General features: G+C 43.2%; 1 protein-coding gene and 1 long non-coding RNA gene across 4 annotated transcripts; both read left to right on the forward strand.

Annotated features, from left to right (window-relative positions):
- The first annotated feature begins 22,944 nt into the window (after positions 1–22,944).
- LOC129827797 (uncharacterized) lies at positions 22,945–84,697 on the forward strand. Its single transcript, XR_008755221.1, has 10 exons — positions 22,945–23,384; positions 26,691–26,806; positions 26,953–29,102; positions 29,413–29,579; positions 31,739–35,491; positions 73,774–74,028; positions 74,230–75,956; positions 83,964–84,142; positions 84,357–84,426; positions 84,531–84,697. It is a non-coding gene; the product is annotated as an uncharacterized LOC129827797 (long non-coding RNA).
- Positions 84,698–111,986: 27,289 nt separating this feature from the next.
- Positions 111,987–124,762, forward strand: LOC129827798 (T-cell surface antigen CD2-like). 3 transcript variants are annotated; one of them, XM_055888990.1, is made up of 6 exons: positions 111,987–112,186; positions 112,497–112,829; positions 113,192–113,446; positions 122,820–122,849; positions 122,958–123,071; positions 123,197–124,762. In XM_055888990.1, the coding sequence occupies exons 1-6, from the start codon at positions 112,138–112,140 to the stop codon at positions 123,208–123,210; spliced, it is 795 nt and encodes a 264-aa protein (XP_055744965.1). In that variant the 5' UTR covers positions 111,987–112,137; the 3' UTR covers positions 123,211–124,762. The 3 variants fall into 3 exon arrangements, with proteins under 3 accessions (XP_055744965.1, XP_055744966.1, XP_055744967.1); XM_055888991.1 differs by lacking the exon at positions 122,820–122,849; XM_055888992.1 differs by lacking the exons at positions 122,820–122,849; positions 122,958–123,071; positions 123,197–124,762 and adding an exon at positions 113,649–113,786.
- Positions 124,763–144,179: the final 19,417 nt, after the last annotated feature.

The raw sequence follows: 144,179 nt of genomic DNA on the forward strand, positions 1-144,179 counted from the left end.
CAGCACCATATCACCAAGTAAAACTCTCAGTATGTTGTCTATCACCAGCAGCACCATATCACCAAGTACAAATCTCAGTAGGGTTTCTATCACTAGTAGCACCATATCACCAAGTAAAACTCTCAGTGTGTTGTCTCTCACTAGCAGCACCATATCACCAAGTACAACTCTCAGTATGTTGTCTATCACCAGCAGCACCATATCACCAAGTAAAACTCTCAGTATGGTTTCTATCACTAGCAGCAACCTATTACCAAGTAAAACTTTCAGTATGTTGTCTCTCACTAGCAGCACCATATCACCAAGTAAAACTCTCAGTATGTTGTCTATCACCAGCAGCACCATATCACCAAGTAAAACTATCAGTATGTTGTCTATCACTAGCAGCACCATATCACCAAGTAAAACTCTCAGTATGTTGTCTCTCACTAGCAGCACCATATCACCAAGTACAACTCTCAGTATGTTGTCTCTCACTAGCAGCACCATATCACCAAGTAAAACTCTCAGTATGTTGTCTATCACTAGCAGCACCATATCACCAAGTAAAACTCTCAGTATGTTGTCTATCACCAGCAGCACCATATCACCAAGTACAACTCTCAGTATGTTGTTTATCACAAGCAGCACCATATCACCAAGTAAAACTCTCAGTATGTTGTCTATCACCAGCAGCACCATATCACCAAGTACAAATCTCAGTAGGGTTTCTATCACTAGTAGCACCATATCACCAAGTAAAACTCTCAGTGTGTTGTCTCTCACTAGCAGCACCATATCACCAAGTAAAACTCTCAGTATGTTGTCTATCACCAGCAGCACCATATCACCAAGTAAAACTCTCAGTATGGTTTCTATCACTAGCAGCAACCTATTACCAAGTAAAACTTTCAGTATGTTGTCTCTCACTAGCAGCACCATATCACCAAGTAAAACTCTCAGTATGTTGTCTATCACCAGCAGCACCATATCACCAAGTAAAACTATCAGTATGTTGTCTATCACTAGCAGCACCATATCACCAAGTAAAACTCACAGTATGTTGTCTCTCACTAGCAGCACCATATCACCAAGTACAACTCTCAGTATGTTGTCTCTCACTAGCAGCACCATATCACCAAGTACAACTCTCAGTATGTTGTCTCTCACTAGCAGCACCATATCACCAAGTAAAACTCTCAGTATGTTGTCTATCACTAGCAGCACCATATCACCAAGTACAACGCTCAGTATGTTGTCTATTACTAGCAGCACCATATCACCAAGTACAACACTCAGTATGGTTTCTATCACTAGCAGCACCATATCACCAAGTAAAACGCTCAGTATGTTGTCTATCACCAGCAGCACCATATCACCAAGTACAACTCTCAGTATGTTGTTTATCACAAGCAGCACCATATCACCAAGTAAAACTCTCAGTATGTTGTCTATCACCAGCAGCACCATATCACCAAGTACAAATCTCAGTAGGGTTTCTATCACTAGTAGCACCATTTCACCAAGTAAAACTCTCAGTGTGTTGTCTCTCACTAGCAGCACCATATACCAAATGTAAAACTCTCAGTATGTTGTCTATCACCAGCAGCACCATATCACCAAGTAAAACTCTCAGTATGGTTTCTATCACTAGCAGCAACCTATTACCAAGTAAAACTTTCAGTATGTTGTCTCTCACTAGCAGCACCATATCACCAAGTAAAACTATCAGTATGTTGTCTATCACCAGCAGCACCATATCACCAAGTAAAACTCTCAGTATGTTGTCTCTCACTAGCAGCACCATATCACCAAGTACAACTCTCAGTATGTTGTCTCTCACTAGCAGCACCATATCACCAAGTAAAACTCTCAGTATGTTGTCTATCACTAGCAGCACCATATCACCAAGTAAAACTCTCAGTATGTTGTCTATCACCAGCAGCACCATATCACCAAGTACAACTCTCAGTATGTTGTTTATCACAAGCAGCACCATATCACCAAGTAAAACTCTCAGTATGTTGTCTATCACCAGCAGCACCATATCACCAAGTAAAACTCTCAGTATGTTGTCTATCACCAGCAGCACCATATCACCAAGTAAAACTCTCAGTATGTTGTCTATCACTAGCAGCACCATATCACCAAGTAAAACTGAGTATGTTGTCTATCACCAGCAGCACCATATCACCAAGTAAAACTCTCAGTATGTTGTCTATCACTAGCAGCACCATATCACCAAGTAAAACTCTCAGTATGTTGTCTTTCACTAGCAGCACCATATCAACAAGTAAAACTCAGTATGTTGTCTATCACTAGCAGCACCATATCACCAAGTAAAACTCTCAGTATGTTGTCTTTCACTAGCAGCACCATATCACCAAGTAAAACTCTCAGTATGTTGTCAATCACTAGCAGCACCATATCACCAAGTACAACTCTCAGTATGTTGTCTTTCACTAGCAGCACCATATCACCAAGTACAACACTCAGTATGGTTTCTAACACTAGCAGCACCATATCACCAAGTAAAACTCTCAGTATGTTGTCTATCACTAGCAGCACCATATCACCAAGTACAACTCTCAGTATGTTGTCTATCACTAGCAGCACCATATCACCAAGTACAACTCTCATTATGTTGTCTATCACCAGCAGCACCATATCACCAAGTAAAACTCTCAGTATGTTGTCTATTACCAGCAGCACCATATCACCAAGTAAAACTGAGTATGTTGTCTATCACCAGCAGCACCATATCACCAAGTAAAACTCTCAGTATGTTGTCTATCACTAGCAGCACCATATCACCAAGTAAAACGCTCAGTATGTTGTCTATCACCAGCAGCACCATATCACCAAGTACAACTCTCAGTATGTTGTTTATCACAAGCAGCACCATATCACCAAGTAAAACTCTCAGTATGTTGTCTATCACCAGCAGCACCATATCACCAAGTACAAATCTCAGTAGGGTTTCTATCACTAGTAGCACCATATCACCAAGTAAAACTCTCAGTGTGTTGTCTCTCACTAGCAGCACCATATCACCAAGTACAACTCTCAGTATGTTGTCTATCACCAGCAGCACCATATCACCAAGTAAAACTCTCAGTATGGTTTCTATCACTAGCAGCAACCTATTACCAAGTAAAACTTTCAGTATGTTGTCTCTCACTAGCAGCACCATATCACCAAGTAAAACTCTCAGTATGTTGTCTATCACCAGCAGCACCATATCACCAAGTAAAACTATCAGTATGTTGTCTATCACTAGCAGCACCATATCACCAAGTAAAACTCTCAGTATGTTGTCTCTCACTAGCAGCACCATATCACCAAGTACAACTCTCAGTATGTTGTCTCTCACTAGCAGCACCATATCACCAAGTAAAACTCTCAGTATGTTGTCTATCACTAGCAGCACCATATCACCAAGTAAAACTCTCAGTATGTTGTCTATCACCAGCAGCACCATATCACCAAGTACAACTCTCAGTATGTTGTTTATCACAAGCAGCACCATATCACCAAGTAAAACTCTCAGTATGTTGTCTATCACCAGCAGCACCATATCACCAAGTACAAATCTCAGTAGGGTTTCTATCACTAGTAGCACCATATCACCAAGTAAAACTCTCAGTGTGTTGTCTCTCACTAGCAGCACCATATCACCAAGTAAAACTCTCAGTATGTTGTCTATCACCAGCAGCACCATATCACCAAGTAAAACTCTCAGTATGGTTTCTATCACTAGCAGCAACCTATTACCAAGTAAAACTTTCAGTATGTTGTCTCTCACTAGCAGCACCATATCACCAAGTAAAACTCTCAGTATGTTGTCTATCACCAGCAGCACCATATCACCAAGTAAAACTATCAGTATGTTGTCTATCACTAGCAGCACCATATCACCAAGTAAAACTCTCAGTATGTTGTCTCTCACTAGCAGCACCATATCACCAAGTACAACTCTCAGTATGTTGTCTCTCACTAGCAGCACCATATCACCAAGTACAACTCTCAGTATGTTGTCTCTCACTAGCAGCACCATATCACCAAGTAAAACTCTCAGTATGTTGTCTATCACTAGCAGCACCATATCACCAAGTACAACGCTCAGTATGTTGTCTATTACTAGCAGCACCATATCACCAAGTACAACACTCAGTATGGTTTCTATCACTAGCAGCACCATATCACCAAGTAAAACGCTCAGTATGTTGTCTATCACCAGCAGCACCATATCACCAAGTACAACTCTCAGTATGTTGTTTATCACAAGCAGCACCATATCACCAAGTAAAACTCTCAGTATGTTGTCTATCACCAGCAGCACCATATCACCAAGTACAAATCTCAGTAGGGTTTCTATCACTAGTAGCACCATATCACCAAGTAAAACTCTCAGTGTGTTGTCTCTCACTAGCAGCACCATATACCAAATGTAAAACTCTCAGTATGTTGTCTATCACCAGCAGCACCATATCACCAAGTAAAAATCTCAGTATGGTTTCTATCACTAGCAGCAACCTATTACCAAGTAAAACTTTCAGTATGTTGTCTCTCACTAGCAGCACCATATCACCAAGTAAAACTATCAGTATGTTGTCTATCACCAGCAGCACCATATCACCAAGTAAAACTCTCAGTATGTTGTCTCTCACTAGCAGCACCATATCACCAAGTACAACTCTCAGTATGTTGTCTCTCACTAGCAGCACCATATCACCAAGTAAAACTCTCAGTATGTTGTCTATCACTAGCAGCACCATATCACCAAGTAAAACTCTCAGTATGTTGTCTATCACCAGCAGCACCATATCACCAAGTACAACTCTCAGTATGTTGTTTATCACAAGCAGCACCATATCACCAAGTAAAACTCTCAGTATGTTGTCTATCACCAGCAGCACCATATCACCAAGTACAAATCTCAGTAGGGTTTCTATCACTAGTAGCACCATATCACCAAGTAAAACTCTCAGTGTGTTGTCTCTCACTAGCAGCACCATATCACCAAGTAAAACTCTCAGTATGTTGTCTATCACCAGCAGCACCATATCACCAAGTAAAACTCTCAGTATGGTTTCTATCACTAGCAGCAACCTATTACCAAGTAAAACTTTCAGTATGTTGTCTCTCACTAGCAGCACCATATCACCAAGTAAAACTTCAGTATGTTGTCTATCACCAGCAGCACCATATCACCAAGTAAAACTATCAGTATGTTGTCTATCACTAGCAGCACCATATCACCAAGTAAAACTCTCAGTATGTTGTCTCTCACTAGCAGCACCATATCACCAAGTACAACTCTCAGTATGTTGTCTCTCACTAGCAGCACCATATCACCAAGTACAACTCTCAGTATGTTGTCTCTCACTAGCAGCACCATATCACCAAGTAAAACTCTCAGTATGTTGTCTATCACTAGCAGCACCATATCACCAAGTACAACGCTCAGTATGTTGTCTATTACTAGCAGCACCATATCACCAAGTACAACACTCAGTATGGTTTCTATCACTAGCAGCACCATATCACCAAGTAAAACGCTCAGTATGTTGTCTATCACCAGCAGCACCATATCACCAAGTACAACTCTCAGTATGTTGTTTATCACAAGCAACACCATATCACCAAGTAAAACTCTCAGTATGTTGTCTATCACCAGCAGCACCATATCACCAAGTACAAATCTCAGTAGGGTTTCTATCACTAGTAGCACCATATCACCAAGTAAAACTCTCAGTGTGTTGTCTCTCACTAGCAGCACCATATACCAAATGTAAAACTCTCAGTATGTTGTCTATCACCAGCAGCACCATATCACCAAGTAAAACTCTCAGTATGGTTTCTATCACTAGCAGCAACCTATTACCAAGTAAAACTTTCAGTATGTTGTCTCTCACTAGCAGCACCATATCACCAAGTAAAACTATCAGTATGTTGTCTATCACCAGCAGCACCATATCACCAAGTAAAACTCTCAGTATGTTGTCTCTCACTAGCAGCACCATATCACCAAGTACAACTCTCAGTATGTTGTCTCTCACTAGCAGCACCATATCACCAAGTAAAACTCTCAGTATGTTGTCTATCACTAGCAGCACCATATCACCAAGTAAAACTCTCAGTATGTTGTCTATCACCAGCAGCACCATATCACCAAGTACAACTCTCAGTATGTTGTTTATCACAAGCAGCACCATATCACCAAGTAAAACTCTCAGTATGTTGTCTATCACCAGCAGCACCATATCACCAAGTACAAATCTCAGTAGGGTTTCTATCACTAGTAGCACCATATCACCAAGTAAAACTCTCAGTGTGTTGTCTCTCACTAGCAGCACCATATCACCAAGTAAAACTCTCAGTATGTTGTCTATCACCAGCAGCACCATATCACCAAGTAAAACTCTCAGTATGGTTTCTATCACTAGCAGCAACCTATTACCAAGTAAAACTTTCAGTATGTTGTCTCTCACTAGCAGCACCATATCACCAAGTAAAACTCTCAGTATGTTGTCTATCACCAGCAGCACCATATCACCAAGTAAAACTATCAGTATGTTGTCTATCACTAGCAGCACCATATCACCAAGTAAAACTCTCAGTATGTTGTCTCTCACTAGCAGCACCATATCACCAAGTACAACTATCAGTATGTTGTCTCTCACTAGCAGCACCATATCACCAAGTACAACTCTCAGTATGTTGTCTCTCACTAGCAGCACCATATCACCAAGTAAAACTCTCAGTATGTTGTCTATCACCAGCAGCACCATATCACCAAGTACAACGCTCAGTATGTTGTCTATTACTAGCAGCACCATATCACCAAGTACAACACTCAGTATGGTTTCTATCACTAGCAGCACCATATCAGCAAGTAAAACTCTCAGTATGTTGTCTATCACCAGCAGCACCATATCACCAAGTACAAATCTCAGTATGGTTTCTGTCACTAGCAGCACCATATCACCAAGTAAAACTCTCAGTGTGCTGTCTCTCACTAGCAGCACCATATCACCAAGTAAAACTCTCAGTATGTTGTCTATCACTAGCAGCACCATATCACCAAGTAAAACTCTCAGTATGTTGTCTATCACCAGCAGCACCATATCACCAAGTAAAACCCTCAGTATGGTTTCTATCACTAGCAGCACCATATCACCAAGTAAAACTCTCAGTATGTTGTCTCTCACTAGCAGCACCATATCACCAAGTAAAACTGAGTATGTTGTCTATCACCAGCAGCACCATATCACCAAGTAAAACTCTCAGTATGTTGTCTATCACCAGCAGCACCATATCACCAAGTAAAACTCTCAGTATGTTGTCTATCACTAGCAGCACCATATCACCAAGTAAAACTCTCAGTATGTTGTCTATCACCAGCAGCACCATATCACCAAGTAAAACTCTCAGTATGTTGTCTATCACCAGCAGCACCATATCACCAAGTAAAACTCTCAGTATGTTGTCTATCACTAGCAGCACCATATCACCAAGTAAAACTGAGTATGTTGTCTATCACCAGCAGCACCATATCACCAAGTAAAACTCTCAGTATGTTGTCTCTCACTAGCAGCACCATATCACCAAGTAAAACTCTCAGTATGTTGTCTATCACTAGCAGCACCATATCACCAAGTAAAACTCTCAGTATGTTGTCTTTCACTAGCAGCACCATATCACCAAGTAAAACTCTCAGTATGTTGTCTATCACTAGCAGCACCATATCACCAAGTAAAACTCTCAGTATGTTGTCTTTCACTAGCAGCACCATATCACCAAGTAAAACTCTCAGTATGTTGTCTATCATTAGCAGCACCATATCACCAAGTACAACTCTCAGTATGTTGTCTATCACTAGCAGCACCATATCACCAAGTACAACACTCAGTATGTTGTCTATCACTAGCAGCACCATATCACCAAGTAAAACTCTCAGTATGTTGTCTCTCACTAGCAGCACCATATCACCAAATAAAACTCTCAGTATGTTGTCTATCACCAGCAGCACCATATCACCAAGTAAAACTTTCAGTATGTTGTCTATCACTAGCAGCACCATATCACCAAGTAAAACTCTCAGTATGTTGTCTATCACCAGCAGCACCATATCACCAAGTACAACTCTCAGTATGTTGTTTATCACAAGCAGCACCATATCACCAAGTACAACTCTCAGTATGTTGTCTCTCACTAGCAGCACCATATCACCAAGTAAAACTCTCAGTATGTTGTCTATCACTAGCAGCACCATATCACCAAGTACAACGCTCAGTATGTTGTCTATTACTAGCAGCACCATATCACCAAGTACAACACTCAGTATGGTTTCTATCACTAGCAGCACCATATCACCAAGTAAAACGCTCAGTATGTTGTCTATCACCAGCAGCACCATATCACCAAGTACAACTCTCAGTATGTTGTTTATCACAAGCAGCACCATATCACCAAGTAAAACTCTCAGTATGTTGTCTATCACCAGCAGCACCATATCACCAAGTACAAATCTCAGTAGGGTTTCTATCACTAGTAGCACCATTTCACCAAGTAAAACTCTCAGTGTGTTGTCTCTCACTAGCAGCACCATATACCAAATGTAAAACTCTCAGTATGTTGTCTATCACCAGCAGCACCATATCACCAAGTAAAACTCTCAGTATGGTTTCTATCACTAGCAGCAACCTATTACCAAGTAAAACTTTCAGTATGTTGTCTCTCACTAGCAGCACCATATCACCAAGTAAAACTATCAGTATGTTGTCTATCACCAGCAGCACCATATCACCAAGTAAAACTCTCAGTATGTTGTCTCTCACTAGCAGCACCATATCACCAAGTACAACTCTCAGTATGTTGTCTCTCACTAGCAGCACCATATCACCAAGTAAAACTCTCAGTATGTTGTCTATCACTAGCAGCACCATATCACCAAGTAAAACTCTCAGTATGTTGTCTATCACCAGCAGCACCATATCACCAAGTACAACTCTCAGTATGTTGTTTATCACAAGCAGCACCATATCACCAAGTAAAACTCTCAGTATGTTGTCTATCACCAGCAGCACCATATCACCAAGTAAAACTCTCAGTATGTTGTCTATCACCAGCAGCACCATATCACCAAGTAAAACTCTCAGTATGTTGTCTATCACTAGCAGCACCATATCACCAAGTAAAACTGAGTATGTTGTCTATCACCAGCAGCACCATATCACCAAGTAAAACTCTCAGTATGTTGTCTATCACTAGCAGCACCATATCACCAAGTAAAACTCTCAGTATGTTGTCTTTCACTAGCAGCACCATATCAACAAGTAAAACTCAGTATGTTGTCTATCACTAGCAGCACCATATCACCAAGTAAAACTCTCAGTATGTTGTCTTTCACTAGCAGCACCATATCACCAAGTAAAACTCTCAGTATGTTGTCAATCACTAGCAGCACCATATCACCAAGTACAACTCTCAGTATGTTGTCTTTCACTAGCAGCACCATATCACCAAGTACAACACTCAGTATGGTTTCTAACACTAGCAGCACCATATCACCAAGTAAAACTCTCAGTATGTTGTCTATCACTAGCAGCACCATATCACCAAGTACAACTCTCAGTATGTTGTCTATCACTAGCAGCACCATATCACCAAGTACAACTCTCATTATGTTGTCTATCACCAGCAGCACCATATCACCAAGTAAAACTCTCAGTATGTTGTCTATTACCAGCAGCACCATATCACCAAGTAAAACTGAGTATGTTGTCTATCACCAGCAGCACCATATCACCAAGTAAAACTCTCAGTATGTTGTCTATCACTAGCAGCACCATATCACCAAGTAAAACGCTCAGTATGTTGTCTATCACCAGCAGCACCATATCACCAAGTACAACTCTCAGTATGTTGTTTATCACAAGCAGCACCATATCACCAAGTAAAACTCTCAGTATGTTGTCTATCACCAGCAGCACCATATCACCAAGTACAAATCTCAGTAGGGTTTCTATCACTAGTAGCACCATATCACCAAGTAAAACTCTCAGTGTGTTGTCTCTCACTAGCAGCACCATATCACCAAGTACAACTCTCAGTATGTTGTCTATCACCAGCAGCACCATATCACCAAGTAAAACTCTCAGTATGGTTTCTATCACTAGCAGCAACCTATTACCAAGTAAAACTTTCAGTATGTTGTCTCTCACTAGCAGCACCATATCACCAAGTAAAACTCTCAGTATGTTGTCTATCACCAGCAGCACCATATCACCAAGTAAAACTATCAGTATGTTGTCTATCACTAGCAGCACCATATCACCAAGTAAAACTCTCAGTATGTTGTCTCTCACTAGCAGCACCATATCACCAAGTACAACTCTCAGTATGTTGTCTCTCACTAGCAGCACCATATCACCAAGTAAAACTCTCAGTATGTTGTCTATCACTAGCAGCACCATATCACCAAGTAAAACTCTCAGTATGTTGTCTATCACCAGCAGCACCATATCACCAAGTACAACTCTCAGTATGTTGTTTATCACAAGCAGCACCATATCACCAAGTAAAACTCTCAGTATGTTGTCTATCACCAGCAGCACCATATCACCAAGTACAAATCTCAGTAGGGTTTCTATCACTAGTAGCACCATATCACCAAGTAAAACTCTCAGTGTGTTGTCTCTCACTAGCAGCACCATATCACCAAGTAAAACTCTCAGTATGTTGTCTATCACCAGCAGCACCATATCACCAAGTAAAACTCTCAGTATGGTTTCTATCACTAGCAGCAACCTATTACCAAGTAAAACTTTCAGTATGTTGTCTCTCACTAGCAGCACCATATCACCAAGTAAAACTCTCAGTATGTTGTCTATCACCAGCAGCACCATATCACCAAGTAAAACTATCAGTATGTTGTCTATCACTAGCAGCACCATATCACCAAGTAAAACTCTCAGTATGTTGTCTCTCACTAGCAGCACCATATCACCAAGTACAACTCTCAGTATGTTGTCTCTCACTAGCAGCACCATATCACCAAGTACAACTCTCAGTATGTTGTCTCTCACTAGCAGCACCATATCACCAAGTAAAACTCTCAGTATGTTGTCTATCACTAGCAGCACCATATCACCAAGTACAACGCTCAGTATGTTGTCTATTACTAGCAGCACCATATCACCAAGTACAACACTCAGTATGGTTTCTATCACTAGCAGCACCATATCACCAAGTAAAACGCTCAGTATGTTGTCTATCACCAGCAGCACCATATCACCAAGTACAACTCTCAGTATGTTGTTTATCACAAGCAGCACCATATCACCAAGTAAAACTCTCAGTATGTTGTCTATCACCAGCAGCACCATATCACCAAGTACAAATCTCAGTAGGGTTTCTATCACTAGTAGCACCATATCACCAAGTAAAACTCTCAGTGTGTTGTCTCTCACTAGCAGCACCATATACCAAATGTAAAACTCTCAGTATGTTGTCTATCACCAGCAGCACCATATCACCAAGTAAAAATCTCAGTATGGTTTCTATCACTAGCAGCAACCTATTACCAAGTAAAACTTTCAGTATGTTGTCTCTCACTAGCAGCACCATATCACCAAGTAAAACTATCAGTATGTTGTCTATCACCAGCAGCACCATATCACCAAGTAAAACTCTCAGTATGTTGTCTCTCACTAGCAGCACCATATCACCAAGTACAACTCTCAGTATGTTGTCTCTCACTAGCAGCACCATATCACCAAGTAAAACTCTCAGTATGTTGTCTATCACTAGCAGCACCATATCACCAAGTAAAACTCTCAGTATGTTGTCTATCACCAGCAGCACCATATCACCAAGTACAACTCTCAGTATGTTGTTTATCACAAGCAGCACCATATCACCAAGTAAAACTCTCAGTATGTTGTCTATCACCAGCAGCACCATATCACCAAGTACAAATCTCAGTAGGGTTTCTATCACTAGTAGCACCATATCACCAAGTAAAACTCTCAGTGTGTTGTCTCTCACTAGCAGCACCATATCACCAAGTAAAACTCTCAGTATGTTGTCTATCACCAGCAGCACCATATCACCAAGTAAAACTCTCAGTATGGTTTCTATCACTAGCAGCAACCTATTACCAAGTAAAACTTTCAGTATGTTGTCTCTCACTAGCAGCACCATATCACCAAGTAAAACTCTCAGTATGTTGTCTATCACCAGCAGCACCATATCACCAAGTAAAACTATCAGTATGTTGTCTATCACTAGCAGCACCATATCACCAAGTAAAACTCTCAGTATGTTGTCTCTCACTAGCAGCACCATATCACCAAGTACAACTCTCAGTATGTTGTCTCTCACTAGCAGCACCATATCACCAAGTACAACTCTCAGTATGTTGTCTCTCACTAGCAGCACCATATCACCAAGTAAAACTCTCAGTATGTTGTCTATCACTAGCAGCACCATATCACCAAGTACAACGCTCAGTATGTTGTCTATTACTAGCAGCACCATATCACCAAGTACAACACTCAGTATGGTTTCTATCACTAGCAGCACCATATCACCAAGTAAAACGCTCAGTATGTTGTCTATCACCAGCAGCACCATATCACCAAGTACAACTCTCAGTATGTTGTTTATCACAAGCAACACCATATCACCAAGTAAAACTCTCAGTATGTTGTCTATCACCAGCAGCACCATATCACCAAGTACAAATCTCAGTAGGGTTTCTATCACTAGTAGCACCATATCACCAAGTAAAACTCTCAGTGTGTTGTCTCTCACTAGCAGCACCATATACCAAATGTAAAACTCTCAGTATGTTGTCTATCACCAGCAGCACCATATCACCAAGTAAAACTCTCAGTATGGTTTCTATCACTAGCAGCAACCTATTACCAAGTAAAACTTTCAGTATGTTGTCTCTCACTAGCAGCACCATATCACCAAGTAAAACTATCAGTATGTTGTCTATCACCAGCAGCACCATATCACCAAGTAAAACTCTCAGTATGTTGTCTCTCACTAGCAGCACCATATCACCAAGTACAACTCTCAGTATGTTGTCTCTCACTAGCAGCACCATATCACCAAGTAAAACTCTCAGTATGTTGTCTATCACTAGCAGCACCATATCACCAAGTAAAACTCTCAGTATGTTGTCTATCACCAGCAGCACCATATCACCAAGTACAACTCTCAGTATGTTGTTTATCACAAGCAGCACCATATCACCAAGTAAAACTCTCAGTATGTTGTCTATCACCAGCAGCACCATATCACCAAGTACAAATCTCAGTAGGGTTTCTATCACTAGTAGCACCATATCACCAAGTAAAACTCTCAGTGTGTTGTCTCTCACTAGCAGCACCATATCACCAAGTAAAACTCTCAGTATGTTGTCTATCACCAGCAGCACCATATCACCAAGTAAAACTCTCAGTATGGTTTCTATCACTAGCAGCAACCTATTACCAAGTAAAACTTTCAGTATGTTGTCTCTCACTAGCAGCACCATATCACCAAGTAAAACTCTCAGTATGTTGTCTATCACCAGCAGCACCATATCACCAAGTAAAACTATCAGTATGTTGTCTATCACTAGCAGCACCATATCACCAAGTAAAACTCTCAGTATGTTGTCTCTCACTAGCAGCACCATATCACCAAGTACAACTATCAGTATGTTGTCTCTCACTAGCAGCACCATATCACCAAGTACAACTCTCAGTATGTTGTCTCTCACTAGCAGCACCATATCACCAAGTAAAACTCTCAGTATGTTGTCTATCACCAGCAGCACCATATCACCAAGTACAACGCTCAGTATGTTGTCTATTACTAGCAGCACCATATCACCAAGTACAACACTCAGTATGGTTTCTATCACTAGCAGCACCATATCAGCAAGTAAAACTCTCAGTATGTTGTCTATCACCAGCAGCACCATATCACCAAGTACAAATCTCAGTATGGTTTCTGTCACTAGCAGCACCATATCACCAAGTAAAACTCTCAGTGTGCTGTCTCTCACTAGCAGCACCATATCACCAAGTAAAACTCTCAGTATGTTGTCTATCACTAGCAGCACCATATCACCAAGTAAAACTCTCAGTATGTTGTCTATCACCAGCAGCACCATATCACCAAGTAAAACCCTCAGTATGGTTTCTATCACTAGCAGCACCATATCACCAAGTAAAACTCTCAGTATGTTGTCTCTCACTAGCAGCACCATATCACCAAGTAAAACTGAGTATGTTGTCTATCACCAGCAGCACCATATCACCAAGTAAAACTCTCAGTATGTTGTCTATCACCAGCAGCACCATATCACCAAGTAAAACTCTCAGTATGTTGTCTATCACTAGCAGCACCATATCACCAAGTAAAACTCTCAGTATGTTGTCTATCACCAGCAGCACCATATCACCAAGTAAAACTCTCAGTATGTTGTCTATCACCAGCAGCACCATATCACCAAGTAAAACTCTCAGTATGTTGTCTATCACTAGCAGCACCATATCACCAAGTAAAACTGAGTATGTTGTCTATCACCAGCAGCACCATATCACCAAGTAAAACTCTCAGTATGTTGTCTCTCACTAGCAGCACCATATCACCAAGTAAAACTCTCAGTATGTTGTCTATCACTAGCAGCACCATATCACCAAGTAAAACTCTCAGTATGTTGTCTTTCACTAGCAGCACCATATCACCAAGTAAAACTCTCAGTATGTTGTCTATCACTAGCAGCACCATATCACCAAGTAAAACTCTCAGTATGTTGTCTTTCACTAGCAGCACCATATCACCAAGTAAAACTCTCAGTATGTTGTCTATCATTAGCAGCACCATATCACCAAGTACAACTCTCAGTATGTTGTCTATCACTAGCAGCACCATATCACCAAGTACAACACTCAGTATGTTGTCTATCACTAGCAGCACCATATCACCAAGTAAAACTCTCAGTATGTTGTCTCTCACTAGCAGCACCATATCACCAAATAAAACTCTCAGTATGTTGTCTATCACCAGCAGCACCATATCACCAAGTAAAACTTTCAGTATGTTGTCTATCACTAGCAGCACCATATCACCAAGTAAAACTCTCAGTATGTTGTCTATCACCAGCAGCACCATATCACCAAGTACAAATCTCAGTAGGGTTTCTATCACTAGTAGCACCATATCACCAAGTAAAACTCTCAGTGTGTTGTCTCTCACTAGCAGCACCATATCACCAAGTAAAACTCTCAGTGTGTTGTCTCTCACTAGCAGCACCATATCACCAAGTAAAACTCTCAGTATGTTGTCTATCACCAGCAGCACCATATCACCAAGTAAAACTCTCAGTATGGTTTCTATCACTAGCAGCAACCTATTACCAAGTAAAACTTTCAGTATGTTGTCTCTCACTAGCAGCACCATATCACCAAGTAAAACTCTCAGTATGTTGTCTATCACCAGCAGCACCATATCACCAAGTAAAACTATCAGTATGTTGTCTATCACTAGCAGCACCATATCACCAAGTAAAACTCTCAGTATGTTGTCTCTCACTAGCAGCACCATATCACCAAGTACAACTCTCAGTATGTTGTCTCTCACTAGCAGCACCATATCACCAAGTACAACTCTCAGTATGTTGTCTCTCACTAGCAGCACCATATCACCAAGTAAAACTCTCAGTATGTTGTCTATCACCAGCAGCACCATATCACCAAGTACAACGCTCAGTATGTTGTCTATTACTAGCAGCACCATATCACCAAGTACAACACTCAGTATGGTTTCTATCACTAGCAGCACCATATCAGCAAGTAAAACTCTCAGTATGTTGTCTATCACCAGCAGCACCATATCACCAAGTACAAATCTCAGTATGGTTTCTGTCACTAGCAGCACCATATCACCAAGTAAAACTCTCAGTGTGCTGTCTCTCACTAGCAGCACCATATCACCAAGTAAAACTCTCAGTATGTTGTCTATCACTAGCAGCACCATATCACCAAGTAAAACTCTCAGTATGTTGTCTATCACCAGCAGCACCATATCACCAAGTAAAACCCTCAGTATGGTTTCTATCACCAGCAGCACCATATCACCAAGTAAAACTCTCAGTATGTTGTCTCTCACTAGCAGCACCATATCACCAAGTAAAACTGAGTATGTTGTCTATCACCAGCAGCACCATATCACCAAGTAAAACTCTCAGTATGTTGTCTATCACCAGCAGCACCATATCACCAAGTAAAACTCTCAGTATGTTGTCTATCACTAGCAGCACCATATCACCAAGTAAAACTCTCAGTATGTTGTCTATCACCAGCAGCACCATATCACCAAGTAAAACTCTCAGTATGTTGTCTATCACCAGCAGCACCATATCACCAAGTAAAACTCTCAGTATGTTGTCTATCACTAGCAGCACCATATCACCAAGTAAAACTGAGTATGTTGTCTATCACCAGCAGCACCATATCACCAAGTAAAACTCTCAGTATGTTGTCTCTCACTAGCAGCACCATATCACCAAATAAAACTCTCAGTATGTTGTCTATCACTAGCAGCACCATATCACCAAGTAAAACTCTCAGTATGTTGTCTTTCACTAGCAGCACCATATCACCAAGTAAAACTCTCAGTATGTTGTCTATCACTAGCAGCACCATATCACCAAGTAAAACTCTCAGTATGTTGTCTTTCACTAGCAGCACCATATCACCAAGTAAAACTCTCAGTATGTTGTCTATCACTAGCAGCACCATATCACCAAGTACAACTCTCAGTATGTTGTCTTTCACTAGCAGCACCATATCACCAAGTACAACACTCAGTATGTTGTCTATCACTAGCAGCATCATATCACAAAGTAAAACTCTCAGTATGTTGTCTCTCACTAGCAGCACCATATCACCAAATAAAACTCTCAGTATGTTGTCTATCACCAGCAGCACCATATCACCAAGTAAAACTTTCAGTATGTTGTCTATCACTAGCAGCACCATATCACCAAGTAAAACTCTCAGTATGTTGTCTCTCACTAGCAGCACCATATCACCAAGTAAAACTCTCAGTATGTTGTCTTTCACTAGCAGCACCATATCACCAAGTAAAACTCTCAGTATGTTGTCTATCACCAGCAGCACCATATCACCAAGTAAAACTCTCAGTGTGTTGTCTATCACTAGCAGCACCATATCACCAAGTAAAACTCTCAGTATGTTGTCTATCACTAGCAGCACCATATCACCAAGTAAAACTCTCAGTGTGTTGTCTATCACTAGCAGCATCATATCACCAAGTAAAACTCTCAGTGTGTTGTCTATCACTAGCAGCACCATATCACCAAGTAAAACTCTCAGTGTGTTGTCTATCACTAGCAGCACCATATCACCAAGTAAAACTCTCAGTATGTTGTCTATCACTAGCAGCACTATTTCACCAAGTACAACTCTGAGCATGTGTAAATATACTTGGTGAATGAAGGTAATTCTGATTCTGATCATAATGGTTTCTAACTGACACAGGACACCTACAATGCTGATCCCAAATAAACACAGCAAAATAAAAGACACACAATAGTACTATAAAAACATATAACATCTGATCAAGTTGTTTCTATAGACTGTGTGCAAAAGATGTTTTCCCCTTTCAGTTGTGTAAGTGCCTCTATTATTCAGAGCAGACATTGCATGCCAATCAATCAATCACATTTATTTATAAAGCACTTTTTACATCAGCAGATGTCACAAGTGCTATACAGAAACCCAGCCTAAAACCCCAAACAGCAAGCAATGCAGAGGTAGAAGCCAGACACCATGGGATGTAGAAGTGAGATGTGATCGGTGTGATAAGCACCTCCCCTGCTCACAGAGACAACACCATCACTTGGTTTCCTGACTCAACCACCTCACTACTTGTTTGACAACTAGGTTAATCAAAAGGCAATACATTTCTGGCTTTAAGGATCAGTTACTGTAACTATTTTATTTTTTAATGTAACTGGACTTCGAAGGTTGTTGTGTGAAGAGACATGGAGGCTGTGTTTGGACTAGTGTTGGTGATGTTAACAGGAGTGTCTCATGGTAAGATGCTTCTTATCCTCTTATTCTGCATCTGCTACATGGTTTCTATTGTCTACTTTGTTTTGTAAAGATATGAATGGTTATTGAGTCAAATGCACATACAGCATCATGCATTAGATGAGTGCCACTATTGCCACAAATTATTTAAAGAGAGACGTACATTTCTTGGGCATTGTCTTTCATTGAGATCCCAATGACAAGATTGTGATTATCATTAGTTCTGTCTCTCTCTCTCTCTCTCTCTTCAGCCACAGACATGGTGACCACCTGTAATGCTACTCAGAACTCATCCCAGTGTTCTGCGGTTCTGAGTGGAACTCTGAATCTCCAGCTGATGAGCAACGCTAGTGGATGTGAATTGTTGTTTAAAAAGAACCTCACCGATGGTCCTGCACTGATATTCTCACTGAAAGTAAACAAGGTGACCTTTAGGGGAACGAGTGAAAAAAGTTCAAAGTTCTTTATCAACAATGGGACCTTTAGGTTAACCAATGTGGAGAGGACTGATTCTGGGCAATACCTTGCGGAGATCTACGATTCCAATGGGTTACGTTTGGGAACCAGACAAGTACAACTGGACATTAAAGGCAAGTAACATCATATAAAACAAGATATTTGAATCCATATTTTATCCTCCCCTATCTATTAAAATGACCAAATACAAAACAAATGTAATAAGGTGCGGCAGATCAAAGTAGCCATGAAACTGCCAGCTAAACCATCAATATCTCCATTATGCAGAGATCATAAGTACTACTTCTTAGACCTAGTAACCATTTCCTTAAACGGCTGGAAATTGCAGAAAATTGTGTAAATTAGGAGAATACAATATGCTGAGACACAGTATGTGGAAACAGTGAAAAATCCACATTCATGTTGGTTTACAAGTGCCTATAGAATGTCTAAACCCCCTGTCACGTAGCTAGGAGTGGTGGGTAGTTTCGCTCCGCCGAGCTGAGCTTCTTCGAAAAGAAAGCACAGGGGCGAAGCTTCAGTGGCACACCCGAATGCTGAGAGAGCACTGCTCCTATCCCAGCTTCGGATGCGTCCACCTCCACTATGAATGGCAAAGAGGGATCCGGATGAGCCAACACAGGCACCGAGGTAAACAGAGTCTTCAGGTGTCCAAAAGCCCTGTTCGCCTCAGCCGACCACTGCAAGCGCGCCGGGCCCCCCTTTAGCAGTGAGGTAATGGGAGCAGCCACCTGACCAAAACCCCGGATAAATCTCCGGTAGTAATTGGCAAACCCTAAAAAACGCTGCACCTCCTTTACCGTGGTTGGAGTCGGCCAATTACGCACGGCTGTAATGCGGTCGCTCTCCATTTCCACTCCTGAAGTGGAAATCCGATGCCCTCGGAAGGAGATGGATTGTTGGAAGAACAAGCATTTCTCAGCCTTGACATATAAATCATGCTCCAACAGGCGACCAAGCACCCTGCGCACCAGGGACACATGCTCGGCGCGTGTAGCGGAGTATATTAGAATATCATCGATATACACCACTACACCCTGCCCATGCAGGTCCCTAAAGATCTCATCTACAAATGATTGGAAGACTGATGGAGCATTCATCAACCCATATGGCATGACAAGGTACTCATAATGACCTGAGGTGGTGCTAAATGCTGTCTTCCACTCATCACCCTTCCGAATACGCACCAGATTGTACGCACTCCTGAGATCCAATTTTGTGAAGAAGCGTGCCCCGTTCATTAACTCAATAACTGTATTTATCAGAGGTAACGGGTAACTATGTTTCACCGTGATTTTATTGAGATCTCGATAATCAATGCACGGGCGTAAACCGCCATCCTTCTTCTTCACAAAAAAGAAACTCGAAGATGCTGGTGAAATGGATCGCTGAATGAACCCCTGACGCAGGGATTCAGAGATATATGTATCCATAGCTACCGTCTCCGCTTGCGACAGGGGATACACGTGACTCCTGGGATATGCAGCGTCTACCAGGAGATCTATCCCACAATCCCCCCGTCGATGAGGTGGTAATTGAGTCGCCTTCTTTTTACAGAAGGCGAGAGCCAAATCGGCATATTCAGGGGGAATGCGCACGGTGGAGACCTGGTCTGGACTTTCCACCGTAGTAGCACCAACGGAAACCCCTAAACACCTACCTGAGCACTCTCGCGACCACCCTGTGAGAGCCCTCTGTGGCCAAGAAACAGTGGGGTTATGACAAGTTAACCAGGGTAGGCCTAGCACCACAAAATACACAGGAGAATCAATAAGGAAAAGACTAATCTTCTCCTTGTGACCCTCCTGCGTTATCATACACAAAGGTGCGGTGACCTCCCTGATAAACCCTGAACCTAATGGTCGACTATCTAAGGCATGAATAGGGAAAGGCATATCCACAGAAACAATAGGGATCCCTAAACTATAAGCTAAATCTTTATTAATGAAATTCCCAGCTGCGCCTGAATCTACTAGCGCCTTATACTGGGAATGCAGGGAAAAATCCGGAAAAGTGACAGAGACAAACATTAGTGCGACAGAGGGCTCTGGATGAGAATGGTGCCTACTCACCTGGGGTGATGCCAGAGTGCCCTGCCTGCCTTCTCTATTCCCAGAGGAACCAACCCGGCACCGATCAGCAGTGTGATCTCTGCAACCATAGATGGTGCTCGAGCGGGAACCCCCTCCGGTCTCCCTGCGCACCATCCCTCCCAATTCCATAGGTTCGGGAGAGAGGGTGCGGGAGGATGGAACAACCAGACCCCGATCTAGACGTCCACGAGTAGCTAGCATGTTGTCCAGCCTGATGGACATGAACACCAGCTGATCGAAGTTGAGGGTGGTGTCTCTACAGGCCAGCTCCCGACGGACGTCCTCGCGTAGACTACAACGGTAATGGTCGATCAGGGCCCTGTCGCTCCATCCAGCGCCGGCAGCCAAGGTCCTAAACTCCAAGGTGAACTCCTGTGCACTCCTCTTCTCCTGCCTCAGATGATAGAGGAGCTCACCCGCCGATCTGCCTTCGGATGGGTGGTCGAATACCTTCCGGAAATGGCGGATGAACTCCTCAAAATGGTCCAACGCCGCATACTCCTCTCTACGCACAGCGCTGGCCCACTCCAGGGCTTTCCCGGTGAGGCATGAGATGAGGGCGTAACTCTTCTCACGGTCAGATGGTACTGGAGAGACCGTGGCCAGATATAAGTTCAGTTTTAGGAGAAAGCCCTGGCAGCTGGCAGTATCTCCATTGTATCCGGTGGGTAGGGATAAATGGATCTTGTTAACTTCAGGAGGAGGAAAAGCGTTCGACGGAAATACCGGTTGTGGTGGTAGAGGCGCTGGAAAAACTCCCTGTCTCTCCAAGCGATCCATATTCTGGACAATGCGATCCATGGCAGCGCTCAGACTGTCAATCTCCTCCGCTTGATCCATGACGCGTTCCTCTAGCTCCATGAACGAAGTGTCTCGTCCTGATGACTTCATAGCATTGGGTGAGGGATTCTGTCAGAGCCGTGTGTATAGGTGGCAGGGAAGTCAGGCGCAGGAGAGTTAAACTGAGTGTAATGGAGACTTTTAATAAATGTCCATTTAACAATGCTCCAAACACGAACAATGTACATACGTAAAAATCAACATGGGTACGGGGACCCGTCGCACACCTATACATCGATAAACAACAGTTGACATAAAACAATCCCTGACAAAGACATGAGGGGAAACAGAGGGTTAAATACACAAGAGGTAATGGATGGGATTGAAAACAGGTGTGTGGGAAGACAAGACAAAAGCAATGGAAAATGAAAAATGTATCGATGATGGCTAGAAGACCGGTGACGTCGACTGCCGAACACCGCCCGAACAAGGAGAGGCAACGACTTCGGCAGAAGTCGTGACACCCGCACAAAAGCAGGCGGCATAAAAGGCTTAAATAACCCTGCAATAACCCCCAAACAAGAAACAGATGAAACCAATAAAGACATAACCAACAGAAAAAAGAAAAGGGAATCGGTGGCAGCTAGTAGAGCGGTGACACGACCGCCGAGCGCCGCCCGAACAGGAAGAGGAGCCACATTCGGTGGAAGTCGTAACACCCCCTTGGATTTCTGCACATTTTATTGTTTACAAAGTGGAATTAAAATGGATTGCATAGTAATTTTTTAACAATGATCTAAACAAAATACTCTGTAATGTCAAAGTGGACAAAAAATTCTAAAATGTTCTTTAATGAATCCACCCCCAGAAATAAAAGCATGCAACTCCTGTCAATTTGGTGAAAGCCTATGTTCTATCAATGGGTAAAATAACAAATGTCCCCATGATTTAACTTCTAAGTGGTCCGTCTGTGAAAGTCAGAAAATTGTTTAGAAACACATCATGGCTACATCATTCTCGTCACTGGAGATTGGGGATAACAAACTATCACATTTCATAACGCTTTTAAAACAATTACCAGTAAACCAGATCGCAAAGTCATGACAAAGTATATATTTTGCTTAAATGTGCCCAATCTAAACAGTGTACCAAATTATTCAACTCGGTTTCTCCTTCAAGTATCATGTCACAGTGCATCCTGTGTTTCTGGAAAACAGAGATATTATAGAAAGGATTCCCACCCAACTGACTGTCAACCCATCGCATTCACGTTGTTAAGCTGCGTCACGCGGTTGCTAAACTAATCGTCACTCAATCCCTTCTCAAAGTCAGGATATGAGTTGAGAACTGCCTATTTTCCTCGAAAGTATGTTATGTCCAAAACTATACGATATCACAGAGAACAAGTTAATTATCTCAAATAACTCCCATTCACTACTTGAAGGAGAGCTGTCAGAATCACCCAGAATGCACAGCATGGTCTATACACAATGAGCGTTAATACTAGTCCAATGGAGTTCCCCATCTCCTTAAAAGTGGGACAGAAACATACTCTGCTCTAACTCTGGGCAGAGATGAGCAGCAAGTTGAATTCAGTGAGATGGAGTTCTAAATTGATAGTGCAGTTTGTTTAGCCGATTTTACTGCGACAGTAGCTAGCTACTTCACATGCTGACATAGAGTAAGATGGTGCGGACAGACATGGCAGCTCTGCTTCTAGCTCCTAAGCAACTTTTCAGTGTGTTATTTCTTTCATTATTAGCCCAGAACATTTTTTGTGTTATTACGTACAGCCGGAAATAACTTTTGGATATGAGAGCGGCGGTAACTCAGCAGCGTTACGACCAGGAATACGACTTGTTTGTTCCCCCCAGGGCAATTGAACTTATCCCAGAGGCTGGTCCAAGATGCCGCCGGCGGAGAAGAGGTATTCAGAGTGGATTTATAATCCGATTCAGGAGTGTGATTGTGATAACATACAGAAACTCAAAGTCCTTTTGTTCACCCAACCTAGAATACCTCACAATCAAATGCCGAACGTATTACCTCCCATGAGAATATTCTTCGGTTATAGTCACAGCCATTTATATTCCCCCTCAAGCCGATACCACGATGGCCCTCTAGGAACTACACTGGACTTTTTGCAAACTGGTAACCACAAATCCTGAGGCCGCATTTGTTGTAGTTGGGGATTTTAACAAAGCAAATGACTGAATGACTGAGGGACCTTACAGATGTTCTATGTATGGGGAACATTCGAAAGGGTAGTCATTCAAAAATCATGTCAACACATTATTTCAGTCCATATAACTTATGTGATTTGTTAAGCCACATTTTACTTCTGAACTAATTTAGGCTTGTCTTAACAAAATGAATGAATACTTATTCCATGACTATTGTAGTTATTACATTTTTATTAATTTGAAAAACAAATATGTAAAATGTTCTTTCCACTTTGACATTATGGAGAATTTTGTGTAGATCAATGTAAAACAAATTACAATTAAATAATTTAAAATCCCACTAACAAAATGTGGAAAAAGGGGGCTTAGACTTCTATAGACTCCGTATGTATAAGGGGCTTAAAAGCCATGGAATCATTGAATGCAAACAACCAGTAGGAGTTTAAGAAAAATGTAGACCTTCAGTTTAGGTTGCTATACTTATATTCTCATAAAGGAAGTGGTCAGCATGCTATATGTGCTTCTGTGTTACCAACTTCTGTAGATGAGTGCTGTTGTTGTGCTCTGTGGGTGTTGTTGCCTGGTAACAGTGGCCTGATTTCAGTCAGGGGGTCCTCATCAGCTGTAAACAGGGCTGCCCACAGGAGCCTGTTTCATAAATAGAAATGGAAACTGTACCAACTGTCTCTGTTTCCAAATTTCAATATGTATAGGCCAATTCATTATGGCCTCATTACAGATTGTAAGCAAGTAAGTTACATTAACTCCTAGCAACTGGTCTAGAGACGACTAAATTATTGACAGTAGGAAAAGAGTGGCTATCAGCTGATCATAGTGAATGAAGATGTAACTCTGCTACCTAGTGTCGTGTCTTTGGAATCATTAAAGTGAAGACTGTTATTTTATCAAATCAATTCTCTGTAATTATTATTACGTCATCAAAGTAATCATGTAAATGTAATTAACTAGGAAGTCGGGGCACCAAGGAAAATCTTCAGATTACAAAGTTATAATTTTCCTAATATAACTCTTCAGGTATTTTAACATCTGATCATTTATTCTTCTAATTAATGAATGATTCTTTACCTCACGTTAGTCTCATTCAAAATGTCGTAAATTGTTGGTTATCGGCACGAACCCAGCCTTTACTAGGATTCATCCAAACAGCAATTGTCTTAATAATTTATTTACTAACTAACTTAATAATCACAGATATGAATAAACAACACAGTAGATATGGTTACAAGGAAATGATAGGGGAGGTTCCCTAGTGGGCTAAGCCGATATGACGGCTTGGTGGACAAAGGGAACCGGGTGTGGACTGAAAACAGCCGGGAAAGAACAGAAGACTCACTACACACAGTACTACTATAATTATATTAATTGAAATGCTAATGCTTTGCACAATGAACGCTCACTCATTCGGGAATAATTGCAATCCATATATATATTTACGCCCAGTGTGTCATTGTGATCTCTGTTAGAGAGTCAGTCCATCATCGTCTCTCTCTCTGCTTCCCTGAAGATCAAAGTCTTTCGTGGTTAGATGTATGCTTCAGAGTACCATTTAGAAATGTTCTTATAGATAGATGTTTCGGCGGTTGTCGGTCTTCGCATTCCAGGTTGACAATTTCTAGCTGCAGACTAGTAATCAGTATCTAAGTTTTGCTCTTATTCTGTCGGGATCGATAGTCTCAGAGTTTTACCATTTCCCTCCGTGTAGCCAATGCTCCACATGGTATGGTTAGGAATTCAACTACCATTGCAACCTTAGCTTAAACTGAGTTTTTTGTGGTCTGAAGAGGATTTCCTCAGGAGGGGGATTTATTCGTAACAGTAGAAAAGGGCTTTTTCATGATGCCAGATCATGTCTGTGCTCACGGGGGCGGGCCAATGACTTAGTTAAACTTTAAAGGGAATACAATTCTTTCACACTAAAGGTTTAACATCACATTACATCATTTCCCAAATAGCTTCATTTTTACTACTTCATTTTATACAAAACTTAGATGCAAACCCCATAATTGAGAAATGTACACTTTCAGAGATATAGTTATGTGTGTTTCCTGTCATCTCTGAAGTCACCAAATGAAACACACTCGTCATACCCGTCCCTTAAGTATCCACAGACTATTCCCAACTTCTCACAAGTGGACATTTTATATCAAATTCCTATTTTGGGGATTTAGGAATCCCAGAATCCCTATTTTGGGGATTTAGGAATCGGCAGAAATTTACGACCTGAGATAACAGAACATGGGTGTAGGAGAGAGAGAGAGAGCGAGGGGGATGCCACGATCTATACCCAGAAAAGGCCATGTCATGACACCAGCTAATTGGCTATGCTGTTTCATTTTTTACATTTACATTTAAGTCATTTGTTGATTTGAGTTGATTTGAGCCTCATACAAACAAGCAGTCCAATGCATTATTCGCTATCCTTAACAGAAAGAGATACACATTACAGATCCAACTCAAACATAGCCTTCCAGTATGCACACTCTCCGCCCAGTGTCCGTAGTCAGAGTCCAATGCATGCAGAAGTCAGACAAGTGCACAAGTGGGGCTGGAGTGTGGGTGAGGGGCTGAAGTGCAGGGGAGGGGACATTTTCCAAGATTAAAGTTTATGAAATGAGCCAGTTTGATGTGCACTTTGTTACATTTAAATTAAAACATTTGAAAGAGACTGAAAAGTATTTTTTTAAATGACTATTACATTTGACAAAATGCCACTGTGCTGCTAGGGCACTTTTTTATAAGAGGGCACAGCCCTATTTGTGCACGTGCCTGGATATACATCTACACTGAGAGTACAAAACACGAGGAACACCTATTTCCATGACAAAGACTAACCAGGTGAATCCAGGCTAACCTTGTAGAGTCCATGCCCCGACATATTGAGGCTGTTCTAAGGGCAGATGGGGGGTTGCAACTCAATATTGGGAAGGTGTTCTTAATGTTTTGTACAGTCGGTGTATGTTGTGTTGTGTTTATTACTATTCATTAATTTGCTCATCACCTCTCTACCATGTTAATGCTCCTCTATCTAGGACCAGGTCTACCCATTGCGCTCATCTTGGGGTCAGGTTCAGCTGTTGGTCTCCTCCTAGCAGTGATGCTGGTAGCCTGCTGTATTCAGAGGAGAAGGAGAAGTCCAGCACCACAGGTTAGAACACAGCAAGCACCCCACCTATAATGTTACCATAGTTACCTGCAATGAGGCTACAGTACAGCACATATGTGTGTCACCACTACTTAGGATCTGACTTGCTGTGTCATCACACCACTGATTTACCCCATTTCACATTTCAGATGCAGAACTCAAAGGATCTCAGTCTTCAGAATGAGGAAAGAGGCGACAAAACCTGTGATACTTGCTAACAGAGGGGAGACAGAGGTTTAGGACTCATTAGTAGGCTTCCAGAGAGTAGTCATTGATAAGTAACTAAAATGGAGACAAACAACTCATTCCTTTTTCAAAACAGCCCAAACAATTTCCTTAGTTTTTTCTGTGTGCATTAGTTAACTTCTAATAAATATTTTTATGGTAGTAGCTTATTTTTTATTCAGCGTTTTTCTGTTCTTTTGGCAGCTGTGAATCAGCACTGGTATTAAATTACATTAATACTTTTTTTGAGGATAATGAAACAAATTGCATTTGAAGACTTTTTCTCATGACAGTTATTATAGCCTAAAAATCACTCTTGTTTTGCAGCTTTCTCTTTTCAGAGAAGCTAAATAATGTTAAATGTTAATTTTACTCAAATAGAACAACCTGTACTGGCACATGTGGGCAGTCCTGATACAACATTTTTAACAGAAATTAAATGGTTCGTTGGATCAGTCTAACATCTGCACATACACTGCTGCCATCTAGTGGCCAAAACCCAATTTGCGCCTGGGCTGGAATAATACATGATGGCCTTTCTCTTGATGGTACAAAAAATTTATATTTTATGAGATCTTTCACCAGATCTAATGTGTTATATTCTCCTACATTAATTTAACATTTCCAAAAACTTAAAATGTTTCCTTTCAAATGGTATCAATAATATGCATGTCCTTGCTCCAGGTCCTGAGCCACAGGCAGTTAGATTGGGTATTACATTTTAGGTGAAAATTGAAAAAAAGGGGCGGATCCTTAAGAATTCAATGTCCATTTCTCGTTTTTGCTTTATTTCTCTCTTCATACATTTATAGGATTGTAATAGTTATAAATGTATGTTATTGTCATGTTCAAGCCTCAAAATTAGATAATTAGATTATAAACAATTGTACCATTGCATTGTTTAATACTCATTTTTGATTTGCTTGAATTGCATTCTAGAGCCTGCATTCTAGAGCCTGCATTATTTCCCTATAACACACGTTAATATTGCTTGGTCTAATTCAATGTCTATGTAGATATGTCTATGAAGCTCATTCTTACATGTTTTATTTTTTAGCTGCTTTTGAAAGCAAACGTCAAATTGAAAACATTAATGCCATTGTTGAATTCGATTTTCATAATAGTAAGCAAGAATGATGGTTTGGTTAGCTGAGCTAGGGATTATTTTACATTTTTTATTACCAAGACAACTACTGTACTGTAGCTATTTAGCTAGCTAGACTTGCTAGCTACTTCAGTGGATGTTGGCACATTTCTATTGGCAAAGGAATACATTTTAGAGGCAAATATGTTAATTTATAGCCATGGTATGATAGGAATAATCAATTTAGGGCTCTGTGCGTTCTCTGGAAAATAATGCAACTCCACGATGTGTTAGCACACCTTCCACATCGTGCACTATATTCCAAAGAACGCAATTCAGGCATTCATCTCCTCCGGTGATGCTAGAGAGAATGGATGTCAGTGTTATGGAGCTCTGGGAGGGTCTGTCTTTCTCCAGCTGACTGATACCAGAGGATATACATTCTTATTATAAAAAGACCCCAATGATAAAGCTACAGACATAGTCAACATTTTAAATGATTTAGTGAGAATGCATGACTCCATTAAAGCTATATCAGAGTTCTTCATGAACAACAGGACATTTAGGATGGATAACACAGAAAGGACGGAGTCTGATGAATACCTCTTAGAACATTTCATTCTAATGGAAGTTCATTAGCCAACAGAAGACTAGACCTGTTCATTGAAGGTAAAGGGCTATCTCAACAACAAAAAGACATATGACTATTAGCTTCCAAAGAAATATACAATAATTTGACACAATGTAGATATGTTTTTGTCTGTTTGCTGAAGTTGACTTAATCCCCACAGCTCCAGTGTCCGTCTCATGGATAGATGAGGGTGTCCTGCTCCTCTGAGGGGGACGGTAGTACAGCTGAACTCTGGATGGACAGACACTGAGAGACACTGAGACCTCTCCTGGTGATGAGACAAACACCATCACTCTGAAGAAAGGCCTGTCAGGAGATCTCACCTGTACCGTCCAGAAACCACATCAGCAGGTGTCCAGGTAAGCTACTGTACTGTCACATTTTCATTCCTATGTCTGTGCCATTATTTGTTTTGCTTTAGCAGACACATCATGCAAAATAATACATGATCATATTATTAATGATGATGATGACGATTGATGGCATCATAATCATCATTGTCATCATGACCTCTAGGGTCATTCCATGAAATGAGTTCCTTTGCGTCCCTTTGATATTTGTTTTTATATAGACCACATGGAGAACTAAATACATCAGATTTTTGGCAAATTTGATTCATTAGCTGAGCACTTAATTTAAGTTTTATTCTGTCTCTCGTCTGTCCCCCAGGAACAGGGTTCAATGTGTTTGTTTATTTCCAACCTGCTGAAGTCTTCATTCTGCTGACAGTCTGTCTGGGATCATACTGTTTCTACAGAAGAAAACCTGTCCTCAAGAACATTGTCAGTAACCATGCAATGGATATTTAACTAAGAGAAAGAGTCCTCTGGAACAGGGTCAGTAATGGATCATTGTACCTTAAATTAACTTCTTGCGACTACAGGGGGTGCTGTTTTCTCATTAGCATAATTGCATTACAGATTAAAAGGCTTCCTACTAAATTCATTATCGTACAATATGCATATTATTACTATTATTGGATAGAAAACAGTCTCTAGTTTCTATGGGCGTTGAAATTTTGTCTCTGAGTGGAACAGAAGTCATTCTACAGCAATTTCCCTGACATGGAGTCAGATTTCACACATTTTGGCCCCTGATCTGGAGTCAGTTTTAAGGCCACTGTTATTGCTATGAGGATACGGACACTGCTTACGTCTTCCCCTGGATGCCTTTACGTGATGACGATTTGAATGGTGTCGATTGCCCAATCACAGCCCCTATGAAACAAAAACACGTGTAGGTAGGAACTTTTTCCCAGATGCGTAATGCGCGCGGAGGACACTGAACGGCTCTTCTTCCAAGATTTAGTGTAGCCAGTTATATTTTTCCGTACATGTTTCTACTCGTTATAGGAGTTAAAAACATCATAAGGTAGTTAATTTAAACCGTTTCATAGCAATTTATATCCGTTTAGTGCGATTTTGAGGCATTGCTTTGTTGTGCACTTTGACGCGCTGGCCACATTTCGGGCTCCCGGTCGTACGTTAGTGGGCATTTCGACGGACAAGTGGACATCTTTCGACCAAAAGAAGATTAGACCCAAGAAAGAATTCTTTGTCCAAGATTCTGATGGAAGAACAGCTCACAGTAAGAACAATTTATGATGATAAATCGTGTTTCTGTCGATAAATGTTAAACGTTTATGTCGCCATCTTGTTTGCTATAGCTTCGCTTGAAGCAACCTGTATTGAAAAGTAAGGATAATTTAAAAAATGTAAATCAGCGATTGCATTAAGAACTAATTTGTCTTTCGATTCCTGTCAACCCTGTATTGTTTAGTCAAGTATATGATTAGCTATTGATTAAACTAGATCACTCAAAGATGGCGACCGACTTTACCAGGCTTGTTTTGCTACTATTTTCATTGTATAACCACGTTTTTTTATGGCTAAATATGCACATTTTCGAACAAACTGTATATGTATGTTGTACTATGATGTTACAGGAGTGTCATCTGAAGGATTCTGAGAAGGTTAGTGAAAAAATTTATATATTTTGGCGATGATATGATATCGCTCTCTTTGGCTAGAATCAGTGCTCGGGTAACGTTTGCGTATGTGGTATGCTAATATAACGATTTATTGTGTTTTCGCCGTAAAACACTTAGAAAATCTGAAATGTTGTCTGAATTCACAAGATCTGTGTCTTTCCATTGCTATGTGCTGTGTATTTTGAACAAATGTTTTATGATGTGTAAATGGGTAATACACGTTGCTGTCTGTAGTAATTCTAGGAGCTTTGGTGAGATTTGTGATGCTGGCTGCAATGGCAAACTATGATTTATACCTGAAATATGCACATTTTTCTAACAAAACCTATCCTATACCATAAATATGTTATCAGACTGTCATCTGATGAGCTTTTTTCTTGGTTAGTGGCTATCAATATCTTAGTTTAGCCGAATTGGTGATAGCTACTGGTGTTGAGAAAAAATGGTGGACAAAGAAAAAGGGTGTCTTTTGCTAACATGGTTAGCGAATAGATTTACATATTTTGTCTTCCCTGTAAAACATTTAAAAAATCTGAAATGGTGACTTGATTCACAAGATCTGTATCTTTCATTAGGTGTCTTGGACTTGTGATTTAATGATATTTAGATGCTAAAATTTAAATGTGACGCTATGCTAGCGATGCTAATCAGTGTGAGGGGGGTGGGGGGGGATCCCGGATCCGGGTTTCAGAGGCAGTAAAAGTTTTAAGAGAGAGATTCCTCTGGAACAGGGCCAGTAATGCATCATTGTACATTTAATTAAGATGTAGCTGTATATTTCTTTGAGGAAGTTTATCGTTATAACTATCCTCCTTTTTCTCTGTTTCTCCCTCTCTGTCTCCCTCCCTCTTTCTCTATCTTTCTCTCCTTCCCTCTCTCTCTTAATCATTCTATCACTCTCTGTCTCTCTCTATGACTCTATCACTCCCCTCTTTATTACTTTCTCTATCACTCTCTGTCTGTCTCTGTCTCTGTCTCTCTCTGTCTCTCTCTCTCTCCCTCCAGATAATAGTCAGTAAGCAGAGTGTATGGATTCTTTCAGGTGGATCAGGGTAGATCTCAGAAGAGCGTGTTGATGCCCTGAGAGTTGCTATGGGGACAAACCAGGCTGTGAGATTACCTTATGAAATAACTGCTAATGATTATATAATATTGCTTACAGTTGAAAATGTTTGTAGCTCTTTTAACCTTTATTAATTAAGCTGTAATTATCATTTTGTGTAAGTACTTATGTCACGTTCGTTCTCCTCCTCGTCTGAGGAGGTGCATGGATTGGACCAATACGCAGAGTGATATGAGTACATCTTCTTTTATTAGAGATGAAGACGAAACGAACCATATACAAACTAATACACAAAACAATAAACCACGAACGTGAAGCTACAAACGAAAGTGCACACACAGCTACTAACGTTAGACATAGACAATTACCCACAAACACCTAAAGCCTATGGCTGCCTTAAATATGGCTCCCAATCAGAGACAACAATAAACAGCTGTCTCTGATTGAGAACCAAACCAGGCAACCATAGACTTTCCTAAACACCTACACTGAACACAACCCCATACATACTACAAAACCCCCTAAACAATACACACACCCTAAACTAGACAAAACACACAAACATCCCCCATGTCACACCCTGACCTAACTAAACTAATAAAGAAAATCAATATAACAAAGGCCAGGGTGTGATAACTTATTATTAAATGTATAGCACAATGTATTGCATTGCAATGTTTTGTTTTATATTGCTTGTGATATACATTCTTACTGTGTTCATAATGTTATGATTTGATGTATTTGTGCGATTTTGAATGGATAGAAGTAAAAGCAAGCTACCTAATTTGTCATTAACTACTACTTTTGAAACATTTTGAATCTCATTTCTCATGATCTGCTACTGTTTAAACATTTTAAACCTAATTTCTCATTATCTACTACTTTTTAAACATTTTAAACCTAAATTCTCATGATCTACTACTGTTTGAAACATTCTGGACCTAATTTCTCTTTATCTACTACTGCTTGTTTAAAGCACAACAAACTAAGTGACAATGTGCAGGGTTTTCTGACTTTTCTATCGGCCCACTGAAATACATTTTATCACACATACTGGCGCACTTCCCTTCATGAAGAGCCAATGCTGATGTGTAGTCAGTCAATAGTCACAACATCACAGACCACATCTCAACATCCCAGACCACATCTCAAGTCACCAGTTCTGACGTCTCCTACTTCCTAGAATGATGGGCTAAAGTGATCTTGAGACGAGTAGACAATCCAAGTTAATAACCGGCCGCTTATACCTTGTCACTGTTGTATCTTTAGAAATGTTCTAAAATAAAACATTACTGACACTATGAAATTACAGTAGTCTGTTTAAACACCTCCTTTCCTGTAGAAGATACAGTGTAGCTATCTACCAACATAATACATAGCTAGTGTTCAAGCAGCGTTAGTGACCGTTAGTGACAGCATTAGTGAGGTTGACTGTTCAATTATTTTTGAAATACGAAGCGGGGACTCCCATTGTGAGTCAATGGTTGCAGGACATACTATGACATATCTATAAACATTTGTTGTAACAGACTATCAACATGCATGCTGTGTATGGACTAATGATGATGTTAGTCGGACTGTCTTATGGTAGGCAAAATCACTTATGCAGTATCATACAGATATATTTGAATTGTATCTCCATCTTATGACTAAAATCAATGATAAACATTCAGTCTTGTCACAAAGTTCATAAGTGAAATGATGAAAGAGATTCCGTTAAAAAAGTTGTAATTTTCTGCACAATGCAGAAAATTACAACTTTTCACTCCATCCTCAGGCATGGATAAGTCCTGTGATGCTAGAGAGGATGAATCTCAGTGTTATGAAGTTCTGGGAGGGACTGGGCCATCTCTGGCAGATCACCAACACCAGGGGTCATGACCTTGAATTCAAGAAACTTGTAGGGACCAAAGTTTTCAAAATTAGAAAACAACAAAGTCACAACCAACCCGCCTTTAAAACACAGAGCAGTGTTCTATGTGGAGGATGGGATGTTGATGCTCAGTAACACAGAGCAGTGTTCTATGTGGAGGATGGGATGTTGATGCTCAGTAACACAGAGCAGTGTTCTATGTGGAGGATGGGATGTTGATGCTCAGTAACACAGAGCAGTGTTCTATGTGGAGGATGGGATGTTGATGCTCAGTAACACAGAGCAGTGTTCTATGTGGAGGATGGGATGTTGATGCTCAGTAACACAGAGCAGTGTTCTATGTGGAGGATGGGATGTTGATGCTCAGTAACACAGAGCAGTGTTCTATGTGGAGGATGGGATGTTGATGCTCAGTAACACAGAGCAGTGTTCTATGTGGAGGATGGGATGTTGATGCTCAGTAACACAGAGCAGTGTTCTATGTGGAGGATGGGATGTTGATGCTCAGTAACACAGAGCAGTGTTCTATGTGGAGGATGGGATGTTGATGCTCAGTAACACAGAGCAGTGTTCTATGTGGAGGATGGGATGTTGATGCTCAGTAACACAGAGCAGTGTTCTATGTGGAGGATGGGATGTTGATGCTCAGTAACACAGAGCAGTGTTCTATGTGGAGGATGGGATGTTGATGCTCAGTAACACAGAGCAGTGTTCTATGTGGAGGATGGGATGTTGATGCTCAGTAACACAGAGAAAGCTGATTATGGAAACTATCACTTGAACATTTACAACTCAGAGGGGATTCTTCTGAAGACAAGACAATTAGACCTACTCCTGGTTACTAAAGGTATAAACTTTGTAACACTTTATTTTAATTTTCGCCAATTGATCGTTTATAGATGATCAACTAACTGTCAACAAACTGTTTAATTAACTTTCCATTAACTCTAACCCCAGGCCTAACTTTAACCGCGACCTAACCTTCATGTCTGTTTTAGAGAGTTAAATAACAGTTGTCTGTTCTCATTCCTCCACGGTGCCAGTGTCCTGTCCTCTGAGTGTCTGTCCCATGGAGAGATGAGGGTCTCCTGCTCCTCTGTGGGGGACATTCACCAGTACATTTGGACTCTGGACAGACAGACACTGAATGGAACTGTGGCTTTTCTCATTGACTTAACAGACACCGTCATACTGAAGAAGTGTGAGGACAGACGCTGGGAGACGAGAAGCAAGTACAGGTAGTGAATATTTAAAAACAAACAGACATGAAGGAAAACACGGACAGCGCCTGGACAAGAGAAACGTCATGATGTCACGTTCTGACCACAGTTCTTTTGTATTTTCTTTGTTTTAGTGTGGTCAGGGCGTGAGTTGGGTGGGTAATCTATGTTTTCTATTTCTGTGTTGGTTTTCTGTGTTTGGCCTGATATGGTTCTCAATCAGAGGCAGCTGTCAATCGTTGTCCCTGATTGGGAACCATATTTAGGTAGCCTGTTTTCTGTTGGGTTTTGTGGGTGGTTGTTTTCAGTCTTTGTGTGTCTGCACCAGATAGAACTGTTTCGGTTTTCACTTTGTTGTTTTTGTATTTTGAGTTGTTCACTTCATTAAATAAGATGAACAATTACCACGCTGCGCATTGGTCCTCTGATCCTTCAAACTTCTCCTCCTCAGACGAGGAGGAAGACGACAGCCGTTACAGAACCACCCAACCAAAAAAGGACCAAGCAGCGTGGTAACGGGCAGCAACAGGAGAACCAGCGATATCTGGAGAAATGGACTTGGGAGGAGATTCTGGACGGCAAGGGACCCTGGGTACAGGCTGGTGAGTATCGCCGCCCCAAAGCTGAGCTGGAGGCAGCGAAAGCGGAGACTTGGTGGTATGAGGAGGCTGCACGAAAGCGCGGCTGGAAGCCAGAGAGGCAGCACGAAAAATGTATTACGAGGTGCTTACCGTGGAGAGAGAGCGACCGGGCAGGCACCGTGTTATGCAGAGATGCGCACGGTGTCCCCGGTACGCAGGCATAGCTCGGTGCGGTACATAGCAGCACCTCGTATCGGCCGGGCTAGATTGGGCATCGAGCCAGGTGCCATGAAGCTGGCTCTACGCATCTGGTCTCCAGTGCGTCTCCTCGGGCCGGTGTACATGGCACCAGCCCTACGCATGGTGTCCCCGGTTCGCCAGCACAGCCCAGTGCGGGCTATTCCACATCGCCGCACTGGCCTGGCTACGGGGAGCATTCAGCCAGGTAGGGTTGGGCAGGCTCGGTGCTCGAGACCTGTAGTGCGCCTCCACGGTCCGGTCTATCCGGTGCCTTCTCCACGCACCAGTCCGCCTGTGGCAGCCCCTCGCACCAGCCCAGTACCACCAGTGCCAACACCACGCACCAGGCTTCCTGTGCGTCTCCAGAGTCCAGTACGCCCTGTTCCTCCTCCCCACACTATTTCCCAGCTGCTTGCCGTAGTTTTGAAGTATTCGCGAAAGAAAAAAAAATGTTTTAGGGTATTTTTCACCCTGCTAGCTCCTATTAGTTCTATTGAGCACTGTGGCACCAACCTGCTTTTGGAACGTTCTATACACAGCCCATTGTTCTATGTCACAATCCCAGCTTTGCAATTGTTAGCAATGAGACCTGACGCATTAACCTCATAGGCTTACCTCACATAACTTATTATAACTTTTATTATGTTTGCAGGTACTTGTTAAGCAGTCTCACTGTTCACTTGGTTACTTGTAGTGGAGGCCTATAGCGCCAGAGATGGCTGGCGCATAGCCATCAAACGTTAAACATGTTCTGATCATGGTTAACCATATTTTTTTTCTTCAGAAAAAGGTGTACAGCCTAAAGGAAAATAACTTCCCTGTCTTCTTTTTCAGGATGTGAATGATTTAAACAGCCAGAAGGCATTTTTTAATTTGGAAATAACAATTTTCTTTGTACGATTTGTTGTTTCTAAATGGCTGCTGGGTAAATTGATATGCGTAGAAATCTGTTCTCAGTCATCGAATTGAGTGAATGTTGCGAATTGCAGCCTAAATAAATGCTTCACAGAGTTCAAGTAACAGACACATCTCAACATCAACTGTTCAGAGGAGACTGCGTGAATCAGGCCTTCGTGGTCAAATTGCTGCAAAGAAACCATACTAAAGGACACAAATAACAAGAAGAGACTTGCTTGGGCCAAGACACATGAGCAATGGACATTAGACCAGTGGAAATCTGTCCTTTGGTCTGATGAGTCCAATTTTTTTAAATTTCTGGTTCCAACCGCTGTGTCTTTGTGAGACGCGGAGTAGGTGAACGGATGATCTCCGCATCTGTGGTTCCCACCGTGAAGGAGGAGGTGTGATGGTGTGGGGGTGCTTTGCTGGTGACACTGTCATGATTTATTTAGAATTCAAGGCACACTTAACCAGCATGGCTGCCACAGCATTCTGCAGCGATACGACATCCCATCTGGTTTGCACAGGACAATGACCCAACACACCTCCAGGCTGTGTAAGGGCTATTTGACCAAGAAGGAGAGTGATGGAGTGCTGTGTCAAATGACCTGGCCTCCACAATCACCCTACCTCAACCCAATTGAGCTGTCATCAAGGAAAAAGGTGGCTACTTTGAAGAGTTTCAAATGTACAATATTTACCTCAACATGGCCCTCTCTTGCACGAGAAGGCAGAGTGCTCGCTGCCGCTGCTTGTGGCGGGGCTTGTTGAGTTGGCTACTTGTGTGAAAGAGCGCCACGATGCTGGTTGATGAATTTTACAATGAATGTCCAAGGAAAATAGTTTTTTCTCGACCAGAGGTTACTGAATTAATGTTTAGGATTATTGATAATGATTATTGAAATAGTAATCAAGTATAATTTTAATTATTGAGCATAAAAATAGGTACTAATAAAATAAACATGATTCATTATTATATTGATTCACAGTAATCTGTTAAATGCTTTTTCAGTCCTTGACTGAAACACTTGCATTAGCAGTGTGGAAAGGGACAGAAAAAAGTGCATGTGGGAGTTTTCAGGTAGAACTAATGTTCTGAAATGTTATTTGTGGTCTTATGCTGCCATCTAATGGAGTTTTTTTTGCCATCTATTGGAATTATTTAGCAATTTCAGTAGTACTGAAGTGTACTGTATATCCTTACAAAAGTAGTCATTACTCAGAATTGCAACATTTTCTAGTTCATTTTATTACTTACAACCATAAACTATGAAAATAAAGAAAGTCGCACACTCCCTGTATAAACTCCCAGCAATTGAATGGGTATTTATCAACGTTTCAGCATCACTGTGCCTTCCAGGGTGTTTATAGTTTATTCGCCGTTAGTCAGCACCTACACACAAGCAATTATTTCTGGAATTGCGCCAGCTCATGTTTTTTAAATTACTTGCAACCATAAAATAACAATTTGTAGTATAACAATAAACAATAAAACAGACAGAAACAAAAACACCATACATTTAGTTAATTATTTAAAAATAAAAATGTCTTTAGATGGGTAACATTATCTGCCAAAGTAACACCCCCTTAACATATAAACACAGACACTGGAAATGTCATTTTTAAAATAAATCTGGTAGCTGTCAAAAGAGCCTTTGCTTTGCTGAGCAGTTTGTTTTTAGGAGTGTGCTGCCTGCCTGCCTGCATGCCATCAGAGGAGTCTGCCTGCCTGCCATGACCCTCTCTTGCACGAGAAGGCAAATTGTTAATTTAACACCAGAGATCTGTGAATAATGAAAAGTTAATGAGTTATTGCCAAACTTTCACATAGAGGCCTAGTTCAAACCACAAAATGTTAAGAGGCCCTGATTGGTTTCACCTGATTGGTTTCACCTGCAGTTTGGCTCTAATTACAACTGGAGACAGGTGTGGCTGTTCTGCTGGAGTCTAGAAGTTTCCCCTGAGCTGTCCATGGGCCTGCCTCTGGGGGAATACTTCACATTGCTGACCATGGTCCTGGCAGTAAAAAAACACCGTAACCTCACAGGCACATTCCATACAACCATTAAAACAGCTACAATAGGAAAGACACCAAGAGGCAACAAAAACACTATTTACACACTATTCCTATATACAGTATATACACTATATTATATACAGTTAAAGTAGATATTTAGAGAGAGGAGAGGTGCTGTGATACAATATGTTTTTATCTATTTTTAAAACGACTTGCTTGTTGCCTGAGTAATATTTGATGGCAGAGCAGTTACTCCTAGGAGTTCAGCTTCTTCAACTTGTTCAACGGTGTCGTGTCTTTGGCATCATTAAAGTGAAGACTTATTTTATCAAATCAATTCTCTGTAATTATTTTTACGTGGTCAGAAAAAAAATGATGATGTAAATAACTAGGAAGTCGGGGCAGCAAGGAAAATCTTCAGATTACAAAGTTATAATTTTCCCAATATAACTCTTCAGATAATTTAATATCTGATCAATTAGTCTTCTGATTAATGAATTATTCTTTACCTCACATTAGTCTCATTCCAAACGTCGTAAATTGTTGGTTATCTGCATGAACACAGCCTTTACTATGAATCATCCATACACAAATTGTCTTAATAATTTATTTACTAACTAAATAATCGCAGAAATGCATAAACAAACAAACAGTAGATATGGTTACAAGGAAATTATAGGGGAGGATCCCTAGTGGGCTAAGCTGATATGACGGCTTGGTGGACAAAGGGAAGTGGGTTTAGACTGAAAAAGGCGGGAAAGACAAAAGGAGTCACTACACAGTTAAAAATTATATTAATTGAAATGCTAAATCTTTGCACATGAACGCTCACTTATTCGGGAATAATTGCAATCAATATATATATTTACGCCCAGTGTCTCATTGTGATCGCTGATGGAATCGTCAGCCTGTCTGTTGGAGAGTTAGTCCGAGCGTCTCTCTCTCTGCTTCCCTGAAGTCTTTTGTGGTTAGAATGGATATTTCAGAGTCCCATTCAGAAATATTTTCATAGATAGATGTTTCGGCGGTTGTCGGTCTTCGCATCCCAGGTTGACATAATTTCTAGCTGCAGACTAGTAATTAGTATCTAAGATTTGCTCTTATTCTGTCGGGATCGACAGTCTCGGAGTTTAACCATTTCCCGCCGTGTACCCAATGCTCCACGTGGTATGGTTAGGAATTCAACAACCATTACAACCTTAGCTAATACTGAGTTTTTTGTGGTCTGAAGAGGATTTCCTCAGGAGGGTTTTTTATTTGTAACAATAGGAAAGGGCGTTCCATGACGCCAGATCATGTCTGTGCTTACGGGAGCGGACCAATGACTTAGTTAAACTTGAAAGGGAATACAATTCTCTTTCATTAAAGGTTTAACATCACGTTACATCACGTCATCTTTACTCATTCATTTTATACAATAATTAGATTCAAACCCCATAATTGAGAAATGTACATATTCAGATATAGTTATGTGGGTTTCCTGTCCTCTCTGAGATCACCAAATGAATCACACTCATCATACCTGTCCCTTAAGTGTCCTCCACCATTCCCACCTTCTCACAAGTGGACATTGTGTATTAAATTCCCATTTTGGGGATTTAGGAGTTCGCCATGTGAAATCCTTTATTCTCTCTATGTGTCTCTTTCTGCATGGCCAGGGGGAGAGAGTCTCCTCCAGGATTTTACGACCTGAGATAACAGAACATGGGTGTAGGAGAGAGAGAGAGGGAGAGGGGGAAGCCACTAGCTATACACAAAAATGGCCACGTCATGACAACAGACACAACCTTTATTCACAACTCCAGTTGAGATTTAGGTCTAAGAGAATGCTTTGAACCAAATACAATACTTTTGGTTGTAGATGTATTTAAGGCCAGTGTATTGTTAATTATCCATTCTGATACTGACTATACAGTGGCTTGCGAAAGTATGGTCCCTTAGCATTTTTCCTATTTTGTTGCATTACAACCTGGAATTATCATCCAAGATCCAAGATGGCGTAGCAGTGTAGACGTGTTTTGTTTCATCCTCTAGTGTACGTTTGTATTTTTCTTATTTCTTGTATATATATATTTTTTTTAAATCTTTCTCTTTTCGATTTTTAATTCGATTATACCTTCCGGTAACCTACCTCACCCAATGTGATACGGAATCGCTATTATTTTTTAACTTTGAAACACATTCAAGAACCCCCAGTAGCTAACCAGCTAATCAGCTACAAGCTATCTAGTCATTTTTAGCCGCTGCTAGCAGCTTTTACCTTCTGCACAGACAACAGCGCTGTTATTAGCCTGGAAATTACTCACCAATTTACCAGCATCGGACTGTCTCTCCACAACAACGCCGGATTCCTGCCGTAGTCCCTGAGCCACTACTTCTGATCCTCACAGCTAGTTTGCAGCTAGCGCCACTGCCACGAAGCTAGCACGAAGCTAGCACCAGTTAGCAAACACAATTCTACAATACCTCTTTCGCCATCGCCATCCGGCTTGGATTCTCTGTCGACACGACCACGTCTGGTCTGCAGACGAATACCCCATCCGCTGTGCCCTCAACCGGCCTCCGTCTGAGCAGACCCCCTCCGTCTGAGCAGACCACCCCCCCGGGCTACTAACTTTAAACGCCGCGCGCTAGCGTAGTGGCGGCTTCCCTCCTCCATCTACGGCTGCCCCCTGGACACTATGATCACTTAGCTACATAGCTGATGCCTGCCGGACTGTCCATTAATTCACGGTACCCCATTCTGTTTATTTGTGTTTTATCTGTCGGCTCTGTGTTTTAACTCACGCTCTGTGTGTAGTTAATCCGACCCTCTCTGCCTAGTCGTCGCCATTTTTACCTGCTGTTGCTGTGTTAGCTGACTAGCTGCTGTTATCTCACCGGTTGTTTTAGCTAGCTCTCCCAATCAAGACCTGCAATCACTTTATGCCTTACTGTATGTCTCTCTCAAATATCAATATGCCTTGTATACTGTTGTTCAGGCTAGTAATCATTGTTTTGGTTTGCAATGGACCCCGCAGTTCCACTCTTCATACCTCTGATACCTCCTTTGTCCCACCTCCCACACATGCGGTGACCTCACCCATTGAGACCAGCATGTCCAGAGATACTACCTCTCTTATCATCACCCAGTGCCTGGGCTTGCCTCCGCTGTACCCGTGCCCCACCATACCCCTGTCTGCACATTATGCCCAGAATCTATCCTTTTCGCTCCTTTTATTCCTTGTCCCCAACGCTCTAGGCGACCAGTTTTGATAGCCTTTAGCCGCACCCTCATCCTACTACTCCTCTGTTCCTCGGGTGATGTGGAGGTAAACCCATGCCCTGCATGTCCCCAGGCAGCCTCATTTGTTGACTTCTGTGATCGAAAAAGCCTTGGCCTCATGCATGTCAAAATCAGAAGCCACCTCCCTAAGTTTGTCTTACTCACCGCTTTAGTACACTCTGCCAACCCTGATGTCCTTGCCGTGTCTGAATCCTGGCGTTGGAAGGCCACCAAAAATTCTGAGATTTCCATACCCAACTATAACATTTTCCATCAAGATAGAACTGCCAAAGGGGGAGGAGTTGCAATCTACTGCAGAGATAGCCTGCAAAGTTCTGTCATACTTTCCAGGTCTATGCCCAAACAGTTCGAACTTCTAATTTTAAAAATGAATCTCTCCAGAAATAAGTCTCTCACTGTTGCCGCCTGCTACCGACCCCCCTCAGCTCCCAGCTGTGCCCTGGACACCATCTGTGAATTGATCGCTCCCCATTTAGCTTCAGAGTTTGTTCTGTTAGGTGACCTAAACTGGGATATGCTTAACACCCCGGCAGTCCTACAATCTAAGCTAGATGCCCTCAATCTCACACAAATCATCAAGGAACCCACCAGGTACAACCCATAATCAGTAAACATGGGCACCCTAATAGACATTATCCTGACCAACTTGCCCTCCAAATACACCTCTGCTGTCTTCAATCAAGATCTCAGCGATCACTGCCTCATTGCCTGTATCCGCTACGGGTCCGCGGTCAAACGACCACGCCTCATCACTGTCAAACGCTCCCTAAAACACTTCTGCGAGCAGGCCTTTCTAATCGACCTGGCCCGGGTACCCTGGAAGGATATTGACCTCATCCCGTCAGTTGAGGATGCCTGGTCATTCTTTAAAAGTTACTTCCTCACCATATTAGACAAGCATGCTCCGTTCAAAAAATGCAGAACTAAGAACAGATATAGCCCTTGGTTCACTCCAGACCTGACTGCCCTCGACCAGCACAAAAACATCCTGTGGCGAACTGCAATAGCATCGAAGTGCCCCCGCGATATGCAACTGTTCAGGGAAGTCAGGAACCAATACACGCAGTCAGTCAGGAAAGCAAAGGCCAGCTTTTCAAGCAGAAATTTGCATCCTGTAGCTCTAACTCCAAAATGTTCCGGGATACTGTAAAGTCCATGGAGAACAAGAGCACTTCCTCCCAGCTGCCCACTGCACTGAGGCTAGGTAACACGGTCACCACCGATAAATCTGTGATAATCGAAAACTTCAACAAGCATTTCTCAACGGCTGGCCATGCCTTCCTCCTGGCGAATCCAACCTTGGCCAACAGCCCCGCCCCCCCCGCTGCTACTCGCCCAAGCCTCCCCAGCTTCTCCTTTACCCAAATCCAGATAGCAGATGTTCTGAAAGAGCTGGAAAACCTGGACCCATACAAATCAGCTGGGCTTGACAATCTGGACCCCCTATTTCTGAAACTGTCCGCCGCCATTGTCGCACCCCCTATTACCAGCCTGTTCAACCTCTCCTTCGTATCATCTGAGATCCCCAAGGATTAGAAAGCTGCCGCGGTCATCCCCCTCTTCAAAGGGGGAGACACCCTGGACCCAAACTGTTACAGACCTATATCCATCCTGCCCTCTTCGAAAGCCAAGTCAACAAACAGATCACTGACCATCTCGAATCCCACCGTACCTTCTCCGCTGTGCAATCCGGTTTCCGAGCCGGTCACGGGTGCACCTCAGCCACGCTCAAGGTACTAAACGATATCATAACCGCCATCGATAAAAGACAGTACTGTGCAGCCGTCTTCATCGACCTGGCCAAGGCTTTCGACTCTGTCAATCACCATATTCTTATCGGCAGACTCAGTAGCCTCGGTTTTTCTTATGACTGCCTTGCCTGGTTCACCAACTACTTTGCAGACAGAGTTCAGTGTGTCAAATCGGAGGGCACGTTGTCCGGTCCTCTGGCAGTCTCTATGGGGGTACCACAGGGTTCAATTCTCGGGCCGACTCTTTTCTCTGTATATATCAATGATGTTGCTCTTGTTGCGGGCGATTCCCTGATCCACCCCTACGCAGACGACACCATTCTGTATACTTCTGGCCCTTCCTTGGACACTGTGCTATCTAACCTCCAAACGAGCTTCAATGCCATACAACACTCCTTCCGTGGCCTCAGACTGCTCTTAACCTGTCTAGGATCAGCGTGGCGCTAGCGGCACCCCCCCCCCCCCCCCCCCCCCCCCCACTGAAAAACCAGTGCCGCGAAATTCAAAAAAAATATTTTTTTAAAATATTTAACTTTCACACATTAAAGTCCAATACAGCTAATGAAAGACACAGATCTTGTGAATCCAGTCAACATGTCCGATTTTTAAAATGTTTTACAGGGAAGACACAATATGTAAAGATGTACATCTATTACCTAAAAACACATTAGCATAATCCACCATCTTTTATTTGTCCACCAACACCAGTAGCCATCACCAATTCGGCTAAACTAAGATATTTATAGCCCCTAACCAACAAAAAAACTCATTAGATGACAGTCTGATAACATATTTATGGTATGGGATAGGTTTTGTTAGAAAAAAGTGCATATTTCAGGTAGATGGCATAGGTTACAATTGCACCCACCGTCACAAATGGAATAGAAAAACTACTTAGAGCAACGTGTTTACCTACTTACTAATCATCAAACATTTCGTAAAAATACACAGCATACACGAATCGAAAGACACAGATCCTGTGAATACAGACAATATTTCAGATTTTCTAAGTGTCTTACAGCGAAAACACAATAAATCGTTATATTAGCATAGCACATAGCACATAGCAGCCCAGCATTGATTCTAGCCAAAGTGAGCGATAAAAGTCAACATCGCCAAAAGATATTAATTTTTTCACTAACCTTCTCAGAATTCTTCCGATGACACTCCTGTAACATCATATTACACAATCCATATAGAGTTTGATCGCAAATGTTTATATTTAGCCACCAAAATCATGGTTAGACAATGTGAAATGTAGACAAGCTGGTCAGAAAATGTCCTTGCGCCACTTAGACAGTGATCTACTCTTATACATAAATACTCATAAACGTGACTAAAAAATATAGGGTGGACAGGGATTGATAGACAATTTAATTCTTAATACAATTGCGGAATTACATTTTTTAATTTATCCTTACTTTTCAATACAGTTTGCGCCAAGCGAAGCTACGTCAAAAAACATGGCGTCCTAAGCCACTAAAATGTTTCGACAGAAACACGATTTATCATAATAAAAATGTCCTACCTTGAGCTGTTCTTCCATCAGTATCTTGGGCAAAGGATCCTTTCTTGGGAGTAATCGTCTTTTGGTGGAAAGCTGTCCTCTTGCCATGTGGAAATGCCAACTGCGTTCGGGATGAACTGAAAGCGTGCCCAGCTATTCACAGCGTTAAAGAAATAAATGTCCCAAAATCGCACTAAACGGATATAAATTGCTATAAAACGCTTTAAATTAACTACCTTATGATGTTTTTAACTCCTATAACGAGTGAAAAGATGACCGGAGAAATATAACAGGCTAAACTAACGCTTGGAACAGGAGAGGGTCGGTGTCCTCCACGCGCGTGACGCACCAAGAAAAGACTTGCTAGCTACAGGGTTTTTTGATTTATAGGGCCTGTGAACGCGCAATCGACCCCATTGGAATCGTCATCACGTAAAGGCATCCAGGGGAAGACGTAAGAAGTGTCCGTACAGTCATAGCAATAACAGTGTCCTTTTAACTGACTTCAGAACAGTGGCCAACATTTCTAAAATCTGAATCCATGTCAGGGAAATTGCTGTAGAATGGGCTCTGTTCCACTTAGAGACAAAATTTCAACTCCTATAGAAACTATAGACTGTTTTCTATCCAATAATAATAATAATATGCATATTGTACGATCAAGGATTTTGTGGGAAGCCGTTTCAAAAATTACCCAATTAGCATAAATAGTCTCAACAGCGCCCCCATCCTCAACAGGTTAAACGCTAGTAAAACCAAATGCATGCTTTTCAACCGTTCGCTGCCTGCACCCGCACGCCCGACTAGCATCACCACCCTGGACGGTTCCGACCTAGAATATGTGGACATCTATAAGTACCTAGGTGTCTGGCTAGACTGCAAACTCTCCTTCCAGACTCATATCAAACATCTCCAATCCAAAATCAAATCTAGAGTCGGCTTTCTATTTCGCAACAAAGCCTCCTTCACTCACGCCGCCAAACTTACCCTAGTAAAACTGACTATCCTACCGATCCTTGACTTCGGCGATGTCATCTACAAAATAGCTTCCAATACTCTACTCAGCAAACTGGATGCAGTTTATCACAGTGCCATCCGTTTTGTTACTAAAGCACCTTATACGACCCACCACTGCGACCTATATGCCCTAGTCGGCTGGCCCTCGCTACATGTTCGTCGTCAGACCCACTGGCTCCAGGTCATCTACAAGGCTATGCTCGGTAAAGTGCCGCCTTATCTCAGTTCACTAGTCACGATGGCTACACCCACCCGTAGCACGCGCTCCAGCAGGTGTATCTCACTGATCATCCCTAAAGCCAAAACCTCATTTGGACGCCTTTCCTTCCAGTTCTCTGCTGCCTGCGACTGGAACGAATTGCAAAAATCTCTGAAGTTGGAGACTTTTATCTCCCTCAACAACTTTAAACATCTGCTATCCGAGCAGCTAACCGATCGCTGCAGCTGTACATAGTCCATCGGTATATAGCCCACCCAATTTACCTACCTCATCCCCCATACTGCTTTTATTTATTTACTTTTCTGCTCTTTTGCACACCAGTATCTGTACTTGCATATCATATATCATATTATATCATCTGATGATTTATCACTCCAGTGTTAATCTGCTAAATTGTAATTATTCGATTTATTGCCTACCTCCTCATGCCTTTTGCACACATTGTATATAGATTCTCTTTTTTTCTACCATGTTATTGACTTGTTTATTGTTTACTCCATGTGTAACTCTGTGTTGTTGTCTGTTCACACTGCTATGCTTTATCTTGGCCAGGTCGCAGTTGTAAATGAGAACTTGTTCTCAACTAGCCTACCTGGTTAAATAAAGGTGAAATAAAAAAATAAAAAAATAAAAATTGATTTTGGGGGGGGTTGTATCATTTGATTTACACAACATGCCTTCCACTTTGAAGATGCAAAATATTATTTATTGTGAAACAAACAAGAAACAAGACAAAATTAACTGAAAACGAGCATAACTATTCACCCCCCCAAAGTCAATACTTTGTAGAGCCACCTTTTGCAGTAATTTCAGCTGCAAGTGTCTTGGGGTATGTCTCTATTATCTTGGCACATCTAGCCACTGGGATTGTTGCCTATTCTTCAAGGCAAAACTCTTCCAGCTCCTTCAAGTTGGATGGGTTCTGCTGGTGTACAGCAATCTTTAAGTCATACCACAGATTCTCAATTGGAATGAGGTCTGGGCTTTGACTAGGCCATTCCAAGAAATGTAAATGTTTCCCGTTAAACCACTCAAGTGTTGCTTTAGCAGTATGCTTAGGGTCATTGTCCTGCTGGAAGGTGAACCTCCGTCCCAGTCTCAATTCTCTGGAAGACTGAAACAGGTTTCCCTCAAGAATTTCCCTGTATTTAGCGCCATCGATCATTCCTTAATAACTTCTTGCCACTAGGGGGGTGCCATTTCGACATAGCACAAATGTGTACCCAATGTAAACGGCCTCGTACTCAATTCTTGCTCGTACAATATGCATATTATTCTTACTATTGGATAGAAAACACTCTCTAGTTTCTAAAACCGTTGAAATTATGTCTGTGGGTGAAACAGAACTCTCTCTGCAGCAAAATCCATGACAGGAACTGCGAAGGTCTGAAAACTAGGCTCTGCTCTCGGATCAGTTTAAAGATCTGTGTGTATCCTATGGGTCGACATTAACTGCACCCGCCTTCCCCTGGATGTCAGTAACCAATGAGAAGTGGAATGGACTTTCTGCGTAGTTCCCAGAGGTTATAAAAGGCCAAGGAGCGAGAGGACCTATCTTTTCAACGCTCGCCATTACGCAAAGCAAGACCTCAGGATGGCATTTTGGAACGCTCAGTTATTGACCTTAGATATATCCGTCTGTAATTTAATTCGTTATAGGTGTTAGAAACATCATAACGAAGTTATTTTAAACCGAGATATATCAGTTTATGCGAGTATATTGCTATTTTCGGAATTTCCTTAGTATTGAGTATAACGTTTTGGGCATGCTGTTTGGTATAGCTACTTGTTAGCTGCTACTTCCGAATTTGAACACGACTTTTTACAACCAAGCAACAATTCTTTTGGACAAAGGACCACTTCGCCAAGATTCTGATGGAAGCTCGTCCAAAAGTAAGAGCTGTTTATGATGTTATTCCGTATTTATGTGGAAAAATGTGAACGTATTTGTCCGCCATTATTGCGGCACTAGTCTGGCTGTAACGCACACTGTATGTCTAATAACGTTAATTTTAAAAATCTAACTCAGCGATTGCATTAAGAACTAATTTGTCTTTCAATTGCTGTCCAACCTGTATTTTTTTAGTCAAGTTTATGAATAGCTTTCGATAAGAGTAGGTGCCTTTCCAAGATGGCGCGGGCCAGAATGCATGCCCTGTTGCTACTGATCACATTGTATAACCACGGTTTGGGCTGCTAAATATGCACATTTTCGAACAAAACCTATATGGATTGTGTAATATGATGTTACAGGACTGTCATCTGAAGAATTCTGAGAAGGTTAGTGAAAAAATTAATAGCGTTTGGTGGTTTATAACGTTATTGCTATTTTTGCCTTGAATCAATGCTGCTGTGTGACTGACTATTGTAGTAAGCTAAGATAACGCTATATTGTGTTTTCGCTGTAAAACACTTAGAAAATCTGACATATTGGCTATATTCACATGATCTGTGTCTTTCATCGGCTGTATGCTGTGTATTTTTAAGAAATGTTTTATGATGAGTAATTAGCTAATACACGATGGTCTCTGTAGTTATTCTAGTCATTTTAGTGACAGTTGTGATGGGGGCTGCAATTGTAAACTATGATTTATACCTGAAATATGCACATTTTTCTAACAAAACCTATGCTATACAATAAATATCTTACCAGACTGTCATCTGATGAGGTTGTTTCTTGGTTAGTGGCTATTTATATCTTTATTTGGTCGAATTTGTGATAGCTACTGATGCAGTAAGAAAATGGTGGAGTATGAGAGTGGTGTCTTTTGCTAACGTGGTTAGCTAATAGATTTACATATTGTGTCTTCCCTGTAAAACATTTAAAAAATCGGATATGTTGGCTTGATTCACAAGATGTGTACCTTTCATATGCTGTATTGGACTTGTTAATGTGTGAAAGTTAAATATTTAAAAAAAATATATTTTGAATTTCACGCCCTGCACTTGAGCTGGATGTTGTCATAAGTGTACCGGTGTCGGGCTGCAGCCAAAACAGGTTAAAAAGATGAGAGAGGCCTGTAATTTCCATCATAGGTACACTTCAACTATGACAGACAAAATGAGAAATACAAATCTAGAAAATCACATTGAGGATTTTTTATGAATTTATTTGCAAATTATGGTGGAAAATAAGTATTTGGTCACCTACAAACAAGCAAGATTTCTGGCTCTCACAGACCTGTAACTTCTTCTTTAAGAGGCTCCTCTGTCCTCCACTCCAAATTTCACGATTACATTATGATATACCTGTATTAATGACACCTGTTTGAACTTGTTATCAGTATAAAAGACACCTGTCCACAACCTCAAACAGTCACACTCCAAACTCCACTATGGCCAAGACCAAAGAGCTGTCAAAGGACACCAGAAACAAAATTGTAGACCTGCACCAGGCTGGGAAGACTGAATCTGCAATAGGTAAGCAGTTCGGTTTGAAGAAATCAACTGTGGGAGCAATTATTAGGAAATGGAAGACATACAAGACCACTGATAATCTCCCTCGATATGGGGCTCCACGCAAGGTCTCACCCCGTGGGGTCAAAATTATTACAAGAACGGTGAGCAAAAATCCCAGAACCACACGGGGGGACCTAGTGAATGACCTGCAGAGAGCTGGGACCAAAGTAACAAAGCCTACCATCAGTAACACACTACGCCGCCAGGGACTCAAATCCTGCAGTGCCAGACGTGTCCCTCTGCTTAAGCCAGTACATGTCCAGGCCCGTCTGAAGTTTGCTAGAGAGCATTTGGATGATCCAGAAGAAGATTGGGAGAATGTCATATGGTCAGATGAAACCAAAATAGAACTTTTTGGTAAAAACTCAACTCGTCGTGTTTGGAGGACAAAGAATGCTGAGTTGCATCCAAAGAACACCATACCTACTGTGAAGCATGGGAGTAGAAACATCATGTTTGGGGCTATTTTTCTGCAAAGGGACCAGGACGACTGATCCGTGTAAAGGAAAGAATGAATGGGGCCATGTATCGTGGGATTTTCAGTGAAAGCCTCCTTCCATCAGCAAGGGCATTGAAGATGAAACGTGGCTGGGTCTTTCAGCATGACAATGATCCCAAACACACCGCCCGGGCAACGAAGGAGTGGCTTCGTAAGAAGCATTTCAAGGTCCTGGAGTGGCCTAGCCAGTCTTCAGATCTCAACCCCATAGAAAATCTTTGGAGGGAGTTGAAAGTCTGTGTTGCCCAGCAACAGCCCCAAAACATCACTGCTCTAGAGGAGATCTGCATGGAGGAATGGGCCAAAATACCAGCAACAGTGTGTGAAAACCTTGTGAAGACTTACAGAAAACGTTTGACCTCTGTCATTGCCAACAAAGGGTATATAACAAAGTATGAGATAAACTTTTGTTATTGACCAAATACTTATTTTCCACTGTAATTTGCAAATAAATTCATTAAAAATTGGAATATGTGATATTCTAGATTTTTTTTTCTCATTTTGTCTGTCATAGTTGAAGTGTACCTATGATGAAAATTACAGGCCTCTCTCATCTTTTTGGCGGGCTGTCCCGACATCGGTACACTTATGACAACATCTATTGCAGGGCGCGAAATTCAAAATCTATTTTTGAAAATATTTAACTTTCACACATTAACAAGTCCAATACAGCATTTGAAAGATAAACATCTTGTTAATCCAGCCAACATGTCCGATTTTTAAAATGTTTTACAGCAAAAACACCACGTATATATCTGTTAGTTCACCACCAAATACAAAAGAGGACAGACATTTTTCACAGCACAGGTAGCATGCACAAAGCCAACCTAACTAACCAAGATCCAACCAAACAAACCTAGAAACAACTTCCTCAGATGACAGTCCTATAACATGTTACACAATAAATCTATATTTTGTTCGAAAAATTTGCATATTTGAGCTATAAATCAGTTTTGCATTGATGCTACCATCATAGCTACAGTCAGAAATAGCACGGGAGTAGCCAGAGTAAATACAGACACCAACGTCAACTACCTAATTACTCATCATAAAACATTTCAGAAAAATATATGGTGTATAGCAAAATGAAAGACAAAGATCTTGTGAATAGAGCCAATATTTCTGATTTTTTAAGTGTTTTACAGCGAAAACACAATATATCGTTATATTAGCTTACTGCAATGGCTAACACACAACAGCATTGATTCCAAGTAATCGGTAGCGATAGCACAGCTCGACAGATATATTAAATAGCATCCCATATTGGGTCCTTATCTTTGTTGATCTTCCATCAGAATGTTGTAAAGGGGTCCATTGTCCAGAACGGTCTTTGTTTGGATCCAGAACGAACTATTTCCCTCTTGAATTAGCAAGCACACTGGCCGTGCGGCGCTAACCTCTCCTTCTTGAAAAAATTCTTCCAACGCATCACGTCTAAAGTCCCGAATAAATTTCAATAATATATATATTTTTTATTTTATTTTTATTTCACCTTTATTTAACCAGGTAGGCTAGTTGAGAACAAGTTCTCATTTGCAACTGCGACCTGGCCAAGATAAAGCATAGCAGTGTGAACAGACAACAACACAGAGTTACACATGGAGTAAACAATAAACAAGTCAATAACATGGTAGAAAAAAAAAGAGAATCTATATACAATGTGTGCAAAAGGCATGAGGTAGGCAATAAATCGAGTAATTACAATTTAGCAGATTAACACTGGAGTGATAAATCATCAGATGATCATGTGCAAGAAGAGATACTGGTGTGCAAAAGAGCAGAAAAGTAAATAAATAAAAGCAGTATGGGGGGTGAGGTAGGTAAATTGGGTGGGTAGTTTACAGATGGACTATGTACAGCTGCAGAGATCGGTTAGCTGCTCGGATAGCAGATTTTTAAAGCTGTTGAGGGAGATAAAAGTCTCCAACTTCAGAGATTTTTGCAATTCGTTCCAGTCGCAGGCAGCAGAGAACTGGAAGGAAAGGCGTCCAAATGAAGTTTTGGCTTTAGGGATGATCAGTGAGATACACCTGCTGGAGCGCGTGCTACGGGTGGGTGTAGCCATCGTGACCAGTGAACTGAGATAAGGCGGCACTTTACCTAGCATAGCCTTGTAGATGACCTGGAGCCAGTGGGTCTGACGACGAACATGTAGCGAGGGCCAGCCGACTAGGGCATACAGGTCGCAGTGGTGGGTCGTATAAGGTGCTTTAGTAACAAAACGGATGGCACTGTGATAAACTGCATCCAGTTTGCTGAGTAGAGTATTGGAAGCTATTTTGTAGATGACATCGCCGAAGTCGAGGATCGGTAGGATAGTCAGTTTTACTAGGGTAAGTTTGGCGGCGTGAGTGAAGGAGGCTTTGTTGCGGAATAGAAAGCCGACTCTAGATTAGATTTTGGATTGGAGATGTTTGATATGAGTCTGGAAGGAGAGTTTGCAGTCTAGCCAGACACCTAGGTACTTATAGATGTCCACATATTCTAGGTCGGAACCGTCCAGGGTGGTGATGCTAGTCGGGCGTGCGGGTGCAGGCAGCGAACGGTTGAAAAGCATGCATTTGGTTTTACTAGCGTTTAAGAGCAGTTGGAGGCCACGGAAGGAGTGTTGTATGGCATTGAAGCTCGTTTGGAGGTTAGATAGCACAGTGTCCAAGGAAGGGCCGGAAGTATACAGAATGGTGTCGTCGGCATAGAGGTGGATCAGGGAATCTCCCGCAGCAAGAGCAACATCATTGATGTATAAAGAGAAAAGAGTCGGCCCGAGAATTGAACCCTGTGGTACCCCCATAGAGACTGCCAGAGGACCGGACAACATGCCCTCCGATTTGACACACTGAACTCTGTCTGCAAAGTAGTTGGTGAACCAGGCAAGGCAGTCATAAGAAAAACCGAGGCTACTGAGTCTGCCGATAAGAATATGGTGATTGACAGAGTCGAAAGCCTTGGCCAGGTCGATGAAGACGGCTGCACAGTAATGTCTTTTATCGATGGCGGTTATGACATCGTTTAGTACCTTGAGCGTGGCTGAGGTGCACCCGTGACCGGCTCGGAAACCGGATTGCACAGCGGAGAAGGTACGGTGGGATTCGAGATGGTCAGTGATCTGTTTGTTGACTTGGCTTTCGAAGACCTTAGATAGGCAGGGCAGGATGGATATAGGTCTGTAACAGTTTGGGTCCAGGGTGTCTCCCCCTTTGAAGAGGGGGATGACCGCGGCAGCTTTCCAATCCTTGGGGATCTCAGATGATACGAAGGAGAGGTTGAACAGGCTGGTAATAGGGGGTGCGACAATGGCGGCGGACAGTTTCAGAAATAGGGGGTCCAGATTGTCAAGCCCAGCTGATTTGTATGGGTCCAGGTTTTCCAGCGCTTTCAGAACATCTGCTATCTGGATATGGGTAAAGGAGAAGCTGGGGAGGCTTGGGCGAGTAGCAGCGGGGTGGGCGGGGCTGTTGGCCATGGTTGGAGTCTCCAGGAGGAAGGCATGGCCAGCCATTGAGAAATGTTTGTTGAAGTTTTCGATTATCACGGACTTATCAGTGGTGACCGTGTTACCTAGCCTCAGTGAAGTGGGCAGCTGGGAGGAGGTGCTCTTGTTTTCCATGGACTTTACAGTATCCCAGAACTTTTTGGAGTTAGAGCTACAGGATGCAAATTTCTGCTTGAAAAAGCTGGCCTTTGCTTTCCTGACTGACTGCGTGTATTGGTTCCTGACGTCCCTGAACAGTTGCATATCGCGGGGGCTCTTCGATGCTATTGCAGTTCGCCACAGGATGTTTTTGTGCTGGTCGAGGGCAGTCAGGTCTGGAGTGAACCAAGGGCTATATCTGTTCTTGGTTCTGCATTTTTTGAACGGAGCATGCTTGTCTAATATGGTGAGGAAGTAACTTTTAAAGAATGACCAGGCATCCTCAACTGACGGGATGAGGTCAATATCCTTCCAGGGTACCCGGGCCAGGTCGATTAGAAAGGCCTGCTCGCAGAAGTGTTTTAGGGAGCGTTTGACAGTGATGAGGGGTGGTCGTTTGGCCGCGGACCCGTAGCGGATACAGGCAATGAGGCAGTGATCGCTGAGATCTTGATTGAAGACAGCAGAGGTGTATTTGGAGGGCAAGTTGGTCAGGATAATGTCTATTAGGGTGCCCATGTTTACGGATTTAGGGTTGTACCTGGTGGGTTCCTTGATGATTTGAGTGAGATTGAGGGCATCAAGCTTAGATTGTAGGACTGCCGGGGTGTTAAGCATATCCCAGTTTAGGTCACCTAACAGAACAAACTCTGAAGCTAGATGGGGAGCGATCAATTCACAGATGGTGTCCAGGGCACAGCTGGGAGCTGAGGGGGGTCGGTAGCAGGCGGCAACAGTGAGAGACTTATTTCTGGAGAGATTAATTTTTAAAATTAGAAGTTCGAACTGTTTGGGCATAGACCTGGAAAATATAACAGAACTTTGCAGGCTATCTCTGCAGTAGATTGCAACTCTCCCCCTTTGGCAGTTCAATCTTGACGGAAAGTGTTATAGTTGGGTATGGAAATCTCAGAATTTTTGGTGGCCTTCCTTAGCCAGGATTCGGAAACGGCAAGAACATCAGGGTTGGCAGTATGCTAAAGCGGTGAGTAAGGCAAACTTAGGGAGGAGGCTTCTGATGTTGACATGCATGAGGCCAAGGCTTTTTCGATCACAGAAGTCAACAAATGAGGGTGACTGGGGACATGCAGGGCATGGGTTAACCTCCACATCACCCGAGGAACAGAGGAGTAGTAGGATGAGGGTGCGGCTAAAGGCTATCAAAACTGGTCGCCTAGAGCGTTGGGGACAAGGAATAAAAGGAGCAGATTTATGGGCGTGGTAGAATAGATTCTGGGCATAATGTGCAGACCAGGGTATGGTGGGGCACGGGTACAGCGGAGGCAAGCCCAGGCACTGGGTGATGATAAGAGAGGTTGTATCTCTGGACATGCTGGTCTCAATGGGTGAGGTCACCGCATGTGTGGGGGGTGGGACAAAGGCGGTATCAGAGGTACGGAGAGTGGAACTACGGGGTCCATTGCAAACCAAAACAATGATAACTAGCCTGAACAACAGTATGCAAGGCATATTGATATTTGAGAGAGACATACAATAAGGCATAAAGTGATTGCAGGTCTTGATTGGGAGAGCTAGCTAAAACAACAGGTGAGATAACAGCAGCTAGTCAGCTAACAGCAACAGCAGGTAAAAATGGCGACGACCAGGCAGACAGGGTCGGATTAACTACAAACAGATCCTGAGTTAAAGCACAGAGCAGACAGATAAAACACAAATAAACGGAATGGAGTACCGTGAATTAATGGACAGTCAAGCAGGCATCAGCTATGTAGCCGAGTGATCATAGTGTCCAGGGGGCAGCCGTAGATGGAGCAGTGAGGCCTCCACTAAGCTAGCCCGCGGCGTTTAAAGTTAGTAGCCCGGGGGGGTGGTCTGCTCAGACGGAGGCCGGTTGAGGGCACAGCGGATGGGGTATTTGTCTGCAGACCAGACGTGGTCGTGTCGACAGAGAATCTAAGCCGGATGGCGGTGGCGAAAGAGAGGTTGTGAGTTGTAGAATTGTGTTTGCTAACTGGTGCTAGCTTCGTGATTCAGACAGCTAGTCATGGGTAGCAAGCTAGCAGAAGATGGAGGTCTGTTTTTAGCCACGGCGTGCAATTCCGTCGGTAGATTAGTGGGGTTCCGTGTGGTAGAGGGGACCAATCCAATTGTCAAAATAGTTATAGTGGCCTAAGAAGATTGTTCGATAGACCTGTTTAGATAGCAGCCGATATGCTCAAGACAGCTAACGATTAGCGGGCCGCAGTTAGCATATGGACGTTCAGGTTACGTCGCGATGGAGGGGCCAGTTGAAATACTCCCTCGGGCAGATAACGTCGGTATCCCAGTCGTGAAGGCCCGGTGGGGCTCCGCATCGGCAGTAAAACGGTCCGGATAGGTGATTGTAGCCCAGGAGTGGCTGATGGAACTCTTCAGCTGGCTAGCTCCGGGATAATTGGTATTTGCTCCGGAATTGATGTTAGCCGATACTCACTCGGATAGCAGCTAGTTAGCTGCAAGATCCAGGTGTAAATGTCCAGAGCTTGCGGTAAAAATCCGGGGATATGGAGAGAAAAAAGGTCTGGTATGCTCTGGTCTGAGTCGCGTTGTCCAAAACTGGCAATAGTTTTCCGAGCTAAAGGATAGCTGATGAGCGCTAACTGTGGTTAGCTGAACTTCTAACGTTAGCTTGTGAGCTGGCTAACTTCTGGCTAGCTTCTGTTGTAGATTTCGGATACGAGGTGAATAATACTTTTGAGGAAAAAAAAAACAGATCCGCACCACATTTGGTGAGGTGGGTTGCAGGAGAGTGTTTTGAAGTTGAGTTTTTAAGAAGAAAAAAAAATATATATAAAAAGATATGCGAAGAAAAATATATAAAATATATATACACGGGACAAGACGAGGACAAAGGACATCTGACTGCTACGCCATCTTGGATTGGACTCTATATTGAAAAAACATACTTTAGGATGATATTGTGACATGTATCAAGTAAAATCGAAGCCGGAGATTATATTCACCTATAACGACGGTTTTCCAGGAGGCAATACAAGGTCCAACTTCGCGCCTTCGAGAAAAAAAATTATGGCGGACCTCTCACTCCAAGAGGCTGTATTCAATCCCTGAACAAGATATTCAAGTCCTTTCTGCTCTCACTTCCGCATGACACCCAGGGGAAGGCGTATGACGTGTTTCTATGGTCCCAAGTGACATGCCCTTTTATAGACAAGCTCTTGAAAAAAGACCTCGCATTTGGAAATCTCACTTCCGGATAGGAAATGGGCTGCAGAAAGAATTCTGGTTCACTTAGAGAAATAATTCAAACGGTTTAAGAAACTAGAGTGTGTTTTCTATCCAATAGAAATGATAATATTCATATTGTACGAGCAAGAATTTAGTAGGAGGCCGTTTGAAATGGCCACCTCTTTCCAGGTTACTCAGTGCTGCCCCTTGCAGCCATAAGAAGTTAAGTGGGAGAACATGCACAATTGGTGGCTGACTAAATACGTTTTTGCCCCACTGTACATGTTTTTCCTCAACAATCTACACACAATGCCCCATAATTACAAAGTGAAAACATGTTTTTAGAAATGTTTGCTAAATTATTGTCACGCCCTGGCCTTAATATTCTTTGTTTTCTTAATTATTTTAGTTAGGTCAGGGTGTGACATGGGGAATGTATGTGTTTTTTGTAGTGTCTAGGGTGGTTGTAAAGTTTAGGGGGTTTATTCGAGTAGTTGGGTTTATGTTTAGTATAGAAGTCTAGCTGTGTCTATGGTTGAGTGTAGGTATCTAGGAAAGTCTATGGTTGCCTAAATTGGGTCTCAATTAGAGACAGCTGGTTATTGTTGTCTCTGATTGGGAGCCATATTTAAGGCAACCATAGGCTTTAGTTGTTTGTGGGGAATTGTCTATGTTGAACGTAAGTAGCTTGTGTGTGCACTTTCGTTTGTAGCTTCATGGTTGTTTGTTGTTTTGTATAGTTTGTATAAGTGTTTCGTTTCATGTTCATCTTCAAAATAAAGAGAAGATGTATTTTGCACACGCTGCGCCTTGGTCCACTCTCTTTAAAGAAGACAATCGTGACAGAATTCCCCACCAACCATGAATCAAGCAGCGTGAGCGGAACCAACAACAGCGGCAAAGTCACCAGGACTCATGGACATGGGAGGAAATATTGGACGGAAAGAGACCCTGGGCTCAACCAGGAGAATATCGCCGCCCTACAGCTGAGCTGGAGGCAGCGAAAGAAGAGAGGCGGCGATATGAGGAGGCAGCACGGAAACAAGGCTGGAAGCCCGTAAGTCAAACCCAAAAATTTCTTGGGGGGGCTCTCGGGTAGTTTAGTTGGGTCAGTCGGGAGACGTGAGCCAACTCCTCCTGTTCACCGTAAGGAGCCGGTGAGGGCGGATTTGGAGGAGAGTGACGCAGAGACAGTAAAGGAGTTAATGGAGAAATTGGAGGAGAGAGTTATGAGGGATGTATTGGTTTGGTGCATGAGGCACGGCATCCGTCCGAATGAATGTGTTGGTGACTTAATGTCACCGGGAACAGCTCTCCATACTCGTCCTGAGGAGCGTGCTAGCCGTCTGGTTAAGACAGTGCCTACAGCACGCACAAAGCCTCCTGTGCGTCTCCAGAGTCCTGTACGTCCTGTTACTGCTCCTCGCACTAGCCCTGTGGTGTGTGTTCCCAGCCCAGTACCACCATTGCTGACACCACGCACCAGGCTTCCAGTGCGTCTCCAGAGCCCTGTTCCTCCTTCACGCACTCTCCCTGTGGTGCGTGTCTCCAGCCCAGTGCCTCTAGTTCCGGTACCACGCACCAGTCCTATAGTGCGCTTTGAGAACTCAGTGTGCCCTGTGCCTGCTCCCCGCACTAGCCTTGAGGTGTGTGTCTCCAGTCCGGTACCACCAGTTCCGATACCACGCACCAAGCCTCATGTGCGTCTCCAGAGCCCTGTATGCACTGTTCCTTCTCCCCGTACTCGCCCTGTTGTGCGTGCCCTCAGCCCGGTACCACCAGTGCCGGTACCACACATCAGGCCTATAGTACGCCTTGAGAGTCCAGTGTGCCCTGTTGTTGTTCCCCGCACTAGCCTGAAGGTGAGTGTCCTTAGCCCGGTACCTCCAGTTCCGGCACCACGCACCAGGCCTACAGTGCGTCTCAGCCGGCCAGAGTCTGCCGTCTGCCCAACGGCGCCTGAACTGCCCGTCTGCCAAGCGGCGCCAGAACTGCCCGTCTGCCAAGCGGCGCCAGAACTGCCCGTCTGCCAAGCGGCGCCTGAACTGCCCGTCTGCCAAGCGGCGCCTGAACTGCCCGTCTGTCCAGCGGCGCCTGAACTGTCCGTCTGCCCAACGGCGCCTGAACTGTCCGTCTGCCCAACGGCGCCTGAACTGCCCGTCTGCCCAACGGCGCCTGAACTGCCCGTCTGCCCAACGCCGTCTGAACTCACCGTCTGCCAAGCGCCGCATGAACTGCCCGTCTGCCATGAGCCTTCAAAGCCGCCCGTCTGCTATGAGCCTGCAAAGCCGCCCGTCTGCCATGAGCTTACAGAGCCGTCCGCCAGACCGGAGCCGCTAGAGCCGTCCGCCAGACCGGATCAGCCAGAGCCTTCCGCCAGACCGGATCAGCCAGAGCCTTCCGCCAGACCGGATCAGCCAGAGCCTTCCGCCAGACCGGATCAGCCAGAGCCTTCCGCCAGACCGGATCAGCCAGAGCCTTCCGCCAGACCGGATCAGCCAGAGCCTTCCGCCAGACCGGATCAGCCAGAGCCTTCCGCCAGACCGGATCAGCCAGAGCCTTCCGCCAGACCGGATCAGCCAGAGCCTTCCACCAGATCGGATCAGCCAGAGCCTTCCACCAGACCGGATCAGCCAGAGCCGTCAGCGAGCCATGACCAGCCAGAGCCGTCAGCGAGCCATGACCAGCCAGAGCCGTCAGCGAGCCATGACCAGCCAGAGCCGTCAGCGAGCCATGACCAGCCAGAGCCGTCAGCGAGCCATGACCAGCCAGAGCCGTCAGCGAGCCATGACCAGCCAGAGCCGTCAGCGAGCCATGACCAGCCAGAGCCGTCATCCAGCCATGACCAGCCAGAGCCATCATCCAGCCATGACCAGCCAGAGCCGTCATCCAGCCATGACCAGCCAGCCAGCCAGGATCCGCCAGCCAGCCAGGATCCGCCAGTCAGCCAGGATCCGCCAGCCAGCCCGGTGTTGTCCCTCAGTCCGGAGCTGCCGTCCCTCAGTCCGGAGCTGCCGTCCCTCAGTCCGGAGCTACCCCTTATCCTGGTGCTGCCCCGTATCCTGGTGCTGCCCCTTAGTCTGGTGCTGCCCCTTAGTCTGGTGCTGCCCCTTAGTCTGGTGCTGCCCCTTAGTCTGGTGCTGCCCCTTAGTCCGGTGCTGCCCCTTAGTCCGGTGGGGTTAATTTGGAGGGTGGTCATTTGGAGGAGGATACGAAAGCGGGTAGTGACTATGGTGGGGTGGGGACCACGACCAGTGCCGGAGCCGCCGCCGTGGACGGACGCCCACCCAGACCCTCCCCTAGACTGTGTGCTGGTGCGCCTGGAGTTCGCACCTTAAGGGGGGGTTATGTCACGCCCTGGCCTTAATATTCTTTGTTTTCTTAATTATTTTAGTTAGGTCAGGGTGTGACATGGGGAATGTATGTGTTTTTTGTAGTGTCTAGGGTGGTTGTAAAGTTCAGGGGGTTTATTCGAGTAGTTGGGTTTATGTTTAGTATAGAAGTCTAGCTGTGTCTATGGTTGAGTGTAGGTATCTAGGAAAGTCTATGGTTGCCTAAATTGGGTCTCAATTAGAGACAGCTGGTTATTGTTGTCTCTGATTGGGAGCCATATTTAAGGCAACCATAGGCTTTAGCTGTTTGTGGGGAATTGTCTATGTTGAACGTAAGTAGCTTGTGTGTGCACTTTCGTTTGTAAATTCACGGTTGTTTGTTGTTTTGTATAGTTTGTATAAGTGTTTCGTTTCATGTTCATCTTCAAAATAAAGAGAAGATGTATTTTGCACACGCTGCGCCTTGGTCCACTCTCTTTAAAGAAGACAATCGTGACAATTATTAAAAAGAAAAAACAGGAATAGTATTCAGACGCTTTGATATGAGTCGAAATTGAGCTCAGGTGCATCCGGTTTCCATTGATCATCCTTGAGATGTGTCTACAACTTAATTGGAGTCGACCTGTGGTAAATTCTTTTGATTGAACATGATTTGGAAAGGCTCACAACTGTCTATATAAGGTCCCACAGTTGACAGTGCACGTCAAAGCAAAAACAAAGCCATGAGGTCGATGGAATTGTCCGTAGAGTTCCGAGACAGGATTGTGTCAAGGCACAGATCTGGGGAAGGGTACCAAAACCTTTTTACAGCATTGAAGGTCCCCAAGAACACATTGGCCTCCGTCATTCTTAAATGAATACATTTTGGAACCACCAAGACTCTTCCTAGAGCTGGCCGCCCAGCCAAACTGAGCAATCAGGGAGGTGACCAAGAGCTCCAGAGATCCTCTGTGGAGATGGGAGAACGTTCCAGAAGGACAACCATCTCGGCAGCACTTATGGTAGAGTGTCCAGACAGAAACCACTCCTCAGTAAAAGGCACATGACAGCCCGCTTGGAGTTTGCCAAAAGACACCTGAAGGACTTTCAGACCATGAGAAACAATGGTCTGATGAAACCAAGATTGAACTATTTGACCTGAATGCCAAGCCTCGCGTTCAGAGGAAACCAGGCACCGCTCATCACCTGGCCAATACCATCCCAACGGTGAAGAATGGTGGTGGCAGATTCATGCTGTGGGGGATGTTTTTCAGCAGCAGGGACTGGGAGTCTAGTCAGGATCGAGGGGAAGATGAATGGAGAAGAGAGATCCTTGATGAAAAGATGCTCCAGAGCACTCAGGACTTCAGACTGGGGTGAAGGTTCACCTTCCAAAAGGACAGCGACCCTAAGCACACAGTCAAGACAACGCAGGAGTGGCTTCGGGACAAGTCTCTGAATGTCCTTGAGTGATGCAGCCAGAGCCCGACTTAAACCTGATCAAACATCTCTGGAGAGACTAGGGCTGTGGAAGTCATGTGTCACGTTCGTCATATGAATCGGACCAAGGTGCAGCGTGGTATGCGTACATTCTTCTTTAATAAAGAACGAACACTGAACAAACTAACAAAACAAATTAAATTTGAAGCTATATGAAATAGTGCAGACAAGCAACTAAACATAGAATAAGAACCCACAAACACCAAAGGGGAAATGGCTACCTAAATATGATCCCCAATCAGAGACAACGATAAACAGCTGCCTCTGATTGGGAACCTTATCAGGCCACCATAAACATACAAATACCTAGACCTACAAAACCCTAGACAACACAAAAACCCATAGACAATACAAAAACTAGCGTAATCCACCCTAGTCACACCCTGACCTAACCAACATTTTATGAAAACAGAGTTATCACAGGTCAGGGCGTTTCATCATGACATTTCATCAGCCGGTGATTGTCAAGCAAATAACTATCGGTCTCACAGTAATTGACCGTTTGTAACGGTAATCCTCTTCCTCTTCATCCGAGGAGGAGGAGTAGTGATTCGACCAAGGCGCAGCGGGTTGTGAATACATAATTTTAATTAACAAGACGGAAAAAACGAAATACACTTGAATGATTAACAAAATAACAAAACGGAATAGACAGACCTGGACATGGAACTTACATAAAACACGAAGAACGCACGAACAGGGAAAATAGACTACACAAAATGAAGATGTACAAAAACAAACCGAACAGTCCCGTATGGTGCGACAAACACAGACACAGGAGACAACCACCCACAACGAACACAGTGAAACAACCTACCTAAATATGACTCTCAATTAGAGGAACGCCAACCACCTGCCTCTAATTAAGAGCCATACCAGGCAACCCTAAACCAACATAGAAACAGAAAACATAGAATGCCCACCCAAACTCACGTCCTGACCAACTAACACATACAACAAACGAACAGAAATAGGTCAGGAACGTGACACCGTTACTAAACATAAACACATTTTGCACCTCCTGGCTTCCACACATAGTATTAAATCCATGCAATATAGCCTACACCTTCACAATAAATCCATTATGTATTTTAGACAGGTCTAAAGAAGCATGATATGAAGAAGATGTCATCTATTTCAGAAGAAAATAATAACATACTAAGAGTTCTTATGTTAGGTCCTGATGTTGCTATGGCAAATGGCTGTGGGCTCACTAGTTCATTTAGCAGACAAGATTTGCTTAGAATTCCGTGGCATTATTTTATATTATTTTATAGTATGAAAAATACAATTGAGCAAAGCTGAATAAAATATAAATATTTTCTCTGAACGATTTGAGTGAGCGCGCACATGTGGCTATTCTGTGTTGTGTGGTTAACAGAGGAATAGGTACTACTATAAGCTTAATTTAGAGTTATTAATGTAACTTTAGTTGATCTACAAACATTGGGCTATATGTTTTAGATTTTTAATACATTTTAAGGCTGCATGATGAGACTAATGATAATTTGAAAAAAGTCGCTTTGTCACGTTCTGACCATAGTTCTTGTGTGTTTTGCTTGTTTTAGTGTTGGTCAGGACATGAGCTGGGTGGGCATTCTATGTTGTGTGTCTAGTTTGCCTGTTTCTATGTTTGGCCTAATATGGTTCTCAATCAGAGGCAGGTGTTTTGTGTTGTCTCTGATTGGGAATCATATACAGGTGGCTTGTTTTGTGTTGGGGTTTGTGGGTGGTTGTTTCCTGTCTCTGTGTTTTCTCTGCACCAGATAGGGCTGTATCGGTTTGCCACATTTGTTATTTTGTATCGTTGTAAGTGTTCACAGTTTTCGTCTTGTTGATTAAATCATGTTGAACACGTAATACGCTGCGTCTTGGTCCGATCCCTGCTACACCTCCAGAGGAAGAGGAGGAAGGCTGCCGTTACACGCTTGAAAGGCATGAGTTCTGCTTTGTTTTATGCACAGGCTGTACACACTCCAATAGTCTCTCATTTCCAATTTGACAAGCACTTGATAATGCCTCGAATTTCATAGCAGCATCCCCTTGGTGGCCATAATGTACCCTAAAAAATCCATGCCTTTTGTGGCCCAGAGTGCTGCGTGGTGCCCTTCTCCCTGAGTGTGCTGCCAATTCGAAGTGTCTCTCACTCACATGGCTCTCCGTCACATGATCAGGTCTTTCTCACAGGCAACAAGGGAAGACAGACACCAACTGCGAGTGTCCTTATCCACTTCCGAGGTGCATATAGAAGATATTGGAAGAACTGTCCAAAATTACTTTTGTTCAGTCAGCAAGATAAGTAGGCCTATTGAACAGCAAAAGCACTAGCCTATATCAATCTACTATCCCCCATAGTACAAAAGTCAACCTATTCTGTGTGAGAAATAAATATTCCAAACATAGTCTGGGACAGTTGTGGGATGCGATAGATCTCAAATGAATACAACCACTAGCATCCCCCAAACTGTTTTATGCAAAGTGGCTGCCGCAACAGATCAGAACGTTTAGCTTAAAATGTTGATTACTATTAGGCTAATTCTTCAAATTATAAGCGCACAAATGTAAACATGGTGGCACTTCAAGGCTATAAGCACGAATGTTCCATTAGCAGAAAACACCATTATCAAAAGTGACCGCAAATGCAATTATGCATGTAATGCAAATGCAATTATGCATGTAATGCTTTTATTGTAAAGGTGCATTTTTATGGTGAAAATTATCTTCCCCAAACTTGAAATTCATGCACTGCTTATATATGCAAGTTTGGCTGTACACCCCTTGTAAAGCGGATTACTGTGCTTAATTTTAAGATATTATTTGGCCACTTTAGTTGTGAAAAATATTAGTAAAAGGATTTAGTCCTATGGGCTAGGTATCACGACTTCCGCCGAAGTCGGCTCCTCTCCTCGTTCTGCCGGCGTTCGGTGGTTGATGTCACCGGCTTTCTAGCCACCGCCGCTCCATTTTCTCATTGTTCCATTTGTTTTGTCTTGCTCCCTGCACACCTAGTTTACATTCCCTAATCACACTGCATGTATTTATTCCTTGGTTCCCCCCCATGTCTTTGTGTGAAATTGTTCGTTACGTTTTTTGTGTGATGCGCCAGGCTGTTTTTTACGGGTATTGTTTTGTACCCGTGGTATTTTTATGGTTGTACATTATTTTGTGTGACTAGGGCGCTATTCGCTTTTGCCTTTGGCTGGAGTATTGTGATGCTGTTGCATCCAAATGTTTTGCTTCTGCCAATTAAAGTGTGCCTGTTCACTCATCTCTGCTCTCCTGCACCTGACCAGTTGCGCACACATTCTGACAAAATTTCACATTACCCATGGAGTCAGCAGAAGCAGGTACCCCGGTCAGAGGAGTCGAGGAGCGCATCCGGAACACGCGGCAATGCTGCATCATCTCGGTGCCATGATGGATCGCGTTGTCCAGACCATGGACCGCGCCTCGACCAGCGCAACCGGGGTTACCTCTACCCGTCCCTCCTGGATCCAGTCCCAGTGGGATGCGTCTCTCCCTTCCCAGGGAGTATGATGGGACGGCAGCACGGTGCCAGGGGTTCCTATTACAGCTGGACCTATACCTGGCCACCGTTCACCCAGCTCCCTCTGGAAGGGAGAGGGTGTCCGCCCTCGGGGAGAGCTCTGGAGTCGGCAAACGTTGTGTAGGGAGAAGGAAACGCGGCGTTGGACCACTTCAAGGAGTTCAACGGCTTTTCCACTTGAGGCAGGGGACGAGGAGTGCCCAGGAGTTCGCCCTGAAATTCCGGACCTTGGCCGCCGGAGCAGGATGGAACGACAAGGCCCTTATCGACCACTACCGATGCAGCCTGCACGAGGACTTCCGACGGGAGTTGGCCTGCAGGGATGCCACCATCACTTTTGACCAACTGGTGGATCTGTCCATCCGGTTGGATAACCTGCTGGTCACTCGTGGACGTCCAGAGAGGGCTCTGTTGGTTCCATCTTCCAGCACCCACGCTCCGGTGCCCATGGAGCTGGGAGGGGCTTAGGGAGGCTGGAGGAGGGGCCTTCACATGCACCATCCGTGGCAGCAGAGGACACACTGCTGGTCGGTGCCGGGTTGGTCCCTCTGGGAGTCGAGGCAGCAGGCAGGGCACTCGGGCGTCACCCCAGGTGAGTCTGCACCACTCTCATCCAGAGTCCTCTGTTGTCCACCTGATTGTACCTGTGTGTTTTCCTGAGTTTCCCCCGTATTCCCAACATAAGGTGCTCGTCGATTCAGGAGCTGCTGGGAATTTTATCGACAGAGCGTCAACTTTAGTTTAGGGATCCCCATTATTCCTGTGGTTAGACCTTTCCCGGGACACACAATGGATAGTCGACCATTAGGGTCCGGGTTAATCAGGGAAGCCACCATCTCCCTGGTCATGGTGACGCAGGGGGGTCACGAGGAGAGAATTAGTCTCTTCCTTATTGACTCTCCTGTGTTTCCCGTGGTACTAGGCCTTCCTTGGTTAGCTCATTATAACCTTACCATTTCATGGCAACAGAGGGCTCTCACGGGGTGTTTGCAAGAGTGCTCGGGGAGGTGTGTAAGGGTTTCAGTTGGTGCTACCACGGTGGAAAGTCCAGACCAGGTCTCCACCGTGCGCATCCCCCCAGAAGATGCCGATTTGGCTCTCGCCTTCTGTAAGAAGAAGGCGACTCAATTACCACACCATCGACGGGAGGATTGTGCGATAAATCTCCTGGTGGATGCTGCAGTTCCCAGGAGTCACGTGTATCCCCTGTCTCAAGCGAAGACGGCGGCTATGGAGACATATGTCTCTGAATCCCTGCGTCAGGGGTATATTCGGTCCCCCACTTCACCCGTCTCCTCGAGTTTCTTTTTTGTGAAGAAGGAGGGAGGTCTGCGCCCGTGCATTGACTATTGAGGTCTCAATCAAATCACGGTGAGGTACAGTTACCCGTTACCTCTCAACCCCCACGGCGATTGAGTCAATGTACGGGGTGCGCTTCTTCACCAAACTGGATGTCAGGAGTACGTAAAACCTGGTGAGTATCCGTGAGGGAGGTGAGTGGAAGACGACGTTTAGTACCACCTCAGGGCATTATGAGTACCTCGTCATGCCGTACGGGTTGATGAATGCTCCATCAGTCTTCCAATCCTTTCTAGACGAGATTTTCAGGGACCTGCACGGGCATGGTGTAGTGGTGTATATCAAAGACATTCTGATATAATCCGCTACACGCGCCATGCATGTGTCCTTGGTGCGCAGGGTAGTTGGACGACTTTTGGAGCATGACCTGTACGTCAAGGCTGAGAAATGCCTGTTCTTTCAGCAGGCCGTCTCCTTCCTAGGGTTTCGCATTTCCACATCAGGGGTGGAGATGGAGAGTGACCGCATTGCAGACGTGCGTAATTGGCCGACTCCCACCACGGTAAAGGAGGTGCAGCGGTTTTTAGGGTTTGCCAATTACTTCCTGGAGATTTATCCGGGGTTTTGGCCAGATGGCTGCTCCCATTACCTCACTGCTGAAGGGGGTCTTGTACGTCTGCAGTGGTCGGTTGAGGCAGACAGGGCTTTTGGGCACCTAAGAGCTCTGTTTACCTCGGCTCCCGTGCTGGGAGCCATCTGGATCCCTCTTTGGCGTTGATAGTGGAGGTGGACGCGTCTAAGGCTGGGATAGGAGCTGTGCTTTCTCAGCGCTCGGCCACGCCACCGAAGCGCCACTCATGTGATTTATTCTCGAAGAAGCTCAGCCCGGCGGAGTGGAACTATGATGTGGGGGACCGGGAGTTGTTGGCTGTGGCGAAAGCTTTGAAGGTGTGGAGGCATTGGCTTGAGGGGGCTAACACCCTTCTCTCATCTGGACTGACCACCGCAACCTGGAGTACATCCGGGCAGCGAGGAGACTGAATCCTCGGCAGGCAAGGTGGGCCGTGTTCTTTACCCGTTTTGTGTTTACCCTGTCCTACAGACCAGGTTCCCAGAATATGAAGGCAGACGCACTGTCTCGGCTGTATGACACAGAGGAGCGGCCCATGGATCAGACTCCCATACTCCCGGCCTCCTGCCTGGTAGCGCCGGTTGTGTGGGAGCTGGACGCGGACATTGAGCAGGTGTTGCGTACAGAGCCCGCTCCCCTCCAGTGTCCCGTCGGGCGTCTGTACGTTCCGTCTGCTGTCCATGACCAGTTGATTTATTGCGCCCACACGTCACCCTCCTCTGGTCATCCGGGGATCGGTCGGATGGTGCGTTGTCTGACTGGGAAGTACTGGTGGCCCACCTTGGCTAAGGACGTGAGGGTTTATGTTTCCTCTTGCTCGGTGTGCGCCCAGTGCAACGTTCCAAGGCACCTACCCAGAGGTAAGTTACAACCCTTACCCACAACGGCCATGGTCGCACCTGTTGGTAGATTTCCTGACTGATCTTCCTCCCTCACAGGGTAACAACGCGATCCTGGTTGTTGTGGATTGTTTTTCTAGGTCCTGTCATCTCCTCCCTTTGCCCGGTCTCCCTACGGCCCTACAGACTGCGGAGGCCTTGTTTACACACGTCTTCCGGCACTACGGGGTGCCTGAGGATATAGTGTCAGATCGGGGTCCACAGTTCACGTCATGGGTCTGGAAGACATTCATGGAACGTCTGGGGGTCTTGGTCAGCCTTACCTCAGGTTTTCACCCCGAGAGTAACAGGCAGGTGGAGAGAGTAAACCAGGATGTGGATAGGTTTCTGAGGTCCTAGTGTCTGGACCAGCCGGGGGAGTGGGCAGCGTTCGTGCCCTTGGCAGAGATGGCCAAGAACTCGCTCCACCACTCTTCCACTAACCTCACCCCCTTCCAGTGTGTATTGGGGTATCAGCCGGTTCTGGCTCCTTGGCATCAGAGTCAGACCGAGGCTCCTGCGGTGGACGACTGGTTCCGGCGCACGGAGGAGAGATGGGACCAGCCCATGTCCACCTTCAGCGCGCCGTGCTGCGCCAGAAAGTGAGCGCAGACCATCACCACAGTGAGGACCGGGTCTGGCACTCGACCCGTAACCCGCCGCTCCGCCTGCCCTGCCGGAAGCTGGGCCCGCCGTTTGTGGGGCCATTCAAAGTCCTGGCTGGTGGTGGTTGGCCCGCTCCAGGAATCTGAGGTACCGGAGGTTCCTCCGCCCCCTCTGGATATCGAGGGGGCCCCGGCGTACTCCGTTCATTCCATCCTGGATTCAAGGTGTCAGGCGGGGTGTCTTCAGTACCTCGTGGAGTGGGAGGGGTACGGTCCGGAGGAGAGGTGCTGGGTGCCGGTGGCGGATGTGTTGGACTCTGAACTGCTGCGGGAGTTCCACTGTCGCCGGCCGGATCTCCCCGCTCCTCGCCCTCTGGGTCGTCCCCGTGGTCTGTGTCGGCGCGCCGCTGGAGCCGCGAGTCAAGGGGGGGATTACTGTCACGACTTCTACCAAAGTCGGCTCCTCTCCTCGTTCAACCGGCGTTCGGCCATCACTGCTCCATTTTCTCATTGTTCTATTTGTTTTGTCTTGTTCCCTGCACTCCTGGTTTACATTCCCTAATCACACTGCATGTATTTTTTCCTCTGTTCCCCCCCATGTCTTTGTGTGAAATTGTTCTTTACTTTTTTTGTATGATGTGCCAGGCTGTTTTTACCCCGGGTATTGTTTTGTACCCGTGGTCGTGTCTTTACTATCATTAACTGGAGACTTATTTATCAAATAACTCTGTAATTATTATTACGCGATTAAACTGATTAATCATGTAACTGTAATTAACTAGGAAGTCGGGGCACCAAGGAAAATATTCAGATTACAAAGTTATAATTTTCCCAAAATAACTTTTCAGATATTTTCATATCTGATCAATTAGTCTTCTTAATTAATGAATTATTTACTTTACCTCACGTTAGTCTCATTCCAAACGTCTTAACTTGGTTATCTGCACGAACCCAGTCTTCACTATGAGTCATCCACACATCAATTGTCTTAAATAATTTATTTACCAACTAAGTAATTCATAGAAATGCATAAACAAACAAGCAAAGTAAATATGGTTACAAGAAATGATAGGGGAATGTGCCCTAGTGGGCTAAACCGGCTTGACGGCTTGTTAGACAATATGGGGGTGGGGGTCAGATGAGCAGTCACTACAGAGTTGATAATTATAACGATTGAAATGCTAATCCTTTGCACATGAACTCTCACTCATTCGGGAACAATTGCAATCAATATATATATTTACGCTCAGTGTGTCGTCGGGATCTCTGCTGAAAAGTTAGTTTCTGTTGGAGAGTTTCCGTCCCCTCTCTCTTTCTCTCTCTCTGTCGTGGTTAGAGTGGATTGTTCAGAGTGACATTCATTCATGTTGTTATGGATAGGTGTTTCGGCGGTTGTCGTTCTTCGCATTCAATGATACTGAATTCCTAGCTGCAGACTAGTAATTAATATCAAAGACTTGTTCTTATTCTGTCGGTATCGATAGTCTAAGAGTTTAACCACGTGGGATGGTTAAAAGATTCAGCAGTCTGGTCTCAAACCTTGACCCTCTCGTTATAGAGGTAAGCTGGTCTGCAACCTTTGTCCTCTCGTGATTGAGAGAAACATGGTCTGGTGATAGAAAACCCGAGTGGGGGTTTTATTTGGAAGGGCAGAAAAGGGCCTGTCCCAGGATGCCCGACCCTAACTGGGCTCATGGGTGGTCCTCTGATTTAGTTAATCTCAAAATGGAATTGGAGTTTCCTTCATTAACTTCTCTGCGCTACGGATCCCTTTTACGGGATAATTTTCCTAAACAACCGCTGAATTGCAGGGCGCAAAATATTACTAAAATTATTTCTAATCATGCAATCACAAGTAAAATATACCAAAACACAGCTTAGCTTGTTGTTAATCCACCTATCGTGTCAGATTTTGAAGATATGCTTTACAGAGAAAGAAATCCAAGCTTTTGTGAGTGTATCAATCAATGCTAGAACAGCTAGCCCCAAATTAGCATGGTCACGAAAGTCAGAAAAGCAATAAAATTAATCGCTTACCTTTGAAAATCTTCGGATGTTTGCACTCACGAGACTCCCAGTTACACAATTAATGTTCTTTTTGTTCGATTAAATATTACTTTCATAACAAAAAAACGCCATTTGGGTTGCGCGTTATGTTCAGAAAACTACAGCCTTGTTTCCGGTCCTGAAAGGCAGAAGAAAATTCCCAAACGTATCAGATTCAAAAATATTACTAAAAATATTTATAGTCATGCAATCACAAGTGAAATATACCAAAACACAGCTTAGCTTGTTGTTAATCCACCTATCGTGTCAGATTTTGAAAATATGCTTTGCAACGAAAGCAATCTAAGCTTTTGTGAGTGTATCAATCAATGCTATAACAGTTAGCCTTATATTAGCTTGGTTAGCTTGGTCACGAAAGTCAGAAAAGCAATAAAATGAATCGCTTACCTTTGATAATCTTCGGATGTTTGCACTCAAGAGACTCCCAGTTACACAACAAATGTTATTTTTGTTCGATAAATATTACTTTTATAACAAAAAAACGCCTTTTGGGTTGCGCGTTATGTTCAGAAAACCAAAGTCTCGTTCCGAAAATTCCAAAAAGTATCCGTAATGGTCGTAGAAACATGTCAAATGTTTTTTATAATCAATCCTCAGGTTGTTTTAAACAAACATAATCGATAATATTTCAACTGGACCGTAACCTATTCAATAAGAGAAAAAGGAAAATGGAGAGCTACCCTCTCGCGCGTAGGAACTAATCAGAGGACACATGACTACTTTTGAAAAATCTTGCTAATTTTTCAAAATAAAAGCCTGAAACTATGTCTAAAGCCTGGTCACAGCCTGAGGAAGCCATTGGAAAAGGAATCTGGTTGATGCCCCTTTAAATGGAAGAAAGACGGCCCAGGAAACACAGATACAAAAATAATAATCACTTCCGGGTTAGATTTTCTCAGGTTTTCGCCTGCAGAATCAGTTTTGTTATACTCACAGACAATATTTTGACAGTTTTGGAAACTTTGGAGTGTTTTCCATCCTAATCTGTAAATTATCTGCATATTCTACAATCTGGACCTGAGAAATAGTCCATTTACCTTTGGAACGTTATTTAATTAAAAAAATCTGACCCCTAGCGTCAAGAGGGGGTCAGATTTTCTCAATAGGGGGAGCTGTTTTCACTTTGTAAGAATTTCATTCCCAAATTAAACTGCCTCGTACTCAATTCTTGCTCGTACAATATGCATATTATTATTACTATTGGATAGAAAACAATCTCTAGTTTCTAAAACCGTTTGAATTATATCTGTGAGTAAAACAGAACCCAAGTTGGAGCAATTTCCCTGTGAGGAAGTGAGAAATCTGAAATCAGGCAGACTGTTCTGGGGTCAGTTTATTAATTTGCTTGTGTTCTATTGGTTGAGATGCACCGCATACGCCTTTCCCTAGATGTCAGCAAATAGTGAGAATTGTAATGGAGTTGCTAGGCAGATTTGAAGCCATATAAAGGGTCTGGGAACGTGGGGTCCCCCCTTTTCGACATTCGCCCTGACGCAAGACAGACCTCAGGATGGCGCCCTGGAAAGCTCCCGTTATAGTCTTTAGATATATCCGGCTCTGATTTTGTTCGATATAGGTGTTAAAGACATCATAATGTTGTTATTTTAAACCGAGTTATATCAGTTTATATCAGTATATTGCGATTTTCGGATAAATCTTTGTGCTGCGTTGTAGTGGGTTGGGCACGTCTGGGCCACATGGCTAGTGTTTACTACTAATTCCAAAGTTGAAGGCGACAATCTACAACCGAGCAACGATTCTTTTGGACAAAGGACAACTTGCCCAATATTCTGATGGGAGCTCATCAAAAAGTAAGAACTATTTATGATGTTAATTCGTTGTTCTGTTGAAAAATGTTGACCTACAGTTCCGTCATTCATTTCGGTGCGGTCTCGCTTTAACGCACGCTGTATGTCGTAGTAACGTTAATTTTAAAAATCTAACACAGCGGTTGCATTAAGAACTAATGTATCTTTCATTTGCTGTCCAAACCGGTATTTTTTAGTCAAGTTTATGATTAGTTACTGATTAGATTAGGTGCCTCTCCCAAGATTTCTCCCAACATTTTGTTGGCAGCTTGGCTACTATTCTCATTGTATAACCACGATTTGTGCCGCTAAATATGCACATTTTCGAACAAACTCTATATGTATTGTGTAATATGATGTTACAGGACTGTCATCTGAAGAAGTTTGAGAAGGTTAGTGAAAAAATGTATATCTTTTGCTGGTTTATTCGTTATCGCTATTGTTATTGCTATTGTTGTTAGAAATGCATTTTATGTGTAACCATGGAGTAATTTTTATTTTCATATGTTACTGTAGTTGGTACATAGTCATAACCACATCCATCAACATTAAATGGGGAGGCAGGGTAGCCTAGTGGTTAGAGCGTTGGACTAGTAACTGAAAGGTTGCAAGTTCAAATCCCCGAGCTGACAAGGTACAGATCTGTCATTCTGCCCCTGAACAGGCAGTTAACCCACTGTTCCTAGGCTGTCATTGAAAATAAGAATTTGTTCTTAACTGACTTGCCTAGTTTGTAAGTCGCTCTGGATAAGAGCGTCTGCTAAATTACTTAAATGTAAATGTAAATTATCTGTTGGTTATTTGAAATGCAGTCATTATGTGTCATGAATCTGCTGCTCCTGTTGACTACAGTAGTTTCTGTGGCTTTCAAGAAGAATGGCTGGTGTTGTGTTCGAGTGTGTTTTGCCCTCTTACTACAGTTACGTATCCTTCTTCCCCCACAGCTCTAGTGTCCAGTCCTCAGCTGTCCTCTGAGTGTCTGTCTCATGGAGAGATGAGGGTGTCCTGCTCCTCTGAGGGGGATGGTCCCCAGTACAGCTGGACTCTGGATGGACAGACGCTGAGAGACACTAAGGCCTCTTCTGATAACGAGACAAACACCATCACTCTGAAGAAAGGCCTGTCAGGAAATCTCACCTGTACCATCAGAAACTACATCAGCAGTGATTCTATCAGCAGGAGAATCTCACACTGTACAGGTAATTTAATGTTTAATTTACTTTGTTTAAAAAACATAATGATCAACAATATCAATGATTAATGATAATGATGATTATAATGATCAATGATCAATTCTTATCAATAAGAATTGACCTGTTTCGAAACAGCACTATCCATTTGCCAGTATTTACATGTAATTCAGATACGCATGTTATTACTGTTGTTTGGATTGCCTACAGGGCTGATATATGTTAACTGCACCTTATCCAACGGGACAAAGCTATCAGAGTGGGTGAATGCCACTGGTAATACCCTGTGTGTTGAGTCTACAACAGTGGTGACTGTGACTGAGGCTCCCGTCAGTAAAACCTCCACTGGTAAGGGCCAGGGGCAGGATATTTTCATTGCTGTACTCTGTGTCATTATGTTTAGTTTAACAGACACATCATGCAAAATAAAACAATAATATATTAATGATGATGATAATTATGATGATGATGATTGACGTCATCGTCATCATCATCATAATCATGACCTCTAGGGTCGTTCCACAAAATTAGTCCCTATTTGATATTTTCTTCAATAATACCACATGGAGAATTCAATTCAATCTTCGATTTTCTATATGAAAAAACATTTGCTATCCTGCCAAAATGCAGCATTTTGACACGTCCCTCTGTCACCCTCTGTGACTTCTAGGAAGATTTTAACCCACTTAATCCCAAAATGTCTCCAAGTGTTCACCATTATTGTAAAGCCTTATTTTGTCTCTTTGCCAAAGTCATTTCTGAACATTTGTTTATTTTATGTAATTTTTTTATTTATTTTTTATTTAACTTTTAATTAAATAGGCAAGTCAGTTAAGGACAAATTCTTATTTACAATGCCAGCCTACCAAAAGGCAAAAGGCCTCCTGTGGGGATGGGTGCCTGGGGTTAAAATGAAAAATAAATACTAAATAAACAAACACACATCACAACAAGAGAGACAACACAACACTACATGAAGAGAGACCTAAGACAACACTATAGCAAGGCAGCAACATATGACAATACAGCATGGTAGCAACACAACACCCAATTTCCACACTATTCATTACAAGATTTAGTTGACGTTTATGGTTTAGTGAATGATTTGTCCCAAATACAATGCTTTTAGTTTTTGAAATATTTAGGACAAACGTATTCCTTGCCACCCATTCTGAAACGAACTGCAGCTTTGTGTTAAGTGTTGCAGTCATTTCAGTCGCTGTAGTAGCTGACATGGATAGTGTTGAGTCATCCTTATACATAGACACATTGAATATATGAGCCAGTGAAGAGGGTTTTACTATTCTTGGGTAGCGGAATAACTTCTACTTCCCTCCAGGCCTGAGGGCACACACTTTCTAGTAGGCTTAGATTGATGATATGGCAAATAGGAGTGGCAATATCGTCCGCTATTATCCTCAGTAATTTTCCATCCAAGTTGTCAGACCCCGGTGGCTTGTCATTGTTGATAGACAACAATACATTTTTTACCTTTTCCACACTCACTTTACGGAATTCAAAATTACAATGCTTGTCTTTCACAATTTGGTCAGTTATGCTTGGATGTGTAGTGTTGGCATTTTTTTGCTGGCATGTCATGCATAAGTTTGCTATTCTTGCAAGTGAAGAAATCATTAAAGTAGTTGGCAATATCAGTAGATTTTGTAATGAATGAGCCATCTGATTCAATGACTGATGGAGCTGAGTTCGCCTTTTTTGCCGAAAATTTCAATGAAGGTTATTACTATCAATGTTTATATCATATATCTTTGTTTCATGGTATAGATTCTTCATATTTTTATTCAGTTTAGTCACATGATTTCTCAATTTGCAGTACGTTTGCCAATCGGTTGTGCTGCCTGACTTATTTGCCATTCCTTTTGCCACATGTAACGATTTTCGTCGGGAGAAGGAGAAGAGGACCAAGGTGCAGCGTCGTAAGTGTTCATATTTTAAAATAAAATACGAAACACTTGACAAAACAACAAAAATGACAAACGAACAGTCCTGAAAGGTGAAACAAACACTAAACAGGAAACAATCACCCACAACTCAAAGTGGGAAAACAGGCTACCTAAATATGGTTCTCAATCAGAGACAACGATAGACAGCTGCCTCTGATTGAGAACCACACACAGCCAAACACAAAGAAATAGACAACATAGAACACCAGACATAGAATGCCCACCCAAAATCACGCCCTGACCAACCAAAATAGAGACAGAAAAAGGATCTCTACAGTCAGGGTGTGACACCACATCCGTCTCAACGATACCATTTTTCAATTTCTCGCCAATCGAAGGGAATTTAACATTTCTTACAGTCATTTTCTTAATGGGTGCATGTTTATTCGTAACTGGAATAAGCAAATTCATAAATGTGTCAAGTGCAGCGTCTGGTGGCTCCTCATTGCACCACAGAACAGCAAGTATTTTTACATCATCAACATAAGAATCACTACAAAACTTATCGTATGACCTCTAACATGCTGACCAGACCGGACACGTCGCGTGCGCGAGCGTCACAAAATAAATGTAGAAATCCTTGTTATTCAATTATTGCACCCACACTGCTCTCGCGCGCCAACGAGCGTCTGCGACGCCAAGGGCTAAAATGGAACTCATTCCTATTTCTGACGCAGATCGCGCTGCAAGTCCTGCCTCTCCCTTCTCCTCATTGATTTATAGAAGCAGGTACCCACGTGCCATCTCCTCATTGATTTATAGAAGCAGGTACCCACGTGCCATCTCCTCATTGGTTATACCCACGTGCGTGAATAAAAGACGAACTGTTTTGCCGGTAGTCGTGGTAATACAATGAAAGTTTAGATGCGATCACCAAATAAGTTAAACGATTAAAAAGCCTGGAAGGAGGAGAGATGACTAGAAATGATTCGGTTGGCCATTTTATGTGTGGATTAATTGTCGGAGTAGAGGTCCTTGTGCATTTCAGGTAAAATAACAACTCAATGTTTATATCCGAGAACCATACTAGGCCAAACACATAGAAATATAACGACTAGAACAAAACTTAGAAAAATAACATAGAATGCCCCCTCAACTCACGCCCTGACCAAACTAAAATAAAGACATAAAAAAGGAACTAAGGTCAGAACGTGACAGTTAGTTATTTTATTTTCGTTTGAAAGTCGCATATATATTTTTGAGCAGCTGATAGGTATGTAGTAATTCATATACTATATTATTCTATATACCTACTGCAGGTTGTGTTAATAACTAAGCTACTAACTAGCTAGCTAATGTTAGCTTGTTTGGACTGTGTTAGCTAACAGTAGCCAAGTTGGCATGTCGGTTTGTTGGGTTGATCTTTCTTGCTGGTAAAATAATCAGTGATAGTGTAGCTAAAGAGCAAATCATTTTAGTATTAACAACGTGCAGAAATCCATATGTGTGTTTCTTTGGATAGGCTACTTAACCGGTGGGTGCATGACATGGGTGGCATGGTGCTAACTCTATGGTACTAGTGGCAACGTAATCGTAGGTTTCACCGAACAAAAATACTGTTCATCTAGGGAGGGAACGAGAGTTTAGCTATGTCGAATGCACCTTTAGTTTGTCAGCAGGCACGGATTTACATTTAGCTTTGGGATGTCTACTTTTGGGTGATTCTGTAGTTGGAATGAGAGGTGTCTCAGATTAAATGCTCAGAGATTGCGAACTTCATTGGACACCTTTCTCTAAATATCTCTGGTTAACGTTAGCTCTATTCAGTGTCGGGTGCGTGTGATTTAGCAAATGTGTAACGTTAGTGGAATAATCCACCTGCTTTTGTAATCCTTATTAGTCCATTAAATTAATTAATTCAGCAACAACAGGCACAGACCGATATTTCTTCCTGCAGGATATTCAAGTTATATTTTATTTTCATTTGTTTCAGATTGTGTGGTTAGTTTGCTAGCGTTATTCAGGGCGATGGTTGTGGCATTTTCCCACGTCAGTTGAATTTTCCTCGTGCTTTTGCAAATCTTTCAGAAGTTATCCTTATCCAACCATTAATTAGGCAACATTAAATTAATGATATCTGAAACATCAGGCACAGACTGATATTTTATTTAGCCTTGTAGTCTCTAAAAAAAATGTGATTGTGTGGTTGGCACGAGTTGCATGGTAACGTATAGCTTGATAGCTCTTTTGCTGTGTGCATGCAATTTGGTGGCTGGGGGTAGTGTAATTTCCATATTGCAGGCTGGCTGGTAGCTGGAAGTAGCTTTATTTGCAATGTACAGGTGTAAATCCTGCAATTTCTGTTTCCTAAATATTAAATCATTCATTACTCATGCAAAAAAACATAGACTTGTGGCGAACTACAGTTTTGCTTGTGGAGTAGAATGCCCTTGCACCAAAGCATCACTACTTGTTACACTACCCAGTTGCTAATATATGCATATTATTATTAGTATTGGATAGACAACACTCTTAAGTTTCTAAAACTGTTTGAATGATGTCTGTGAGTATAACAGAACTCATTTCTCAGGCAAAAACCTGAGAAAAAATCCAAACAGGAAGTGGGAAATCTAAGGTTGGTCGATTTTCAAACCAACCCCTATTGCATACACAGTGGGATATGGATGAGTTTGCACTTCCTACGGCTTCCACTAGATGTCAACAGTCTGTAGAACAATGTCTGATGCCTCTACTGTGAAGTGGGGCCATAGGAGACAGGAATTAGTCAGGTCTGCCATGAGGTGACCATGCTCTGACCATGCGCGTTCACATGAGAGGGAGCTCTGTTCCATCGCACATCTGAAGTCAATGTAATTCTCCGGTTGGAACATTATTGATTTATGTTAAAAGCATTCTAAAGATTGATTCAATACACCGTTTGACATGTTTCTACTGACTGTTACGGAACTTTTTGACATTTTGTCTGCTTTTAGTGAACGCGCATCCTGACTTTGGATTTGTTTATAAAACACGCTAACAAAAATAGCTATTTGGACATTACCGAACAAAATTAACATTTCTTGTGGAAGTGGGAGTCTTGGGAGTGCATTCCGACGAAAATCAGCAAAGGTAAGTTAAGAGTTATAATGCTTTTTATGAGTTTTGTTGACTGCACAATTTGGCGGGTAACTGTATGGCTTCCTTTTGTGGCTGAACGCTGTTCTCAGATTATTGAATATTGTGCTTTTGCCGTAAAGCTTTTTGAAATCTGACACAGCGGTTAAGAACAAGTCTATCTTTAATTCTATGTAAAACATGTTGTAACGTTCGTCTGGTGGTGTATGAACGGACCAAGGCGCAGCGGGTGTTGAATACATAACGATTTATTACAAACAGACGAAACACTGACAAAACACTAGAACAAACTACAAAACAATAAACGAAGGCAACAGACCTGAAACAAACAAACTTACAATTAGACGAAGGACGCAAAAACAGGAACAGACTACCTAAAACGAACGAACAACCGAAACAGTCCCATGTGGATTACACAGACACAGGAACAATCACCCACAAACAAACAGTGAGAACAACCTACCTTAATATGACTCTCAATCAGAGGAAACGCCAAACACCTGCCTCTAATTGAGAGCCATACCAGGCAACCCATTAACCCAACATAGAAAACACATAACATAGACTACCCACCCAAACTCACGCCCTGACCAATTAAACACATACCAAACAACAGAAAACAGGTCAGGAACGTGATAGAACCCCCCCCCTCAAGGTGCAAACTCCGGGCGCACCCCTAAAACTCAAGGGGAGGGTCTGGGTGGGCATCTGTCCGCGGTGGCGGCTCCGGCGGTGGACGAGGACACCACTCCACCACTGTCTTTGTCCACCTCCTTAGCGTCCCTTGAGTGGCGACCCTCGCCCCCGACCATGGTCCAGGAACCTTCACCAACGCCCCTCTACAATAGAGGAGACAACTCAGGACAGAGAGGTAGTTCAGGACAAAGAGGTAGTTCAGGACAAAGAGGTAGTTCAGGACAAAGAGGTAGCTAAGGACAGAGAGGTAGCTAAGGACAGAGAGGTAGCTCAGGACAGAGAGGTAGCTCAGGACAGAGAGGTAGCTTAGGACAGAGGGACCACTCCGGACTAGTGGCAGCTCCGGACTGAGTGGCAGCTCCGGACTGAGTGGCAGCACCGGACTGAGTGGCAGCTCCGGACTGAGTGGCAGCTCCGGACTGAGTGGCAGCTCCGGACTGAGTGGCAGCTCCGGACTGGAAGGCAGCTCATGACTGGAAGGCAGCTCATGACTGGAAGGCAGCTCATGACTGGAAGGCAGCTCATGACTGGAGGGCAGCTCATGACTGGAGGGCAGCTCATGACTGGAGGGCAGCTCATGACTGGAGGGCAGCTCATGACTGGAGGGCAGCTCATGACTGGAGGGCAGCTCATGACTGGAGGGCAGCTCATGACTGGAGGGCAGCTCATGACTGGAGGGCAGCTCATGACTGGAGGGCAGCTCATGACTGGAGGGCAGCTCATGACTGGAGGGCAGCTCTGGCGGCTCCTGACTGGCTGGCGGTTCTGGCGGCTCCTGACTGGCTGGCGGTTCTGGCGGCTCCTGACTGGCTGGCGGTTCTGGCGGCTCCTGACTGGCTGGCGGCTCTGGCGGCTCCTGACTGGCTGGCGGCTCTGGCGGCTCCTGACTGGCTGGCGGCTCTGGCGGCTCCTGACTGGCTGGCGGCTCTGGCGGCTCCTGACTGGCTGGCGGCTCTGGCGGCTCCTGACTGGCTGGCGGCTCTGGCGGCTCCTGACTGGCTGGCGGCTCTGGCGGCTCCTGACTGGCTGGCGGCTCTGGCGGCTCCTGACTGGCTGGCGGCTCTGGCGGCTCCTGACTGGCTGGCGGCTCTGGCGGCTCCTGACTGACGGACGGCTCTGGCGGCTCCTGACTGACGGACGGCTCTAATGGCTCGGGACAGACGGGCGGCTCTAATGGCTCGTGGCAGACGGACGGCTCAGAAGGCGCTGGGCAGACGGACGGCTCAGAAGGCGCTGGGCAGACGGACGTCTCAGACGGCGCTGGGCAGACGGATGGCTCAGACGGCGCTGGGCAGACGGATGGCTCAGACGGCGCTGGGCAGACGGATGGCTCAGACGGCGCTGGGCAGACAGATGGCTCAGACGGCGCTGGGCAGACAGATGGCTCAGACGGCGCTGGGCAGACAGATGGCTCAGACGGCGCTGGGCAGACAGATGGCACAGCTGGCGCTGGGCAGACAGATGGCTCAGACGGCGCTGGGCAGACAGATGGCTCAGACGGCCCTGGGCAGACAGATGGCACAGCTGGCGCTGGGCAGACAGATGGCTCAGACGGCGCTGGGCAGACAGATGGCTCAGACGGCGCTGGGCAGACAGATGGCTCAGACGGTGCTGGGCAGACGAGCAGTGCAGGCGGCGTTGGGCAGACAGCCGACTCTGACCTGCTGAGGCCCACAGTAGGCCTGGTGCGTGGTGTCGGAACTGGAGGTACCGGGTTGAGGGCACGCACCTCAGGGCGAGTGCGGGGAGAAGGAACGATGCGTACAGGGCTCTGGAGACGCACAGGAGGCTTGATGCGTGGTGCCAAAACTGGAGGCACTGAGTTTGAGACACGCACCATCGGGAGAGTGCGTGGAGGAGGAACAGGGCTCTGGAGACGCACTGGAAGCCTGGTGCGTGGTGTAGGCACTGGTGGTACTGAGCTGGGGCGGGAAGGTGGCGCCGGATATACCGGACCGTGTAGGCGTACTGGCTCCCTTGAGCACTGAACCTGCCCAACCTTACCTGGTTGTGTGCTCCCCGTCGCTTGACCAGTGCGGGGAGGTGGAATAACCCGCACCGGGCTATGTAGGCGAACCGGGGACACCATGCGTAAGGCTGGTGCCATGTAAGCCGGCCCAAGGAGACGTACTGGTGGCCAGATATGTAGAGCCGGCTTCATTGCACTTGGCTCAATGCTCAATCTAGCCCTACCAGTGCGGGGAGGTGGAATAACCCGCACCGGGCTATGCACACGTACAGGAGACACCGTGCGCTCTACTGCGTAACCCGGTGTCTGCCCGTACTCCCGCTCTCCACGGTTAGCCTGGGAAGTGGGCGCAGGTCTCCTACCTGCCCTAGACCCACTACCTCTTAGACTCCCCCCCCAAGAAATTTTTGGGTTGTACTTGCGGGCTTTTCGGGCTTCCGTGCTAGACGCGTCCCTTCATAACGCCGGTTCCTCCCTCCGGTTTCCTCCGCTCTCCGAGCTTCCTCCAGCTGTTCCCATGGGCGGCGATTCACTTCAACTTTAGCCCATGGTCCTTTTCCTTCCATGATTTCCTCCCAAGACCAGAAATCCTGCTTCGTGCGCTGTCCGTTAGCCCGCTGCTTGATCCGGGTTTGGTGGGTGATTCTGTAACGTTCATCTGGTGGTGTATGAACGGACCAAGGCGCAGCGGGTGTTGAATACATAACGATTTATTACAAACAGACGAAACACTGACAAAACACTAGAACAAACTACAAAACAATAAACGAAGGCAACAGACCTGAAACAAACAAACTTACAATTAGACGAAGGACGCAAGAACAGGAACAGACTACCTAAAACGAACGAACAACCGAAACAGTCCCATGTGGATTACACAGACACAGGAACAATCACCCACAAGCAAACAGTGAGAACAACCTACCTTAATATGACTCTCAATCAGAGGAAACGCCAAACACCTGCCTCTAATTGAGAGCCATACCAGGCAACCCATTAACCCAACATAGAAAACACATAACATAGACTACCCACCCAAACTCACGCCCTGACCAATTAAACACATACCAAACAACAGAAAACAGGTCAGGAACGTGACACATGTATCTTTCATCAAAGTTTATGATGAGTATTTATGTTATTTGACGTGGCTCTCTGCAATTTCTCCGGATATTTTGGAGGCATTTCTGAACATGGCGCCAATGTAAACTGAGATGTTTGGATATAAATATGAACTTTATCGAACAAAACATACATGTATTGTGTAACATGAAGTCCTATGAGTGTCATCTGATGAAGATCATCAAAGGTTAGTGATTAATTGTATCTCTTTCTGTTTTTTGTGACTCCTATCTTTGGCTGGAAAATTGGCTGTGTTTTTCTGTGATTTTGTGGTGACCTAACATAATCGTTTGTGGTGCTTTCGCTGTAATGCCTATTTGAAATTGGACACTTTTGTGGGATTAACAACAAGATTACCTTTAAAATGGTAGAAGACACATGTATGTTTGAGGAATTTTAATTATGAGATTTCTGTTGTTTGAATTTGGCGTCCTGCACTTTCACTGGCTGTTGTCATATCGATCCCGTTAACGGGATTGCAGCCATAAGAAGTTTTAAACACCAATTGCCCGAGTTGGAGATCGAGACGGTGAGATCTTTGTCAGAGCATCTGAGGGAAAATGTTGGAGTGGAGAATATTAAAGACCTTGAATATGTTCAGCCGGAGGACATAAAATACCATTTGACACCAAAGGTGCTATCTAGAACCTAAAATGGTTATTTGGCTGTCCCCATAGGAGAACCCTTCGAATATCGCTTTTTGATTCCAGGTACATGTATCACCCTTTTGGTTCCAGGTAGAACGCTTCTGGGTTCCATGTAGAACCCTTTCCAAATAGGGTTCTACATGGAACCCAAAAGGGTTCTACCTGGAAACAAAAAGGGTTCTCCTATGGGGACAGCCAAAGAACCCTGTCGGAAACCTTTTTCTAAGAGTGTCCACACACACACACAAGGTTAAAAAGGTTCTGTAAATAGTTAATTTGTTTGCCCTGAAGATAAATGGTTTATGCTATGAGGGAGTGAGGCATATGCAATAAAAGGGACATAAATGACAAAAATACATAAAATGACAAAAATATACAAATGTTTCTTTAAATTGTTTGTTTGTCCTCTTGTACTGGTATGGAGTGCAGCGCATAGACTAACTGAGTTTTTTTCTTTGTCATTTTTTAAAGAAAATGAAACATTTATATTATCTGTAACAATGGATAGGACACTTGTCCTCCTCCATGCGCCAGTGACCTCCAGGAATGGTGGCCTTTCCGTTTCACCAAGTTATGGCTCTGCGACCACTTCAATACCCTCACTGGCATCGTGATTGACAGTCTCCTGACTCAATCTCTCCTGAATAAGGGTAAAAGAATTGTCAACTTTTTAAAAGCTGAAAGACCATTCTGTCATTCTTTTGTTGATGACCCACTTCAAAGAGAAGGACGAATCTCTGTTCCTCTCGGCAGATGTAAAGAATAATGTTTTTATACCTATAAAGTTTATATGATTAATGGTGTTTAAACTTTACTATTACACATGATTTGAATATTTATTATATGTATGTTTTGTGATTTTAGGTCACTGCAACTCGGGTTGATATCGAAGCGCGAATTCCTTTGCCAGACACACACAGGCTGATCATGCTTGGTAATACATTTATTTGATTTAAGGTGGAACAGAAATAATACTATTGTGGTACCTATCTAGAGATATCTAGTAAGTGTACACTAACACCCTTTTGTGCATTTCAGGAAATACTCTATTGGGTTCTTCAAAATGAATGGTGTCGATCGAGGGGAGAGGTCTGTGTTTTTGACAGTGAGTCCAACTTTGCTGCTGCCCTCTCTGTGCTCTTCAGCACGTTCTATGTTTTTAACATAGAATATCAGGAGCCGGCCTCTGCAACCTTGGAGCTGATACAGAGGTAAGCATTGAACATTCATTGATCCAACACTTACATTTAGCATTTGTAAGTTACATTGCAATGATATTTCTTATTGTTATTTTTTCAATGCCTCTACAGATATAATATGTTCTATGTTGGGTTGTGCAGGTTCCTGGTTTGAAAAAACCCTGAAGGAACCAAATGCACAGTGAAAGCAGGAGTGAGCCGGAACACTGGAAAGGTCGTTCAGAGGAAGCCATAGCCAATTAACCCACGTGTTACACGCTTTCTCGCAGACCTGAAGGAGTTTCAGTGGAAAAACTCCCAACATGTAAGTACACACACACCTGATGAACACAAACTATTTGTCAGTTGTCTCCTGCCTTTTTACCCAGCAAGTAATAACAATATCTCTCTTTCTATTCTTTCTATGTCCACGTTTGTCCTAGTTGACGTATCAGAGCTAAGGAGGATGAGAGTTTCAACGTCTGGGGTGATAATCTGCACTCCACTGAGATTTATTCGAGACTCGTTTGCATCTTTCTTTCTCTCAGAAATCCTGCCATGCGGGTTGGGTCAGCAAATGATCTGCTTGCGCCATCCCGGAGCCTGTGTTGGGCTTGCGGTAGTGTGCTTCTCTGGCTCCAGTCTAGCCCTGCTCGCTCCTCTCTATCCATCCTTCTCTCAGCCCCTGTCTCTCTCGATCTCTCTCCCAAAGACAGGCAGGCAAGCAGTTCTTGGTATAGTTTCTTGTTAACATTTCTCCCTATTCAACTGTTGTTTTCCTATTTTTCATTGATCTGTTAAAATTATTTTTTTCTTACATAAACCTTTATTTTCAAGAATGATCTATTCTGATGTCTTGGTTTGTGTATGGTGAAGTACATTATTCAGTATTTGTCAATGTTCTTATCACTATTACTCTCTCTGTCTCTCTTTCTCTCCCCTACTATTTGGAGTTGTAATGTTGTTCTTTTCAAATGTTGTTCTTTGTGGTTAAAGTGCATGTTATATATATATATATATATCTCTATTTGTACACGTATTGTTTTTCTTACAATATTACATTTCAGGGAGCTGTCTTCTAAAGACAACCTGCAATGCTACTCAGTACTGTAAAAAAAATATATATATTACTGTAGGTATTGATTTTTATTTTATTTATATATTACTGTAGGTATTGACAGTATGATTTTCCTTACTGTAAAACATATTAAAGCACTCCTGCTGTAAATGTACAGCATGGATGCTGTAATATGTTTTACAGTAAGGAAAATAGTACTGTAAACTATATTACAACATCACTGCTGTAAAGCAAAATTACAGTATTAACTGGCAACTGTGGAGCCAGTATAATGCTGTAAATTTACTGGGTAAAGTTTTATAGTGTGGCTTCCAGTCCTCACAATCACTGATCTCAGCCATTTTGTGCAGTGTGCTCAGGAGGACCACATTCTTGTTCCTCTTTGGGAGGTAAGAAACTAGAGTGGTGGTGGGGGTGAAGGCAAACTTTGATGAGAAGGCCTCTCTCCCCCTTGTTGCGAGGAGTACAGGGTAGAGCTCAGGCTTGTTCTTTCTAACTGCCAAACATGGTGATCTTCCTCTTCAGGAGCTGCTGGCTGAGTTCATAAGAGGTGAATATATTGTGACATTGTGCCCCCTCAGTCCATCTGTCACATCAAGCACAACCCGCATCATTGGTTCTTCTCCGGGCCTCCACTTTTCGGCTTCCCTGTGTAGACTTGCATCTTCAAAGTGTAGTTGGGGTCACTCTAGGAAAAGTCATCATATTTCACGTTTAAAAAATATCATTTAGGGGTTTTTCTCTGCTGTTAAACATAGTGGCGGGTCATTTTTTACCCTTAAGACAAGACAAGGGTTAAGCATCGAATACATTGCAAGTAGGGGGATGTTCACACCTACAATAGCTAGGCTATAAAGAGTCAATTGTCCTGCTAATACTGTAGTGCTACACCTGCTACAGTACTATAGTACACTTGTGACAAGCAAGTGTTTGAAAACCTTTACTGTAACCACAATGTCACAAATCATTTGTATCTACCTTTCCAATTACTTTTAGAGTTTGGGATTTACAAATGTGCGCTTTTCATGTCATTTTTCGTTAAATCCAGTTCGTATTTAAGTATAGCTTTTGACTGACGCCTTTAGTGAGAGGTATAATGCTCTAATATAAAATAATTTCTGCCCTCCGAATTCATATCTGAGGGGCTTTTTTCACGCCATTATTAGTCACATTGTTTTAGTTTGAACGTGCAGACAGGCACTAAGAACAGCGGGAACGTTTCCCTAGTCAGTGCCATTGTTAATGCAATGCCCCTGTTAATTAACCTGTTATGGCTGCACGCTGAATATTGAAAAAACTGGAAAATGTGTGCACATTTTCAAACGGCCTCCTAAGAAACTTTTTATTTTCCAATATGCATATATTTACTACTGTTGGATAGATAACAGTCTGTAGTTTCTAAAAAGGTTTGAATTGTTTCTCTAAGTCGAACAGAAATATTTTTACAGCCATTTTCCCAGCCGAATTGAGTTTTCCAAAATGCGATGTGTCTCTTTAAGACCTTCTCTATAAAAGGCCATTTGACTTGGGACGATAGAGACACGTCACATGCGTTCGTCAGACTGTAATGTGGAAGTGAGAATTGAAAGGAGTCGAATATCTCGTCCCTGGACTGAATAACACAACTTCTTGTGAGACCTGCGCAGTTAAAAAAAAAATCCGGGCGCGAAGGATAATTTGGTCTCAGCTTCTGGAACAAGGTAGATAACGTTGAATATGATGCCTGACTACGATATTATTTGATACATGTCACAAAATCATCCTAAAGTATGTTTTTTCAATATACTTTAATTATATTATTGCAATTTATTCTGGACTTTAGATGTGAAACGACGGAAGAATTTTTTGAAGAAACGCTTTCTGGCGCAGCAATGCTATCGTGCTAGCTAACCAAAGAGGGAAATAATTCGTTCTGGAACCCAACTAAAGACTCTACTGGACATTGGACCCCGTTACAACATTCTGATATATATCTATATATATAAACTCAGCAAGAAAATAAACGTTCTCTCACTGTCAACTGTGTTTATTTTCAGCAAACTTAACATGTGTAAATATTTGTATGAACATAACAAGATTCATCAACTGAGAAATAAACTGAACAAGTTCCACAGACATGTGACTAACAGAAATTGAATAATGTGTCCCCGAACAAAGGGGGGTCAAAACCAAAAGTAACAGTCAGTATCTGGTGTGGCCACCAGCTGCATTAAGTACTGCAGGGCATCTCCTCCTCATGGACTGCACCAGATTTGCCAGTTCTTGCTGTGAGATGTTACCCCACTCTTCCACCAAGGCACCTGCAAGTTCCCGGACATTTCGGGGGGAATGGCCCTAGCCTTCACCCTCCGATCCAACAAGTCCCAGACGTGCTCAAATGGATTGAGATCCGGGCTCTTCGCTGGCCATGGCAGAACACTGACATTCCTGTCTTGCAGGAAATCACGCACAGAACGAGCAGTGTGGCTGGTGGCATTGTCATGCTGGAGGGTCATGTCAGGATGAGCCTGCAGGAAGGGTACCACATGAGGGAGGAGGATGTCTTTCCTGTAATGCACAGCGGTGATTGCCTGCAATGACAACAAGCTCAGTCCAATGATGCTGTGACACACCGCCCCAGCCAATGACGGACCCTACACCTCCAAATCGATCCTGCTCCAGAGAACAGGCCTCGGTGTAACGCTCATTCCTTCAACCATAAACGCGAATCTGACCATCACCCCTGGTGAGACAAAACAGTTACTCCTCAGTGAAGAGCACCTTTTGCCAGTTCTGTCTGGTCCAGCGACGGTGGGTTTGTGCCCGTAGGCGACGTTGTTGCCAGTGATGTCTGGTGAGGGCCTGCCTTACAACAGGCCTACAAGCCTCTCTCAGCCTATCTGAGCACTGATGAAGGGATTGTGCGTTCCTGGTTTAACTCGGGAAGTTGTTGTTGCCATCCTGTACCTGTCCCGCAGGTGTGATGTTTGGATGTACCGATCCTGTGCAGGTGTTGTTACACGTGGTCTGCCACTGCGAGGACAATCAGCTGTCTGCCCTGTCTCCCTGCAAGGCTGTCTTAGGCGTCTCACAGAGTCAGTAGAAAGGCCTCTTTAGCGTCCTTTTCATAACAAGTTTTCATAACTGTGACCTTAATTGTCTATCTTCTGTAAGCTGTTAGTGTCTTAACGACGGTTCCACGGGTGCATGTTAATTAATTGTTTATGGTTCATTGAACAAGCATGGGAAACAGTGTTTAAACCCTTTACAGTGAAGATCTGTGAAGTTATTTGGATTTTTACGAATTATCATTATTAAACAGGGTCCTGAAAAAGGGCGATTTCTTTTTTTCTGAGTTTATATATACAGGGTTGGGGAGTAACGGGTAACATGTAATCAGTTCCATTTACGGGATACAAAAAAACGGTGACTGTAATCAGCTACGTTACCAGCGAAAATATTGTAAGCAGATTACAGATACTTTTGAAAATCTAGATGATTACTTTGAGGATTACTTTTGAATTCAGAAAGGATGTTTGCTTAAAATAATATTTGACACTCAATGACATTCAAATCAGCATTGAGAAAGACGCACAATTTAGTTTGTTCCACCTGAGCGAGTCTGACCACAAGTCAGAGACCACTATGATGACACACCAAATGGGTTTGATGGATCGCGGGAAAAGAGCAGGAATAGGCTTTTGTATGCTACAGTTCAAGCTATGTCTTCCAATGGTGCGACTGCTGTCGGCATCCAAAGATTATCCAATTTCAATAAATGCTTGGAGGTAAGGATGACAGGATCGGTGGGTCGCCCGCGGGACGGTTAAGCTAACGTATGCTAATGCGATTAGTATGAGGTTGTAAGTAACAGCATGAAATAGATTGAGCAATAAAAACCCAACTTTTATTCCATAGGCTGGGATCCGCACTATGCAGCTGTTCAAGATCGCATTTTTCACTGGCTGTCCACTGGATTCAAAAACAATGATTGATAGGCAGCTTACACTTCTTGAATTCAACCACTATTGGCTTCAAATACACATTTAGATTTGTGAACAGCCATCCACAACAACCACAATCCGTAAGGCGAAAATAGCTAAATGAGAGAGCAGCAGTGTGATTCACATCAATGCACTACGTGGATATCAATAATTAGTGATAGCCATATCGCCGAAGCTGTCCACTTGCACTGTCATTTGAGATATTAAGATGTTTTCATAATGCATGTATACTATGATATATATATATATATATATATATATATATCATAGTATACATACCCTGTATATATACATACTGTATATATATATGTATATATATATATATATATATATATATATATATATATATATATATATATATACATACATACATACATACATACATACATACAGGGTTGGGTCAGTTATTACTTTCTAAATGTAATCCATTACAGTTACTAGATTTGGCATGGGTCCTAAAATCCTCAAAAGGTTCTACAGCTGCAACATCGAGAGCATCCTGACTGGTTGCATCACTGCCTGGTTCGGCAATTGCTCGGCCTCTGACCGCAAGGCACTACAGAGGGTAGTACGTATGGCCCAGTACATCACTGGGGCTAAGCTGCCTGCCATCCAGGACCTCTACACCAGGCGGTGTCAGAGGAAGGCCCTAAAAATTGTCAAAGACCCCAGACACCCCAGCCACAGGCTGTTCTCTCTACTACCGCATGTCAAGTGGTAACGGAGTGCCAAGTCTAGGACAAAAAGGCTTCTCAACAGTTTTTACCCCCAAGCCATAAGACTCCTGAACAGGTAATCAAATGGCTACCTGGACTATTTGCATTTGCTTCCGGTACTGAGCTACAGGCAGTTAGATTTGGGTATGTCATTTTAGGTGAATATTGAAGAGGAACCAAAGTCTATCAGAATTCCAGTCATTCCAATAGATGTTATACCCCTTGATCTTCAAGAATAGGACTTGGAAATATGGAAGTATAGATTAGCCAAATTGTTTTACCTGAGCATAATCACAAAACTAAGGATTTATTAGCCAGCCCTAATCTGTTGTTTATGATTTTGCTGTAATGGAGTACTGATTGGGCTCATTGATTCGAGATGAAAAATAAATGCTGAGCTCATCAATCAATCAATCAATCAATCAATCAATCAATCAAATGTATTTATAAAGCCCTTCTTACATCAGCTGATGTCACAAAGTGCCGTACAGAAACCCAGCCTTAAACCCCAAACAGCAAGCAATGCAGGTGTAGAAGCATGGTGGCTAGGAAAAATTCCATAGAAAGGCCAGAACTTAGGAAGAAACCTAGAGAGGAACCAGGCTATGAGGGGTGGCCAGTCGTCTTCTGGCTGTGGAGATTATAACAGAACATGGCCAAAATGTTCAAAGATGACCAGGAGGGTCAAATAATAATAATCACAGTGGTTGTCGAGGGTACAACAGGTACAACTCCTTAGGAGTAAATGTCAGTTGGCTCTTCATAGCTGTCTCTAGAGAGTTGAAAACAGCAGGTCTGGGACAGGTAGCACGTCCGGTGAACAGGTCAGGGTTCCATAGCCGCAGGCAGAACAGTTGAAACTGGAGCAGCAGCACGGCCAGGTGGACTGGGGACAGCACGTAGTAATCAGGCCAGGTAGTCCTGATTTATGGTCCTAGGGCTCAGGTCCTCTGAGAGAGAGAAAAAAAAGAAAGAAAGAAAGAGACAGAGAGAATTAGAGAGAGCATGCTTCAATTCACACAGGACACAGGATAAGACAGGAGAAATACTCAAGATATAACAGACTGACCCTAGCCCCCTGACACATAAACTACTGCAGCATAAATACTGGAGGCTGAGACAGGAGGGTTTGGGAGACACTGTGGCCCCTTCTGACGATACCCCCGGACAGGGCCAAATAGGCAGGATATAACCCAACCCACTTTGCCAAAGCACAGCCCCTACACCACTAGAGGGATACCTTCAACCACCAACTTACCATCCTGAGACAAAGCCGAGTATAGCCCACAAAGATCTCCGCCACGGCACAACCCAAGGGAGGGGCGCCAACCCGGACAGGAAGATCACGTTAGTGACTCAAGCCATTCAAGTCACACACCCCTCCTAGGGACGGCATGGAAGAGCACCAGTAAGCCAGTGACTCAGCCCCTGTAATAGGGTTAGAGGCAGAGAATCCCAGTGGAGAGAGGGGAACCGGCCAGGCAGAGACAGCAAGGGTGGTTCGTTGCTCCAGTGCCTTTCCGTTCACCTTCACACTCCTGGCCCAGACTACACTCAATCATTGGACCTACTGAAGAGATGAGTCCTCAATAAAGACTTAATGGTTGAGACCAAGTCTGCGTCTCTCACATGGATAGACACACCATTCCATAAAAATGGAGCTCTATAGTAGAAAGTTCTGCCTCCAGCTGTTTGCTTAGAAATCCTGTGGACAGTAAGGAGGCCTGCATCTTGTGACCGTAGCGTACGTGTAGGTATGTACGGCAGGACCAAATCGGAAAGATAGGTAGGAGCAAGCCCATGTAACGCTTTGTAGGTTAGCAGTAAAATCTTGAAATCATCCCTTGCCTTAACAGGAAGCCAGTGTAGAGAGACTAGCGTGGAGTTTTTGGATCTAGTCAAGATTCTAGCAGCCATGTTCAGCATTTACTGAAGTTTATTTAGTGCTTTATCTGGGTAGCCGGAAAGTAGAGCATTGCGGTAGTCTAACCTAGAAGTGACAAAAGCATGGATGAATTTTCTGCATAATTTTTGGAAAGAAAGTTTCTCATTTTTGCAATGTTACGTATATGGAAAAAAAGCTATCCTTGAAACAGTCTTGATATGTTCGTCATAAGAGAGATCAGGGTCCAGAGTAACGCAGAGGTCCTTCACAGTTTTATTTGAGATGACTTTACAACCATCAAGATTAATTGTCAGATTCAACAGAAGATCTCTTTGTTTCTTGGGACCTAGAACAAGCATCTCTGTTTTGTCCGAGTTTAAAAGTATAACATTTGCTGCCATCAACTTCCTTATGTCTGAAACACAGGCTTCCAGGGAGGGCAATTTGGGGGCATGCTTTGAGCGAGTGCATGGAATGGCATGCTTTGAGCACTAATGAATAGTGCTATTTACATGTGAAAAATGTATGCCATATGCTGCATTTGCTATAGGCCTATTGTTTACCTTTTTGTTGGTGACACTTTGATATCTTTCGATATCTCTACGCTAACGACACCATTCTGTATACTTCTGTCCCTTCTTTGGACACTCTGTTAACCTTTCAAGGACACACGTTCCGCTAGCGGCACACCCCCCCCACCCCCACTGAAAAGGCAGAGCCGCGAAATTCAAAAAAAAAATATTTTTTAAATATTTAACTTTCACACATTAACCTGTTGAGGCTGGGGGCGCTGTTGTCACTATTTATGCTAATCGTGTAATTTTTGAAACGGCTTCCCACAAAATTCTTGATCGTACAATATGCATATTATTATTATTATTGGATAGAAAACAGTCTATAGTTTCTATAGGAGTTGAAATTTTGTCTCTAAGTGGAACAGAACCCATTCTACAGCAATTTCCCTGACATGGAGTCAGATTTCAGAAATGTTGGCCCCTGATCTGGAGTCAGTTAAAAGGCCACAGTTATTGCTATGAGTATACGGACACTGCTTACGTCTTCCCCTGGATGCCTTTACGTGATGACGATTTGAATGGGGTCGATTGCGCGTTCACAGGCACTATAAATTAAAAAACCCTGTAGCTAGTAAGTCTTTTGGAGCTGCGTTATGCGCGTGGAGGACACCGACCCGCACCTGTTCCAAGCATTAGTGGAGGGAGTAATATTACTCTGGTCATGTTTCTACTCGTTATAGGAGTTAAAAACATCATAAGGTAGTTAATTTAAAGCGTTTTATAGCAATTTATATCCGTTTAGTGCGATTTTGGGACATTTATTTCTGAAACGCTGTGAATTGCTGGGCACGCTTCCAGTTCATCCCGAACGCAGTTGGCATTTCCACATGGCAAGAGGACAGCTTTCCACCAAAAGACGATTAGACCCAAGAAAGGATCCTTTGCCCAAGATACTGATGGAAGAACAGCTCAAAGTAGGACATTTTTATTATGATAAATCGTGTTTCTGTCGAAAAATGATAGTGGCTTAGGACGCCATGTTTTTTGACGTAGCTTCGCTTGGCGCAAACTGTATTGAAAAGTAAGGATAATTTAAAAAATGTAATTCCGCGATTGTATTAAGAATTAAATTGTCTATCAATCGCTGCATACACGAATCGAAAGACACAGATCATGTGAATACAGACAATATTTCAGATTTTCTAAGTGTCTTACAGCGAAAACACAATAAATCGTTATATTAGCATAGCACATAGCACATAGCAGCCCAGCATTGATTCTAGCCAAAGTGAGCGATAAAAGTCAACATCGCCAAAAGATATTAATTTTTTCACTAACCTTCTCAGAATTCTTCCGATGACACTCCTGTAACATCATATTACACAATCCATATAGAGTTTGATCGCAAATGTTTATATTTAGCCACCAAAATCATGGTTAGACAATGTGAAATGTAGACAAGCTGGTCAGAAAATGTCCTTGCGCCACTTAGACAGTGATCTACTCTTATACATAAATGCTCATAAACGTGACTAAAAAATATAGGGTGGACAGGGATTGATAGACAATTTAATTCTTAATACAATTGCGTTATTACATTTTTTAATTTATCCTTACTTTTCAATACAGTTTGCGCCAAGCGAAGCTACGTCAAAAAACATGGCGTCCTAAGCCACTAAAATGTTTCGACAGAAACACGATTTATCATAATAAAAATGTCCTACCTTGAGCTGTTCTTCCATCAGTATCTTGGGCAAAGGATCATTTCTTGGGAGTAAACGTCTTTTGGTGAAAAGCTGTCCTCTTGCCATGTGGAAATGCCAACTGCGTTCGGGATGAACTGAAAAGCGTGCCCAACTATTCACATCGTTTCAAAAATAAATGTCCCAAAATCGCACTAAACGGATATAAATTGCTATAAAACGCTTTAAATTAACTACCTTATGATGTTTTTAACTCCTATAACGAGTGAAAAGATGACCGGAGAAATATAACAGGCTAAACTAACGCTTGGAACAGGAGAGGGTCGGTGTCCTCCACGCGCGTGACGCACCAAGAAAAGACTTGCTAGCTACAGGGTTTTTTGATTTATAGGGCCTGTGAACGCGCAATCGACCCCATTGGAATCGTCATCACGTAAAGGCATCCAGGGGAAGACGTAAGAAGTGTCCGTACAGTCATAGCAATATCAGTGCCCTTTTAACTGACTTCAGAACAGTGGCCAACATTTCTGAAATCTGAATCCATGTCAGGGAAATTGCTGTAGAATGGGCTCTGTTCCACTTAGAGACAAAATTTCAACTCCTATAGAAACTATAGACTGTTTTCTATCCAATAATAATAATAATATGCATATTGTACGATCAAGGATTTTGTGGGAAGCCGTTTCAAAAATTACCCAATTAGCATAAATAGTCTAAACAGCGCCCCCATCCCCAACAGGTTTTAAACTGTAAACTCTCCGTCCAGACTCATATTAAGCATCTCCAATCCAAAATTATATCTAGAATCGGCTTCCTAGTTTGCAACAAAGAATCCTTCACTGATGCTGCCAAACATACCCTCGTAAAACTGATTATCCTACCGATCCTTGACTTCGGCGATGTAATTTACAAAATAACCTCCAACACTCTACTCAGCAAATTGGATGCAGTCTATCACAGTGCTATTCGTTTCGTCACCAAAGCCCCATATACTACCCACCACTGCGACCTGTATGCTCTCGTTGACTGGCCCTCGCTTCATATTAGTCGCCAAACCCACTGGCTCCAGGTCATCTATAAGTAAGAAATAAGAAAGGTCTATAAGAAAAGTTCTATATATTATTGAAACAATCTTGTGATTGTTTGTGAGAATGCCAACAGGTGTAGTTCCCGTGGGGAAAGATTCTATTGGGGAAAGGTTCCTGTGGGAGTTTCCATGGAAACCAAGAAGGGGAGTGAGGTTTGTGTGTGTGTTCAAACACACATGCAAGTGGGGGTCTGGGAGAGGAAGTGTGTCCATCTGATGAATGGGCATGTGCCTGAACTCAATTTTTTACACTAATTGTGGTCTCACCCATTCATTTCTAATGACAGGTCATTTTTGACCGTGAACACCACAGGTGTTAAATAAAACACCCAATGTCAGGGTTGTGTGCGGAGAATATTCGGAGTCAAACGCAGGACACAGGTGTTGAGCGAAACTACAGTGATTTTACTCAAAATTAAGGCAAAATTCCACAAATGGAAATAAACAGATACATACACGTATCAACCACAACACCTAACACACAAACACCTAAAGCCTATGGCTGCCTTAAATATGGCTCCCAATCAGAGACAACAATAAACAGCTGTCTCTGATTGAGAACCAAATCAGGCAACCATAGACTTTCCTAAACACCTACACTGAACACAACCCCATACATAATAAAAACCCCTTAAACAATACACACACCCTAAACTAGACAAAACACACAAAGACAACCCACCCCAACTCACGCCCTGACCAACTAAATAAATAAAAGAAAAAAGGAACAATATGTCAGGAACGTGACACCCAAAATGTAATGAAAATCATCAAAATGTATTTTGTGTGCTCAGATGCCCTGTGGACAAAGTCATGGAACCTTATGACAATCAGATTAAATGAACTACATTTTTCAGGGTTAAATTATATGACATGCTATTTTATCAAATCGATTACCTAACGTTTTGTTGATTACGTGATTGAATTAAATCATGCAACAATTAAACCATTAATTGTCACATTCCTGACCTTATTTCCTTCGTTCAGTCTTGATTAGTTGGTCAGGATGTGAGCTGGGTGGGCATTCTATGTAATGTGTTTCTATGTTTGGTTTAGTGTTGTCAACTAGCCTGATATGGTTCTCAATCAGCGGCAGGTGTTTTACGTTTCCTCTGATTGGGAACCATATTTAGGTAGGCTGTTCTCACTGTTTGTTTGTGGGTGATTGTTCCTGTTCATTCTTCGTTGTCTGTATGTTCACATGTTCAGGTCTGTAGCGTCGTTAGTTTCATTTCCTGTTTATTGTTTTTGTTCGTGTTATTAAGTGTTTCCAATAAATATGGAAACATACCACGCTGCGCTTTGGTCCTCCTCTCTTCCACCTAACGACGAGCGTTACATTAATAACCTGGGGTACCACGGAAGCATTCATTTTCATAGGGCGATTATCTCCCGAATCCACTCTCTCAAAGATCTGAAGATCTTTTATATCAATAGCAGTCAATTATTAATAGTCACCTCGAACAATCTCATTCTGATAATCGTAAGTGCTTGGTTATCTGCACGGACCCTAGCTAACAAGTTGAATCAGCAATACACAAATTGCCTTAATTATTTATTGACTAAATACCGAAATAATCACACAAAATTACATATATGTATACACAGGATAGATCACACATCGATTACTAATCATGTCCTGAAAAGTCCCTGGTGGACTAATCCGATATGATGTCTGGTTACACAAAGGAAGTGGGTTGGGTTTGAATGAAAGAGTGGGAAGAATGAGGGAGAAAGGGGTTGGGTCTCTATCGGACCTTGAGAAGCTATGCTACCGTAAATACAGAATCTTATGCATTCTAATAACCACCCATTAGGAAATGGAAAATGCTAATTATATATTTACTCTGAGCTGCGCTTCGATAGATGGGTCGAAGATGGAAGACTGGTTTGCCCAACAGAGATCGCCATTGTCCTTTGAAGAATATTTCTGGTCGTAGCGTAAACGTTGAAATACCCTGTCATTCTTAGGAGATTGTCTGTCCTTTCCTAGGCCACGTACGTTTACAGCTGCAGATAATAACTCAACGTCTAGGATGTATCACTTCTTCTTTAGTGAATAATCGTTCAAAGTTCGTACCAAGTTGCCATAATCAGCTCATGCTGTATTCTGGGTGGTCTAGTCGAAATTCACCATTCCAAATTGGTGATCGCCACCTCCACGTTGAAATTCACCCTTTTAAACGTTAGGACAGCACCTTCCATTTCTGGAACAAAGGTTGAATTCCGTCAACGGGCTTTTGTACTGGGGGAGAGAAGGGCGTGTTTCATAGTTCTCAACCAATGTCTGTTCACTTGGGCGTGACCACTGAGTGAGCATAAGTATACTTATGAAAACAATTCTCTCAATATTTAAACATTTAAATTGCACAACAATTCCATGTGAATCTGATAACTAGAATGTTTATGTCATCCTATGTCGTCCTATCATCAGACATAATGTCCCAGACAACAACCGATCTGACATCATATTCTTTAAGTACAAACTGACACTTTCAACTGGTTGAGAAAGGGAAATATTGTTCCATTCCCCAACCTTTTGATGTTACCATATTTTCGCTGTGGTAACACAGGCCTGTCCAAGAGTCCATTCTGTAGAGTGGAGAGAACAGTAGTAGTACCAGTGGTAACAGCAGTAACAGCGGTAACAGTAGTAATACTAGTAACAGTGGTAACAGTAGTAATACTAGTAACAGTGGTAATAGTAGGTAATAGTAGTAACAGCAGTAGCAGTGGTAACAGTTGTAACAGTAGTAACAGTAGTATTGGTGATAACTGTGGTAGCGGTAGGAACGGTGGTAACGGTGGTAACAGCAGTAACAATGGTAACAGTAGTAACAGTGGTAACAGTAGTAACAGTAGTATTGGTGATAACTGTGGTAGCGGTAGGAACGGTGGTAACTGTGGTAACATTTGTAACAGTGGTAACAGTAGTAACACAATCCTCACTATTATCCTCAATGGCAGAATGGGTCAGCACATCATGTTTTTCATCCAATAACAAATGCAATTCTTCAAGGTTTGAGCCCCCAGAAAGTGCTATATTAACCCAGTCCATTATGAAGTCATGTTTTTGTGTCTAGCCAACAGCTGCGACCCAAAATGAATCAGTTGCAGCCGGTCTTACCTCTCCTCCTCTCAAATTCCTTTTTCTTTCTTTCTTTCTTTCTTTCTTTCTTTCTTTCTTTCTTTCTTTCTCTCTCTCTTGTTCATTTCTCCTGAGAGAGAGAACAATAAAAATGTAAATTATGTCATAATTTCAATCAGAATTAGTTTTTCCCCACAAAAGGGCTTTATTTCAGACAGAAATACTGCTCAGTTTCATCAGCTGTCCGGGTGGCTGGTCTCAGACAGTACCGCAGGTGAAGAAGACAAAAGCTGCACATTTTAGAGTGGCCTTTTATTGCCCTGTGATGTTACTACTGTCTTTCTTAGCCTACACCCCCAGGAGAGGCTGTCTATCATTGCCTACAATCTAGAAGAAAAATAAACGCACACCTATGTAGGCGAGGTGCTGGCTAGCGGAGTAGAAAAGTAGAAAATAAAGGAGAGCCGCACACTCTAGGAGCTCAGATGCAAAAATATTTAATTACCAACGTTTCGACAGGCAAGCTGTCTTCATCAGGGTACAATCACAGACACTGCGGGATGACTCGTTTATATATAGTGTCAAGACACACAGGTGTCTGTAATCATGGCCAACAGTGGCCTAATATCATTGGTTAATTACTCATATTAAAACGGCATAGAATGAGCAACATACAATTAACCTGTCTAGGATCAGCGTGGCGCTAGCGGCACCCCCCCCCCCCCCCCACTGAAAAACCAGTGCCGCGAAATTCAAAAAAAATATATTTTTAAAATATTTAACTTTCACACATTAAAGTCCAATACAGCTAATGAAAGACACAGATCTTGTGAATCCAGTCAACATTTCCGATTTTTAAAATGTTTTACAGGGAAGACACAATATGTAAAGATGTACATCTATTACCTAAAAACACATTAGCATAATCCACCATCTTTTATTTGTCCACCAACACCAGTAGCCATCACCAATTCGGCTAAACTAAGATATTTATAGCCCCTAACCAACAAAAAAACTCATTAGATGACAGTCTGATAACATATTTATGGTATGGGATAGGTTTTGTTAGAAAAAAGTGCATATTTCAGGTAGATGGCATAGTTTACAATTGCACCCACCATCACAAATGGACTAGAATAATTACAATGAGCAACGTGTTTACCTAACTACTAATCATCAAACATTTCGTAAAAATACACAGCATACACGAATCGAAAGACACAGATCCTGTGAATACAGACAATATTTCAGATTTTCTAAGTGTCTTACAGCGAAAACACAATAAATCGTTATATTAGCTTAGCACATAGCAATTAGCAGCCCAGCATTGATTCTAGCCAAAGTGAGCGATAAAAGTCAACATCGCCAAAAGATATTAATTTTTTCACTAACCTTCTCAGAATTCTTCCGATGACACTCCTGTAACATCACATTACAACATGCATATACAGTTTGATCGAAAATGTTTATATTTAGCCACCAAAATCATGGTTAGACAATGTGAAATGTAACTCAGCTGGTCAGAAAATGTCCTTGCGCCACTTAGACAGTGATCTACTCTTATACATAAATACTCATAAACGTGACTAAAAAATATAGGGTGGACAGGGATTGATAGACAATTTAATTCTTAATACAATTGCGTTATTACATTTTTTAATTTATCCTTACTTTTCAATACAGTTTGCGCCAAGCGAAGCTACGTCAAAAAACATGGCGTCCTAAGCCACTAAAATGTTTCGACAGAAACACGATTTATCATAATAAAAATGTCCTACCTTGAGCTGTTCTTCCATCAGTATCTTGGGCAAAGGATCCTTTCTTGGGAGAAATCGTCTTTTGGTGGAAAGCTGTCCTCTTGCCATGTGGAAATGTCAACTGCGTTCGGGATGAACTGAAAAGCGTGCCCAACTTTTCACATCGTTGCAAAAATAAATGTCCCAAAATCGCACTAAACGGATATAAATTGCTATAAAACGCTTTAAATTAACTACTTTATGATGTTTGTAACTCCTATAACGAGTGAAAAGATGACCGGAGAAATATAACAGGCTAAACTAACGCTTGGAACAGGAGAGGGTCGGTGTCCAGCACGCGCGTTACGCAGCTCCCAAAGAATGACTAGCTTCAGGGTTTTTTCATTTGTAGGGCCTGTGAACGAGCAATCGACCCCGTTGGAATCGTCATCACGTAAAGGCATCCAGGGGAAGACGTAAGAAGTGTCCGTATAGTCATAGCAACGACAGTGCCCTTTTAAATGACTTCAGAAGAGTGGCCAACATTTCTCAAATCTGACTCCATGTCAGGGAAATTGCTGTAGAATGGGCTCTGTTCCACTTAGAGACAAAATTTCAACTCCTATAGAAACTATAGACTGTTTTCTATCCAATAATAATAATAATATGCATATTGTACGATCAAGGATTTTGTGGGAAGCCGTTTAAAAAATTAGCCAAATTAGCATAAGTAGTCTAAACAGCGCCCCCATCCCCAACAGGTTTTAATACAAATGGATAGCATACAATCATAGAGTGATTGTTGTGTTTGTTGTGACTTTGCCATTGTGGTTGTTTGTAGGCTTGTGTGGTCTTTAGTGAGTCTATGATCGTAAGCCCGAAAAGCCAGTGAGTACTACCCAAACATTTCTTGGGGGGTGGCTAAGAGGTAGTGGGCCGAGGGCAGGTAGGAGACCTGCGCCCACTTCCCAGGCTAACCGTGAAGAGCGGGAGTACGGGCAGACACCGTGTTACGCAGTAGAGCGCACGGTGTCTCCTGTACATGTTCATAGCCCGGTGCGGGTTATTCCACCTCCCCGCACTGGTAGGGCTAGGGTGAGCATTGAGCCAAGTGCCATGAAGCCGGCTCAACATATCTGGCCTCCAGTACGTCTCCTCGGGCCGGTGTACATGGCACCAGCCTTACGCATGGTGTCCCCGGTTCGCCAACACAGCCCAGTGCGGGTTATTCCACCTCCCCGCACTGGACGGGCTATGGGGAGCATGCAACCAGGTAAGGTTGGGCAGGCTCAGTGCTCAAGGGAGCCAGTACGCCTACACGGTCCGGTATATCCGGCGCCACCTTCCCGCCCCAGCTCAGTACCACCAGTGCCTACACCACGCACCAGGCTTCCAGTGCGTCTCCAGATCCCTGTTCCTCCTCCACGCACTCTCCCTAGGGTGCGTGTCTCCAGCCCAGTCCCTCCAGTTCCGGCACCACGCACTAAGCCACCTGTGCGTCTCCAGAGCCCTGTACGCACTGTTCCTTCTCCCCGCACTCGCCCTGAGGTGCGTGCCCTCAGCCCGGTACCTCCAGTTCCTGTACCACGCACCAGGCCTATAGTGCGCTTCGAGAGGTCAGTGTGCCCAACGCCTTCTGCACTGCCTGTCTGCCCAGCTCCGTCTGAGCCATCTGTCTGCCCAGCGCCGTGTGAGCCATCTGTCTGCCCAGCGCCGTCTGAGCCATCCGTCTGCCCAGCGCCGTCTGAGCCATCCATCTGCCCAGCGCCGTCTGAGCCATCCGTCTGCCCAGCGCCTTCTGAGCCATCCGTCTGCCCAGCGCCTTCTGAGCCATCCCTCTGCCCAGCGCCTTCTGAGCCATCCATCTGCCCAGCGCCTTCTGAGCCATCCGTCTGCCCAGCGCCTTCTGAGCCATCCATCTGCCACGAGCCATTAGAGCCGCCCGTCTGTCCCGAGCCATTAGAGCCGTCCGTCAGTCAGGAGCCGCTAGAGCCGTCCGTCAGTCAGGAGCCGCCAGAGCCGCCAGCCAGTCAGGAGCTGCCAGAGCCGCCAGCCAGTCAGGAGCTGCCAGAGCCGCCAGCCAGTCAGGAGCTGCCAGAGCCGCCAGCCAGTCAGGAGCTGCCAGAGCCGCCAGCCAGTCAGGAGCTGCCAGAGCCGCCAGCCAGTCAGGAGCTGCATGAGCTGCCTTACAGTCATGAGCTGCCCTACGGTCATGAGCTGCCCTACAGTCATGAGCTGCCCTACAGTCATGAGCTGCCCTACAGTCATGAGCTGCCCTACAGTCATGAGCTGCCCTACAGTCATGAGCTGCCCTCCAGTCATGAGCTGCCCTCCAGTCATGAGATGCCCTCCAGTCATGAGCTGTCCTCCATGCCCTCCAGTCATGAGCTGCCCTCCAGTCATGAGCTGCCCTCCAGTCATGAGCTGCCACCCAGTCATGAGCTGCCACCCAGTCCGGAGCTGCCACCCAGTCCGGAGCTGCCAGTAGTACGGAGTTACCTCTCTGTCCGGAGCTACCTCTCTGTCCGGAGCTACCTCTATGTCCGGAGCTACCTCTATGTCCTGAGCTACCTCTATGTCCTGAGCTACCTCTATGTCCTGAGCTACCTCTATGTCCTGAGCTGTCTCCTCTATGTAGGGGGGGCCTTAGTGAAGGTTCCTGGACCATGGTCGGGGGCGAGGGTCGCCACTCAAAGGACGCTAAGGAAGGGGACAAAGACAGTGGTGGAGTGGTGTTCTCGTCCACCGCCGGAGCCGCCACCGCGGACAGATGCCCGCCCAGACCCTCCCCTTGAGTTTTAGGGGTGCGCCCGGAGTTCGCACCTTGAGGGGGGGGGTTCTGTCACGTTCCTGACCTGTTTTCTGTTGTTTGGTTGTGTATATTGGTCAGGGCGTGAGTTTTGGGTGGGCAGTCTATGTTTTCTGTTTCTATGTTGGTTTTGGGTTGCCTGGTATGGCTCTTAATTAGAGGCAGGTGTTTTGCGTTTTCCTCTAATTGAGAGTCATATTAAGGTAGGTTGTTCTCACTGTTTGTTTGTGGGTGATTGTCTCCTGTGTCAGTGTCTGTATGTTACGCCACACGGGACTGTTCCGGTTTTTGTTAGTTCGTTAGTTTTACGTTAGGTTCATGCGTTCTTCACGTTGTATGTAAGTTCGTGTCCAGGTCTGTCTACATTAGTTTATTTGTTTTGTAATTATTCAAGTGTTCGTCGTGTTCTTCTGTTTTTGTTTATTAAATCATTATGTATTCACAACCCGCTGCATTTTGGTCAAATCCCTGCTACTCCTCTTCGGATGAGGAGAAGGAGGAAGCCTGTTACAACTGCCCCAATGCATAGGTCCAACTGTAAAGTTTGGTGGAGGAGGAATAATGGTCTGGGGCTGTTTTTCATGGTTCGGGCTAGGCCCCTTAGTTCCAGTGAAATGAGATCTTAACATTACATATACAATGACATTCTAGAAAATTCTGTGCTTCTAACTTATTGGCAATAGTTTGGGGAAGACCATTTCCTGTTTCAGCATGACAATGCCCCCGTGCACAAAGTGAGGTCCATAAAGAAATGGTTTGTCGAGATTGGTGTGGAAGAAATTGACTGGCCTGCACAGAGCCCTAACCTCAACCACATGGAACACCTTTGGGATGAATTGGAACACTGACTGTGAGTGAGGCCTAATCGCCCAACATCAGAGCCTGACCTCACTAATGCTCTTCTGGCTGAATGGAAGCAAGTCCCCGCAGCAATGTTCCAACGTCTAGTGGAAAGCCTTCCCAGAAGAGTGGAGGCTGTTATAGCAGCAATGGGGGGACCAACTCCATATTAATGCCCATGTAGTGTAGATAGAATGTCCTGCTCTTACTCGGCGAAAGCGTTCTTCAAAACAATGAAATGCGAAAAGTAGCATTATGGGAACTTGGGAGAGTCTCTCTCTCTCTCTCATGAGGCATCAAGTTCTTGCAGACGAAATTTAGTGACAATTTCTTCTGTATCACATTTTGTCTTCCAGCCTCCATGCAAATCTATTCTCAAGATCTCTTGTTCACTTGTGTGTGTGGTGTATCTTACTTATTTGTTGTATCTTATTTAATGCCTTATTTTATATAACATATTCATGCAGAAGTGAGATCAAGAGTGTGTTGAAACACTTCCTTTCCCCTCCCTGAAGTGACACAATCTTTTGCTCAAACATTCAAGTCACCCGATGTGGCCGGTTGATTTAGTTTGTAATCTGAGTTTGGAACTCCAATAGTGAATCCACTGATTGTGGTGTTTGGACTTCTGATGATGTCAAATAAAATAAAATAAAATTTGTCACATGCGCCAAATACAACAGGTGTAGACCTTACTGTGAAATTCTTACTTACAAGCCCTTATTAACCAACAATGCAGTTCAAGATGGAGTTAATAAAATATTTACTAAATAAACTAAAATAAAAAGATGTAATCAATCATAAAGTAATACAAATATCAAATAGTAACACAATAAATGTACATAGCAGTAACGAGGCTATATAGAGGGGGTATCGTCCAGAGTCAATGTGCGGGGCTACAGGTTAGTCGAGGTAATTCGTAAAGTGACTATACATAGATAATAATTAATAAACAGCGAGTAGCGGCAGCGTAAAAACAAGGGGAGGGGGGGTCAATTTAAATAGTCTGGGTGACCATTTGATTAGTTGTTCAGCAGTCTTATGGCTTGGGGATAGAAGCTGTTAATGAGCTTTTTGGTCCTAGACTTGGCGCTCCAGTACCGCTTGCCTTGCGGTAGCAGAGAGAACAGTCTATGACTTGGGTGACTGGAGTCTTTGACAATGTTTTGGACCTTCCTTGACACCGACTAGTATGTAGGTGCTGGATGTCAGAAAGCTTGGTCCCAGTGATGTACTGGGCCGTACCCACTACCCTCTGTAGCGGCTTACGGTCAGATGCCGAGCAGTTGCCAAACAGGCAGTGATGCAACTGGTCAGGATGCTCTCGATGGTGCGGCTGTAGAATGTTTTGAGGATCTGGGGACCCATGCGAAATCTTTTCAGTCTCCTGAGGGGGAAAAGGTGTTGTCAAGCCCTCTTTACAACTGTCTTGGTGTGTTTAGACCATGATAGTTTGTTGGTGATGTGGACACCAAGAAAATTGGTGTCTGCAGCAGGATTGTGTAATGCAGGACTGTGTAATGGTAACCTCCTATATGTTCACTTGTTATACTATAAATACTATAACCCGACAGCAACATTCTAACAGTGTAATTAATAAATGTAATGTATATATAATAATTTGGTTGTGGTTATGAAGGTCTTAGGTAACATTAGAATATCAACCTAAATATTTTTAAATTAGTTTGTTACTGTAGGATATGGAAACACAAACAAAACAGTAAAAAAAACTAAATGAAAATGTTAAATTCCATTTTTAAGGGGAGTGCCTTTGTTACCGATATGAAACAGAAAGCATATGTGTTGGAACGTTGTAATAGCTTCTTTTTATAATGACAAAAAAAATACCCCAACCACCAAGAAGTGCGGTCAGCAAGATTCACGGTCAAATTATGAAAACGTCAGTAGCCTAAACATCATTATAATCATCAAGTGATAAATAGTGAAAATCAGTGTAACAGAAGTCCCACGAAGACAAAAAGGCTGGTCTCGGCACCAGTGTAACAGATGTCCCATGAAGACCAGAAGGCTGGTCTCAGCACCAGTGTAACAGATGTCCCATGAAGACCAGAAGGCTGGTCTCGGCACCAGTGTAACAGATGTCCCATGAACCCCAGAAGGCTGGTCTCGGCACCAGTGTAACAGATGTCCCATGAAGACCAGAAGGCTGGTCTCAGCACCAGTGTAACAGATGTCCCATGAACCCCAGAAGGCTGGTATCGGCACCAGTGTAACAGATGTCCCATGAAGACCAGAAGGCTGGTCTCAGCACCAGTGTAACAGATGTCCCATGAAGACCAGAAGGCTGGTCTCAGCACCAGTGTAACAGATGTCCCATGAACCCCAGAAGGCTGGTCTCAGCACCAGTGTAACAGACGTCCCATGAAGACCAGAAGGCTGGTCTCGGCACCAGTGTAACAGATGTCCAATGAAGACCAGAAGGCTGGTCTCGGCACCAGCGTAACAGATGTCCCATGAAGACCAGAAGGCTGGTCTCGGCACCAGTGTAACAGATGTCCCATGAAGACCAGAAGGCTGGTCTCGGCACCAGTGTAACAGATGTCCCATGAACCCCAGAAGGCTGGTCTCGGCACCAGTGTAACAGATGTCCCATGAAGACCAGAAGGCTGGTCTCGGCACCAGTGTAACAGATGTCCCATGAACCCCAGAAGGCTGGTCTCGGCACCAGTGTAACAGATGTCCCATGAAGACCAGAAGGCTGGTCTCAGCACCAGTGTAACAGATGTCCCATGAAGACCAGAAGGCTGGTCTCAGCACCAGGCAAAGAGTGGCTACTTTGAAGAATCTAAAATACAAAATATATTTTGATTTGTTTAACACATTTTTTGGTTACCACATGATTCCTTATTTGTTATTTCATAGTTTTGAGGTCTTCATTATTATTCTACAATGTAGAAAATAGTAAAAATAAAGAAAAACCTTTGAATGAGTAGGTGTCTCCAAACATTTGAATGGGAATGAACCCGTGTCTGTAGTAACTCAACTAGACTGAGGGGCCCCGAGAGTACGAGGTGTGAAGGGTTGGTGTTTAGACATAGTATTGATGCTTTGTTGCTGCATTGGTTACTGTAACTAATTGTATCTAACTTTCCCATATTTCTGTACATGCAGTGCATTCGAAAAGCATTCAGACCCCTTCACCATTTCCACATTTTGTTGCATTACAGTCTTATTCTAAAATGTAATAAATACATGTTTTTCCTCAACAATCAACACACAATACCCCAAAACAAAGTGAAAACAGTTTTTCTGGAAATGTTTGCACATTTATTAAAAAGAAAAACAGGAATAGTATTCAGATGCTTTGATATGAGTCTTGAAATTGAGCTCAGTTGCATCCGGTTTCCATTGATCATCCTTGAGATGTGTCTACAATTTGATTGGAGTCCACCTGTGATACATTCTATTGATTGGACATGATTTGGAAAGGCACACACCTGTCTGTGTGGTCCCACCATTGACAGTGCATGTCAGAGCAAAAACCAAGCCATGAGGTCGAAGGAATTGTCCGTAGAATCCCGAGACAGGATTGTGTCGAGGCACAGATCTGGGGAACGGTACCAAAACCTTTCTGCAGAATTGAAGGTCCTCAAGAACATATCAGCCTCCATCATTCTTAAATGGAAGACGATTGGAACCACCAAGACTCTTCCTAGAGCTGGCCGCCCAACCAAACTGAGCAATCGGGTGTGTAGAACCTTGGTCAGGGAGGTGACCAACAACCCGATGGTCACTCTGACAGAGCTCCAGAGTTCCTCTGTGGAGATGGAAGAACCTTCCAGAAGGACAACCATCTCGGCAACACTTATGGTAGATTGTCCAGACGGAAGCCACTCCTCAGTAAAAGGCACATGACAGCCCGCTTGGAATTTGCCAAAAGATACTTAAAGGACTCTCAGACCATTTGAAACAATGGTCTGATGAAACCAAGATTGAACTCTTTGGCCTGAATGCCAAGTTCAGCATGGTGGTGACAGAATCATGCTGTGGGATGTTTTTCAGCAGCAGGGACTGTGAGTCTTGTCAGGATCGAGGGGAAGATGAATGGAGCAAAGTACAGAGAGATCCTTGATGAAAACCTGCCCCAGAGCGCTCAGGACTTCAGACTGGGGCGAAGGTTCACCTTCCAACAGGACAACGACCCTAAGAACACAGCCAAGACAACATAGGAGTGGCTTCGGGACAAGTCTCTGAATGTCCTTGAGTGATGCAGCCAGAGCCCAGACTTTAACCCGATCAGTCATCTCTGGAGAAACCAGGGAAGTGGTGGTCATGAAATTTCGTCAGCCGGTGATTGTCAAGGGAATAACTATTGGTCTCACAGTAATTGACTGTTAATTAACATAAACACATTTAGCACCACATTTAGAGTTATTAATGTAACTTTAGTTGTTCTACAAATGTTGGGCTATATATTTAGATTTTTAATACATTGTAAGGCTGCATGATGAGACTCAAATGATGATTTTAAAAAAGTAACTTGAAAGGCGTGAGCTCTTTGTTTTTTGCACAGGCTGTACACACTCCAATAGTGTCTCATTCACAATTTGACAAGTACTTGATAATGCCTCGAATTTCACAGCGGCGTCCCCTTTGTGGCCGTAATGCACCCTAAAAAACTCCATGCCTTTTGTGGCCCAGAGTGCTGCGTGGTGCTCTTCTCCCTGAGTGTGCTGCCAATTCGAAGTGTCTCTCACTCACATGGCTCTCCATCACGTGATCAGGTCTTTCTCACAGGCTACAGTCGTGGCCAAAAGTTTTGAGAATGACACAAATATTAATTTCCACAAGGTTTGCTGCTTCAGTGTCTTTAGATATTCTTTGTCAGATGTTACTATGGAATACTGAAGTATAATTCCAAGCATTTCATAAGTGTCAAAGGTTTTATTGACAATTACATGAAGTTGATGCAAAGAGTCAATATTTGCAGTGTTGACCCTTCTTTTTCAAGACCTCTGCAATCCGCCCTGGCATGCTGTCAATTAACTTCTGGGCCACATCCTGACTGATGGCAGCCCATTCTTGCATAATCAATGCTTGGAGTTTGTCAGAATTTGTGGGTTTTTGTTTGTCCACCCGCCTCATGAGGATTGACCAGTTGACAAGTTCTCAATGGGATTAAAGTCTGTGGAGTTTCCTGGCCATGGACCCAAAATATCGATGTTTTGTTCCCAGAGCCACTTAGTTATCACTTTTGCCTTATGGCAAGGTGCTCCATCATGCTGGAAAAGGCATTGTTCGTCACCAAACTGTTCCTGGATGGTTGGGAGAAGTTGCTCTCGGAGGATGTGTTGGTACCATTCTTTATTCATGGCTGTGTTCTTAGGCAAAATTGTGAGTGAGCCCACTCTCTTGGCTAAGAAGCAACCCCACACATGAATGGTCTCAGTATGCTTTACTGTTGGCATGACACAGGACTGATGGTAGCGCTCACCTTGTCTTCTCCGGACAAGCTTTTTTTCCGGGTGCCCCAAATAATCGGAAAGGGGATTCATCAGAGAAAATAACTTTACCACAGTCCTCAGCATTCCAATCCCTGTACCTTTTGCAGAATATCAGTCTGTCCCTGATGTTTTTCCTTTCCGATTATTAAGTGGCTTCTTTGCTGCCCTTCTTGACACCAGGCCATCCTCCAAAAGTCTTTGCCTCACTGTGCGTGCAGATGCACTCACACCTGCCCGCTGCCATTACTCAGCAAGCTCTGTACTGGTGGTGCCCCGATCCCACAGCTAAATCAACTTTAGGAGACGGTCCTGGCGCTTGCTGGACTTTCTTGGGCGCCCTGAAGCCTTCTTCACAACAATTGAACCGCTCTCCTTGACGTTCTAATGGTTGATTTAATTGCAATCTTACTGGCAGCAATATCCTTGCCTGTGAAGCCCTTTTTGTGCAAAGCAATGATGACGGCACGTGTTTACTTGCAGGTAACCATGATTGACAGAGGAAGAACAATGATTCCAAGCACCACCCTAATTTTGAAGCTTCCAGTCTGTTATTCGAACTCAATCAGCTTGACAGTGTGATCTGCAGCCTTGTCCTCGTCAACACACACACCTGTGTTAACAAGAGAATCACTTACATGTTGTCAGCTGGTCCTTTTGTGGCAGGGCTGAAATGCAGTGGACATGTTTTTTGGGGGATTCAGTTCATTTGCATGGCAAAGAGGGACTTTGCAATTAATTTCAATTAATCTGATCACTCTTCATAACATTCTGGAGTATATGCAAATTGCCATTATACAAACTGAGCGTGTCCTTATCCAATTCCGAGGTGCATACTGAAGATATTGGAAGAACTGTCCGAAATTGCTTTTGTTCAGCCAGCAAGATGATTAGACCTAAAGAAAAGCAAAAGCACTAGCCTATATCAATTATACTATCCCCCATAGTACAAAAGTCTACCTATTCTATTCTGTGCGAGAAATAAATATTCCAAACATAGTTGTGGGATGCGATCGATCTCAAATGAATACAGCCACCAGCATTAAAAAAAATGTTATGCAATGTGGCTGCCGCAACAGATCAGAACGTTTAGCTTAAAATGTTGACTACTATTAGGGTAGGTTTCGCCCACTCCCCGGTCTTATTGCCAGGACCGGGGAGTGGGCGACGTTCATCCAGTAGGCAGAGATGGCCCAAAACTCGCTCCGCCACTCATCCACTAACCTCTCCCCCTTCCAGTGCGTACTAGGGTATCAGCCGGTTCTGGCACCTTGGCATCAGAGCCAGATCGAGGCTCCTGCGGTGGACAAATGGTTTAAGCGCTCGGAGGAGACCTGGAACGCCGCTTATGTGCACTTGTAACGGGCCGTGAGGTGTCAGAAGGCGAGCGCCGATCGCCACCGCAGTGAGGCCCCAGTGTTCGCACTGGGGAACCGGGTCTGGGTCTCGACCCGAAACCTGCCCCTCCGCCTGCCCTGCCGGAAGCTGGGCCCATGGTTTGTGGGACCATTTAAAGTCCTGAGGAGATTGAACGAGGTATGTTATAGGTTAAAGCTTCCCCCAGATTACCATATTAACCCCTCGTTCCATGTGTCTCTCCTCAGGCCAGTGGTGGCTGATCCACTCCAGGAGTCTGAGGTGCAGGAGGTTCCTCCGCCCCCTCTGGACATCAAGGAGGCCCCGGCGTATGGTCAGGAGGAGAGATGTTGGGTGCCGTTGGAGGACGTTTGGACCCTTCGTTGCTGCTGGATTTCCACCGTCTCCATCCGGATCGCCCTGCGCCTCGTCCTCCGGCTCGTCCCCGAGGTCGGTGCGCTGCTGGAGCCGCGTGTCAGGGGGGGGTCCTGTCATGACATCCACCAAAGTCGGTCCCTCTCCTTGTTCGGGCGGCGTTCTAGCGGTCGACGTCACCATTCTTCTAGCCATCTCCGATCCACTTTTCATTTTCAATTTGTTTTGTATTTGTTTTACACACCTGGTTTCAATTCCCCAATTACATGTTCATTATTTAACCCTCTGTTTTCCCCATGGTTCTTGTGCGTGTTTGTTTGTTGTATTTACAGTCCGTATTGTGGGCTAGGTATTATCGACTTGTATTTTCAAGTCTTGAGTAAAATTTACGTGTATTACTCATCTCTGCTGTCCCGCGCCTGACTCCTCTGCACCACCTACACCCAGACCTATTACTGAGGTGTCATTTTCTCAGGCGCCAACATCTCTTCTTCACACTCAAAAGTAGCCGCACTTATCACATACTGTGTTTGACATCTTAACTAAATCCATCACACAGGAGTCATGAAGCCAGCCTGGTGGAATGTATAATGAATAAGTGAGACTTTGATGAGGCTCTTCCTCTGAGTCAGAACCTATGAATAGGGTCAAGATTTCACTTCTTCTTTTACTCTTCACAAACTGGGTGAATTCTTCTGAGTGGCAGGAACAGCTATCTCTCATACTTTCCTTGCATTGATTTTGTTTGTGCCGTAAAACAAATAAAAAATAGAGGACTTTGTTGAAGTACCGAAGGTTCATTTGATAAACTGAGACCCTGCATTGAAAAGAGACATGGAGGCTGTTTTAGGACTGTTGGTGATCTCCGCCAGATTGTATCATGGTAAGAAACATCTTTATATGTGTTGGCTTCCCTCTTCTTTTATGCCGAATATAATATCAGGAGTCTTGTATATCATGTAGCAGAAATGACGGCTGATGAGGGACAATTTTCAGAACACGGTAGAAGACAGTTGTCTCTTTACTCATTGTCCCATAATAATGATCACTGACTTAATGATCCCTATCACGTTGATGCTGTTGGTTTGGTTATACTGTTAGCCGCTTGTATCATAATCTGAAAAATTATACATGACTTGACCTGGGTTAGAACAGTGATAGTCACTACATTGTCTATTCTTCTTGATCTTCAGGCTTGGAGACTTCCTGTGATGCTAGAGAAGATGGATCTCAGTGTTATGGAGCTCTGGGAGGAACTGTCTATCTCCAGCTGGTGACTGATGCCACGAGATATGAACTCTCATTTTGGAAAGGCTCAACTGGTGCTAAAACAGAGATACTCAAAATGAAGAAGGACAAACTGGTAATAAGAAACCCCCTCATTATAGACAGAGTACACTTCTTTATAAACAATGGGACATTGAGGATAAATAACATAAGAAGGAATGATTCTGGTGAATACCTGCTAGAAACATTTAGTTCAAACGGGCGAATGTGGACCAGAGAAATACAACTGTTCATCAAAGGTAAATAAATAACTTTCCAAATAATTATTACAAATGGTAACTTTGACAAGCTCTACATATTGCTCTGGCTAAACTACACATATGTGACTGCTTAATAATCAAAATAATGAGAAATGCATTTTATGTGTAACCATGGAGTCATTTTATTTTCAAATGTTACTGTAGTTGTTACATAGAGTCATAACCACATCCATCAACATTAAATCATCTGTTGGTTATTTGAAATGCAGTCATTATGTGTCATGAATCTGCTGCTCCTGTTGACTACAGTAGTTTCTGTGGCTTTCAAGAAGAATGGCTGGTGTTGTGTTCTAATGTGTTTTGCCCTCTTACTACAGTTACATATCCTTCTTCCCCCACAGCTCCAGTGTCCAGTCCTCAGCTGTCCTCTGAGTGTCTGTCCCATGGAGAGGTGAGGGTGTCCTGCTACTCTGAGGGGGATGGTCCCCAGTACAGCTGGACTCTGGATGGACAGACACTGAGAGACACTGAGACCTTTCCTGGTGATGAGACAAACACCATCACTCTGAAGAAAGGCCTGTCAGGAGATCTCACCTGTACCATCAGAAACAACATCAGCAGTGATACTGTCAGCAGGAGAATCTCACACTGTCCAGGTAATCAACTGTTAAATTTACTTTGTTAAAAAAACATTATGATCAACAATATCAATGATTAATGATAATAATGATGATGATTATAATGATCGATGATCAATTCTTATCAATAAGAATTGACCTGTTTCGAAACAACACATTTGCCAGTATTTACATGTAATTCAGATACGAATGTGATTACTGTTGTTTGGATTGCCTACAGGGCTGATATATGTTAACTGCACCTTATGAAACGGGACAAATGTATTAGAGTGGGTGAATGCCACTTGTAATACCCTGTGTGTTGAGTCTACAACAGTGGCGACTGTGACTGAGTCCACCACCAGTAAAACCTCCACTGGTAAGGGATAATGTTGATATTGATAATGATGATGATGATGATGATGATTATTATTATTATGATTGACGTCATCATCATCATAATCATGACCTCTAGGGCAGTGGTTCTTAACCTGGGTTCGATCGAACCCCAGGGGTTCGGTGAGTCAGTCTCAGGGGTTCGGTGGAGGTCAAGACACACATCCGACTCATATGATTCGTGATGACACGCCCCGCTTGGCCATCATTGGCTGCAGGTGATCACGCTACATCACTTGGCCTATCTGTGCTGCAGGGAATTTGGTGCACTCAGTAGTCGACTTGTGACTGTCGTGATGGTACGTCTTGTGATTTCTTTCTTAATATTTGAATCCCTTCATACTTACTATGTCGAGCAAAAAAAGAAAGTGGTCGGACGAATATGTACAATATGGATTCACATGTATAACGGAGTGTGATGGGAGTTAGCGTCCTAACTGCATGATTTGCAATGCCAAGTTGAGCAATTTTAGCCTAGCACCGGCAAAACTAAGAGAACACTTCCTTAAGCTGCATGGAGATGGAAAATACAAGAACACAACGCTCGCTGAATTCAAGGTGAAGATAGCCAGATTCGATGAAAAGGCTACTCTGCCTGTTCTCGGCTTTGTACCATCCACAAACCGATCCTCACAGCATCGTACGAAGTTGCTTACCTGATCGCAAAGCAGGGCAAACCACACACCATCGGTGAAACACTTGCTGGGTTGAAGATGGCGAATATCATGCTGGGAAAAGAGGCTGAAGTTAAGTTATCCCAAATTCCTCTTTCAAACGACACCATCAGCGACAGAATAGAGGACATGAGCGAAGACATCTTGGCTCATGTAGTTGCAGATCTGATTTCAAGCGCGGCAAAATTCAGCCTTCAACCCGACGAGACCACAGACGTTTCCAATCTAAGCCAGCTTGCTGTATTCGTGCGCTATGTGAAAGACGACGTGATAAAGGAAGATTTTTTATTTTGTAAGCCTCTTACAACAACAACTAAGGCAGCCGATGTGAAGAAACTTGTGGATGACTTCTTCAAAGACATCAATCTTTCGTGGGATATGGTTTCTGCAGTTTGTTCGGATGGAGCTCCAGTCATGCTGGGAAGAAAGTCTGGTTTTGGTGCGCTAGTGAAAGCCGATGCACCACACATCATTGTTACGGATTGTATTCTGCACAGGCATGCGTTGGCAACAAAAACCTTGCCTCCAAAACTGGCAGAAGTATTAAAAATTGTAGTGGAATGCGTGAACTATGTGCAAACCAGTGCTCTGAGGCACCGCATCTTCAGTGATCTGTGTAAAGAAATGGGCTCTGAATTCGAGGTACTTCTGTACCATTCTAACGTTCGGTGGTTATCCCAGGGACAGGTGCTGAATCGTGTTTTTGCCGTGCGTGTGGAATTAGCCCTGTTTTTGCAAGAGCACCAACATTGTCATGCAGATTGCTTCAAAAATTCTGAGTTCATTCTCATTTTAGCGTACATGGCTGATATCTTCACAGCTCTCAATCATCTCAATCAAAAGATGCAGGGCGGTGGAGTCAACATCATCGAAGCGGAGGAAAACCTGAAGGCTTTTCAAAAAAAGATACCGTTATGGAAACGACGAACAGAGAACGATAACTTCGCAAACTTTCCCCTGCTGGACGACTGTGTAAGTAAGATCGAAGATGTATCTGGAATCGGAGACATTTCTGTACCCGCAGAACTGAAGCAAGCAATTGCCGCGCACTTAGATGAGCTTGCAAAGTCTCTCGACGGATACTTCCCTACAAGAGAGTCATATCCAGCATGGGTGAGACAGCCGTTCGCGTTTAGTGTTGAGACAACAGATGTCAATGATGAATACCTCGATGGAATCATTGAAATTCAGCAGAGCCAGGTTCAACAGCAACTCTTCAGAACAACAACGCTTTCAACGTTTTGGTGTCAACAATTGGTAACGTACCCTGTTATTGCTAAGAAAGCTCTGGAGATATTCATACCGTTTGTTACAACATATCTTTGCGAGCAATCCTTTTCGAGGATGCTGGACATAAAAACGAAGAAAAGGAACAGACTTTGTTGCGAAAATGACATGAGTGGCACTTGCCAAGGTGAAGCCGCACATTTCTGAACTGGTCTCTGAAAGGCAACAGCAGAAGTCACACTGATTTGCAGTAAATATTCATTATTATGTTTTTGTTTTTGTGTGAAAATCATGTTTTGATGATTTTGATTTTTGAACACACAGTGTTGATGTTCATGCATGGTTCATTTTGTGCACCAGTAAAATATATACCTCTGTTTTGAATTTGAAAAAATCATATTTTATTTTTCCAATTAAGAAGGGTTCGGTGAATGCGCATATGAAACTGGTGGGGTTCAGTACCTCCAACAAGGTTAAGAACCACTGCTCTAGGGTCGTTCCACAAAATTAGTCCCTATTTGATCTTTTCTTTAATACAGACCACATAGAGAATTCAATATCTCTATTTTCTATATGAAAAAACAGTTGCTAACGTGCCAAAATGCAGCACTTTGACACGTCTCTCTGTCACCCTCTGTGACTTCTAGGAAGATTTTAACCCACTTAATCCCAAAATGTCTCCAAGTGTTCACCATTATTGTAAAGCCTTATTTTGTTGCTTTGCCAAAGTCATTTCTGAAGATTTGTCTTTATTTCATGTAATTGTTTTTTATTTATTTTTATTCAACCTTTATTTAACTAGGCAAGTCAGTTAAGAACAAATTCTTATTTACAATGACGGCCTACCAAAAGGCAAAAAGACCTCCTGCGGGGACGGGGGTCTGGGATTTAAAAAAAAAAAAAAATACAATATAAATATTGGACAAAACACACATCACAACAAGAGAGACAACACAACACTACATGAAGAGAGACCTAAGACAACAATATAGCAAGGCAGCAACACATGACAACACAGCATGGTAGCAACACATCAATACAACAACATGGTAGCAACACAACATGGTAGTGGCACAAAACATGGTACAAACATTATTGGGCACAAACAACAGCACAAAGGGCAAGAAGGTAGAGTCAACAATACATCACACAAAGCAGACACAACTCTCAGTAAGTGTCCATGATTAAGTCTTTGAATGAAGAGATTGAGATAAAACTGTCCAGTTTGAGTCTTTGTTGCAGCTCGTTCCAGTCGCTAGCTGCAGCGAACTGAAAAGAGGAGCGACCCAGGGATGTGTGTGCTTTGGGGACTTATTAAAGAATGTGACTGGCAGAACCGGTGTTGTATGTGGAGGATGTGGGCTGCAGTAGATATCTCAGAAAAACGGGAGTGAGGCCAAAAGAGGGTTTTATAAATAAGCATCAACCAGTGGGTCTTGAGAGATGACCAGTTTACAGAGGTGACCAGTTTACAGAGGAGTATAGAGTGCAGTGATGTGTCCTATAAGGAGCATTGGTGGCAAATCTGATGGCCAAATGGTAAAGAACATCTAGCCACTCGAGAGATTAGCCTTTCAGGGCTACCCATCCCGGATCCGGGAGCATCCTCATCAAAAAAGCTGACAAGCATAGCCTAGCGGGACAGGGATATCATATAATATAATTTCATGAAATCACAAGTCCAATACAGCAAATGAAAGATAAACATCTTGTGAATCCAGCCAGTTCCAGTCCGATTTTTAAAATGTTTTACAGCGAAAACACAATATGTATTTATATTAGCTAACCACAATAGCCAAACACACAACGCACTGTTTTCAACATGTTTCCACCGCATAGGTAGCTTTCACAAAACCCAGAAATAGAGATAAAATTAATCACTAACCTTGAACAACTTCATCAGATGACAGTCTTATAACATCATGTTATACAATACATTTATGTTTTGTTCGAAAATGTGCATATTTGAGGTATAAATCGTAGTTTTACATTGCAGCCACCATCACAAATAGCACCAAAGCAGCCAGAATAATTACAGAGAGCGAAATACATAAATACTCATCATAAAACAGTTATGAAAAATACATGGTGTACAGCAAATCAAAGATAAACATATTGTGAATCCAGCCAATATTTCCGATTTTTTAAGTGTTTTACAGCGAAAACACAATATAGAATTATATTAGCTTACCACAATAGCCAAACACACAAAGCCATTTATTCACTGCCAACATAGCTTTCTCACAAACCAGCAATAGAGATAAAATTAATCACTAACCTTTGGACAACTTCATCAGATGACAGTCTTATAACATCACATATTGTTATACAATACATTTATGTTTTGCTCAAAAATGTGCATATTTAGAGCTGCAAATCGTGGTAATACATTGTGAATACGTAGCAACAATTCACCAAAATGTCCGGAGATATTTTGGACAGTCACCTAATCTAACCAAAGAACTCATCATAAGCTTTACATAAAAATACTTGTTGTATGGCAAATGAAAGATACACTGGTTCTTAATGCAACCGCTGTGTTCGATTTTAAAAAATTACTTTACTACAACATACAGCATGCATTATTGTGAGACAGCGCTCACCTATTCTCCGCCGTGTTGGAGCCAACATATTACACAAAAATACGAAATAACATCATAAATATTCTCTTACTTTTGCTGATCTTCCATCAGAATGTTGTGCAAGGAGTCCTATTTCCAGAATAAATCGTTGTTTGGTTTTAGAATGTCCATTTCTTCTGTCGAATTAGCAACTTTGGCTAGCATTGTGACACGAACATGCCCATCAACTCTTGGCGCCTGGAACGAAAAATTCCAAAATTCCCAATAAACGTTGAATAAACTGGTCAAACTCGGTTGAAAATCCTACTTTATGATGTTCTTCTCATATGAATCCAATAAAATCAGAGCCGCAGCAATTCGCAGTGTATACCGAACGCTTTTCAGAAGACAATGTGAGGTTCCCCGGAGCGCAGCTGAATACTGACGATAGGGCGGACCTGTCACTCCAAAAGCTCTTATTCGGCCTCACATCAAGCTAGACACCCCATTCAACCTTCTACTGCCTGTTGACATCTAGTGGAAGGCGTATGACGTGCATACAGATCCATAAATAAAAGCCAGTTGAATAGGCAGGCCCTGACACAGAGCCTCATTTTCAGAATTTTCACTTCCTGTATAGAAGTTTGCTGCCAAATTAGTTCTGTTTTACTCACAGATATAATTCAAACAGTTTTAGAAACTTCAGAGTGTTTTCTATCCAATAGTAATAATAATATGCATATTGTATGATCTAGAACAGAGTATGAGGCCGTTTAATTTGGGCACGATTTTTTCCAAAGTGAAAACAGCGCCCCCCTATTCACAAGAAGTTAGTGATTCATTTTCAGGTTACACTACCCAAAAAGGAATAATTTCACGGAACGACCCTCTTGACGTAGCAGCATCATAGCATTTGTCACATCTCAATTATATGAGATGTGTGATTCCTTTAAATGTTTCCTTTAAATGTCACATCTCAACTATATGAGATATGGGATTCCTTTAAATGTTTTATTGCCACCAGTGTTTATATATGTTAACTGTATGTATTGTTATTTATTAGGGATCCCCATTAGCTGTTGCCAAGGCAGCATCTAGTTTTCCTGGAGTCCAAACACATTAAGGAACAAAAGATAAACAACACATCATATAATATTATTACACAACTACATATCTGCAATACAAAATGTAGAATACGACCATACAACAATATTACAATGTAAGCGTGTGTGTAGAGTGCATGTGCTAGCGTTTATGTGCGTATGTGTTTGTCTGTACCTGTGTGTGTGTCTCTTACAGTAGCCACTGTTCCATAAGGTGTATTTTCATTTTTTAAATCTGATTCTACTGCTTGCATCAGTTACCTGATGTGGAATAGAGTTCCATGTAGTCATGGCTCTACGTAGTACTGTGTTCTAGTTACAGTCTGTTCTGGACTTGGGGATTGTGAAGAGACCTCTGGTGGCATGTCTTGTGGGGTATGCATGGGTGTTCGAGCTGTGTGCTAGAAGTTTCAACAGCTTGTCAACACTTCTTACAAAAACAGGTAGTGATGAAGTCAATCTCTCCTCCACTTTGAGCCATGAGAGATTGACATGCATATTAATAATGTTAGCTCTCCATTGACATTTATGGGCCAGACAATCCAGGGTTACTTCAAACAGTTTAGTCGCCTCAATTTACTCAATTTCCACACTATTCATTACAAGATTTAGTTGAGGTTTAGGGTTTAGTGAATGATTTGTCCCAAATACAATGCTTTTAGTTTTTGAAATATTTAGGACAAACGTATTCCTTGCCACCCATTCTGAAACTAACTGCAGCTTTGTGTTAATTAAGTGTTGCAGTCATTTCAGTCGCTGTAGTAGCTGACATGGATAGTGTTGAGTCATCCTTATACATAGACACATTGGCTATATGAGCCAGTGAAGAGGGTTTTACTATTCTTGGGTAGCGGAATAACTTTTGCTTCCCTCCAGGCCTGAGGGCACACACTTTCTAGTAGGCTTAGATTGACAATATGGCAAACAGGAGTGGCAATATCGTCCGCTATTATTCTCAGTAATTTTACATCCAAGTTTTCAGACCCCGGTGTCTTGTCATTGTTGATGGACAACAATATTTTTTTTCACCTCTTCCACACTCACTTTACGGAATGAAAAATTACAATGCTTGTCTTTCGTAATTTGTTCAGTTATGCTTGGATGTGTAGTGTTGGCATTTGTTGCTGGCATGTCATGCCTAAATTTGCTAATCTTGCCAATGAAGAAATCATTAAAGTAGTTGGGAATATCAGTGGGTTTTGTGATGAATGAGCCATCTGATTCAATGAATGATGGAGCTGAGTTTGCCTTTTTTCCCCAATATTTCATTTAAGGTGTTCCAAAGGTTATTACTATCAATGTTTATATCATATATCTTTGTTTCATGGTATAGATTCTTCATATTTGTATTCAGTTTAGTCACATGATTTCTCATTTCGCAGTACATTTGACAATCGGTGGGGCTGCCAGACTTATTTGCCATTCCTTTTGCCACCTCCATCTCAACCATACAATTTTTCAATTTCTCGTCAATCCAAGGTTGATTTAAAATTTTTACAGTAATTTTCTTAATGGGTGCATGCTTATTCTTTACTGGAATAAGCAATTTCATAAATGTGTCAAGTGCAGCGTCTGGTTGCTCCTCATTGCACCACAGACCAGCAAATATTTTTTACATCATCAAAATAAGAACCACTACAAAACTTATCATATGACGTCTTATACCCAATATTAGGCCCAGCATTTGTAACTTTGGTTTTCCCATATGTGGCTACTATATTGTGATCACTACATCCAATTGACTTGGATACTGCTTTAAAGCAGTTTCATTAGTAAAGATGTGATACATGTTAATTATTTAATTCCTGTGCTGTTTGTAACTACCCTGGTAGGTTGACTGACAACCTGAAACAGGTTGCAGGCACTAGTTACAGTTTGAAGCTGTTTCTTGAGTGGGCAACTTGATGAAAGCCAGTCAATATTGAAATCACCCAGAAAATATACCTCTTTGTTGATATCACATACAGTATATTATCAAGCCAGATGGCAAGATGGCGCCGACAGACATGGCAGCTCTGCTTCTTGCTCTTAAGCAACTTTCCAGTATTTTATTTTTTTGTCTGATATTTCTTACTTTATTAGCCCAGAACGTTTTTTGTGTTATTTCATACAGCCGGGAATAACTTTTGGATATCAGAGATGCGGTAAATCACCAGCATTACAATCAGGAATTTCCCAAATTGGAACCTTTATTCGTACCCCCAGGGAAATGTAACATATCCCAGAGGCTGCTCCATGACGCCGCCGGCAGAGAACAGGTGTTCGGAGTGCACTTCTAGTCCGACTAAGGAGGCTTACAAACCATCCCCTGCTTCCGAGATCAGGACTCCATTTTGCTCCTCCCTTCCTATAGGCAGAAAATCAAACAGGAAGTACCCGTACTAAGGTCTACTCAAGCTGGTCTGACCAATAGGAATTCATGCTTGCGACTGGGAGTATGGTTGAATACAAATAGTGTTGTTACTCCCTCCGTCAGTACAGGGGATGCCGGCCCAGGCGGATTTCCAAATCATGTCCAATACATTTTATTTACCATGGATGGACTCTAATCAAATTGTGGAAACATCTCAAGGACGATGAATGGAAACAGGATACACCTGAGCCCAATTTCAAGTCTCATATGGGTCTGAATACTTATGTATTTTTGGTCTGCAGTCCTCTGCATGCAAACAGTTGTTACATTGAAAGTCTGGGCGGTTCACATTGTCCCAGAATAAAGCAAAATAAACACAACCCCTGCACCATTGAAAATGTTCAATAATGACCTCCATCTGAGAAATACGGCCAGCTAGGCTAGCTAGGCTTTTGTGTCTCTCTCTTTACAGGATGAAGAAATGAACAAAAATAGCTCACAAAAATGGCTAAATCTGAAAAGCAGAAAGATGTTTCCTCTTTTAAATCCACACGAAAGCAGTGTCTTTGCACATACTGTTGGTCACAGCATCGGCTAACGTTGGTAGCCATACAACGCTGTTCCAGCCAGGTCAGGTTGCAGGGTAAAGGTTACAGGCAGAAGGGAATCCAGTCACAATTAGTGTGGGAAACCTCTGAGGTCCCAGACACAAGGGTTGGGAAACCCTTTCTAGCTTGATACTGATAGCTACCAGCTAGGCTAGTAGCTAGCTACGGTAAACAACTTCAGGCTTTTTGGTTTGGCAGGATCCCTGGACAGATAGTAGCTGTCACAGCAACTGAGGCTAACCGCGATGCAGGATCCAAAGTAAAAAAGTATGTCAATAAAACTTGGCAAGGAAACACTGTTGCAACTTTCAAAAACAATACAATTAGGAGACAAAGATTTCAGGGTGGGTTATTGAGGCTAATAAAACCCTACAACAGTGGACTCCACAACAGTGATTGAGGCAACCACTGGTAAGAGGCATGAAACCTTAGTAATTGCTCAACACATCCCAGCCACAAAAAATGATTTACTGCTGTCTCCCTTTAACAGAACATTCAGTGGAAATCTCCTCGTGGGCTGGTAGGTTTTATGTTGAAAGCAGATCTTACTGCAGTTCATTTTCATGGATTTGATAAATTAGCTGATAAGTTAATTTAGGTGTTATACCTTCTCCCTTCTGTCCCCCAGGAACAGGGTTCAATGTGTTTGTTTATTTCCAACTTGCTGAAGTCTTCATTCTGCTGACAATCTGTGTGGGATCATACTGTTTCTACAAGAAGAAAACTTATCCTCAAGAACAAGGTCAGTAATGCATCATTGTACCTTTGTTTAACATATTTAGTTTGAAAAGTAAAATATTATTATTATTCTTAATTCGCTCACTCTCTCTCGCTCACTCTGCTGACTCTCTTTTTCTCTCTCTCCAGATGATGTTGAGTAAGCAGAGTGTTTGCAGTCTCTCAGGTGGATCACGGTGGGACTCTAAGATGGGTGTTGATGTCATGAAAGTTGCCATGGGGACCATGACTGATGACTAATGATGATGTTATACTGCTTATTGCTGTTTTAATCTTAATCAAGCTCAAACTCAAAGCACAGTAATGTATTTAGATCTTTTGACATATATTTTCATAGTTTCATAATGTTCCTTCAGAACTGCCATTAAAAAGTAATAATGAAAGATCTATGTGATGGTGTTTATTTAATGGATTTTAACTCTTGAATTGTAGTGTTTTCGTGCTTTTTCATTTGTACATACATTTACATAAAGTAATGAAAATGCTATTGTGTTTTTGAAAATACATTTTCTTTCGTCTTCGAATGTGACCTTAGACCTTCATAAACACAAACACATTTTTATTTTGCGATAGCAAATATGTAGAGTTCAAAAGGTACTTGCACTCTTAACCATGAAAAGGAATAACCCACGAATGACGACATGAATAGCATACAGTTGGCGGGTTTTACGCTTTTTCGACAGGATAGAACAGCGACCTCTGGTGAGACAATAGGTGGTAGTCTATGTAAATTTGTAAACAACAGCTGGTGCACGAAATCTAAGGAAGTCTTGAGGTCTTGCTCGCCTGAGGTAGAGTATCTCATCATAAGCTGTAGACCACAATATTTACCAAGAGAGTTTTCATCTGTATATTTCGTAGCTGTCAAAATACCACCACAAACCGATGCTGGCACTAAAACCACACTCAATGAGCTGTATACGGCCATAAGCAAACAGGAAAACTCTCACCCAGAGGCGGCTTTCCTAGTGGCTGGGGGCTTTAATGCAGGGAAACTCAAACTCGTTTTACCTCACTATCAGTATGTTAAATGTGCAACCAGAGGGGAAAAAACTCTCGACCACCTTTACTCCACACACAGAGACGCGTACAAAGCTCTCCCTCGCCCTCCATTTGGCAAATCTGACCTTAATTCTATCCTCCTGATTCCTGCTTACAAGCAAAAACTAAAGTAGGAAGCATCAGTGACTCGGTCAATAAAAAAGTGGTCAGATGAAGCAGATTCTAAGGTAGAGGACTTATTTGCTAGCACAGACTGGAATATGTTCCGGAATTCTTCCGATGACATTGCATAGTACACCACATCAGTCACTGGTTTCATCAATAAATGCATCGATGACCTTGTCCCACATTGACCGTACGTACATACCCCAACCAAAAGCCATGGAACACAGGCAACATCCGCACCAATCTAAAGGGTAGAGCTGCCGCTTTCAAGGAGCGGGACTCCAACCCGGAAGCTTATAAAAAATCCCGCTCAGCCCTCCGACGAACCATCAAACAGGCAAAGTGTCAATACAGGACTAAGATTGGATCGTACTGCACTGGCTCTGATGCTCGCCGGATGTAGCAGGGCTTGCAAACTAATACAGACTACAAAGCTGTGAGCTGCCCAGTGACAGGAGCCTACCAGACGGGCTAAAATACTTATATGCTTGCTTCGAGGAAGGTAACATTGAAGAACGCATGAGTATCAGCTGTTCTGGAAGACTGGCTCAAATGCATTAAGAAAGAAAGAAATGTATATATATGTTACAGTGTTTTTCTGACACCAACTCAGTCAGTTCTCAAGTGCTAGTTTAACTTAATGCACTCCTCCAAGGAGGAACAACCACCCCTGGTGCAAGAAAGGTTGAGAAACACTGTTACACCACACAGGTCACGTGTTCCCTCCGTGGTGAAAAAAGTAACAAATTGTCACACTTGAGTAAATGTAAAACACCTTAATAGAGCATGACTCAAATAAAAGTGAAAGTCACCCAGTAAAATACTACTCCAGTAAAAGTCAAATTATTTGGCTTTAAATATACTTACGTGTCAAAGTAAATTTAATTGCTAAAATATACTGAAATATCAAAAGTTGAACAAACTTGTTTTGGAATGAATGATTATTTATCACTGATTTTAGTCATAAGATGGAGATACAATTCTAATATCTGTAAGATAGTGTATAAATGATTTTGCTTACAACAAGACAGTCCCACTACCATCATTAGAAGACCTTACACAGCATGCATGTTGATTAATCTGTCACAACACCTCAACATTGGCTCTTCATGAAGGGAAGTGCTACAGTCTGTGTGATAACATTTCTTTCAGTGGGCCGATAGAAAAGTCAGAATCCCTGCACATATTCACTTAGTTTGTTGTGCTTTAAACAAAAGTGTATTAGATTATGAGAAAATGTTTCAAAAGTAGTAGTTAATGAGAAATAAGGTAAAACATGGTTTAATAGTAGCAGTTAATGAGGAGGGATGTCCAACATGTTTCAATAGTAGTAGTTAATGAGAAATAAGGTAAAACATGTTTCAATAGTAGTAGTTAATTAGAAATAAGGTAAAACATGTTTCAATAGTAGTAGTTAATGAGAAATAAGGTAAAACATGTTTCAATAGTAGTAGTTAATGAGAAATAAGGTAAAACATGTTTCAATAGTAGTAGTTAATGAGAAATAAGGTAAAACATGTTTCAATAGTAGTAGTTAATGAGAAATAAGGTAAAACATGTTTCAATAGTAGTAGTTAATGAGGAGGTTCAAAATGTTTTCTAAAAGCAGCTTGCTTTTATTTCTATGCATTCAAAATCACACAAATATATCTAATTAAAACATAAAGTTACAGAAATAAATAATGTGCTACAGTTCCCCATTTAAAAAGCCTTCCCATTACACAGTATGTGTTATAACATTTCTTCAGTGGGCCGATAGAAAGGTCAGAAAACGCTGCACATATTCACTTAGTTTGTTGTGCTTTAAACAAAAAGAGGTCGAAAAATAAGAAATGAGGTCCAGAATGTTTAAAAAGTAGTAGATCATGAGAAATGAGGTCCAGAATGAGGTCATGTACACCTCTCTTTATCTCTCTCTCTCTCTCTAAAGTTTTCATTGGATTTAAAAAAAAATATTATCTCTGTGTAAATTCTTTCTATATAGAATAGGCTACTTTATTGAAAATAGTTTGAAAACCAACAAGCAATTCATTTTTAATTGCTTTTTATAATAATACTTGCTTTATCACCTAAATAAATACATGTTCAGATCACAAATGCAGCTGACAGTACTATCATGTTTCTGGTGGTATACATTCTCTTCATATGACACAGTATTTATGATAGTCATTATGGTATTGCCCTGTAGATGGTCCAGTCTGTTTGTGGTGTGTAGTCAACTCCTCTGTGCTTGTCCTTTGCCATTCCAAATATCTCATTTAGAGTTAAAGTTAGTTAGAAACAGTTAGAAACAGTTATTAAATTGTCACTCCACAGTGAACCAATCAAAAAAAAAAAACAATCCAAGTCAAACACATTTTCTATTGGCGTCATCTATAATTCATGACATGTATACATTATTGGAATCAGTTATTATACATTACATCGTAGGTTGCATAAACCAAAAAACAACAAAGTAGCCTTTGTTACAGAGGCTACAGAGCATATAAAGAATGGAATCAGGCTAACATATAGAGGCATCAACCCATTTCTTTGACAATAGCATTTAGGGGAACATATCTGACCTGTCACAACATTTCCTGTGGTCCTCATCGTTAATTCAGGTCACAAACTAAAGGTCTATAAAAACACACTCACCTTAATTTTCAATGGAAAAACGTTTTCCCACACGAGGCCACCATTAGGAGGCTCACACTGAACACATGACCTGTATGGTGTAACATTGTTTCTCAACCTTTCTTGCACCAGTTAAACTAGCACTTGAGACGAGCAACAGACACAGCTGTATAAAAGGCATAGTGTTTACTAAATAACTTACAGTGTAGATTGACATGAACCTACCACAGGGCTCAGTCTGTGGTGCAGAAATACAATGTTCTCACAGACTAAATGTAGTGTGACAATTTCTTCTGTATCACATTTCCTCTTTCAGCCTTAATGTGAATCTAGTCTCAAGATCTCTTGTTCACTTGTGTGTGTGGTGTATCTTACTTCTTGTTGTATCTTATTTAATGCCTTATTTTATATAACATATTCATGCATTTGTCTTTGAAATAAAGAAGTGAGATCAAGACTGTGTTCAAACACTTCCTTTTTCATCCCTGAAGTGACACAATCTATCACGTGTTTTGCTCAAACATCCTAGTCACACGATGTGGCAGGTTGATTGAGTTTGGAATCTGAATTTGGGATTTGTATAGTGGATCTACAGTTGTAAACACATATGTTCTGTTATAATCTCCACCCGGCACAGCCAGAAAAGGACTGGCCACCCCTCAAAGCCTGGTTCCTCTCTAGGTTTCTTCCTAGGTTTTGGCCTTTCTAGGGAGTTTTTCCTAGCCACCGTGCTTCTACACCTGCATTGCTTGATGTTTGGGGTTTTAGCCTGGGTTTCTGTACAGCACTTTGAGATATCAGCTGATGTAAGAAGGGCTATATAAATACATTTGATTTGATTTGATATCAGTGGTTGGCCATTGTGAAGACAACATGCTTGTGGTGTTTGGACTCCTGGTGATGTTAACTGCACTCTCTAATCGTAAGAGGCTACGGTTGTTTATCTTTGGAGGGCACGCATATTCTAACAATAAGGCTGTGTTATAAAGGGTAACTGATTAATTACAGCAGAGTACAATGCTGTGTTATTATAAGGAGAAAATAAACATATACAATTAAATGTAATAGGCCTATCACAGAGCATATCATGTTTGATGGATTTAATACCTCACAAGCAGCTGAAATGATTTACTTGTCAAATTATATATTTGTTTACCCCTTAACTTACCAGGTAAGTTGACTGAGAACAGGGGGGATTAATGAGCCAATTGGAAGCTGGGGATGATTAGGTGGCCATGATGGTATGAGGGCCAGATTGGGAATTTAGCCAGGACACCGGGATTAGCACACCTACTCTTACGATAAGTGCCATGGGATCTTTAGTGACCACAAAGAGTCAGGACAATTGTTTAGAGTTCCACCCGAAAGACAGCTCCCTACACAGGGCAATGTCCCCAATCAGTGCACTGGTGCACTGGGATATGAATATAAAAATTAGACTAGAGGACAAGGTGCCCTCTAACACCATTTCCAGCAGCATCTGGTGTCTCATCCAGGCACCAACCCTGATTAGCTTTAGAGGCAAACCAGCAGTGAGATGCAGGGTGATATGCTGCTTGGCAATTCATAATGTCACAAACTTTTATTAGAGTTTCAGATGAAGAATAACAGTAATCACTATCAACAAAAGTGTCCTTTTCCCTCCTTTCCTCAGGCATGGAGGAGAAATTCTGTGATGCTAGACAGAACATGTCATGTCACGGAGCTCTGGGAGAAACTGTCTGTCTTCAGCTGATGAATAATGCCACAGGGTCTGAACTAATATTCAAAAAAGACCCCACTGGTGCTAGTTTAACCTCTAACGCCTCACAAACCCGGATCCGGGAGCACCCCCATCAAAAAAGCTGACTAGCATAGCCTAGCCTAAAGCCACAGGGATATCATATAATAAAATGTTCATGAAATCACAAGTCCAAGACACCAAATGAAAGATACACATCTTGTGAATCAAGCCATCATTTCTGATTTTTAAAATGTTTTACAGGGGAGACACAATATGAAAATCTATTAGCTAACCACGTTAGCAAAAGACACCACTTCTTTACTCCACCATTTTTTTACTCCATCAGTAGCTATCACAAATTCGACCAAATAAAGATATAAATAGCCACTAACCAAGAAACAACTTCATCAGGTGACAGTCTGATAACATATTTATTGTATAGCATATGTTTTGTTAGAAAAATGTGCATATTTCAGGTATAAATCAGAGTTTACCATTGCAGCCACCATCACAACTCTCACCAAAGCGACTAGAATAACTACAGAGACCATTGTGTATTAGCTAATTACTCATCATAAAACATTTCTTAAAAATACACAGCGTACAGCAGATGAAAGACACAGATCTTGTGAATCCAGCCAATATTTCAGATTTTCTAAGTGTTTTACAGCAAAAACACAATATAGCGTTATATTAGCTTACCACAATAGCAAACATCACAACAGCATTGATTCAAGGCAAAAATAGCGATAACGTATAAACCACCCAAATATATACATTTTTTTTACTAACCTTCTCAGAATTCTTCAGATGACAGTCCTATAACATCATATTACACAATGCATATAGAGTTTGTTCGAAAATTTGCATATTTAGCGGCACAAATCGTGCTTATACAATGAGAATAGTGTTAGGACCCGGTGCGAGAAACAGTCACTAATAATCGTCAGAACCCAGAAGATGAGGCAGACACAGCAGTACTAGAGATGGTGGTTTAATTAAAGAACAAAATCTTCAGGCAAAGAATCTAAATCCACAATGTCCAAACATAAAGCCAAGAAGCACAAAATGGATATCCTCCAAAATACAAAGAAACTCCACAAAGTGGTAAAAACAGCAGGGAAAAACAAACCTCAAAAGACTACTCAAAAATACACAAGAACTAAACCAGAGAACCTCTGGAAAATCCAATAAGAGAATCATATGTTCAGAACAAGGCTTGGGCTGGGGCTGGGTGCTAACATACAAACACTGAGCAAGGAACTGAGGAACACACAGGGTTTAAATACTAACAAGGGAACGACACACAGGTGCAAACAATAATTAGAGCAAGGAAAAACAAAAGGTACAAAAAAGGTGCAATGGGGACATCTAGTGACCAAAACCTGAACAGTCCTGGCCAAAACCTGACAGAATCCCCCTCCTAGGAACGGCTCCTGACGTTCCTACCAGCCTTCTCAGGGTGGAGGGTCCTGAACTGACGAATGAGGTCAGGGTCCAGTATGTCCTTGGCAGGAACCCAGGAGCGCTCCTCGGGACCGTAGCCTTCCCAGTCCACCAGATACTGCCAGGACCGCTGCACCCGGCGGGAATCCAGTATCCGGTGGACGGTATAAGCCGACTGGCCACCGATGACACTGGGCGGAGGGGGAGGTCTGCCTGCCGGGATAAGGGGAGAAAAAACAACAGGTTTTAATAAAGAAATGTGAAATGTTGGATTGATCTTAAGGGATCTGGGTAAGTGCAGCTGAAAAGTAACGGGATTGACTCTCCTGGCAATCTTAAAGGGACCGATGAATCTCTGGGACAGCTTGCGAGACTTCACCCGTAGTGGTAAGTTCTTTGTTGAGAGCCATACTCTCTGGCCGGGGTACAGGGTAGGACCGGGACGGCGACGTCTGTTGGCTTGTCGTTGGTACTGCTGTGAGGAACGCAGAAGATTAAGACGTGCCTTCTTCCGCGTAAGCCGACAGCGTCTGATGAACCTCGAGGCTGAAGGCACTCTGACTTCTGCCTCCTGGTCCGGGAACAATAGAGGAGCATAGCCAAACTGACACTCATGCGGGGATATACCAGTGAAGGAGGAGCACAAGGTGTTGTGCGCGTACTCGGCCCAAACAATGAAGGATGACCATGTGGACGGGTTGTTGGAAACCATACATCTGAGGGTGGTTTCCAGCTCCTGATTCATCCTCTCAGTTTGGCCGTTGGACTCCGGATGGTACCCTGAAGATAAACTGGCCGTGGCCCCTATGAGTTGGCAGAAGGCCTTCCAAAACCTTGAGGCGAACTGGGGACCTCTGTCGGAAACCATATCTTGCGGAATGCCAAAGACTCGGAACACATGGTTAATCACCAACTCAGCTGTTTCCTTGGCAGAAGGTAATTTGGTCAAGGGAACAAACCTGGCCGCCTTAGAAAACCTGTCGATGATGACTAGGATCGTAGTATTACCATGGGACGGAGGAAGGCCAGTAATAAAGTCCAACGAGATATGGGACCAGGGTCGGTGGGGAATAGATAAAGGGTGAAGGAGTCCTTGAGGGCGGAGGTGAGAAGATTTGCCCTGGCAGCACACGGAACAGGCCTTGACGAAAGTGGCAACGTCTTCTTTTATGGTGGGCCACCAGAACTTACGCTGGATGAACTCCAAGGTGCAACCTACGCCCGGGTGACATGTGAGGCGAGAGGAGTGCCCCCACAGAAGGACTTGGGACCTTAATGCCTTGGGAACAAACAACCGATTGGCAGGACCTCATCCAGGGCCCGGTTCGATGGCTTGAGCTTGTTTCACGGTATCCTCCACTTGCCACGAGATCGGAGCCACGATCTTAGCGTCAGGAAGGACAGTCATGTCAGTATCTTCTCGAATGGCAGGAGAGTAGATTCGTGACAAGGCGTCCGGTTTGAGATTCTTCGACCCGGGTCTATAGGTGAGGATAAACTGAAATCGGCTGAAGAAAAGAGACCATCGAGCTTGTCTGGAGTTCAACCGCTTCGCCTGCTGGATATACTCCAGATTTTTGTGGTCCGTAAGCACTTGAAACGGTTGAGAAGCCCCCTCGAGCCAGTGTCTCCATTCCTTCAATGCCATCTTAAAACCTGTTGGGGATGGGGGCGCTGTTTAGACTATTTATGCTAATTTGGTAATTTTTGAAACGGCTTCCCACAAAATCCTTGATCGTACAATATGCATATTATTATTATTATTGGATAGAAAACAGTCTATAGTTTCTATAGGAGTTGAAATTTTGTCTCTAAGTGGAACAGAGCCCATTCTACAGCAATTTCCCTGACATGGATTCAGATTTCAGAAATGTTGGCCACTGTTCTGAAGTCAGTTAAAAGGGCACTGATTTGGCTATGACTATACGGACACTTCTTACGTCTTCCCCTGGATGCCTTTACGTGATGACGATTCCAATGGGGTCGATTGCGCGTTCACAGGCCCTACAAATGAAAAAACCCTGAAGCTAGTCATTCTTTTGGAGCTGCGTCATGAGCCTAGAGGACACCGGCGCGCACCTGTTCCAAGCGTTAGTTTAGCCTGTTATATTTCTCCGGTCATCTTTTCACTCGTTATAGGAGTTAAAAACATCATAAGGTAGTTAATTTAAAGCGTTTTATAGCAATTTATATCCGTTTAGTGCGATTTTGGGACATTTCTTTTTGAAACGATGTGAATAGTTGGGCACGCTTTTCAGTTCATCCCGAACGCAGTTGGCATTTCGACATGGCAAGAGGACAGCTTTCCACCAAAAGACGATTTCTCCCAAGAAAGGATCCTTTGCCCAAGATACTGATGGAAGAACAGCTCAAGGTAGGACATTTTTATTATGATAAATCGTGTTTCTGTCGAAACATTTTAGTGGCTTAGGACGCCATGTTTTATGACGTAGCTTCGCTAGGCGCAAACTGTATTGAAAAGTAAGGATAAATTAAAAAATGTTATTCCGCAATTGTATTAAGAATTAAATTGTCTATCAATCCCTGTCCACCCTATATTTTTTAGTCACGTTTATGAGTATTTATGTATAAGAGTAGATCACTGTCTAAGTGGCGCAAGGACATATTATGACCAGCTGAGTTACATTTCACATTGTCTAACCATGATTTTGGTGGCTAAATATAAACGTTTTCGATCAAACTCTATATGCATTGTGTAATATGATGTTACAGGAGTGTCATCTGAAGAATTCTGAGAAGGTTAGTGAAAAAATTAATATCTTTTGGCGATGTTGACTTTTATCGCTCACTTTGGCTAGAATCAATGCTGGGCTGCTATGTGGTATGTGCTATGCTAATATAACGATTTATTGTGTTTTCGCTGTAAGACACTTAGAAAATCTGAAATATTGTCTGTATTCACAGGATCTGTGTCTTTCGATTCGTGTATGCTGTGTATTTTTACGAAATGTTTGATGATTAGTAAGTAGGTAAACACGTTGCTCTAAGTAGTTTTTCTATTCCATTTGTGACGGTGGGTGCAATTGTAACCTATGCCATCTACCTGAAATATACACTTTTTTCTAACAAAACCTATCCCATACCCTAAATATGTTATCAGACTGTCATCTAATGAGTTTTTTTTGTTGGTTAGGGGCTATAAATATCTTAGTTTAGCCGAATTGGTGATGGCTACTGGTGTTGGTGGACAAATAAAAGATGGTGGATTATGCTAATGTATTTTTAGGTAATAGATGTACATCTTTACATATTGTGTCTTCCCTGTAAAACATTTAAAAAATCGGACATGTTGACTGGATTCACAAGATCTGTGTCTTTCATTAGCCGTATTGGACTTTAATGTGTGAAAGTTAAATATTTTAAAAAAATATATTTTTTGAATTTCGCGGCACTGGTTTTTCAGTGGGGGGGGGGGGGGGGGTGCCGCTAGCGCCACGCTGATCCTAGACAGGTTAACCGCTAGGAGTTCACGATCCCCCACATCGTAATTCCTCTCGGCCGGGGTAAGCCGGTGAGAGAAGAAGGCGCAAGGATGAAGCTTCTTGTCTTCACCCCTCTGAGACAGGACAGCTCCAACACCAACCTCTGATGCGTCTACCTCCACCACAAAAGGTTCATCCGCCGTTGGTAGTGTCAGGATGGGAGCAGAGAGGATGCGCTGCTTGAGTCCTTGGAAGGCCGTCTCAGCTTCTCTTCCCCACAGAAACCTTGTGTTGCCACCCTTGGTTACAGCTGAGAGAGGGGCTGCCACCGAGCGGAAGTTCTTGATGAACTTGCGGTAAAAGTTGGTGAAGCCCAGGAAACGCTAAACTTCCTTAACGGACTTGGGGGTGGGCCAATCCGCTACCGCCCCTACCTTCTTGGGGTCCATCTGGACTCGACCGGGTTCCACTATAAATCCCAGGAATTGTACTCGAGAGGAATGGAATTCACACTTTTCCGGCTTAACGTACAAATGGCTGTCTAGGAGGCGTTTCAGCACTTGTCTGACATGCTTAGTGTGTTCTTGAAGGGAGCTCGAAAAGATGAGGATGTCATCCAAGTAAACAAACACGAAGATGTTAAGCATATCCCTAAGCACATCGTTTATGAGCGCTTGGAACACAGTCGGGGCGTTGGTCAGGCCGAAGGGCCTCACCGAGTATTCGTAGTGACCAGTAGGCGTGTTGAAAGCGGTCTTCCACTCGTCCCCGGGTTTGATCCGCACAAGATGGTATGCGTTCCGCAGGTCAAGCTTAGTGAAGACAACTGCTTCCTGGCGCAGCTCAAAGGCTGTGGCCATAAGGGGTAGCGAGTAGCGGTTACGGACGTTTATGGCATTGAGTCCCCGGTAGTCGATGCAAGGTCGTAATCCACCGTCTTTCTTGGCCACAAAGAAAAACCCTGCTCCCGCCGGCGAGGTAGATGGACGCATGAGGCCTGCTGCCAGAGCGTCCTTGATGTAGGTATCCATAGCAGCTCGTTCGGGAGGAGAAAGGGAAAAGATCCGACCCCTGGGAGGGCAGGTCCCCGGAAACAGGTCGATGGGGCAATCGTAAGGTCTATGGGGTGGTAGTTTGGTGGCCCTCTGTTTGCTAAATACCGGTTTGAGGTCATGGTAACACTCGGGAACTCGGGACAGGTCGATGAATTCTAGAGACTCGGGAGGGGAACTAGGGGAACTCGGGAAGATACAAGTGGCTTGGCACGTAGGACCCCACTGCTTGATAGTGCCCACAGACCAGTCGATGTGAGGGTTATGGCTGTGAAGCCAGGGGTAACCAAGGACGAGAGGGAACTCGGAACAGGAGATCAGATGAAAGTTCATCACTTCCTGGTGTTGGGAAACTGAAAGTCGCAAGGGGGTAGTGGCACGAGTGACAAGTCCAGATCCCAAAGGGCTTCTATCCAACATAGTAACCCTTATGGGGTCACTTAGAGGTTCAGAAGGAACGTCATTCTCCTTCGCCCAGACCCCATCCATGAAGTTACCTGCGGCTCCAGAGTCTACCAAGGCTTGAAGAGGAAACTCGTGGTCGTCCCAGGAAAGGGTAACTGGAATGAGCAGGCGGGAGTTGGATGGATGGGAGGAGGTTATGTTTCCCGTTACAGTCCTCCCAGGCCTGCACGGGAGAGTGCGTTTCCCTGGAGCCCGGGACACGTGGAGCGGAAATGGCCCGGTTTGCCGCAATATAGACAGCATCGCTCCCTCATCCGGCGGTCTCTCTCAGCCTGGGAGATGCGTCCAACCTGCATGGGTTCTGGTGGAGCCAGCGAGGATAAAGGTGGAGACTCGGAGCTGGAACCGATAGGAGCTAGGGTGAGAGGTCTACGGTTGAGTTCTCTCTCTCTCAGACGCTGGTCTATGCGCGAAGCCAACTTGATAAGGGACTCGAGGTTGTCCGGTGGTTCCCGAGTGGCCAGTTCATCTTGGATGGTGTCAGAAAGACCCTTCAAAAAACACACTGTGAGCGCCTCGTCGTTCCAGCCACTTGCTGCTGCCACAGTGCGGAACTGGATGGCATAGTCCGTCACGCTGCGCCGACCTTGGCGGAGAGTCAGGAGCTGTTTGGCTGAGTCAGGGCCGTTGGTAGGACCTTGAAACACTCGCTTGAATTCTTCAGCAAAGGTAGAGTAGCTGGCACAGCAGGGACTTTGGGCAAGCCCAGGCTAGGGCTTTTTCCGACAGCAGGGTGATGATATATGCTATCTTGGACCGGTCGGTGGGAAACGACGATGGTTGTAGCTCAAAGGAGAGAGAACATTGGGTGAAAAACCCCTTACAAACACTCGGATCACCTGAGAACCGTTGGGGAGGCGGCAGACGAGGTTCAGCCAGGGAGTTAACTGCCACGGGCACTTGAATCTGATGAACTGGAGCAGAAGCGGTTGCCGGGGAAAGTCGATCAGAAATCTGCTTTATGGAAGTCAGCATCTCTGACAGAAGTTGAGAATGTCTAGCCATTAAGGCCTCTTGCTGAACCAGAGCAGCTTCGTGGCATTGGACAGTCCCCTCGTGGTGGGACAGGATGGAACAAAAATCCTGGGTACTGGCTGCCTCTGGATTCATTATAATAGCTCAGTGTTTCTGTCAGGACCGGGTGCGAGAAACAGTCACTAATAATCGTCAGAACCCAGAAGATGAGGCAGACACAGCAGTACTAGAGATGGTGGTTTAATTAAAGAACAAAATCTTCAGGCAAAGAATCTAAATCCACAATGTCCAAACATAAAGCCAAGAAACACAAAATGGATATCCTCCAAAATACAAAGAAACTCCACAAAGTGGTAAAAACAGCAGGGAAAAACAAACCTCAAAAGACTACTCAAAAAATACACAAGAACTAAACCAGAGAACCTCTGGAAAATCCAATAAGAGAATCATATGTTCAGAACAAGGCTTGGGCTGGGGCTGGGTGCTAACATACAAACACTGAGCAAGGAACTGAGGAACACACAGGGTTTAAATACTAACAAGGGAACGACACACAGGTGCAAACAATAATTAGAGCAAGGAAAAACAAAAGGTACAAAAAAGGTGCAATGGGGACATCTAGTGACCAAAACCTGAACAGTCCTGGCCAAAACCTGACAAATAGTGTCCAAAACCTCAAGCAATCTGTCCGGCGCCATCTTGGAGAGGCACCTATTCTAATCGAAAGCTATTCATAAACTTGACTAAAAAAATACAGGTTGGACAGCAATTGAAAGACAAATTAGTTCTTAATGCAATCGCTGGGTTACGTTTTTAAAATTAACGTTACTTCAAAATACAGCAAGGCTGCACTGCAAGTAATGGCGGCTTATGCATTTGACTTTTTTCAACAGAACAACGAATTATCAGCATAAATAGTTCTTACCTTTTGATGAACTCTCATCAGAATCTTGGGAAAGGTGTCCTTTGTCCAAAATAATCGTTGCTAGGTTGTAGAATGTCGTCTTCAACGTTGCAATTAGCAGTAAACATTAGCAATGTGGGCCAGAGATACCCAACTTCCTACAACGCCACGAAAATAAATACCTGAAAATCGCAATATACTGACATAAACTGATATAATTCGGTTCAAAATAACAAGATTATAATGTCTTTAAAGCCTATATCGAATAAAAACACAGCCGGAAATGTCTAAGATCTATAACCGATGCTTCCAGTAGAATGTGCCAAGGTCCTCAGTGATTCAGAGCGAAGGGGAAAAGAACAATACACGTCTTTGCCAAGGGATTTATAACCTTTGGGATCTACGTAGAGACTCCATTTCAAGTCTCCCTATTCGCTAACAACCAGGGGGAGGCGTATGCAGTGCATCTCAACCAATAGAAGACAGGCAGAGTTATACACAGGTCTGAGAGCAGGTTGGAAAATTTGGCATTCTCACATCCACATAGGGAAATTGCTCTAAGTCCAGTTTTGTTTCACTCACAGATATAATTCAAACGGTTTTAGAAACTAGAGTGTTTTCTATCCAATAGTAATAATAATATGCATATTGTACGAGTAAGAATTGAGTACGAGGCAGTTTAATTTGGGAACGTCATAATAACAGTGCTAACAGCTCCCCCTATTGACAAGAAGTTTTTAAGGATATTCCGAATGAAAAACAACACAGTGAGATTCCATGACTCCATTAAAGCTAGATCAGTGTTCTTTATCAACAACGGGACATTTAAGATATCTAACACAGAAAAGAGTGATTCTGGTGAATATGTCTTAGAAATCTATGATTCACATGGAACACGATTGAGCACCGGAGGGGTACAACTGATAATTGGAGGTAAGGAGCTAAAAAGCTCATATCTCTTTGCCAAATAAGAATCTTCCAAATAAGCTAAAGGCTTCGTATATCATAAGGTGAATGCACCAATTTGTAAGTCGCTCTGGATAAGAGCGTCTGCTAAATGACTTAAATGTAATGTAAATGTTCTTGAATGTTGACATGCATTTGTCAGGGACTGTGTCAAACGTGGACTAATGATAAATATATGATCAAATGTGTTTTGGGGTGTAAAATGCTCCTTTGACAGCTTACATACATTAACCCTAATGCTTCTCCCGCATTTCTCTCCACCTTATCATGCAGGAGGATGTTATGGGACTGTCATAGGGTCACTAGTAGCTGTGGTCCTGGTCCTAACCGTGGTGGTGGGAGCTTACTGTATTCACAAGAGGAAGACACCTTCACAGGCTCCAGGTCAGTGCTGTGACAGATCTAACAAACAAAAATTACTTCCGGCGCAAACAGAGATGGCCGCCTCGCTTCGTGTTCCAAGGAAACTATGCAGTATTTTTTTTTTTTACGTGTTATTTCTTACATTGATACCCCAGGTAATCTTAGGTTTTATTACATACAGTTGGGAGGAACTACTGAATATAAGAGCAACGTCAACTCACCATCATCACGACCAGGAATATGACTTTCCCGAAGCGGATCCTGTGTTTTGCCTTCCACCCAGGACAATGGATCTGATCCCAGCCAGCGAACTTAAACAACGTCGCTGTAAAAGGGGCAAACGAAGCGGTCTTCTGGTCAGACTCCGGAGACGGACACATCGCGCACCACTCCCTAGCATACTACTCGCCAATGTCCAGTCTCTTGACAACAAGGTTGATGAAATCCGAGCAAGGGTTGCCTTCCAGAGAGACATCAGAGACTGCATCGTTCTTTGCTTCACGGAAACATGGCTCGCTCGAGAGACGCTATCGGAGTCGGTGCAGCCAGCTGGTTTCTTCACGAATCGCACAGACAGAAACAAGCATCTTTCTGGTAAGAAGAGGGGCGGGGGCGTATGCCTTATGATTAACGAGACGTGGTGTGATCATAACAACATACAGGAACTCAAGTCCTTCTGTTCACCTGACCTTGAATTCCTCACAATCAAATGTCGACCGCATTATCTACCAAGGGAATTCTTCGATTATAATCACAGCCGTATATATTCCCCCGCAAGCAGACACATCGATGGCCCTGAACGAACTTTATCTGACTCTATGTAACTGGAAACCTAATATCCTGAGGCTGCATTCATTGTAGCTGGGGATTTTAACAAGGCTAATTTGAAAACAAGACTCCCTAAATTCTATCAGCATATCGATTGCGCAACCAGGGCTGGTAAAACCCTGGATCATTGTTATTCTAACTTCCGCGATGCATATAAGGCCCTCCCCCGCCCTCCTTTCGGAAAAGCTGATCACTGCTCCATTTTGTTGCTTCCAGCCTACAGACAGAAACTAAAACAAGAAGCTCCCGCGCTCAGGTCTGTTCAACGCTGGTCCGACTAATCTGATTCCACGCTTCAAGACTGCTTCGATCACGTGGATTGGGATATGTTCCGCATTGCGTCCAACAACAACATTAACGAATACGCTGATTCGGTGAGCGAGTTCATTTGAAAGTGCATCGGCGATGTCGTACCCACAGTACCTATAAAAACATTCCCAAACCAGAAACCGTGGATTGATGGCAGCATTCGCGCGAATCTGAAAGCGCGAATCACTGCTTTTAACCAGGGCAAGGTGACCAGAAACATGACCGAATACAAACAGTGTAGCTATTCCCTCCGCAAGGCAATCAAACAAGCTAAGCGTCAGTATAGAGACAAAGTAGAGTTGCAATTCAACGGCTCAGACACAAGAGATATGTGGCAGGGTCTACAGTCAATCACAGATTACAAAAAGAAAACCAGCCCCGTTGCGGACCAGGATGTCTTGCTCCCAGACAGACTAAATAACTTCTTTGCACGCTTTGACGACAATACAGTGCCACTGACATGGCCCGCTATCAAAACCTGCGGACTCTCCTTCACTGCAGCCGACGTGAGTAAAACAATTAAACGTGCTAACCCTCGCAAGGCTGCAGGCCCAGACTGCATCCCCAGCCGCGTCCTCAGAGCATGCGCAGACCAGCTGGCTGGTGTGTTTACGGACATATTCAATCAATCCTTATACCAGTCTGCTGTTCCCACATGCTTTAAGAGGGCCACCATTGTTCCTGTTCCCAAGAAAGCTAAGGTAACTGAGCTAAACGCTACGGCCCCGTAGCACTCACTTCCGTCATCATGAAGTGCTTGAAGGACCCTACCTGACACCCTAGACCCACTCCAATTTGCTTACCGTCCCAATAGGTCCACAGACGACGCAATCGCAACCACCCTGCACACTGCCCTAACCCATCTGGACAAGAGGAATACCTATGTGAGAATGCTGTTCATCTACTACAGCTCAATATTTAACACCATTGTACCCTCCAAACTCGTCATCAAGCTCGAGACCCTGGGTCTCGACCCCGCCCTGTGCAACTGGGAACTGGGCTTCCTGACGGGCCGCCCCAGCTGGTGAGGGTAGGTAACAACATCTCCACCCTGCTGATCATCAACACTGGGGCCCCACAAGGGTGCATTCTGAGCCCTGTCCTGTACTCCCTGTTCACCCACGACTGCGTGGCCATGCACGCCTCCAACTCAATCATCAAGTTTGCGTATGACACTACAGTGGTAGGCTTGATTACCAACAACGACGAGACAGCCTACAGGGAGGAGGTGAGGGCCCTCGGAGTGTGGTGTCAGGAAAATAACCTCACACTCAACGTCAACAAACCAAAGGAGATGATTGTGGACTTCCGGAAACAGCAGAGGGAGCACCCCCCTATCCACATCGACGGGACAGTAGTGGAGAGGGTAGTAAGTTTTAAGTTCCTTGGCGTACACATCACGGACAAACAGAATTGGTCCACCCACACAGACAGCGTTGTGAAGGAGGCGGAGCAGCACCTCTTCAACCTCAGGAGGCTCTTCAACCTCAGAAGAAATTCGGCTTGTCACCAAAAGCACTCACAAACTTCTACAGATGCACAATCGAGGGAATCCTGTCGAGCTGTATCACCGCCTGGTACGGCAACTGCTCCGCCCACAACCGTAAGGCTCTCCAGAGGGTAGTGAGGTCTGCACAACGCATCACTGGGGGCAAACTACCTGCCCTCCAGGACACCTACACCACCCGATGTCACAGGAAGGCCATAAAGATCATCAAGGACAACAACCACCCGAGCCACTGCCTGTTAACCCCGCTATCATCCAGAAGGCGAGGTCAGTACAGGTGCATCAAAGCAGGGACCGAGAGACTGAAAAGCAGCTTCTATCTCAAGGCCATCAGACTGTTAAACAGCCACCACTAACATCGAGTGGCTGCTGCCAACATACTGACTCAACTCCAGCTTACTTTTATAATGGAAATTGATGGAAATTGATCAAAAATGTATCACTAGCCACTTTAATGCCCAAATGCAGCTATTTATATCAATATCAAATCATTTCTGGGTAACAATTAAGTACCTTGGCATTAAAATGGGCAAAAATAGTGTTTTAGCAAATAATTAGAAAGGTTTGGAACTCTTCTGTTATTGGTCTATTAAACAATTTACCACATGGTGAGGTCAACATGGAAAGCTGAAACTCCTGTCCAAGCAAACCTGCAGAATAGAAGGTCATGTGTAGATTGTATTTTCAACCAACAACTATCAGGAATTTATATTTTCATACTTTTACAGTGTTATTTTCATCAGCTGTTGTACAATATGATATAAAACACAGCAAAAACATGATTTGCAGTGCACTGGGCCATTAAGTAGGCTTTTGACCCTCAAAGTGTAATTGTCTACAAATGATCTGTGCAGTAGTCAAACAGTTTTAACAGTGGTAACAGTTTTAACAGTGGTAATAGTAGTACCAGTTGCAACAGTGGTAACAGTAGTAACAGTGGTAACAGTAGTAACGGTGGTAACAGTGGTGCCAGTAGTATTGGTGATAACAGTGGTCACAGAGGCGACAGTGGTAACGGTGGTACCGGTGGTAGCAGTGGTAGCGGTGGTGACAGTAGTAACAGTGGTAACAGTAGGAACAGTGGTAAAAATAGTAACAGTAGTATTGGTGGTAACAGTGGTCACAGTGGTAACAGTGGTAACAGTAGTAACGGTGGTACCGGTGGTAGCAGTGGTAGCGGTGGTAACTGTAGTAACATAGGTAACAGTGGTAACGGTGGTAACTGTAGTAACGGTGGTAACAGTGGTAATATTGGTAACAGTTTTAACAGTGGTAACAGTAGTAATAGTGGTAACAGTGGTAACAGTAGTAACATTGGTAACAGTGTTAACAGTGGTAACAGTAGTAACAGTGGTAACACTATTTACAGTAGTAACGGTAGTAACATTGGTAACAGTAGTAACAGTGGTACCAGTAGTACCAGTGGTAACAGTAGTGTCAGTAGTAAAAGTGGTAACAGTTTTAACATTAGTAACAGTTGCAATAGTGGTGACAGTAGTAACAGTGGTAACACTGGTAACAGTAGTATCATTAGTAACAGTGGTAAAAGTTTTAACAGTGGTAACAGTTGCAACATTGGTACCAGTAGTAACGGTGGTAACAGTGGTAACAGTGGTGACAGTAGTATTGGTGGTAACAATGGTAACAGTAGTAACAGTGGTAACAGTGGTGACAGTAGTAACACCTGTCACAGTGGTAAGAGTAGTAACAGTGGTAATAGTTGTAACAGTAGTAAACGTGGTAACAGTGGTAAAAATAGTAACAGTAGTATTGGTGGTAACAGTGGTCACAGTGGTAACAGTAGTAACTGTGGTACTGGTGGTAGCAGTGGTAGCGGTGGTAACAGTAGTAACGGTGGTAACAGTGGTAATAGTGGTAACAGTAGTAACAGTAGTCACAGTTGTCATTCACCGCAGAAGTTTGTAATTGAGAAGATGTCCCTGTGGTGTCAATTCTGTTAAGCACAATCCTCACTATTATTGTCAATGGCAGAATGGGTCTGTTTTCTAAAGCACATCTTATTTTGCATCCAATAACAAACCCAATTCAGCAAGGTTTGAGCCCCACAAAGAGTTATATAAATCCAGTCCATTATGAATCATGTTACTGTGTCTAGCCAACAGCTTCAACCCAAAAGGAATCAGTTGTAGCCGGCCGAAGACACCAGAGAGTCACAAACCACTATTAGGGAAACATTGGACTTTGATCTGCTGGTCCTCTCTGTTTCACTTCTTATTTCTCTCACCTCTCTTCCACTCTAATTACCTTTTTTTCTATTTCTCCCTCTCACTTGTTCATTCCTCCTGCTCATGGTCTAGTGCTAATGTCTTAGCTGCCAGAGAGAAATAAAAATATAAATGATGTCACAATTTGTGAATGTTTTACCGACAGATTGAATATCATTATAGAATATTAATAAAATGCATTCTCCAATTGAAATGTCTGCCTATGCCCACACATATTGTATATCATTTTTTAAATTAACAGTGGCAAGAGGGGATTGAGCTGTAGCCTCTACAAGGAACGGTAAGTCTCTAGGATAAACATGGGGGGCTATTCAAGATTCAAAATTATGTCACGTTTGACGCTTTGGAGTGTCAATGGACTTTAGGGGGATTTATTTAAGTTCCATAGGTTCATTTGGTGAATTGAGACCCTGCGTTGTGAAGAGACATGGAGGCTGTGTTTGGACAGTTGGTGATCTTAGCAGGAGTGTCTTGTGGTGTGAAGCGTCTTTAACCCTCATACTACTAACTTGGAGTATTTTGACCTCAGAGGCATATTGTGGATCATAGCCCAAAAGTGGCTTATTCAATTCATCACATTATTCATGACTTTGTCAATCAACTAGAACTTAATAAAGCTAAATCACTGTTTAATGTTTCTGTATTAATATGGACCTTTAAAAAATTCTGGTCCTTTGGGATCATTTGGACCCCATCCAAGAACACCTAATTCCACTAAAAGTAATTTGATAAATATGACCTTTATTTGTATCTAGGATTTTCTGGAGACATAATAACAAGTTATCCATACCACCAGAGGGTGGAGGGGGACCTGTATTAGTGATCTTGACCAGATAGAGAGATCACCTGCAGAGATATAGCTCCCCATGTACTCGCCTAAGATTGTACTTTTCTGTTTCACATATCGTATGACTGTGTACAATACATTTACATTTACATTTTAGTCATTTAGCAGACGCTCTTATCCAGAGCGACTTACAGTAGAGTGCATACATTTTATTACATTTTTACATACTGAGACAAGGATATCCCTACCGGCCAAACCCTCCCTAACCCGGACGACGCTATGCCAATTGTGTATTCTAGGGCAAGTCTAGAAAAG

This window comes from Salvelinus fontinalis, chromosome 29 (genome assembly GCF_029448725.1).
Source record: "Salvelinus fontinalis isolate EN_2023a chromosome 29, ASM2944872v1, whole genome shotgun sequence".
NCBI lineage: Eukaryota > Metazoa > Chordata > Actinopteri > Salmoniformes > Salmonidae > Salvelinus > Salvelinus fontinalis.

What these genes read in the sequence shown, in the direction of transcription:
- LOC129827798 (XM_055888990.1), top strand. Translation starts at nt 112,138, where the DNA reads ATGGAGGCTGTTTTAGGACTGTTGGTGATCTCCGCCAGATTGTATCAT. An exon ending in CTCCGCCAGATTGTATCATG is followed by an intron (nt 112,187 to 112,496) that starts GTAAGAAACATC and finishes CTTGATCTTCAG; the next exon opens with GCTTGGAGACTTCCTGTGAT. An exon ending in GAGAATCTCACACTGTCCAG is followed by an intron (nt 113,447 to 122,819) that starts GTAATCAACTGT and finishes TCCCTTTAACAG; the next exon opens with AACATTCAGTGGAAATCTCC.